Source organism: Ptychodera flava, chromosome 19 (genome assembly GCF_041260155.1).
Source record: "Ptychodera flava strain L36383 chromosome 19, AS_Pfla_20210202, whole genome shotgun sequence".
In the NCBI taxonomy this organism is placed as follows: Eukaryota; Metazoa; Hemichordata; class Enteropneusta; family Ptychoderidae; genus Ptychodera; species Ptychodera flava.
Genome location: NC_091946.1, coordinates 35,089,198 through 35,233,376, shown reverse-complemented (window position 1 = coordinate 35,233,376; position 144,179 = coordinate 35,089,198). Strand labels below are relative to the sequence as shown.

The 144,179-nt window shown below is 37.1% G+C and overlaps 7 protein-coding genes across 10 annotated transcripts in view; 4 read left to right on the top strand and 3 right to left on the bottom strand.

The window, feature by feature from the left end:
• The window catches only part of LOC139118177 (uncharacterized), a 65,877-nt gene extending 54,163 nt beyond the window's left edge, over positions 1 to 11,714 (top strand). The window contains exons 21-23 of the mRNA XM_070681470.1: positions 5,216 to 5,286; positions 5,888 to 5,963; positions 7,506 to 11,714. Of these exons, the coding sequence (XP_070537571.1) occupies positions 5,216 to 5,286; positions 5,888 to 5,963; positions 7,506 to 7,676 (318 nt within the window). The 3' untranslated portion in view covers positions 7,677 to 11,714. The remainder of the gene's footprint in view (positions 1 to 5,215; positions 5,287 to 5,887; positions 5,964 to 7,505) is intronic.
• Positions 11,715 to 18,835: 7,121 nt separating this feature from the next.
• On the bottom strand, positions 18,836 to 41,165 carry LOC139119391 (uncharacterized). 2 transcript variants are annotated; one of them, XM_070683184.1, is made up of 12 exons: positions 40,895 to 41,165; positions 36,010 to 36,194; positions 35,080 to 35,178; positions 34,440 to 34,601; positions 33,369 to 33,662; positions 32,268 to 32,335; positions 31,395 to 31,505; positions 30,336 to 30,513; positions 29,529 to 29,628; positions 28,730 to 28,836; positions 21,932 to 22,063; positions 18,836 to 19,134 (listed from the first exon to the last, which is right to left on the bottom strand). In XM_070683184.1, the coding sequence occupies exons 2-12, from the start codon at positions 36,181 to 36,183 to the stop codon at positions 19,012 to 19,014; spliced, it is 1,548 nt and encodes a 515-aa protein (XP_070539285.1). In that variant the 5' UTR covers positions 36,184 to 36,194; positions 40,895 to 41,165; the 3' UTR covers positions 18,836 to 19,011. The 2 variants fall into 2 exon arrangements, with proteins under 2 accessions (XP_070539285.1, XP_070539286.1); XM_070683185.1 differs by lacking the exons at positions 18,836 to 19,134; positions 21,932 to 22,063 and adding an exon at positions 28,118 to 28,245 and having other exon boundaries at positions 40,895 to 41,067.
• Positions 41,166 to 41,248: 83 nt separating this feature from the next.
• Positions 41,249 to 50,312, top strand: LOC139119392 (G2/mitotic-specific cyclin-B3-like). Its single transcript, XM_070683187.1, has 10 exons — positions 41,249 to 41,827; positions 42,327 to 42,440; positions 42,973 to 43,157; positions 43,537 to 43,612; positions 44,158 to 44,274; positions 44,381 to 44,611; positions 45,267 to 45,422; positions 47,208 to 47,357; positions 47,653 to 47,783; positions 48,359 to 50,312. Exons 1-10 carry the CDS (start codon positions 41,729 to 41,731, stop codon positions 48,408 to 48,410), a joined length of 1,311 nt encoding a protein of 436 aa, XP_070539288.1. The 5' UTR covers positions 41,249 to 41,728; the 3' UTR covers positions 48,411 to 50,312.
• A 2,084-nt stretch (positions 50,313 to 52,396) lies between these two features.
• LOC139119378 (protein IWS1 homolog) lies at positions 52,397 to 66,957 on the bottom strand. Its single transcript, XM_070683171.1, has 16 exons — positions 66,789 to 66,957; positions 65,511 to 65,623; positions 65,206 to 65,385; positions 64,324 to 65,170; positions 63,690 to 63,897; positions 62,231 to 62,294; positions 61,646 to 61,694; positions 61,036 to 61,225; positions 60,180 to 60,327; positions 59,684 to 59,766; positions 58,714 to 58,843; positions 57,610 to 57,727; positions 57,265 to 57,373; positions 56,607 to 56,666; positions 56,110 to 56,227; positions 52,397 to 53,795 (listed from the first exon to the last, which is right to left on the bottom strand). The coding sequence occupies exons 1-16, from the start codon at positions 66,814 to 66,816 to the stop codon at positions 53,667 to 53,669; spliced, it is 2,574 nt and encodes an 857-aa protein (XP_070539272.1). The 5' UTR covers positions 66,817 to 66,957; the 3' UTR covers positions 52,397 to 53,666.
• Positions 66,958 to 76,764: 9,807 nt separating this feature from the next.
• On the top strand, positions 76,765 to 96,694 carry LOC139119377 (galactosylceramide sulfotransferase-like). Of its 2 annotated transcripts, none has more exons than XM_070683170.1 (3): positions 76,765 to 77,090; positions 92,699 to 92,939; positions 94,530 to 96,694. In XM_070683170.1, the coding sequence occupies exons 2-3, from the start codon at positions 92,758 to 92,760 to the stop codon at positions 95,578 to 95,580; spliced, it is 1,233 nt and encodes a 410-aa protein (XP_070539271.1). In that variant the 5' UTR covers positions 76,765 to 77,090; positions 92,699 to 92,757; the 3' UTR covers positions 95,581 to 96,694. The 2 variants fall into 2 exon arrangements, with proteins under 2 accessions (XP_070539271.1, XP_070539270.1); XM_070683169.1 differs by lacking the exon at positions 76,765 to 77,090 and adding an exon at positions 88,477 to 88,618 and having other exon boundaries at positions 94,530 to 95,656.
• A 9,244-nt stretch (positions 96,695 to 105,938) lies between these two features.
• LOC139119376 (protein unc-93 homolog A-like) lies at positions 105,939 to 133,335 on the top strand. Of its 2 annotated transcripts, none has more exons than XM_070683168.1 (4): positions 105,939 to 106,132; positions 120,839 to 121,895; positions 126,632 to 126,899; positions 131,397 to 133,335. In XM_070683168.1, the coding sequence occupies exons 2-4, from the start codon at positions 120,840 to 120,842 to the stop codon at positions 131,669 to 131,671; spliced, it is 1,599 nt and encodes a 532-aa protein (XP_070539269.1). In that variant the 5' UTR covers positions 105,939 to 106,132; position 120,839; the 3' UTR covers positions 131,672 to 133,335. The 2 variants fall into 2 exon arrangements, with proteins under 2 accessions (XP_070539269.1, XP_070539268.1); XM_070683167.1 differs by having other exon boundaries at positions 120,836 to 121,895.
• A 6,108-nt stretch (positions 133,336 to 139,443) lies between these two features.
• On the bottom strand, positions 139,444 to 142,520 carry LOC139118302 (protein unc-93 homolog A-like). Its single transcript, XM_070681563.1, has 3 exons — positions 141,881 to 142,520; positions 141,262 to 141,529; positions 139,444 to 139,747 (listed from the first exon to the last, which is right to left on the bottom strand). Exons 1-3 carry the CDS (start codon positions 141,950 to 141,952, stop codon positions 139,473 to 139,475), a joined length of 615 nt encoding a protein of 204 aa, XP_070537664.1. The 5' UTR covers positions 141,953 to 142,520; the 3' UTR covers positions 139,444 to 139,472.
• Between the last annotated feature and the right edge of the window lie 1,659 nt (positions 142,521 to 144,179).

Here is a 144,179-nt window from a genome sequence, read left to right as displayed (position 1 = left end):
CAAAATTACTTGTCTGATAGCTTTGTAATTTGTTACAAAAGTCCCGAGGGATGTTATTTGATAAATTTTCTGCTCAAAGTGTTGGGAGACCCCAAATTTTTATATTTTAGGTAATTTTCTCAGTTTGTGACTTTAAATGACCTACTCAACCAGGATATGTTGTGAGAGAGTTTCGAAGGCTGTGAACATAATTTTGTCATATTTAATATCAATTTGTAGTAAAATTTGATCCAGAAAACAAAGTTGAAGTAAATATTTTCATTGCGAACCAATTTTTTCAACTTTTGCATGTTAAGACACATAAGAACTGATGAGAAATTAGGATCCAGGATAATTCCAGATGTTGTAATCCCCCCACAGTGGAAGGCATTTCGCTATCTGTAACTGATTTAAGTGTTGTTTACATTGAATGATAGCACTCATAGCATTAATTAAAACATCCCCAAGGTTGTAAATACATTTCATGTCAGCTGGTTTTATGTAAGGGGTGGAACATTTGATATTCAGGAGGGGGTAGGGGCTAGAAGATTGATGAGGTAGCATTACTTTTTACCAGATCCCTTGTACATTTTTCCCACTCTTTATTTTTTCCCCACTCTCCCACCTTTTCTTTTGTCAAGCTTCTCTTGCTAATTTTTTTGTTGACATTGCTTTCTGTATGTAGGATCTGCTTGTCCCGTCGCTATAGAAGATGATATGCATGTTCCCAAAGACGACCTCCAGTACCTAAGTTGCAGACCTTATTTGCTTTGTCATTCTTGTTTTTCTGGTTTAAATATTTCTTGAATTTACCAATTCAAACCGAATGTGAGCACACTGTCCTTGACGGTATTTTTTGATATTTTTGAAAATATGCAAATTAGCGCCAAAAAGGCGTTTTTTTTGTAAAAAATCTTCTTCATAATCGCTGGTCAGACAGCTTTGTTATTTTGTATATAGATCCCTTGGGATAACCCAACTTAGATTTGTTCAAATTGTAATGAAATATGCAAATCTGTACTTTTAAGGAATTTTTTTTGTCATTTTTGGTCAAAACTTTATTTCATCAAAACCGCCCATCTGACAGCTTTGATATTTGGTATTGGTATACAGGTTCCTACAGATGAACTAAATATGATATCTTGAATATATGATGAAATCTGCAATTTTGTATTTTTGGGGCAATTTTTCCAGTTTTTGGTCAAAAAATGTTTTTCTCTCAAATTTCTTGTTGGATTGCTTTGAAACTTAATACTCTAGAGTTGTTTTCTATATGATTTCTTAAATTGTGGTGAAATTTTCATCTTTGTGTTTTTGGTTTTTTTTGCATTTTGGGGCAATATTTTGGTCAAAAACTAATTTTCTTTGAAGTAAATGTTTTGATTGGTTTGAAATTTGTTTTTAATGTATCTAGAGGCAACCTCGGTTGAGTGTCTTCAAATTTTTTGTGAATATTTTCATATAGGCATTTTTGCGCAACTTTTCCCATATTTGGTCAAAAATCATTTTCTCTGAAATCCCTCTTCCAATGGCTATGAAACTTTGTATGCATGTTGCCAAGGGTAAACATAGTTAAGTATACACACTGTGGCCTGCCTCATCAAATCAAATGAGAGCCAAGTGTCATTGATGCTATGTTTTCAATTATTGATCAAAAAATCTCTTTCTCTAAACACTACTCATCTCATACCACTGGCTGATTTGTTCTCAGGGATAATCTTACTGTGATGTTCAAATTATAATAATATTTTCAATTTTGTATTAGTGGTAATGCAGCTTTTTTGACATTTTTGAAATGTGCTATCAAAGGTATCTATCTTCATAAACATATGTGTCACAAAAAGCTATTCTCTACATAGCACAACAGGACTGTATTGGCCTTTAGGTATTATGTGCTTTTATTTTTGTGAAATTGATGCCCTTTATCTCATTTTTCCAGTTATTGAAAGTAGTTATTTTACTTTATAGAGAAAAACTGCTCTCGTGCTTTACTCTACTGTTAAAATTTATGTAGAGTTAAATAAAGATTTTTTTGGCTAAATAATGCTCAACGTCCATTTGTATGTGTGTATGAGATTGAGTTTATAAGACAGAGTTACTTGTAGGATTATTCTACATTTCTACTGATTTATCACACATTTGGTATTGTATTGAAAAAATACATATGACACCAAAATGTCCGTAAAGGTGCCCAAGGAAATTCCACTTGATTACATGCTCCATCTGCTATGTTCAGCTTCTTTTAAGGAAATTAAAAAGAATTGTTGACTTGAAAAATGAAACATGCCAGCTGTGAAGTATCAGGTATAATAGGCCTATAGTACACTTCCTTGGATTTTTGTCAACTTTTAGTATTGAATAAAGAAAATCAGTTTGACTCCAAAGTGTCCTTTTGACTTCAAAGTGGTCCCCGAAAACTTATGATGATTTTACGGTCTCTCTGCTGTATTCCACATCGTTTACGTTAAAGAAAGAATGTGTTGACTTGAAAAATGTAACATGCGACCTGTGAGATATCAGGTATTAATAAAACTATAGTACACTTCCTTTTTTGTCCAACTTTTAATATTGCATAAGGAAAATCAGTTTGGCTCCAAAAGTGTCCTTTTGACTTCAAAGTGGTCCCCGGGAAAATCGAATGATTGTACACTCTGTCTGCTTTATTCAACTTCTTTTGCGTAATTGAAGCAATGTTCTAACTTGAAAAATGGAACATGCGACCTGTGAGGTATCAGGTATTAGTAGGACTATAGCACACTTCCTTGGATATTTGTCAACTTTTAGTATTGAATAAGGAAAATCAGTTTGACTCCAAAAGTGTCCTTTTGACTTCAAAGTGGTCCCCGGGAAAATCGAGTTTTATTCAACTTCTTTTGCGTAATTGAAGCAATGTTCTAACTTGAAAAATGGAACATGCGACCTATGAAGTATCAGTTATTAATAGGACTATAGTACACTTCCTTGGATTTTTGTCAACTTTTAGTATTGAATAAAGAAAATCAGTTTGACTCCAAAAGTGTCCTTTTGACTTCAAAGTGGTCCCCGGGAAAATCGAATGATTGTACACTCTGTCTGCTTTATTCAACTTCTTTTGCGTAATTGAAGCAATGTCCTAACTTGAAAAATGGAACATGCGACCTGTGAGGTATCAGGTATTAATAGGACTATAGCACACTTCCTTGGATATTGTCAACTTTTAGTATTGAATAAGGAAAATCAGTTTGACTCCAAAAGTGTCCTTTGACTTCAAAGTGGTCCCCGGGAAAATCGAATGATTGTACACTCTGTCTGCTTTATTCAACTTCTTTTGCGTAATTGAAGCAATGTTCTAACTTGAAAAATGGAACATGCGACCTATGAAGTATCAGGTATTAGTAGGACTATAGCACACTTCCTTGGATATTTGTCAACTTTTAGTATTGAATAAGAAAATCAGTTTGACTCCAAAAGTGTCCTTTTGACTTCAAAGTGGTCCCGGGAAAATCGAATGATTGTACACTCTGTCTGCTTTATTCAACTTCTTTAGCGTAATTGAAGCAATGTTCTAACTTGAAAATTGTAACATGTGACCTATGAAGTATCAGTTATTAATAGGACTATAGTACACTTCCTTGGATTTTTGTCAACTTTTAGTATTGAATAAAGAAAATCAATTTGACTCCAAAAGTGTCCTTTTGACTTCAAAGTGGTCCCCGAAAACTTGGGATGATTTTACGGTCTCTCTGCTGTATTCAACATCGTTTATGTTAAAAAAGAATGTGTTGACTTGAAAAATGTAACATGCGACCTGTGAAGTATCAGGTATTAATAAAACTATAGTACACTTCTTTGATTTTGTCCAACTTTTGGTATTGAATAAAGAAAATCAGTTTGACTCCAAAGTGTCCTTTTGACCTCAAGGTGGTCCCCAAAGACTTGTGATGATTTTACGCTCTCTGTGCTGTATTCAATCGTTTATGTAAAAGAAAGAATGTTTTAATTTTAGAATTGAATATGCGACCTGTTAAGTATCAGGTATAAAAGACAAGAGTACACTTCCTGTTTTTTCAAACTTTTAGTAAAGAATAAAGAAATCAGTTTGACTTCAAAAGCGTCCTCTTGACTTCAAAGGTGTCCCATGAAAATTCGGATAATTTTACGCTCTGCCTGCTGTATTCAACTTCTTTTAGGTAATGTATTACTTCAATCGCGTCACTTTCTATGGTAGGTATTGGATATCTTTGTAAAAAAAATTAAGAAAAATATCCCCCTAAAATATTGGCCTCGAGCCCTATTCTGGTGTATTTTACATCTGTGCATTCGTAGCATAATGCTGAGGCCTATAGATTGCATTCGTGTCAAGGGATATCGCCTCAGAACCGCTGTTAATCTGTCCATAGACCTTTTCTGTAGTTTACTACGACACCAATCGGTTTTTTATTTACCTCGCAAAATAATGAAATAGCTTAGTCTTTGAATAAATGAACATGTACCTACTTTATCTCTGACTATCTATGACTCATCTCCTACTTCCGTTAATTATGATGAATGTGGCATCATCTATAATTTCAGCTTTTTTTAAGAGCCGTCGACTGTTTCTGCTCGGTTCTGAACTTTTGACAGACCCAAAGTATTCAATTACGCGAGAGGGCAAACGTTGCAGAATTCGTGGACGTCGGCTCACGGGAAAACGGTTGAAAATACATGTTTATATTATTGAGGTAGCTAGCAGAAGTAGACAATGGGTCGTGAACTGACCAGTGTTATAGTACCGGTCGAAGTAAACTACCAAAAATGTCTATGGGCTGGCTTGTGGCGATGAATTTTTGACCCGCAAGTGCGATTGATACGTCACAGCAATGCTGCAAATTGTATTTCATATCCATTTATGTATTTACGAGCAGCGATTAGAATGACTTCCAAATATCGATATGACTTCAAATGAGTCATTTTATAGATAAGTCATGATTGATATAGACACTAGCCCTCCCCATTGTTAATTCTGTGCTCAGCCCTTATTTTGTACATTTTTCCCAACTCTAGGTATTAAATACTAAAATAGCAGCTGATATTACATCGGAAACGTCCGTGTGACAACAAAAGCGTCCATTATGCGGTAGGTGTCGTCAGACTTGAGTTTAACCCCCTATCTTACCGGACATTTAGGATGGGGACCACTTTGAAGTCAGGGACCACTTTGAGGTCTTCACACACGTTCAAGCACGTTAACTGTATTTCATTTGTTTTCTTATTCCAGACGAACCTTCTCAAGATGCTGAAGCATACAAACCCTAAGACATGGAATATAAATGATCTTGAAACCGCAAGGTATTGTTTGCAGTCTCATGCTATTGAACATGAAGACTTTCCTAAAAATCATCACTGTCGAAGATTTGGCCCAAGTCTGTGAATAAAAAATAATTTGATGAATGCGATTTAGTAGAGAAATCGCGAATGTTTTCCTGACTGCGACATGGAATTATCGCTGGATTCCGGGAGAAACTCTCTGACGATCGCACACACTCCACGCATGCGCAAATGCACCGCAGGATCAGCTGCTGAGACAGCGAAGTCTTTATCTCACTGCAATAATCTCACTCAAAGCGTTTCAAACAAAAAAGTATCATCAATGCGTTATAACCTGATTAAATGACTTTACTTCACATAATCAATGACTTGAACAAAGTCTATCACTGTCCTAAAGGGATCTTGAAATCTGAACACGCTCAAATGTATTGATACCTCAAAGAGGTAGCCAGAAGTACAAAGAAATTAAAAAACCGGCTGTATAGTTAATGAGTGTTTCCCTTGATCATTACCTCTGTCAGTATTACAGGGAGTGCTGACATCTTTACCAAGTAGATCATTACCATCGCACAAGCCAAGAGTTCTGTTCACAAGTTACTGACGATGTACATTCCTCCTGCAGGTCAAATCTAGTGAGACTTGAAGTCTATTTTGAGACAATGAACTTCGAGCTTACCTCCGAGCATCCAGCCTACACGGTACGTCACTATCAAATCGTAACGTGTTCCAGTTAAGATATCAAGCAGTTGTCCTCTGCATAATTTTTCTATGCAAAACTCTTCTTTAACTTTTATTGCAAATAAGATTTGAAGCAATTCGGTTTTAACGTTCTCTATTTTTGTTGGAAAACACGGCTGTTAAATTACAGAACAGTGGCGCGGAGCATAAGTGATATTATTATGATTTCTTAAAAAGGTGCGCGTCAAATCTCGAAGGGACGTTTTCGATCGTGTTCTCAAATGTAAAGGTATCCGAGTCGATTGTCGCACCTCGACCGAGCGACGATTCCACAGACACAATGGTTCCACCATTAAGTAGTAAAATACTTTGTCGAAATTGTTGACAAGACTTTTCAGAAACTACACACACAAGATTGACCTATTTGCTCCAATCAATTTTATGATGTAACCATGGTAATTATATACTGGGAATCCAATGCGATCGGAAGCTTCAAAATTTGTCAAAATTAAAATAATTTTTTTACCCTATGGAGTGCAAAAATCTGCTGATATTTTGACGTAGAATGCGCTTCGATGTTAAATATTTTGACTCTCAAATTTTCATAAATACTTCTCTCAGCTATATTTAATGTCTAGACTCATTTCAGGTAATATGCGCCTTGAAAGTGAGAGACATAAACTTTTGCTGAATCTTTCCTTAAGGAATGTTTCAACCATTCACTTTCAAAATCAAGAATAAAAATCGGCGGTCACCGTGTAAATTTGGCTACCAGAGAAACAAATAACTCAAGATTTACCGATATTGAAAATTCAAAATGGCCGCCATCCCTTTGTTACCGGTAACTCTATCGAGAAAAATTAAATTTTCGAATCTCGAAAAACTAAGCCGGTGAAAAGTTTTTTACACAAAGAGCTTTAAAATGAACACCCACAAGTGGTATATCGATCAGAAAACTTGTAAATCTTTGAGAGTCCGAATATGTCCTGAGGCGCGTTCTACCTTAAAGGTATACAGTCACCTGTAAATCTAAATATGCCCATATATGGTCAAAGGGGCGTTCCTTGGTATTCAAAATGCCCATGTGAGGGCGATGTTTTTTAAAAGCGGCCACCCGCTTAACATCTGTGATTGGTTAGATTTTCTCTTTCCATGGTAACTGTGGCAAAATTGGAACAGGTGACAGTATACCTTTAATATGTGGCTTGTGAAGTAAATAAGCTTAACGTTTTCATAATCTTATTCATAAAACGATCCAAAAGTTCAGTTTTTCTACCATTGGCTTGACAGAGAGTTTGGGGCCATTTTCGCTAGTTTGTTACTCAAGTACAAAATTCTCGCAAGGCTGCCGGCCCCTAGGGAGTCTTAATTCTCGAATTTGAAAAGAAACAAATCAAAGTTTCAGAGAGCGGAGGTGGCAAATGATTAAATTTCAACTATGTGTAGACTTGACATTTTCCAGATATTTCATTGTACGCAAAGGTCTGAGTTTCAAGCATCGACCGTTGACCTAATACAATGCAACAACTCTCTATAATGTTTCATTTTTTTCTCTTTCGCAGTGGGAGGACCTTCTGAGTGACATTGGAGGCACAGTCGGATTGTACATTGGCATTTCTCTGATATCGGTCTGTGAGATCATCTCATTCCTCTATGTGATGCTTTCTCGGCTGTGCTCAAACGAAAAGCCCCTGAAAAGCCGATCTCAAGTCGATGTATTTCGTGAGATGTAGTGATGCGTTTTCTGCGGGCCACCATGAGCCGTTAATCACAGGACCGCTATCGCATTTTCTTTGGTTGAAGTCAAGATCAGTGGAATTAAGGACTTGCTGCAGATCATTATTTAATCAATAATGTACCCCCGCCCGGACAATAATTGACGGAAGCAAATTTTGCACACCATAATGTACTCGTCTTCGCCTCGTACATTATGTCGTGTAAAGTTTGCTTTCACCAATTATGGGTTGGGACGGGGTAGGTTATTGTTATTATTTCATAGTTTTGTCAATGCCAGTGAATTTGTAGTTGTAGAAAACATCTGGAGCCACAAAAGTACAATACACAAAATTCACTGGTGTTGACAAAGCTGTATTATATTACCATGCCCTGCCCGTCGCATTTTGATTGGTCGAGCTGAACCACGTGACTGACCACAAATACACAGTAATGGTTTGTTTACAGGCCCGTGAATATGAATAATAAGATTAGCAACTCAAAGTATCGTAACTTTACAGCTCAAACGTAAATCATAATCAATCACAAAATAAAATGGAGCACTTGTAGGTCAAGTTGAGATTCTTTTTTCTGAAAACATCTCCGGATTTGCCAATTTTTTACAGCGCGCGTGACAGTGCGTCGCGTATTGCTCAGTTTCTGGGGCCCAGTTGTCGTTCGCTCCTGAAATTTTCGGAAATTTTGACGGTTTTCTTTGGTTCGCTGATAATATAATGGAAATAACAGACTCCGCTCTGACCATTAACGTTTATTTGTGGGCGCGGGCTCGAGGAAAGCCAAATTAACGGGCGAGGCTCGCCCGTTAATTTTTGGCTTTCCTCTCGCCCTTGCCCACAAATAAACGTTAATGGTCAGCGCGTCGCCCATTATTTCTATAATATAAATCACAGCGTCAATGACACTTGGCTCACATTCGGTTCGATGTGGCAGGCCAAAGTGAGTGTAAATACAACATTTAATAGCCTCTTTGGGCCTTAGCTTGTACTACCGGTAGTATATAATGTCAAGTGCATATGAAGACACTTTGATGCATAGTCCATCAAATACCAAGGTGAATCTATGTAAAGGTTGGCAACTGTCGCCAAGGACACATATACAACAACATGAAGCCTAGTAAATTAAAATTAGCGATACAATCTACCATACCAAGGTAAAGATACCCTCTTGTGATATTGTACAACATAGAATTAATGTAAACAATATTTGGTAATTTATCAAGCAGTAATATTTAAGAAAACAACGTATTATTGGCTTGGAGGTGTTTCGTTTTATCTCGGAGTCCGTAAAAATATCACAAACATGTAAGTTCTGACTCAAAGTTACTGACATTTTCACAAAAGTTTACACTTTTGTTGCTCATTATTTTTATTCAGCACACTTTTTGCCAATGATAAGTTTATTAAAACTAATTCCCATTTACAGTTTAGCAAGCACCTACACGTATATCTTAGTGAAACTCTAAGACTCCAAGACAGAGACAGCGAGATTCTATGATCAATTATACATCGTTTCAGTAACTGTAGTTACTTAAGTCAATGACTTTTTATACGAACGATGTCTGAACCTTAGATTTTATCACTATAGCTAGATGTAGAGTGCCCACGCTCTAGCGTTTTGGTGAGAAAGGAACCAATTAGACATCATATAAGTCGAATTACATATCATTACGCATGCTATTGTGAAGGGATTTTGCAGAAATGCAAAAGTTTATCATACACTTCAAGATTGTGATAGGAGTGAATTTTCAGGTATATCAAACTAATTCTTATTGTCCTCGTGTCACTTTTAAGAAAGTGTTTAAAGTAGTGGCCCAAGACTTTTAAATCTGATAAAATTTGATGCTGGTAGCCATACTGGATCACAGCACGAGACATATCTATGTATACAGTTATCTTTGTGTGAACTTAGAATGAAATCTGATAATGATCCTCTAGTTCGCTCAAATTCTTACTATTGATTATGAAAGATATACCCCATTGCACCCACTACAGAAAAATGATGACATCCCTCGCTCTTTGGCAGGAAGAATATATGAATTGGCAGGAAGAATATATGAAACAGAGAAAAAATAATGAAAACTAGGCAGAGTAAGCAAAAAATGGGGGAATTATGGACTACCTTTTCTGTGCCATTGCTACATTTATCATGTTAAAGTACGTAGCTATCATTTCAAAATATCATATAATCAGCATTGTCGATGCTCTGGAGATTAATAAAATAAGTCTATACTGTATAAAGAAAACACATCAAAGGAAGCCACTTCCATTGTAACGTTAGTTCCCTTTATTTGTAGGCATGCAATCACAGATATTGTTTCAAAGATTCTGCTTGCCATCCACATCCTGTGTGCACAATTATAATTTCTACATCTTCCTCACTGCTACTTATTTCTGTATTAAATGATATCATCATAATCAACATCATCATCATCTCCATTTTAATCAGAGCATAAGTCCACCTCCCGCTGATTATATATTGTCATTGTTTAAATCTATTTTCTCTATGTGTTTTGTCTATTTTCTTTGTACTTTGCCGTTCCTATTGCAGTGCATCACATGTGATTATTACTTCATCTTCCTTGTTGCAATTTGTTGACAGATTATTGTGGTTCAAGCATTTATCCAGCTTTGGTACTGTTAGTTTCTTCAATTTTCAATTCAAACAATACAAATTAATCATATTCTTGCTACTGGTTTTCTGCTGTTTCGTTCTCAATCAGTCTTTTTCTGTTTCAAGTTTGTCAGGTATTCTACGGTTGATTTTTCTTTTCGGTCTAAAGTCTTGAAGCTCTTTTGAATTGGCAAACTCAATAAAACCTTTACACTATATCTCCCTGTATACTATAATTATTTCTCCCACATATCTACAACACCCGAAAAACCACCCAAAACCATGTCTAATTTCAAGTAATATTTAGCTGTCTTGGTCTTGATGTAATAAACTCAACGCTTTTCACATATTTTCATTTACATAGAGTTTTATACTTATCATATCCATATTTATAAAAAGATAGGGCGAAAGTCCCTGAAGCTACTATAGACACGGATACAAAATTAAGTATTTCCTGACTGTATGAAATTATCTCACTAAGGTCATCCTAGGGACTTGTAAACCAAATATTAAAGCTGTCTGACCAGCGGTTTTGAAAAAACAAGCGACTCAACAGTCGACAGAGCTCTGCTGTGTTATGTGACACATGTATTGATAAAGAGGGTGGATATCTTCGACAGCTCATTTCAGGATGGCCTTACCAAAAATGGAAAAAAAAAAATTCCGTAAAAATACAGATTTGCATATTTCATCACAATTTTAACAAATCTAAGTTGGGTTATCCCTAGGGACCTGTATACCAAATAACAAAGCTGTCTGACCAGTGGTTATGAAGAAGATTTTTTATCAAAAACGCCTATTTTTGGCACTTATTTGCATATTTTCAACAATATCAAAAAATTAATGAAAATAGTTTCTCAAAATCATACATTATATCCATACAACAAATATCAAATCAGTAAGTACTGCAGCTTTCAAGATATTTGAGTGGACGGACGCCTCACAAATGGACATACATACATGCATACATACATACATACAGACTGATGGTGGACGCTGGACAGATACCCATCCCAATAGCTTCTATAGACTATATTAGTCTATAGTAGCTAATAACAAGAGTTAATTACATTCTAACTAAAGTAAACAAGACTTGCTTAAATAAAGATTTACGTCATGAAAAAACAGCATATCTGTCAGGTTATAAAGAATCTTAAGCTGCTTATCTTTATAAGTATTTTCATCCTATTAACCAAGCACATATTAACTTTCAAATTAACATTGTAAGTTCTGTTGAATAGTTCAGACTGTACGTACTCAGAGGAAGCACACAGAAGAGACAAATGTTTGAAACTTAAGAAGTTCAAGGTCATCAAAAGCATTATAAGGAATCATGTAACACTTTCATTGCACTGTTTACACAGATTGCATAATTGCTATAAATAGCACATGAGGAATCTTACAGCCCAGCTTTACCATAAAAACCCTATCACTTTGACCACTCTTTTAATTGACCACTCTATTTTTTTCCTCAAAAAGTATTTAATTTATCCTTACCAAGTCAACCATAAATGGAAATTAGAACTTTCTCTATCTCTATTTATTTGACCACCCTATCATGACAAACTATTTTGAGCAATTTCTTTTAGATAACATACAGGGCACAATAGATGATGGTTCAGAATATGTCAAAGTTGGGATTCAGGAAAGTTGCCTTTACATGTTTTAATCCTCCAAGATGGTAAGCATTTCACTATGAACTGTCAAAAAAAGTTGACCTTTCTGATAATTCTACACTAAAATTATTTTGGCTTTGATGATTTCTTATTAATTCAATTATTTAAAATCATATTAATTATTTTTTCTGGGTGAATTGATAGGGTTTATACAGTACAAGAATAACATACAATGTAAGTCAAATTTTGACCAAAAATGACAAAAAAATTCCTTAAAAATACACATTTGCATATTTCATCACAATTTGAACAAATCTAAGTTGGGTTATCCCTAGGGACCTGTATACCAAATAACAAAGCTGTCTGACCAGCGGTTATGAAGAAGAAGATTTTTTACCAAAAACGCCTTTTTTGGCATTAATTTGCCTATTTTCAACAATATCAAAAAATTAAAAAAAAACAGTTTCTCAAAATCATATTTTTCATCTACACAACAAATATCAAATCAGTAAGTACTGTGGTTCTCAAGATATTTGAGAGGACGGATGCCTCACAAACGGACATACATACATACATACATACAGACTGATGCCGGACGCCGGACGGATACCCATCCCAATAGCTTCTATGGACTATAGTCTATAGTAAAAAAAAATCGCAGAGGAACCTCTGTTTTTCTTTTATTGTTATTGTTCAAACATACTGTGGAATACTTTATTTTCACTTGGAATTTATTTCACAATTTTTGGCAGACATTTTCCAATAAAATAAAATCCAAGTGAAATTTTAATTTTCTATACTTGCATGAAATCAGACTACACGAAGTGAAAATAGGATCACAGTGAAACATTGAAAATCTGTTTTCAGCTAAAATAAATTCCAGTGTAAATAAAAGTCCACAGTATTTCATGGGCAAGGCCTGATACATTTTTTATATGTCCAGTGCTGTGTTGCATATCAAGGCAGACTTCATCCTTGTGTGCACGCTTTTTTCATGTTGGGCAATAAAATAAAAACTGTTATTGAAAAACTACCATTTCCGTAGTTGTGGTGGGCATAAAAAAAACAATTTGGATAAATGAAATGTTTGATAGGGCAGGCTTGGCTAAGGACACACTGACAGTCTGATCTGTTATTTGTTGACTAGTTGTAACAAGAACCCGAGATTTATTAGACTTGCTCCAAGTCTGTGGGCATATAAGTAGTATAAAAACACATAATAAATTGAAGGACTAAACATCAGCAGATCGACGCACTGATGGTAGTCTGTTGTGCAGATCATGAGGTGAACGGATCGGCCAGCTAGTAATATCTCATGAGCTGCTGAGAAAAGCCAGGCAACAAGGTCGAGTCTAGAGATTTCTATAAAGGAAGCCTGTCTGTGACTTCATTTTCAAGAGTCAGATTGACTGATGCATTGAATACAAATGGATGTTTTGATAAGTGGCATGGCAACATCAGCAATACTGATATGTAGTCTTGCCAAGAATCACGACAGAGAAATATTCAACCATTACATTTGAAAATGCTGTCCTTGTTGAAAATAAGACGATTCCTTCTTGGATTCCAAAATTAAGGTGACCCCTATCAGGTCATAAGACAGCGATTTCTTAGTTCATTGCTCTTTTACCAAGTTTGAAATAAATCCATTTAATCATGTCTTAGTAATGTTAAACAAAAAACGTTAAAATATTGTTAAAAATGGCCGCTGGTGGCAACAACAACAACACAACAAACTGACAAGCAAATATTTGTCATGGTGTACTGTCCATGTACAAACTTTTAAAAATGTCTTTTACATGAATCAGGCTGTCCCATGAGTAAGTATGTGAGAAACGAATGTGATAGCACAGAATGACAATAAATTGCAATAGTTAGTGCTAGTACAGTAACCTTTTTATGATATAAAGGAGGAAATGAGAATAAGAATGACATTTTTGATAACAGCTAGTACTTTCAGATAGAGAATTCATCATAAACTGACATGGTTTTCTCCGATGGTACTTGAGGCAGTTTGCACCTCAAAAATGAAAGACTTAAACTTTTGCTCAAACTTTCCTATCAACCATTCTCTTTCAAAATGCAGAATAAATATCAAGGGTCACCATGAAAATTTTGGAACAAGTATAACTTGGCCATATTTACCAAAGGCCAAAATGATATTGTAAAAGTTTGAGAGTTAGAATATCTGTCCCTGGGGTGCATTCTACCTTTAAAAGTTTCATCTTCATTATAAATCCACAATTACAAGTTGATTAATTTATAGTAACAGTCATGATATCCATAATCACCATCACCGTCACAATCCCATGATGCACTACTGTAAAACATGTCTTTAAGGTAGAATGCGCCTCGGGGTCAGATATTCGGACTCTAAAATGTTTCAATGCTTTTCTGATATATGACTTGTGGGGGTTCATTTTAGAGCTCTTGGTGGAAGAAAACTTTTTGCTAAGTTTTTAGAAAATTGAAAATTTTATTTTTTCTCCATAGAGTTAACACAGGGATGGTGGCCATTTCGAATTTCAAATATTGTTAAATCTTGGGTAATTTGTTTCTCTCGCACCAAAATTTGCACTGTGACCCCTGATTTTTATTCTTGATTTTGAAAGAAAATCATTGAAATATTCCTTGAGGAAAGTTTGAGCAAGAGTTTAAGTCTTTCACTTTCAAGGTGCATACTACCTTAATGATACACCACACTGGGCAAACACGGAGATATGCCTTCTATGAAACACATACTGTACCTAACAAAAGCATACACACATGCATTTGTTTATGTGACACATTTATTGTTTTTTTTCATATGCAAAACAAGGAGTGTTCAGTTCAAATAACAGTCCAGGTTTGACAATTCAAAAAAATGGGAAATCATCATGTATTTCCTCTCTCTATAACATTGTCTGTATGCACAGGTCTTAAAATGAAGTGCATCACAACGTTGGTGTGCGTATTACTTGACAATAATTTAAATAAATTTTGATTGTTTCACACCTGTCTGGTGACCAAAACGGAATTTTGCGTATGTTGAGTTGCTCTTATAGCTGACATGCTTAAAAGTTTTGCTTTTGCTGAATGTAAAAAATATTTTCATCAAAAAAAGGTAAAAAAAATAAACAACAGCTTTAAAATGTCATACATTGTGGAGCTTGAGTTGCCTGCTGAAGATGAAGACACATGAATCAATTTGCATAACATAATTTGCATAATTTGAAACTGTTGCGTTTCAATGTATATATCAGTGTTGCAGCCAGGAATTTTAAACCTGGGGATGCTGTGTCCTACTGTTTATTTTTGGGAACATTTTGCACATTTTGGGGACAACATGCATCACAAATTAGTTTCAAAAAAACAATATTCAAGCTACAGGGACCACGTTTCTATGCTTGAATTTCAGTAACTGTAGCAGTATATCTGCTGCCAATCAGAGCTCAGTTGGACTACAAGCAAGTTATAATATCAAGTGCAGCATTTAAATTACTTCTTATCACAGCTCTGAAAGTACAAAATGTATGCCTAAATGTCATGTAAAACAAATATGTCATGTAAAACAAAGGCAGTCATTATCAGATATTACTTGCAGACTACAACTAACACAGTTGATTCATGAGTGCACCCTAGGTGACCCACAGAATGTGAGAATGCGGGACAACAGGTTCCACTTTGGGGGACATTGTCACAAGGGTGTATCCTGGCTGCAACACATATATAAAGTGAATATCTGGTATTTCATGTCAATGACATAATTATTGATGATACGATAAAAATAAAGCCACATGGGAGATGAACCATTCAAAAATTTATGTCGACTCATAATGCTATACAAAAAGCCTAGAAATACAAAGATAGGGCCAAAGTCCCTGAAGCTACTATAGACATGGATACAAAATTAAGTATTTCCTGACTATATGAAATTATCTCACTAAGGTCATCCTAGGGACATGTAAACCAAATATTAAAGCTGTCTGACCAGCGGTTTTGAAAAAACAAGCGACTCAACAGTTGACAGAGCTCTGCTGTGTTATGTTGAGAATAACCTTTTGTGACACATGTATTGATGAAGAAGGTGGATATCTTTGATAGCTCATTTCAGGATGGCCTGACCAAAAAATGGAAAAAAATTCCGTAAAAATACAGATTTGCATATTTCATCAGACTATATTAGTCTATAATAGCAAATAAACGAGAGTTAATTACATTCTAATTAAAGTAAACAAGACTTGCTTAAATCAAGATTAACGTCATAAAAAACAGCATATCTGTCAGGTTATACAGAATCTTGACTGGTTATCTTTTAATATCAGTATTTTCATCCTATTAACCAAGCACATTTTAACTTTCAAATTAACATTGTAAGTAAGTTCTGTTGAATAAGTTGAGACTGTACGTACTCAGAGAAAGCACACTGAAGAGACAAATGTTTGAAACTTAAGAAGTTCAAGGTCATCAAAAGCATTATAAGGAATCATGTTACACTTTCATTGCACTGTTTACACAGATTGCATAATTGCTATAAATAGCACATGAGGATTCTTACAGCCCAGCTTTACTATAAAAACTCCATCACTTTGACCACTCTTTTATTGACCACTCTATTTTTTTCCTCAAAAAGTAATCTTATTTTATCCTTACCAAGTCAACCATAAATGGAAATTAGAACTTTATCTCTATTTATTTGACCACCCTATCATGACAAACTATTATGAGCAATTTCTTTTAGATAACATAAATGGTGGTTCAGAATATATCAAAGTTGGGATTCAGGAAAGTTGCCTTTACATGTTTTAATCCTACAAGATGGTAAGCATTTCACTATGAACTGTCAAAAAAAGTTGAACTTTCTGATAATTCCACACTAAAATTATTTTGGCTTTGATGATTTCCTAATTAATTCAATTATTTAAAATCATATTAATTATTTTTTTCTGGGTGAATTGATAGGGTTTCTACCGTACAAGAATTCCATACAATGTAAGTCAAATTTTGACCAAAAATGACAAAAAAATTCCTTAAAACTACACATTTGCATATTTCATCACAATTTGAACAAATCTAAATTGGGTTATCCCTAGGGACCTGTACACCAAATAACAAAGGTGTCTGACTAGCGGTTATGAAGAGGAAGATTTTTTACAAAAAACACCTTTTTTGGCATTAATTTGCCTATTTTCAACAATATCAAAAAATTAAAAAAATTGTTTCTCAAAATCATATTTTTAATCTACACAACAAATTTCAAATCACTAAGTACTGCGGTTCTCAAGATATTTGAGTGGACGGCCGCCTCCATATAAACGGACATACATACATACATAAATACATACAGACTGACGCCGGACGCCGGATGGATACCCATCCCAATAGCTTCTATAGACTATAGTCTATAGTAGCTAAAAAGACCAAATTAATATGCAGCATGAAAAATTGACTATTCAAAACTTTGTGTTGCTTTGTAGATCTATACACATAGAAAAATAAAAACAATTGGCAAGTCATGGAAGTCAAGAGAGTGCAGTGTTCTCTACAACCTGGAAAATCCATGTGATTAATTTACATAACAATGTATAATTTGCATATTTTTTTTGTTGTGAAGCATATTTTTCTGACCAGCAGTTTTATATCATATCAAGGATTGAGCCAGGCTTTCTTTAGGTGTGCTGTAAATATTTAAACCTTTAATTCTTGTGTTGCAGTATTATCTGAAAGTTTTAGTACTTGTAAAATATTCAGATGTCAGCTTGTCCAAGCTCCAGTATACATGGACATGATACAAACAATTGTACAGTTTGTTTACATCATAAGTTGCTGCTGTATGTGATGGACAGAGTAATTTTCAGAGCCATGTGTTAGACAAACCGATTTTTGGTTTAAAGATTTTGTAAGCTGATGAACAGCTGTGCACTGCCGTGGCATATCATATATGAATTATAGGAACACAAACTCACATCTATGTGAAGAATGTTTTTCTGCACAGACAGTATGGATACAAAACTGGCTAATTGAAAGAAAGAAAAGATAGACGCTTCCAGCCTTGTACTAGACTAGAAGATCCATTGTAATTCCTTTCTGTCAATCTCCAAACAGACATTGTAGCCCAGTGTGGATAATTTTAACCTAGCTGGAGTCTCAGAGTCATTGACCACGTGCCCCCACCACTCTCTGCTACAGGCAACATTTACACCTACTTTTTCGGTGTTATATGTTTTCTATAACATACATTTTCTGTCTTTTTTATACATAATATTTCAAACAAAAAAATGAGATAAATAAAAAATATACCAGTTTCAACATTGATCCTTGCTCTGGGTTACATAGATGTGAATCCACAATTCAAGATGGCTGCCCTATGGCTGTCAGCTTTGCATACATGATTGTCAAAGTTATGGCAGATTATGAATTTTTTACTGGTGTACTGAAAGTGCTATCCTTGACTGGACAGCTCCTCTCAAAATCTGAGACGTCCACTATGTTTATGGAGCCACTGGGCACGTGCAGGACTGAAAGAAGGCCTGCAGCAGAGATTAGTGTGGCTATTGGTTAGACTCGCTACCTAGGTTATAATCATCCACGCTGTACTACAGTCTCTGTGTGGAGATTGCCTTTCTCTGTGTAGGTGTGCCATCATGCAAACAACCTTCCAGGCTAGCCTGTTTATAGAACTTTCAGGGTTCCATTATTTCTATCCAGATGTGAGTCTCTGGACAAATCTTGTCCTGTAAATAACTTGCACACAACTATAGCTGCCGTGATATCACTTTTAAATAAAATTCAAATAAAACATCAATGTGCACATCTCCTGAATATTAACGTCACTCTGAAAAGTTAAGCTGCCTAATAAAATGCATTTCTGCATTTTGTGAAAATTTCCTGATTAAATGCTTTTGTCTTTTTCACTTTGGAATAATTCACCAACTTTTTTTCAAACCTCAAGTATTTATAGTTCCCAGAAAATTCCAGGAAATTAACCTGGTATCCTGAAACAGGTACAAAGGTGTTTTCCTTTGTTCAGGAACTTCAAATGGTTGTAGCTGCCATTAAATATGATAAATAGCTGTCATGTGACTTTCCAACCATAGAAGGGAGTTAATCTTCCGATGGGTGTTTGTTTTCAGAACAGTATATTCGGTTTCACAATCACGCTGGTTTGGATCAGAATCAGCAGTACAAATGATGTCAGAACCAGAATTCCCAACAGATAGGATGCCTTGACTGGAACATGGAATAATTTGGCCTGCAAGAAATTTACAATTTAAATTAAATGGGTTTCTGTCAAGTCAAGCAACATTTTGGCAGATGTCACGGGGGATAAGTAATAGTTTGAGAGGATCTGAATATACTACAGTATGTGTTTGTGAACACTTCATTGCTGAAAATTTCTCCTTATTCATAGTGGCAGTCTTGTATTTGGTAGTGGAGATCAAAAGTATGAAAGTACCGTAAGGCCAAAGTAAGTAAATTCTTTGTTTTGCGTCCACTCAAAATCCGAAAAGGTACGCGGGTAAGCGGTTAAGAAAAACACACAGAAAATTTAACACAAACTCTGTTTGCCTTTATTGGACAATTTTTCTCAAACAACATGAATACCCCTGTCACAGTGTGACACACTGTATGATCGCTGTATGCATTTTCATGACAAATTAATCAAAATAAAGAGTCATTCTTTGATGTTACTTTTCTCATATAGTTTTAGATTTCTTTCTTGTGCATTCAAAGTGTCATTCTTGACGTTTGCTTTTCTCTTATTAGTTTTAGATTTCTTTCTTGTGCATTCAAAGTGTCCACTTGTCAATACCATTGCACAGCACCTTGACAGCCTCATCAAATTACTTAAATCTGGACAGTTTGAGGAATAGGTACACTATAACAGTATACAGTAGTTCTTGTACGTTTCTTTTATGTTTCTTGTAATGTCTATGCTCTGATGGAATATCATAGTTTTGCTGAAAGCTGTCTGTTTTGAAAGAAAACACCACACAGATATGGTAACCTGTAGCCTCTGCATTCAATTTTAGAAAGGTGGGGCGTCAGACACAAGACATTGATGATATAATTGACAAAAGTATTCCCTGTAGCTTCCTCGGGACCATCTGTAAACCAGCATCTTGCCTTTCCATCAAATAAAAGAAATCATTTCGCAATTGTCAGTCTCCACACACACTCATCAGATCCAAATTTAGAAGGATGCTTCACATCTATATTCCTTGCACTTTCAAAGTACCACACCCCAGATTGATTGAAAAGATAAAGTATCATGGCATAAATGGAAATATTCTACAGTGGATCAAAACATGATTGACAAATACAAAACAGCAGGTAGTCATAAATTAAGCATCATCTGAATGGAGAATACGTCACAAGTGGGTCCCACAGGGTTCAGTTCTTGGACCAGTACTCTTTCTAACCTACATCAATCACACTGGTGGTGAAATTAGCTCTGAACTCAAAACATTTACTGACAATACCAAGACATATCACCCATTGCGAAATTGTAGTGATCCTGAAATTCTACAAGCTGGTTTGGACAAGATACAGAAATGAGTGAACACTGGCCGACGCATATTGGCTACAACAACCCCTTCACAACTGAAGAAAATGACTTAGCCGTTCTACTTCATTCTACCTTAAAACCTCAAGCAAATGTGATAAGTTTGCAAAAAAGCAAACAGAATGCTTGATCTCATCAAACGATCATTGTCAATCAAATAAAAAAAGTCTTTGTCTTTATAAGCAACGTGTGAGACCACAGCTCGAATATGCAGTACAAGCTTGGTCACCATGGCTACAAAAGGACATAAAAATCTTAGCACGGCAAATAATACCTACCGTAAACTCCAACACTACAATTATTCAAAATAGACTTAAACAGCTTGGTTTAATAACACTTGAACAAAAAAGAATTCACGGCGACACGATTCAACTCTAGAAAGTTATCAAAGGCCATGACCACTGTGACCTTTCACTTGAGTTAGCAGCCTACTTGAGAACTTGCGGACATAGTGCCAATTGAACTTCATAAACTAACCATTTGACCTAACACAAGGAAGTACTTTTTTCAGCAAGAGTCGTGGATACCTGAAATAAATTACCAGCCGATGTCATTAATGCAGAAAGTGTGACCTCCTTCAAGAGCAGCTACGAGCGCCCACTACAAGTTTGAACTTTCACAGAGGGATTCTAATATACTTTCCTTACCCAAACTGAACAAAAAAGTTCGTATTGGCCTTTCGTTTATAGGACTGATCACTGGCTTGTTTTTTGTTTCAAGTTAAAATGGACGAATGAACCAAATTTTTGGCAAACCTGAAAGACCCATAAACTAGGATAGGCTTCAACACTTTCCGTTTTTTCCGTCTGCCATACTCTCTGAGTCGTGGTACCCAAGTCCAATCGGCTGACTGAATCTCTCTCTGTTCAAGTCCCGATTGCATGCTCGCAATGACCATACCTTCAAGTTGCCGTGCAAAGGTTTCCTGTTTTGTAACTTTGATCATTTCCCTTTTTTTCATCCATTTTTTATCGTGACGGCAAAGCCACAACAGGCAAAGCCACAACAGACTGTGAGAACGTGAGGCCCCGGCGTGAGGCAGAGAGTATTGACAGGGGTAATGTGTGGAAAGTACTGTTTTACGTCACCGCATGGTCCATCAGTGAAATCTGATTGCCGTAAAGTAGTTTTTCATCGCAAAGTTAAAAGCCACGACTTGCTTTTACGACAGAATAGCGCCACCATCAGCAAAATTTTGAAAGGAAAGTTTGTGTTTTTATTCCGAAAAATCTCAAAAAACCTAGGCGCGCGCGGACGCAAAACAAAGAATTTACTTACTTTGGCCTAATTTAAGACGATGAGAAATCTGATAAATTCCACAGCAGACATTTCATTTTAGAGTTCCTTTCATTTAAACCCACTGATAAGTATTAACAATCATGGGAGATGACTCTATACCACGGTACTGATATGTACTTCTGGAATATCAACAAGCATTTCGCGCACCACAGAGTTCAAAGTTCAAAGATCATCTCCCACTGACCTTAAATCTGGTTGATCCCATGAAGAGAAGAAATGAATCTAGTTCTTCCACAGTGCAAGTTTGATATCCAAAGACTCTAACTTCAAGTCCTGAATGTTTGAATTTTTCACAAGTTGTATTCAGCCTTGCTGCCTGCAATAGAAACTCCTACAGTGTTTACACCCCTGAGGAATCTCACCTCTCATATATGTGTATGACGTTGTGGTCAAATGTGATCTTGTCATATTTAGACTATAATATTAAAAAGTTGACATCAAGTGAAGAATTATGCTACATAGAAAAATTTAGTAAGCCATCATGGTGTTTTAACATTTCATTGTACACTGTGTCATTTATGATATTGGTGATGACAAGGCGCAACAAAGGTTTCATCTACTCCAGTAACCCTGTTTCGCTGTTGCTTCTTGTTACGTGCAGAGAAGACGAACAAAAGGGTGAACTCAGCAGTTAACGTTTAAACAAATTTATTACGAAAATAAAACTAATTGCTAAGTCAGGGATAGAGTACAAGCTTTAAAAGTGTACAGACTACTTATCTCAGCTGGGACGGCAAAGCTCCAGTCCTCAGAGTTGTAACAGTCAGTCGGATGAATGAACAGTCCTTTGGCTTGCAGGCTTGAAGCTGCACAAAGTCCACAGTATAAATCCAGCGTTGACAGTGAAGGTCTTGAAAAGTCTTGAGAATGACTACTGCTGGAGTTTAGTAACACACAAGAGACACGATCCCAAAAGTCTGACTGGAAGCAGTGCACGTCCCTTTTATAAAGGCATATAAGAACAATCTAGAACTTTTATTGACATGCTAATTACTGTTCTAAAATTATCTCTCTTACACAACTAATCAACTTTCCAGAACATTCCAAACATGACTAATTGAATTCAAGGTTGTGAGGTCATTAAGGGCAGTGACCTTGAGAATGTTCTAGACTAATTGAACTCAGGTCATGATGAGTGTGGGGTAAATGACCTACATAACACACCCCCTCTTCAAAAAAGAAAATTTTTCAAAGAAAAATCTTTCTTTTACAAATGTAATCTTGAAAAGGATTTAAGTACTCAAATTTTTTTTTTTTTTTTTTTTTTTTTTTACTCTAAAGTAAAATTTCTTGAAAGTGAACAACAATAAACTCTAAATACGAGAGAGACAGTCTGCATTAAATTGTCTCTGCCTTTGATATGTCTAATATCAAGATTAAACTCCTGTAACATTAAACTCCATCTTAGCAATCTCTGATTTTTGCCTTTAAATTTCTGCAGAAAAACAAGAGGGTTGTGATCAATATAAACCACTATTGGCTGATTTGAAGAAGTAACATAAACTTCAAAATGCTGTAAAGCTAATATCAAAGATAAACACTCTTTTTCAATTGTAGAGTAGTTTCTCTGGGATTTGTTAAATTTGCGTGAAAAATAGCAAACAGGATGATCTATACCATGACTATCCTCTTGCAATAAAACAGCACCAGCAGCCGTATCACTAGCATCTACAGCTAATTTGAATGGCAAAGTGAAATCTGGTGCAGACAACACTGGGGCACTTTGCAGTATGGCTTTAAGTGTATCAAATCCTGTTGGCATTGCTCTGACCAGACAAACTTTACTTTCTTTTTAAGTAAGTTAGTCAAAGGCTCAGTAATTGTGGAGAAATTTGGACAGAATTTTCTGTAGTAACCAGCCATACCGAGAAAGCGCATCAGTTGTCGTTTGCAGTTTGGTATGGGAAAACTTGAAATGGCACTGATTTTGGCATCAACAGGTTTTACCTCACCCTGTCCTACAGTATGTCCGAGGTAAGTTACCCTAGCCCAACCAAACTCAGATTTGGCAAGGTTGACAGTCAACATTGCTTTGCTCAGTCTCTCAAAGAACTTCCGCATGAGCTTGATGTGTTCCTCCCAGGTGTCACTATACAGGACGACGTCGTCAACGTAAGCTGCACATCCGTCTAGCCCGGATATGACGTCGTTGATCATCCGTTGGAACGTTGCCGGAGAGTTCTTCATTCCGAATGGCATCACCTTGTACTGGAACAATCCGTCTGGTGTAACAAAGGCGGATATTTCACGAGCACGATCCGTCAGAGGGACTTGCCAAAATCCCTTCAGTAGGTCAAATTTCGTCACGTACTTAGCTTTTCCCACTCGGTCGATGCAGTCATCAATCCTCGGGATTGGGAAAGTGTCTGTCTTTGTTAAAGTGTTGACCTTCCTAAAGTCCGTGCACATACGATAACTGTGATCTGATTTGGGAACAAGTATGCACGGCGAACTCCAGTTACTTTTACTGGGTTCAATAAAGTCATTGTCCAGCAGGTATTTGACTTCTTCCTGGAGATATTTCGCTTTTGTTGGATTCAGTCTGTATGGATGTTGTTTTTACAGGCTTACTGTCCCCAACATCAACGTCGTGATAGATGACGTTTGTCCTCGTTGGAACATCTTGAAACAGGTGTTTATATTCATGGAGCAGTTCTTTCACCTGTTGTTGTTGTTCTGGCTGGAGGTGTGCCAACTTTGTAGACTCCAGCTTCTCCAGGATTTCTGAGTTCTGAAGCTTGACCGAGCCCAGCTTTGAGTTTAGAGTATTTTCACTCAAGTCAGTTTCAGTATCACTATCTTCATAATGGCCAGAACTGACTGTACTGACAGGCTTGTTTTAGTAGGATTATCCCTATCCAAATATGGCTTAAGCATATTTATGTGACATAGCTGTTTTTGTTTTCGCCTGTCAGGTGTTATTATGATGTAATTTAAATCACTTAATTTCTTATCGATTAGATATGGCCCAAAGTAACGAGCATGGAGTGGTTTGCCAGGATTGGAAGTAGAACAAGAACTTTTTGACCTGGTTCAAACTTCCGTTTTGAGGTGCTTTTATCATATTTGATTTTCATTGACTGCTGAGATGACTCAAGATTTTCTCTGGCTAATTCACATGCTTTAGAGAGTTTCGTACGAAAATCTGACACATATTGCAAAATATTCAGACAATCATCATCGTCTGATAGGAATTTCTCTTTAACGAGCTTAAGTGGGCCACGGACTGTATGTCCAAATACAAGCTCAAATGGGCTAAAACCAAGAGACTCTTGAATTGACTCTCTAACAGCAAAGAGCAGAAAATGAATTCCTTCATCCCACTGCTTCTCTGTGTCAAACAGTAGGTCCTAATCATGTTTTTCAAAGTTTGATGAAATCGCTCAAGAGCACCCTGACTTTCTGGATGATAGGCGGATGACCTATACTGTTTAATGCCTAGCTGATCCATTACTTGTTGAAAAATACCAGACATAAAGTTGGAGCCTTGATCGGACTGGACACATTTAGGGAGGCCAAATAAAGTGAAAAATTTGACTAAAGCTCTCACTATAGTCTTTGTCTTTATGTTTCTCAGTGGTATGGCTTCTGGGAACCGAGTTGATGTACACATAATTGTCAACATGTACTCATTTCCTGATCTTGTTTTTGGTAGGGGCCCAACACAGTCTATTAGTATCCTACTAAATGGTTCTTGAAATGCAGGAATTGGCTGTAAAGGGGCCTTTGGAATGGTCTGATTTGGCTTTCCTACCATTTGACATGTGTGACAAGTTTTACAGAAATGTGCTACATCCTGCCTGAGATTAGGCCAATAAAAGTGACTGAGAATTTTATGATAAGTTTTCCTGACTCCTAAGTGACCAGCCCAGGGCGTTTCATGGGCCAGGCGCAATATTTCAGCACGATAGGGCTTTGGAACCACAATTTGATGTTTTATAGCCCAATCGTCATCAACCAAAACATCTGGAGGTCTCCATATTTACGCATGAGAATACCAGATTTTGTATAATAGGAAACAGAGCTATCTGAAGTTTTACCTTCATCATCTACCCTGTCAAACAAAGACAAAATATCTGGGTCTTTGTGTTGTTCTGCAATGAGATTTGATCTAGGAAATGTCTGACTTTGGTCAGCAGAAGTTTTACTGGAAGTTTCAAATCCACGAGGGATAACGGAATGATCCGTGTCAAACACCTGACTGAGAAGGTGTCATTTAAGTCAACATCTGTGACATTATTTTTGAGAGTATTTTGATTCTCGGAAGTTTTCTTTGACATGGCTCGAGTAATGGCACATGAAGGAAATAAATCGGGTATCTCTTGTTCAATGGCTCTGGATCCTGATCTAAACTAGGATTATCAGTCACAAGTGGATTAGTAATGACCTTGTCCCCAGCAAGGTCGTTTCCAAGAAGAAGGTGAATCCCTTCAAAAGGCAAAAAAGGCCTAATACCTAAAGTCACAGGTCCAGAAACAAAGTCCGAAGACAAATAGACATTATGGAGAGGAACAGGAATAAAGTCGTTGCAATCTACCCCCTTAATAAGAACTTTAGAACCTGAAAATGACTTTTCAGAAAACGGCAGGGTATCTGCCAACAAAAGAGACTGGGAAGCCCCGGTATCTCTTAAATTTTGACAGGGGTAGCAGAAGAAAAATCACTAGAAAGTGATATAAAACCATCATGAATAAATGGTTCGAAAATACCCATAATGCTATCTTGAGAAGAATTGACCTTGACCTCATTAATTGGGGATAAGAGGGGTTTAACCTCAGAAAATGTGTTGCACACATTATTAGACTCTAGTTGAGTTGATGAAGAAATAAAGCCGGTGGGCTTAGATCCACTTTGACCACTTTGACCTTCACGTTTTCTTTTCAATTTGAAACAATCTGACATTAAATGGCCGTCTTTCTTACAATAATTACAAGAAAGTGTACCGAACTGTTTGTCAGAAGGAGATTGAGACTTGGGATCTGATGATGTGGGAGTGTTACTTGAATTTTGTGAACTGTTGTCATTTGATTTTCTACTGTCCTTTGAGAAATTCTTGGATGAAAAGGACGAGTTAAATTTACCTGCATTGTTTCTGTATGAAAAGGACTGGGATGGTTTGCTGAGAAATGAAGATTTGTGGGTCAATGAATAATCATCGGCTAAACGTGCAGCAACCTCCAATGTATCTGCCTTTTGTTCATTGATAAACATCTTGATGTCACTCCGGATGCACCTTTAAATTCCTCAATCAAAACAAGTTGTCGTAATTTGTCATAATTCTGACTGACCTTTTCCGAAGAACACCAACGATCAAATAGTTGTTCTTTTGTTCGAGCAAATTCAACATAAGTTTGATCCTTCACCTTCTCACAATCCCTAAATTTCTGACGGTAAGCTTCAGGCACCAACTCATAGCCCTTGAGAATTAATTCCTTCACAGAATCATAATCTGAAGCCTGCTCTACTGACAATTGAATGTAAATTTCTCTGGCTTTACCCACCAAAGCACTCTGCAAAAGCATAGACCAGGACTCCTTAGGCCATTCAGGCTCTGAGCAATTTCTCAAAATGGAGGAAATATTTATCAACATCCTTTTCTTGGAAAGGGGGGACTAACCTGAAATGCTTAGTGATGTCAAAACCGTGTGAAGGAAGGATTTTCCTGACTGTCCAAGCTCTAAACGTTTCATTTCTAATCTTTCCTGCCTATCTTTCTCTGTCTTTCTTCCATTTCTAACTGCATTTGTATTTTTTCTTTTTCTATTTGTAATTCTAGTTTCTTGATCTCCAAATTTGTCTGCATTTCTAATTCTAATTTTCTGAGTTCAGAGGTAGACTCGGGCTCATAATCTTTCAGGGTGGATTCCTCAAATTGGCCTAAATCAACTAGATGTTTGGCAATACGGTACTGTATTTCCCTCTTGCGCATAGATCTTTTGACTTCTACTTTAAGGAAATTGGCCAGTGTTATGAGGTCGTCTTTTCTGAGGGAATCAAATGTGTCCTGATCAAGGTCATCCATTTCCTCTGGTTTAAATTCCGCCATGATTAAATTTCGCTGAGTTCACAGTATACAGTAGTTTTAAAAAGGCTGGCAAAATGTTGTCAAACGGCTCAAAATGTTCGTATCCCGGACAAGCCCCCAATTTGTTACGTGCAGAGAAGACGAACAAAAGGGTGAACTCAGCAGTTAACGTTTAAACAAAATTTATTACGAAAATAAAACTAATTGCTAAGTCAGGGATAGAGTACAAGCTTTAAAAGTGTACAGACTACTTATCTCAGCTGGGACGGCAAAGCTCCAGTCTCAGAGTTGTAACAGTCAGTCGGATGAATGAACAGTCCTTTGGCTTGCAGGCTTGAAGCTGCACAAAGTCCACAGTATAAATCCAGCGTTGACAGTGAAGGTCTTGAAAGTCTTGAGAATGACTACTGCTGGAGTTTAGTAACACACAAGAGACACGATCCCAAAAGTCTGACTGGAAGCAGTGCACGTCCCTTTTATAAAGGCATATAAGAACAATCTAGAACTTTTATTGACATGCTAATTACTGTTCTAAAATTATCTCTCTTACACAACTAATCAACTTTCCAGAACATTCCAAACATGACTAATTGAATTCAAGGTTGTGAGGTCATTAAGGGCAGTGACCTTGAGAATGTTCTAGACTAATTGAACTCAGGTCATGATGAGTGTGGGGTAAATGACCTACATAACATTCTCTACAAAAGCAGGCTAAACTGCCAGCCCTGTGCACACCATTTCTGCAGAAGAGTTCTGCTTTGTTTCAAACAGCTGCATCCTGCGTGCTCTTCACGGAAAATTACAAAGGTTTCCTCTTCGCACACCTTCCATCTCAAAAGAGGTTTATTAGGCATACCAATACACTCTGAGCAAAGTGTCATATTTATACAATGACGAAAAGGTCTACAGAGTACCGGTAAAGTGATCATTAAACTAAGATAAAACCAAACAACGTACCTGCACTAAAGGAAACAATAAATACATCACCCAAACCAAGACAAAACAGCTCCTGTAAGCCCAGACCATTGGCTCAGTAAATTTATTCAAGATAAGTAAGCACAGACCTGCAATATAATAGAAATTAAAGTTAAGAGTTTCTTACAAGCAGGGCAAGTCCTTCAATGCTTTGTAAATAATACCCCTAGAAATTACATATTGTAATAGAGTATAGAAATTTGATGTAGATTTTGTCATCTCTTGAGAAGTGACCTGCTTCATGGAAATCATCATTCATATACTGATTGACCAACAGTTCAGGAGCTACTGTATGTCATCTCACTGACTCGGGTATATACATTGATTAACCAAACTGAAACTCTTGAGAAGAAAGAGATTTGTCTTCATTCATTTCGTGATTTGTAGATCCACTATTCGGTGTGCAAGACTTTCACATTTTTTTGTAAATGGTCAAACATGACTTCCCATAGAGAGGTAATTTGCAGGAAAAAAAATTCCCTTCATGAAAATGTGTAGAAGCTATCACAGAAAGATTAATAATGGAGTGTTTGCTGGTAAACTTTGCTGATCCAAGCAATGACCACGGACTTTGAAAATTTACTGTTCTATACTGCTGTACTTCTGGAAAGAAGACACAGAGTTGAAAATGACTGGAATCTGAGATGACTTTCAACATTATCAGCTCTGTATACTTTGCAATTTTTTCCAGATGGATACCATACTGTATATGTTTCTATGGACCAAAAAACTTTATTTTAGCTTTTACACATGAAATGAAAGAGTAGTTTGATTGACATACCTATTATGGCAAGTTCAGCAAAGTTGACCACGCATAATGATGTCATCCTAGCTATGGGTCCGTTCAGTCTGGAGATGGACTGTTTGACTCGAAGGACATCCTGAAAAGCAATTCAATGATTTTACATTAAAATGCACTTATCAGATTGAAAGAAGTGGAAACTGTACCATCAACTGAAAATAGGATAGATAGCCTTTGCTGATCATTTTTACAGGTACTGTGTACAAAAAGGGGAAAAAGACATTTTTTAAAACTTTTGATATCATTTGTTTGACATGTATACCAGTTAACCGTTATTCACATCATTTATAGTGGGATAGGATACTATGTAAGATCATCACATAATGTTATACTGTAAACAGAAATGACTGACTGTAACCATGACGATTCCCTGTTCAATCCAAGGTGACCGTGTATTAATACACTTTACGTACGGATGAACATGCCTCGGGGACAGATATTTGGACTCTAAAACTTTCACAATTCTTTTCTGATCTACTGTTTCTGGGGGCTTTTAAAGCTCTCTAATTAATAAAGTTTTTATGTCTTAGTTTTGTTAAAATCAAAAGTTTTTCCCCAAACAGTTGAAGACAGGCGTGGTGGCCATTTCGAATATCAAATATCGGTAAATGTTAGGTACTTTGTTTCTCTAGTATCAAATTTTCCACATTGACCCTTGATTTTCATTCTTGATTGAAGAAATTTTGGGCAAAAGGTTTTGTCTTTCACTTTTGAGGCACACGATACTACCCCTAGAAATCATGTTTTAAACATGAACCATGATGTTGAAGACACCCATTGAGTTACCTGCATAACAACTCTCAGATCAGCTGTTTTTTCCTTCAGTCTTGTATCTATTGCACTGATGTAATAGATCAGCATTTCACACTGTGTTGCATAGTTGATGACAACCGCCGTGTTAACTGAGTTCAACACTAGTATACCAATCATCTGTACAGCAAGGATAACGTAGTGCCAAGCACTCCTGAAACAAAAATGCAGAGCACTTAAATAATTATGAACTTGACAAATAGCTTAATCTGTAAATACAAACAGTACACAATCAAATCAAATAGTTGGTAAAGTGCAATGAAATATTTTTTCACCTGACAGACAAACTGACCAGTTCAATAATTTTGCCAGAATTTTTTCATCAAAATCTGCCTTATCCATACAGTAGGAATACACCCTCTTTGAAATACTCCCCTTCCCTGAGCCACTACTTTTTTGTGTTTAATTATGACTGCAAGTTCTTGTTCTACTCCCCAAAGCATGTTGATTATACACGGTATTCAGCTTTTCCGCTCAGTCTGTACATGTGTAGACTGCATTGTTATTGTTGACAAGTGAATTCTGGTCTGGACTACGATTCAAATACGGTATGAACCATAAAGGCAAATTCATACATATACAAGCACTGAGTTGGTAGGCTATTTGTAGGTATTTCAGCATGTTTGTGGGAGTAGAATAAGAACTTGCAATTGACTACAATTCAAAAAAGGTGAAAAAAAATTCATCGAAAGTTACAGCTATTGTCCTTTTAAGTACTCTATTTCAAGATACGTGGGCATCAGTTTGTAAAAGTTCACTTTGTTAGTTCAGAGGATAAATTTTTCAAGTACTGAAATATCAAAACCATCAAAAAGTAGGTTTGTTGAGAGAGAGCATTAAGATAATACATGCCTCAACACAAAGTCAAAAACTTTGGATAAAGCATATAAATCAGCGGTTACTCTACAAAAGTTTTGGATTTGAGAAACAAATTACTTAAAATTGACTGTCAGTTGGAATTCGAAAAGGCTGCTATACAGTGCATTGCAGATAAGAAAAGTACATGTACTATGAAAGTTATGAAAACCAGCTTACCCAAGCAATGGTTTCAACAACGCAGATTTGTACACATTGAAGGCACCCAGGAACAAACCATGTAAACCAAGGGTGCTCAGAGTCCATATGCCTCCAAATATTAAAATACACCTGCAATAAATTCAAATTGATAAAGACCACAGAAGAGACTCAGTCAGTTGCAGACTGTGATTTAAAAAAATGTTCTTTTTTTTTGGGGGGGGGGACAACTTACAGGAGCCATACCTACTAAAAGTAACTAAAAATTCAAGGACTTTTTCAACAATATTCAAGGACATTTTTCCAAATTATGTCATTTTTATATTTACATATCAATAAAATATCATGCTGACCATCTTGTCATGTTTGAAAATTGTGGGTGGATTATCAATTTTACAGGACATTCCAGGACGCTTTAAAATTCAAGGATTTTCCAGGAATGTTCATGCCCTGAACTTACCATGGTAGTATAAACCTACTAGGAGTGAACAAAGATTTTTCCAGCTAAAGGATATAAACTGTGCATCACTGATTCACAAAAAGTCAAATTAGCACAATGCCAGACTTTTTTTATACTTTCCATCTGCAATTTATTCTTTCTTGAGGGCAGTATGTACATATCAGTGAGAAAATGTATATCTGACAGTTATTGGAAATGTAGGCTGGACACAATATACAGTGGTTTCAATCGGGTTCAAACTCACAACGTACGGTACTCATTCACCTACACAGACAAAACTGCTTGGCCAAATTCCCAATCTCAAAAACATTGGTTCAATAACCAAGCTAAGTGTAACAATTTTTCTGACTGCGACCCCCTCCACACGCTCGTACGCTCACTATCACACATCACAAACAAACTTTATCGAAGGAAAGCAACGAATACAACTTTACCTCATAGACTTGATCATGTTAGCCTGTGTGATGCTGCCAGTCTGAAGTGGTGATGCTTGAAGAAATGTCTAGAAATGTACAAACAGCAGAGATATATCTCATCATTTTGAAAAAAATTCTAACATTCTATGAGCTTCATTATGACTGGATTTCAACCCTTTTCATACTGTAGATTAGCAGTGAAATACTGTCATTGATTAAAGAGAGAAAAGTAATATTTCAAACTTATTATTCAATTAAGTTATTCTACCCTTGAAATACATGCATACTTTCTTTGCCTATTCCCTGAAGTCTATGTTTAAGAATTTCATCATCTACTATTCATCATCTTTTCAATATACCCTATATGATATGTGATATCTATTGGTATTGTCTACCGTAAGTTTTTTTGCTAAAATATGTTACAGAAAAATTGTTAACCAGTTGGGCAAACCATTTAAAAGGCAGTTTCTGTAAATTTTGATCATTTTTTTCACAATTTCATCCAGTGTATTCTTTGTTCTACATTCAAAAGCATGTTGCAACATCATTTATTTAGCTTGTCAACACAGTTTCTATACATGTTAAATGCACTTTTATTGTTTACATTTGCATTCTGGTCTGGACAAGAATTCACTTGTCAACAATAAAAATACACTTTACACATGTACAGTACGAGTTGACAAGCTAAAATAATCTTAACATGTTTTTGAGAACAGAACAAAAAACTGCAGTTGATATTAAAAATAAAAATAGTGAAAACATTATCACAAGGTGCGGCTACTGGCCTTTTAACCCTTTCACCACCAGTTCCCTGTGTACAGGTCCAACTTTACCGTAGAAAACAATGGATTTGGGTCAAACTATGGGGTGAAAGGGTTAAAATTTTCCGCTGTCAAAAGCGTTGTTGCAGGAAACATGAAAGGGATCTCTGCTACAAGTATAGGCAGGGTTTACTTTGCCAAAAGATAACTAACTCTCAAAAGATATGCATGTACAGATATACTGTTTTTGAGTAGGGTTAGTGGTCCAGTTTTAGCACACAGTAAGTGAGCAGACTGATATACATGTACATATACCCTGGACAATTCTCTCTGCATACAACATTCAAAACTGACTCACATGTTCAATAAGAGCATTAAGTTCTTCATTTTCCTGGACCCGGAATATCAGAAAACCGAGGCAAAATGCCATGAAATGAAGGATATCCGGGACCACGTGGGATGTGAAGATGTGGTAGCAATGCGGAGTGAGATTGGCAGGGCTGGTTTGAATCCATGTTGTGGATTGCACTGTGAGTAGATCCCCTTGCAGTGGTGTAGTCATAGCAACAGAACTCGTGTCACTGTTGTTGTCAGGAGCCTGTACTACAGTCTTGCCAGACTGACGTGTAATCAAAGGTGCCTCTGTGACTATCTGATAAACAGAGTGAAGTAGATTAGATTAAAATTTTAGTTTTTGGAGAATCCAGCACAAAAAAGCAGTAGTGTTTTCTCCTGAGTGCACATTTGTACAAATCCTTCTTTTCTATGATGTAAGTTTCTAATATACTTAAAATTTCCTTCATGGATAAGATCGAGAAACAGGTGACCGTTTCTAATTTGTATGGTTAGATTTAGCAGAAATCATGAATTTTAAATATTGGTGTGTTTTAGGTAACTTCTTTCTCTGATCCTAAACTTTGGTTGGTGACTGTAGATTTTTATTCTTGAATTTAAATTCCTGAGGAAAGTTGGTGCAAAAGTTCAAAATGTCATGTTTTGAGTTCACTTTATTGTTATTTGTGAATTTTATTCAGCTTTCTATACCTACAAATTTACATATGTATCTGTAGACATGATATGTACAGTGTAGTACATAACGGAACCAAGAAAACAATGCAAAATAAAAACATTCAAAACAGTTGACAGCCATAATCAAAATTTGTGAAACTTCATGTTGAAATGATGTCCATTCCACCAAAATCAAAAAGTTTTATGAGATTTATCACGCTTGAGAAGTGAAGCACCTTTGCATTCTTCATAGTTGTCTTAGTTTGATCTAGTTCAGATAGATGTCTATTTACTCTGTGAAAAGTTGACAAGCTTAAAATGCCAGGCCTTAATTATTGCCTCCTGGATATTTTGAGATCTTACCAAAACACTTGGCATTGTCCTGAAAACTGTAATTTTAAGATTCTTTTAGTCGACATACCTCTGATGGGTCATTGATATCAATACCACCCTGGCAAGCTAAGACTTGATAAGTGTATGTAAATAGCAGCAATAGAGTGATAAATATGGGATAAATGATGTTTATACACTTCCACCACCGTGAATAGAAGATTATCTCTCTGCCAAAAGCTCTCCATCCGATCTGAAGGAAACAAGATGACAAAGTATTTGTACATATATTTAGCCATACAAATGCTAAGAGTCCAAAACACACACACAAAATATAAAAGGGATAAATGAATGAATGAATGGGTTAATGAACAAATAAAAGACACACAAACAAACAAAAAACACAAACAAATAACAACATATGATTATACAGTGAAGAATTCAGCACTATATAGTTGCTGCTTTAAAGATGTACTGTGGGCAGTTGACATTTCACAAGTACCACATGCACAGCCGCAGTTTTGTTGAAAGACTGTGGCATGGACATGATAAATTATGCCAACAACTGTGTGATTCTAATTTGATATACAGCATAAACGTTAAAAAAGCTTCACTTTGTATGTGATGACACTGGAATCTAATAACATTAGTGAATTTTTTCTGGATATGTCAATCCTATACATACCAGTATTGCCCACATTATTGCAAGTTTTGTATGTTATCAAACTCACCAATGACAAGAGCCTCCAATAAGGTTGGAGTACCTGCTTTTTACATCTCCTAAGAGCCGCTGCAGTGGAAGGGAGAAGGCTTTCTTCTGCATCTGTGATCTAAATAATAATGAAAACCTTGTTATAGCGATTAAGACAATATGTTTATGCAATAAAATGCACAACTTCTTTGTACTTCTATATAATGCAGAAGTTGAGTACAGGAAGATTACAATATTCTGTTAGAGAAATACATCACGTTTTTGCTAATGTTTGGGTACACAGGTACATCTTTGTGGAACCCTGGTAACATGTCTAGTGTCACCTAATATGATTGCATTTATTTAATTATGGGGGAACCTTGGTAAAATGACTGGAGAACCCTGGAAAAGTTTACCTGAATACTGCCCTCTGCAAAGACACTGGAGTAGTATATTTCAGAAATTGCAATCAACAGAAGAAGTTGATGACGTTATACAAGTCAAATCTTAGCACCTATACAATGCCAGGATTAAAACTAAATATCATTCAGAAAGGGGCAGAAGGGTTCAAAATTCTCTCTCCACTCTGGGGGGATAATTAGCCAATCCCATTACTCCTTATGCAGATACACATGTATGGACATCTTCAAAGATGTGAATACCTTTGTGATGAAGGACAGAAGGTACATGTATCCTGGAGGCAATTTGGTACACACACTCTGATTGGGCTACACTAAACTTAGACTTAGATGTATGATATATTCTTGGAGTGTGATGAATATTGACATTCACATCTTTAGCGCTCATAAGGATAAACTGCCACTCATGAAATATATTTCTACTACTTCCTCTGGGTCCCCAGACAGCTGCTTGTGTGTTCAGTTGAGAAACTGCGCAAAAAGTCCAAGGAGACAGACGTCAGTATGTTTCAGACTTTGATTTAGGCAATATCAAAGGTGAATGTACATACCTCAACCCTGACAGCACTGCCTGTTGAACTCATAAATGAGGCATGTAACATTTCTTCCCCTGAACTGATACAGCTTAGTGAAGGTGTCACTGATGAGTGTACCTCATATGCAGAAGACTTTCCACGTTGGACATGATTAGAGCTTGTCGGGTCATAAAATTCTTGGTCAGCCATCTTTTACAGTCCTGTGAATTGCAATATAAATTAGGGAACAGTCATTATTTACGGCCGGGGGGGGGGGGGGTTCAGAGGAATTTCATCGGACGCTCTGAAATTTTGAGTAACCCACCTGCCAATCATGATGAATTTGAGTAACCCCCTCTGCAACTCATTTGACTGACGCCCCTTGTAGAAATTAAATACATCTGTTAGAAAAGTTAAATACATGTATTTGTAAAATTTACAAAAATACAGCAATAGTAAAGACCTTTCAGATCCTGATGTACCCTGCTAGATTATCATTGGTTATCTCATGACAGTTGAAAAAAGTGAAACCAACAAAATGAAATTCAAAGTGACAACAAAACAGATATAAAAGCTCACGCTATAACCAGTATCCAACCATATAGTATTGTTTAATTTGGATGGGTATAATGACAGGGTTTTCACTAGGATATCTGACAGGGCAGAATTTGAAAGTACATGGGGAGAACATGCAACAGGCTATGGGGAGAAGTGTCAGAGGTGAGTGTAAATGGTCTAATGGTGTAAATTGTTTGAAAATGAGAATTTTCGGTTTATCAACTTTGTGTAGTATTAAAAATAGCGCCAATGGCACTTGATCACAACTGGCACATTGTGAAACTACTCTATCTCTGGGTACACCTGTACATGAAATACTGAATGGGTAGGTGCTGCGGGTTTGGAGTTTGTCTGTAAATGCACACAGAAAACAAAGTCCCGAAGTAGCGAATTCCAGCCATTTTCAAACCACACTGTTTGTCAGTGGGGTAAGCAATATTCGCAAACATCACATTTCCAGGCTAATAGACTATGTTTTACGAAATCACACGTCCTTATTACAAAATAAAATGATCTTTGTCTTTAAATCAATGCGCCAGTAAACAGGTCCAGCAGCTAGTTATGTCATCAAGTCTGTAATGTTAAGGGTCATAACAAATGTGAGAAATCTAAAACATTAAATATGTTGTTTTTTATCAATTTTATTACCAAAAGTGCATGAAAATCTCTGATACTTTGAATCAGCCATCCTGCATATTTGTAACATTCATCAAAACCTCATTTCTGTTCAACAGCTCATTAAATAGTCCACAATGCAGGATTGGTGTACATTCCAAAACTACATATATGAAAGACCCTTAAAATCAATTAGTTAAAGGGGGGTTAGAAATTTCCCAAAACTATCTAACCCCTGCTCCGTTTGGCTCCATTTTTCGGAATCGGAACCTTGGAATTAGTCTGAATATCTCTACCAAACATCAATGCAGTCTGTTTAGCGGTTTTTGACTTTTTGTCGTTTATGGAAAATGGACACTGTCCACCACCGGTTGAAGCTAACCCTATATCACAACTTCCAGATGTGATAATGACCTATGGTCATTATGTTAAAAAATACCGCCAATGGCGCTTGGACATAATGACCGCCTAGTATTATCGGCATTTATCAACAACCACACTCACTGTGAATTAGACAGACCACGAAGTCAATGAGCAACATATAGCTGAAAGACTATTTTTCACGTTGCGATTTTAAGCTCATTTTTATGAGAAAAGAGACATGTATATGTATATGGAGAAAAAGCAGAAGACATATTTGTAAATTGTTTGTTAAGTGACAATCATATATGCATCTCTTGAAATTTTGTGGTTATAAGGTATAACAGTAGTGTAAGAATAATGAGGTATGAATAAGTAAGTAAAGCTAAGTTGACTGTAATTATGATTACAAAATTATACACTAAGCTGGGGAAATCTGATTGAAATAAATGTTGAAAAGTAGCAAAGTCATGGTCATCTTTTGTCTAATACCTTGTGTAAGTTCATGAACTTTACATAAATCTTGCTATAGATTTGTTGCTAATGGGCAATAACTGTGTTTCAGATCATTTGAGAGCAATCTATCCATGACAGGTTTAAATTGTAATATACTTCTATTTAAAGGAGAGAAACTTCTCAAATAATTTTTTCCCTGTAATTTGCTGTGAGAACACATGGACAGATGCTCAGGACTCTATGCTGGTGCTACCTTGATAACTAACCTACAACTTGTAACGTCATTGTCTAACCTGTTCACCCCAATTTCCTGTAGACAGGTCCACACTCTCCATTGATAACAATGGGTTTGGGCCATACCATTGTAGTGAAAGACTGTAACATGTGAGGTTGTGGATACTTAATCTCTGGAATGTCAAAGTCTGTATATTGACTCAAGGATGTTTACTTAACAAATGCCTAGGGTCATCTCAAAAGTGAGAATCTAAACTATGAAATATGGTTTTTTTTAATGCTTTTGATGCCCAAAAGACCATAGAAATCTCTTATACTTCGAATCAGCCATCCTGCATATTTGTAACATTCATCAAACCTCATTTCTGTTCAACAACTCATAAAACAGTCCACAATGCAGGATTGGTGTACATTCCAAAACTACATATATGAAAGACCCCAAAAATCAATTAGATAAAAAGGGGGGTTAGAAATTTCCCAAAACTATCTAACCGGCGCTCCGTTTGGCTCCATTTTTCGGAATTGGAACCTTGGAACCAGTCTATGTATCGGTATCAAATATCAATGCAGTCTGTTCAGCAGTTTTTGACTTTTTGTCGTTTACGGAAATGGACGACATCAAACACCGGTTGAAACCACCTCTATATCACAACTTCCAGTTGTGATAAACATAGGGCCAAAGTCCCTGAAGCTACTATAGACATGGATACAAAATTAAGCATTTCCTGACTGTATGAAATTATCTCACGAAGGTCATCCTAGGGACTTGTAAACCAAATATTAAAGCTGTCTGACCAGCGGTTTTGAAAACACAAGCAACTCAACAGTCGACAGAGCTCTGCTGTGTTATGTGACACATGTATTGATAAAGAAGGTGGATATCTTTGATAGCTCATTTCAGGATGGCCTGACCAAAAATGGGAAAAAAAATTCCGTAAAAATACAGATTTGCATATTTCATCACAATTTTAACAAATGTAAGTTGGGTTATCCCTAGGGACCTGTATACCAAATAACAAAGCTGTCTGACCGGTGGTTATGAAGAAGAAGATTTTTTATCAAAAACGCCTTTTTGGCGCTAATTTGCATATTTTCAACAATATCAAAAAATTAATAAAAATATTAGTTTCTCAAAATCATATATTTTATCCACACAACAAATATCAAATCAGTAAGTACTGCAGTTTTCAAGATATTTGAGTGGACGGACGCTTCACAAACTGACATACATACATACATACATACAGACATACATACAGACTGATGGTGGACGCTGGACGGATACCCATCCAAATAGCTTCTATAGACTATATTAGTCTATAGTAGCTAATAAACGAGAGTTAATTACATTCTAATTAAAGTAAACAAGACTTGCTTAAATCAAGATTTAGGTCATGAAACAACAGCATATCTGTCAGGTTATAAATATTTTCATCCTATTAACCAAGCACATTTTAACTTTCAAATTAACATTGTAAGTAAGTTCTGTTGAATAAGTTGAGACTGTACGTACTCAGAGAAAGCACACTGAAGAGACAAATGTTTGAAACTTAAGAAGTTCAAGGTCATCAAAAGCATTATAAGGAATCATGCAACACTTTCATTGCACTGTTTACACAGATTGCATAACTGCTATAAATAGCACATGAGGAATCTTATAGCCCAGCTTTACCATAAAAACCCTATCACTTTGACCACTCTATTTTTTTCCTCAAAAAGTAATTTTATTTTATCCTTACCAAGTCAACCATAAATGGAAATTAGAACTTTCTCTATCTCTATTTATTTGACCACCCTATCATGACAAACTATTAGATAACATACAGGGCACAATGAATGACTGTTCAGAATATGTCAAAGTTGGGATTCAGGAAAGTTGCCTTTACGTGTTTTAATCCTCCAAGATGATAAGCATTTCACTATGAACTGTCAAAAAAAGTTGAACTTTCTGATAATTCTACACTAAAATTATTTTGGCTTTGATGATTTCCTAATTAATTCAATTATTTAAAATCATATTAATCATTTTTTTTCTGGGTGAATTGATAGGGTTTATACAGTACAAGAATTACATACAATGTAAGTCAAATTTTGACCAAAAATGACAAAAAAATTCCTTAAAAATACACATTTGCATATTTCATCACAATTTTAACAAATCTAAGTTGGGTTATCCCTAGGGACCTGTCTCTTAAATAACAAAGCTGTCTGACCAGCGGTTATGAAGTAGAAGATTTTTTACCAAAAACGCCTTTTTTGGCATTAATTTGCCTATTTTCAACAATATCAAAAAATTCATAAAAAGAGTTTCTCAAAATCATATTTTTCATCTACACAACAAATATCAAATCAGTAAGTAATGTGGTTCTCAAGATATTTGAGTGGACGGACGCCTCACAAACGGACATACATACATACATACATACAGACTGACGACGGACGCCGGACGGATACCCATCCCAATAGCTTCTATAGACTATAGTCTATAGTAGCTAAAAATGGTCATAATATCCTCTATTATAATTATCCCAAACGCAAGTGTAAGCTACTGTGTGTTCATTGGCCTTTGCCTTTGCTCTGCCCATGGCAATAAGTTTATTTCCACAATTTTCAGCGGTATGTATATACATGTTTGTAATACTTGTAAATGTGTAGGTTTATGGAGCCCCATGGTTATACCACATGCGGGTGTACTTACCTTTTACATGTAAATAACTGGGGGCGTTTCGTTGTCCTCGCAGAACTCTCGCTATGGGTCGCCCATGTTCAGGGTCTTGAAATGTTCAATTTCACGGTGATTTCAGCGAAGAAAACACTTGTCAGGAGTAAAAAATAATTTATGTCATTATTTCCGAACTGATCACTTGCGACTTTCTACCTATATAGGCAGCAGAAGCGCGTATGTACATGAACAAAATGTTTAGAAGTTTTACATGCAAGTTCCAAACCTGCTTCCGGGTACGGCAATGCACAGAGACTACTTCCGGGTTAGGTCGCATTTTTCTTGCTTTACGTTGATTGGCCACATGTGTCTTCAATAGCCAATCACGGTGGCAAGTTGGGTGTTCCATATTTAAAGCGTGTTTTTCAAATCCCTCAATGGTAAGTGGAAAACAACGGAGCTGTTGACGCCGAAAGGTGACGCCAGTCGACTTGCAAAAATTTGGGCCATTTTTAACACTTTGCAGGATTATTGATGTTGTAAAAACGCGCCAGCGACGACTGAAGACACCAGAACGAAGTTTCTTGAAGACCAAGTGCCTGAATTAGATTAGACCAAAGGTCTCGGCGATTTCATTCCATAACCGTTTCAAGCGAAAATAGCTGTGCAGCATTTAAATTCCTGAAACAAAGTATTTGCTGCCAAATCAAATACTTTTGTTGCTTTGCATTCAACATCTACATCTGTTCATTGAAAAATTCTCTCAACTGTTAGATTCGATCTCTCCTGTTATCGTTATTACGAGGGCAGCGCTTTCAAACTCGCCTTTTATAGTTTTGGGCTCACTATTCCAAAACAGCAACATATATCATGCCACTCACTCGACGCGGGGCTTCAACCAATCTCCCTACGATGAACGAACCATTCGGGAATAATCGACGACAGAAGAACAGCTCTGTTGCAAAACAGGTACGTGATACGGGATTGAATCACTCATTGGGTAGATTACTGTAATCTTGGCTGAGTGAGCGGTAGATCTTTCTGATTGTGGTACTCATATGTTTTCGAATGGCAATTGCATTTTGACAAAGCATTGAAACAATTCACATTACTAGTAATTTACAGACATTTGCAAAATTGGTACGTATACGATAATGCCAGCCAGTCAGGAGGTTGCTGTATCGCCATTTTGAGCTATGGTACGTTTAATGTGTAAATTCATGACATGCAGAATTCTTCTGTGTAGATGTTTGTAGACATCTTGAATAATAACCTACAGAACAGCTACACTACAACATACTCAAGGCTAGTGTCATATGAATATGATTCCATAGAACTGTGTAGCTTCACGATGGTTCCAGGCTATCGGCGGAAAACCTAGTACCATTATTACCATGTTCAAAAATTTCACCGCTGAAAAGTTTGTGTAACTTGAACAAACTTTCAATGCATTTCCCCCCCTCGATAGAGTCAACCCGCAGAAAGTTCCGGTATGAACACAAGACATAAAAGAAGATCAAGTGGTTCGCCGACTGACAACGGACCAAAGAAGAGAACAGCATTCGGTGATATTACCAACAATGTGAGTTGTTCCGTGACTTCATGATTAACTCGATTGTTCCTGCAGGCTTCTATGATAACAAGCCAAACAATAAATATCACTTCCTGTCGGTGTGTATAGAAAACGTGATAAAAGTGTGAAAGGTGTCCAGGAAGTGATGACATATGCATATGCATATTAGCCTAAAAAGCAATGCAATGTACTAATGTAAGGGTAGTCCTCCAGTCCTTTTGAGAAGCGGAGGAAATGATATATTTTTGAATAAATTACCCTCAATTTGTTTTGATATTCCCCTCTGGAAAAGAATATAAAGCAATTCAAGGTGTGCACTAGCTTAGGATGTTGGCTTGACTTGAAATTGTTGCTGCTGTCTGTTTATGACCAAACTTGACTTGTAAATTCATGGAGGTGGAGCACTAGCAATCACTTATAGTTAGTCACTGTCCTGTGGAATATACATATCTGTATGTCTCTTAGTAAGACAAGACATCTTCCAAGATAGTGAAGTAGGGAGGCAAACTATGGGAGTTAACCCTGTAAGTTTACATTGCAGGCACTACAAAATAAGAAGAAAGAAGGAATCAAAAAAGTGTACAGAGTTTCAAGCAACAGAGCAAGGGATGTGAAGGCATCTAGCAGCGATAGGTTGGCACCACTTGCCACTCAGGAAGAAGATGAAGACGAGAGTATGGAAATCGTCATGGAGATCTCACAGAGTAGCTCCCAGGAATCAACGAGGTGAGATGTGACATACAATAATTGCTTCTGTTGATCGTTCATAAACATCATTATCCTTTTGACATAAACTTGGTAAGCAGCAAGGTACAGTTTTCCAAAGTGCAAATAGCATTCAGGAACAATGCAAGGAAAAATGTGTCATATTTAGGATGAAGAATGACAAGAATTCATGCACATTTATATTCAATTTAATCACAACTCCCTCTCTTGAGTAAACATGTTTACATGCAAACCAACAAATGCTCACAGGTTATGTGGTTCATTTCAACCAAATCGGCCAGTCTCAGTGAATGTGTATGAATGATTTGCATCTCAACTGTGTGACTTGATTGTACTTCCTCCAGATTTTTGAAATATTTTCTCCTTGTGTGTTTAACAGTTCCACAGATTCAGAGGTACAGTTTATGAATAAAAAGAACCAAGAAAAGTCAAAAGCTGATAAAGAAGAAGAGATGGTTAGTATCAGGAATTGAGTCCCACCTTGATTCTTCCTGTCTACATATGTACAACATGTGCATGTAATAGTATCTCTGTCTCTCCTGGTTTTGTTAACACATCCCTACATGCATCTGACTTCATTGCACGCAGAGTCAAAACTTTATGTACAGAAATCAGGCCTCAATGCCTGACTCGGTTGTACTGATTATATTTACATGTACATCTGATAGCTAGATGCGTAGCTTTAATTGTCATTATTTTACTTCATGTGGACAGTTTCAGTTTTCTCTCCAGAATGTAGACTTAGAGTTCCAAATCTTTACATTTCTTAGAACATTTCTGTATAAAGGTGACTCAAATTTTTAATCAGAACTGACGGAAGGGCATCTCTCAACTGTGTAACCTCATCAAACAAATTTATCTTCAGCAAATTTAGTTTCAATCACATCAGAAGACTGTTACTGGCGTTATTTCACATTGCTGCAAATCCCAAGACAAATTTTTCAAGAACTTTGAGTGCAATTGTTGTAATTATACTGACTTTTTTCTAATTTTTCTCCAGATTGATGAGGTCTGTATGAAGCTGGCAATCACGGACATTGATGAAGAGAACAAACACGATCCGAATCTTGCTCCCGTTTATGCAAATGACATCTTTAAGTACTACAAACAAAGAGAAGTAAGTGATCAAAATTTTCATGTCTCAAATTATGGCTTTATCAAAGTCAGAAATTCATATATCTAGTCTAATTGATAAAATTGATACGGTATTATTTTTCCCGCAGTTATTGTTCCAAATCACTCCGTATGTGGAGAAACAGAAAGACATCACCCGCAACATGCGCGCAATACTTGTCGACTGGCTGGTTGAAGTGCAGGAGAACTTTGAACTGAATCATGAGACGCTTTACCTGGCTGTGAAGATTGTCGACCGGTATCTCATGGAAGCCAATGTCCCTAGAGAAACACTGCAATTGGTTGGAGCCACAGCCTTATTTATTGCATGCAAATTTGACGTGAGTGCATAATTTTAATGACAGGTGTTCCAGCATGCAATTATACAGTAGATTTCCATCTTGTCACGTTTATGCTTTGTGACAAAAAATGTTATTCATTTTACCCCGTAGCTGGTAGCCATTGGATGTCTACCATACTGTTATGTCCTACCCCCAAATAATGGGACACAGTGTGTTTTACAGACAAGGTAGGCCCAAGAGATCATGGTGGCGGTACAAACAAACCCAGGTGTACAAACATGTATGGAAATACACATATTGCTGTGCGCTTCTGTGCACCTGGTTTTGCTTGTATCATGGCCCACTTGAATTCCGGTTTAACTGATATGGTCAGCAACTGCAGTACTGTTCCACAAAAGTGATTTGATAGTTGCATACACCTCAAGTTGCACACATGTGATTCCCTGTGAACAGGTCAACATTGATAACTGGGTTGGGTCAAACCTGATGGCTAAAGGCTTAATTTTATAACAGGGCAGCAATTAATTTTCCTTTTTGAAATACATGTAATTCATTTCAATTTCCAATTCATTCCTCATCTGTGTTGATGTTTACTGTTTACCTGTAAAGTGAAAACATGTTTTGTGAAATTAATTCAGATTTATTAAGCTACCATAAACTAATACTATATCATTATTTTATGTCAATTTTGCAGGAGCGGTGTCCACCGGTCTTGGATGATTTCATCTTCATCTGTGACGATGCTTACAAAAGAAATGAATTTCTCTGCATGGAACGGACAGTTTTGAAAACTCTTGGCTTCGACATCGGAATGCCACTGTCATACAGATTCCTCAGAAGATATGCAAAGGTGAGGTTCTTTGCAAAGAGGTTGATCAGAATGCGACCTTCATGGGCACGTGGTTATGTGTTTGTTTTGCTTTCAGTGACATGCCAGGGCCATAGAAAGTGCCTCAAAATACCCCACTGAGGTACTCTGTGCTCAGAATTAACAGCTTGTTGTAACTTGGTATCCTGTGATGTCATCCATGTAATGTACCCCATTTTGACATTGTAACTAACATGGCTGAAAGCTGAGCTTGAATTGAAATGCTGCATCTACCATGTAATCAGCCTAACCGTGTACAACTTTGTCAAAAAACATCATACTTTAACCCTGTACCTGCCAGACAGTATCACTTCCCCATCTAAATGTGATATAAATGTTATGGTTAGCCAAAACCACATGTATTATTTTCACCCACTTGGCTTGGATGGTCTTTCTAGCAGCTTTAGTTCATAAAAATCGTTTTTATAGTATCTGCATTTTCAGGGGCCTTCAAACGTTCAAGTTTTTGTTATAAGACAATGTAGCCATGTTGATCAACAGTGACATAAAATCTAAGGTTTGTAGCACGCAGTGATCAACTGAATAATTACTGGAGCATGAGCTTTCAAAGACGTGTAGTCTCCTTCCTCAGTTGCATGGGAATTAAACTACGCGTCTTTGAAAACTCATGCTCTAGTAATCACTCAGTTGACCACAGCGCGCTACCAAACCTTAAAGGGGAAGTTCACCAAGGATGATTTTTACATATGTGCTAGCTTTGTGGTCACTTACCCTGGAAAAGCTATTTTCGCCATTTATAACTTGCACGATTTTTACAAAAACCGATAGAAATAGTACAGGAAGTTGCCCATGTAATTTGAATCATGGGAAAAAGCGCCAAGCTTGGAGCTTGCATAATGTGATATGGAAGGCACCATTTTCCCATGGGTACGGCATTGTCCACTCACCCAGGCTCAAACCAGTCTGTGTGTATTAACATAACTTTTGTTTATACTGAGTATCCTTGCATAAACGGTGAATCACTTATAATAAACTGTCCACTGTCAGATTTTGTGTTGCTGTTTACTACTGTACTACTGTGAGTGGACAATGTGGGGGCCATACCCATCCGAAGATGGTCCCTTCCGTATCACATGATGCAAGCTCCAAGCTTGGGGCTTTTTCCCATGATTCAAATTACATGGGCAACTTCCTGTACTATTTTATCATTTTCGTAGAAAATCGGGCGAGTTATAAATGGTGAAAATAGCTTTTCTGGGGTAAATGAACACAGAGCTACCACATATGTAAAAATCATCCTTGGTGAACTTCCCCTTTAAATGATAAGTTTTTGTTATAATACACCATATTTAACATGTTTTGCTCATTAGATTTTAACCAACTTGACCTGATAGTGAAAAATGAACTTGGCAGGTTGAGGGTTAATTATACATGTACACATCTGTACATTTGTGTGCACATCATGACTAAAATGTCCCTTGGAGCTATTGAACTCATATTATGAAGTGATATAGTTATACTATTTCTATATCACAGTGGTGATAGCATCCATTTACAGTCTGCACCACAATGATGATTTTTGAAAAGTTACAAACATAAAAATATAATGGTTCTACTGCGGAATAAAAAGGACCCGATGCGTCTACAGACTCAGTACGCCCAAGAGATCACGTGATCGCGGTACAAACAAACCCACTATACGCTTGTGGAAATACACGTTCGTCTATGCGCGTTTACACACGTGGGTTTGTTTGTACCGTGGTCCATTCGAATTCCGGGTTTGACCTATTCCCATCTTTTTTCCAGTGTGCCAAAGCCAACATGGAGACACTGACACTTGCCAGATATGTGCTTGAACTCACACTTCAGGAATACGACTTCATCGAGTGCCTTGACTCGCATATTGCGGCATCTGCACTTTTGCTGGCATTCAAAATGAAGAAAACTCAAGAATGGGTAAGTAGACTTTTTTCTCCATCGATGCCAAGAAATCAAACAAAAGAAGCGTAGAGGGTACACATAATTATGTCAAAAAGCAATTTATGCTCTTGGCAAAAAACAAATCAAAGAGTGACATTATGGTATTAATGAATATTTGCAGGACATAATACAACAAAAGCGTTGTTACATGTAAGCCACACTGAAATACTCCTCAAAATGTCACAGTGTCGGTCTTTTTTATTTTTCCAGATTTTCCAATAATTTTTTAATCATCCTATCTCTTTCTTACAACACAAAAAAATTAATGCAGGACACAACGCTGGAGTACTACTCAGGCTACAAGAGTGAGGAACTAATGCAGTGTGTCAGACAACTGAATGCCTTGGTTGCATCACAGCCAAACAAGCAACTCATGACTGTCAGAAATAAATACTCACACAAGTAAGTACATGCAATGTACTCAATGCTGAACACAAGTAACTATATAGAATGTTAAATACTCAATACTGAACGCAAGCAAGTACAAGCAATAAGCGAATACCCTAATTCCATGTACCTACTACGTAACTTACATGTGCCATTTCATCACCATCGCTATTTTCTGAAGTGAAAATTACAAATGAGAAACCACTGCTAAAGAGTAAATCCCATTCTGTGCAATTTATTCCACCAATTCGACAACTCAGGAATAGAAAATTTGTCCAAAATGCACTAATTAATGTTAGGTTGTAGGTGTTCTTTCCCGTGTTTTATTCCACCGCATGTCAAATGATATCTGCCCTATCATGCCTGTCATAACTATTGCGCATCAGTTGGGGTTTTACTACCTGCAAGTATTGAAATTTATGTTCAACGTGCTGTATGTAAATAAAGTGAACCTGACTTTACACACTAGTGTTTGTCAATATATTGTTTAGAAAGATCACAATTCATGAAATAAATGGAGAACGCAAACAAGAATTTTATTGTTAATAAAAAATGGATGGTAATTTGATTTGTGTTTAATTTTTTGACAGAATTTTCTTTGAAGTTGCCAAAGTACCACCTGTTGATGTCCTGGAACTATGAAAACACTGACTGGAAAAGACTGGGAAAAACCACCTGTATATGAAGTAGTTTGTTATCGGTTGTTGGGGATTGGGTGTTTTTAGACTATCCTCTCATCATCATCTTTAGCAATAGGCATTTCTTAACGATCACAAAGGCAAGAATCATAAAACTGAGGCATTCTCTTAGCCAATCAGGCCACGAATGTTACATTCTTGATTTGTACCAAATGATCATAATCAATTCATCTGATAATTTGATTAGATTTGCGAGACAACGTGCTGATATCAGTAAATTGTGGTTTTTTCAATATGGGAGATTTGCATATACTGCAGATATCCTAGTATTTACAATTCTTGCCTTACCACTTAGTGATTTTATATTCACCAATGCCTATTTTCTTTTCACTCCGACTATCCACTCCAACAATTCTAATTTTCCAGAATTACTTTGCTTTTCCCCTTGCCTATGGAATAGTATTTCACTATTTTATCAATTGCATTGTGAAGGTTTTTGGCAATAGTTATTGTCATTTGTATAAACTGAACTACCGTATTTTCCCACTTTTCTTAGCTTCAACCTATTTCTAGAAACACCATTTCTTTATAAACTTCCACATCAGGCCAGATCAATGCTGTCAAATTTTAAACCAATCTGAAAAAAGTACATATCTTTTTTATTTGTGTCTCTTTAAATCTTATATCTTCATCATTCTTTTTAATTTATCGGTTGTTTCTTTGAAGTTACTTTTTTAAATCTCTGTAAATATTCTGATTTCTTGTCAATGTCGTACATTGTGTTTTAATTTCCACCACAGGGCAATATTTATACTGCAAGCAAAATCAATAGGATGTAGTTTATTTACATTTGTAGCAGGCTAACAAGTCAAACTCACTGTGTATTTGTTCGGCATAAACTGGCATTTCAGATCATCAGGCATAAACTGGCATTTCAGATCATCAGGCATGTCACAGATTTTGTCATTATCAATAGTTTACCATTTGAATTTTGAATTTCATATTCATATTTACCATTGCAACCCAGTTTCTTGTATGTAGGACCCAACCGTGACAATTTGATGAGTCCAAAGCTTGAAGGTGAACAGTTACAATAAAGCTTAGAATCATGTTGTTACAATGGTATTAGGTTAAATCATGTTTTCCATCTTTTGTGGAATCTTTAAAAAATATACTGATTATGAATTATTCAAGGTATAAATGCAACTGAAAATTCTGTTTCATTTTAGCAATGTTCATCTGTAATTATGGTTTATCTGCTTTATGCATGCCTAAAATCAGTGAAGAATCACTTTACATAGTTATATTTTTATACCATCATTTTTTGCACGAGGGAGCTGTTCAGCTTGTGTGGAACAAATACCTGTGATGTTTTTATAATAGCTTTGAGAAAGCAATAGGTTTAGATAGTGTAACATCAGAATGATTTTTTGTTGTTGAAATTTCTCACTTTTACATTATTGATGATTCCAGCCATATTGGAATGTACATGGTATTTTTTCCATCGCGTTACCATTTTTAATGCTGCAAATGTTTAATCATGTGTTTTTAAAATTGTTTGTGAATTACTTTGACTCAAAATATTGTGTACCTGGGATTATTTGACTGAGACTTTCCAAAGCTTGGGAAATGTCATTCCAAAATGGCTGGCGTGTTGATTTTGAATGTAATAGGTACCATCATGTTGTTTCACTACTCCAGTGTTGATTTTCTGTCGCTACCATCGGAACACTGAATATCATGGATTTTACTGGAGTTTTATTTTCTGCATGTCATCCAAAGTTGTCATCAGATTCACGGATGCAAAGTTCACCATCTTTCATTCTTGTAGACTGACATCAGATAATATGAAACTTGTTGATCTGTAATTTCCAGCTAAACATCTGAATAAAATGTGAGAAATATCTTTTCTGTGTGTTTGTGAATTTTTCAATTTCATTAGTTTTTGGTTTGTCTGTCGTCAAGGCCCTAACAATATTGATCAAACTGCAAGTCTGGCCTTTGTTGCAATAGTGTTGATCGCGATTTCGGATTTGTTACTAAATATAGCTGCACGTGCGCGACTTTCGGACAAATATGCTGAAATTCAGACAAATTTTGTTGTATGCGCGGCTGCTGTTGCAGCTCATTCATCAATTCATACGAATAAGTGTGACGCTATATAGCCATTCTAACACTCGCAGGTTTTATTTTCGTCGTTTATGCGGAAAATGCGGAGAAATGTTTATTTATGCATATTAATGAGAGAACAGTGACGTCATTTGCGATCAGCGCTTTTGTACTTTGCAATATTAGTGTGTTTTAAGGTAGAATGCACCTGAGAACCAATATTTTGACACAATTTTTTACAACAACTCTGGTCTACCACTTTTTGGGGCTCATTTTGAAGTAAATACAAATTTCGCCATCTCGTTTTTGCGAAAATTGAAAATTTAATTTTTTCGCATCAAGTCAAAGCCACAATAGCAGCGAATGTGTAATAAACAGATCTCAAAGTATTCCATGAGCTTTCCTTCAATAAGACCTAATAAACACTGAAAAAGTATAACACTGTCATAAGTGTCTAAAATGGCATGTAACTCAAACGTTTTAACATGATTTTAGATTTCCCGCCATTTTCAAAAACATCGTATGACAGAGAATACAACATCAAAAAAACAAAATGTTGGCCATCGTGTGTTGTGCATTCAACAGATGGCATCATGCTTGTTTCCGGTATGATCATGATATGTATATGCAGGAAATACTCTTTTTATACTTTTCCATGTGGGCGCCATTTTATGAGTATGGCATCCGTTTATTCTTCAGCCCGTTTAAATGTGCAGACATGGTTCAAATCAGCAAGCAGTGATACTTTTATAAATGTCCTTCAGTTAGCACATTTACACTAACCAAATTTGGTTTGAAAATAAAATAATGAAAATAATGCATAAATTTGCAGCTATTGAGGCTTTAACACAGGGACACACATGTCGATCTGTGGGATACCTTGTTTTTTTTCACTGATTCTCAATGTCTGACCCAACAATGATTTAGGAAACCCGCTACGTTGTTTGGGAACCATGGTAACATATCTGCTTTCTTCTAACAAAACTGCAACGATGTACATGTGATTTTGAATCTACAATATTAGAATAGGGAGACAGCATAGCCTCCTCTTTAAAAGGGCCAGTTAAAGATTTTTACCGGGTCACTCTGAAATGCACCAGGAAAAACTGAGCTACCCAATCATTGATTTGTCAGTCTAACTCTTGTTTTACTCTATGATTTTTCATAGTTTTCAGCTAGTCTGGTTCCCTGACCCGTTTTCTACGGAAGAGGGCGTTGAGATGGGCCCATTTTTCCCCACGCCCTCTACTGTAGAAAACGGGTCAGGAAACCAGACTAAGTTTTCAGCCTCAATTCAAAGTTCTTGTCTTTCTTAGAAGACCAAAAAACACTTTATCTCAGTATCACTCTATTTCATGTGCTTCTATATTTCTGAACATTAATGTGTTCATTGTGTCTGCGACCAGTCTATTTCTCAGTGATATCTTTTTGGTGCACTAAAGCCTCGCTCTCACACTCTGTCTGAACAGGAGGTATACGTGCAATTTCAAACAAAAATTTGGAAATAGATCACTGTGATATTTGTAAATCGAATCCCCAGTCTGGATAATTTATCTCTTTGTTATTGCTGCCGTAGTACTGATCCCCTGACCATAGCCCTCTTTATATACATCAATATTCACTTCCTACTTTTTAGCTTTGATTGTAACCCCAGTCAGTGCAAGAAGAGAACAAGTCGCACTATGAACTTGCTTGATTTGAGCTGTGAGCTAAAAGCAAAGAGCTACCGCAGGTTGCTTGAAGCTTACTGCTTGTGGCGCAAATCAAACGCAGACACTGATTCGCCGTCTGTAATGAGAAACTAGCAAATTTGGCGTCCTTGCACATTATTACACAAACACATCACATTAATAAATCTTCTACCTCCAGTTTCATTTTCTTAAAACAACTTTATTTACCTAAGACAAACATTTTTTGATAAACTGAAATTCATATTAGTCAGCCTTTTATTGATCAAAAAGGCACATTACCCCCTGTCCCGATAATGGAATGGCCTAGCCGAAGAAACTAAAAAAAGGCACAAACATAAAATAAAATAATACATTTCCTCACTTCATAAAACATACTACAAAAGGTTGGCATGACAACATCAGAAGAAGCAAAGTTGAAAAGGGTCGAAGCAAACTTTGAAAGACGTATAACATGATAATTTGTTGGATTCCAGGGTAATTATTGGGTGAGTGTGGTAAGCACTGCTCATATAAAATACGGCCATTTCATTTTTTCAAGCAGAGCTGTTTATGGTACTACAAACCCCCACCCCTCCCGAAAGGGTGATTGTGGTCTGGGGTTGTCTGTACATATACACAGCAGATTGCCTTTACACTGTACATCTGTGTGCATGCTCACAAAAGTTCTGTCGTAACATGTTGCTTGTATGATAAGCAATACACGAAAATGAAATGGTGAAATGAATTTTTAAATTCTGTCATGCTTTGTATTTGTACTGCTCATATTTCCTCAGCAATTGCATCTCTTTTAAAGAATGGCTGTTTTTACGTACATTAAAATTGATGGCAGTCACATCCATGTATCTGTGAAGGCTGGTATGTTAAATTTACCCTAATCAAATGCATAAAATCATATAAAACACTGGAAATGTATAAATTCTGTTCCTTATGAGTAAAACAGTTACTTAAGTGTTTGCAAGCTGCTTTTTGTAAAATATATTGACACTTCCTTACGTAAAGTGGCACTTTTTTGACACAGAAAACCATTTAGGAATAAACTTTCGTTTGATTGGTCCAAACACAATGCCAACATGCCATTGTCATCACAGGCGGACGAGGTGATTGGTTCAAAAAGGCAACAACTGATGACTGAACCAGGTGCACGCTGGCTACATGGAAAACGTCGCTGATGAGTCAAAATGCTGTGGTGGCATGGGAGCTGTAAGTCTCATTTTCCGAGTAAGTGTAGCTATGGATTATCCACAAATTGGTCTCCCGTACTTGATACTTTTTCAACGGCCATCTGCTTCCATCATAGCCATGTCCGAATGGAAAAAAGACTTCTTTAATACAAAAAGGTTCAGGGATTGGAATTGTAGATTCCATGTCGCACTGATGGAACATGATGATCAAAATGAGAATCAATGCAAAATGTACATCCAAGGTCATCCACACCTTTCACCAGTGATATCATGGCACAGTTACAGAGACATTTTTCTTCCTTCAATGCTAATGTTCACTGCCCGCTGATTTTTGTTTTTGCTCCTGCTTTGCTTTTCTTTGAACTTTCTCATGTGTTTGTCATACCGACTCAGTTGTTTCTTTGATGACTGAAAAAGAAAACAAACACAAAAAATACCGTCAAGGACACTATGTGCTCACATTCGGTTTGAATTGGTCCATTCGAGAAATATTTAAACCAGGAAAACAGGAATGACAAAAGCAATTAAGGTCTCCAACTTAGGTACTGGATGTCATCTTTAGGAACATGCATATCAACTTCTATAGCAATGGGAGAAGCAGATCCTAAATACATAAGCAAATGTCAACAACGAAAAACAGAGAAGGCTTGATAAAAAGAAAAGGTGGGATTGGGCAAAAAATGCACAAGGGATCTGGTAAAAAAGTAATGCTACATCATTGATCTTCTAAAAAACCCTACCCCCTTCTGCATATCAAATGTTCCATCCCTTGGTATTACATAAGACCAAATGACAGGAAGTACATTTACAACCTTGGAGATTTTTAAGTCATGCCATGAGTGTTATCATTCTAATGTAAACAGCACTTAAGTTAGTTACAGATAGTGAAATGCCTTCCACTGTGGGTGGTGATTACAACATCTGGAATTATCCTGGATCCAAATTTCTCATCAGTTTTTGTATGTCTTACATAATAAAGTTGCAAAAATTGGTCCAAAATGAAAAAAATCACCTCAGCTTTGTTTTCTGGATCAAATTTTCCTACAAATTGGTATCAAATATGACAAAATTATGTTCACAGCCTTCAAAATTGTCTCACAACATATCCTGGGTAAGTATAGGTCATTTAAGGTCACAAACTGAGAAAAGTACCTAAAATATACAAATTTTGGGGTTTTCCAACACTTTGAGCAGAAAATTTATCTAATAACATCTTTCGGGACTTTATACCAAATTACAAAGCTATCAAACAAGGGACTTTATACCAAATTACAAAGCTATCAAACAAGTAATGTTGAGATAAAGTTTTCTTGACCAAAATGACAATATTGTCTTAAAAATACAATTTTTTATATTCAGGACAATTTCCACATATCTAACTATTGTCATCTCTGTACGTCTGTGTACGAAATATGAAAGCTGTCTGTCCAGGGTTTTAAAAAGGAAACACTGTCTAAGATTTTTTGACCAAAAATGACAAAATTGCACAAAAATAGTAATTTTCCCAATTTTGTCATAATTTCAACAAATTAGAAGAGTAACACCCTTGCAAAGAGACAACCCAAATTTGAGAGTGATTGGGCCGGCGGTTTCAGAGAAGAAGAATTTTTACTGAAAATGAGAAAAATCACAAAAAAATTCAGCAAAAATACAAAATTAAGGATATCTTCACAATATTCATAAAACTGTACAAGGTTAACCTAAGGTACTTGCACACAAATTTTCAAAGCAATCAAAAAAGCGGTTCTTGAGTTATTAATTCTTAACCATTTTCACATTTTGTAAGCTCATTTGCATAATTTTGGCAATGCAGACTTCATTTGAACAAAATCCCATCTATAGCCCAGGATGCATCCACACACCAAATACCAAGCTGAAACGTGCAGCGGTTTGCGTGTTTTTGATGTTGACGGACATACTGTACATACATACATACATACATACATACATACACACATACATACAGACGCCATCGACTTCAGCCTATACGATAAACTCACATTGGTAAAACCAAATGTGAGCTAACAAAAACGAAGTTTGATAAAAGAGTAGAGTAAGTCTTTTTAGCTTTGACTGATAACTTGATATTCAAAATGCAACGTTAGCTTCTGTTTCTGATTCATTTTCAAATTCTGACAATGAGAATATCATTGTGAATTTAACTATGTCAAAAAGTGCAGTTAATATTGACAAGAAATCTTTTAAAAGTTATTCAAGATACCATCACGTTCATTCAACATCTGCCTGTTTTACTTGATTTGTCCAGAGCTTGTATGAATTGTTATAGTGGAAATAAAGGTGGTATAAGCTACCCTACAATGTGGTTTTAGAGTTCCACATAAGCACAACTAGCTGTGTTGCATTCATAACACTATAATAGACTGTGAAATCCAAGTACAAAAAGTGTTTTATCATTTTCCCCTAATAAAAAAACGGTAGACTAAAACAGCCATTTTGAATTTCAAATATCGGTAAATTTTAGGTAATTTGTTTGTCTTATTTAGGACTTTACAAGGTGGGCCCTGATTTTAATGTTGATTGTAAATGAGAATGGTTTAAGTATGGTCAAAGTTTGAGCTAAGTTTGTGTTCAAGGTAAGTACTATGTGTGTCAAATATCATTGCCACTTATTGACAAGTGTCAATTGGTACAGCAAATCACATTTCCTGTACTATTCAATATCAGCCAACCAGATTTCCCCTACTATTCTACATCCACTTACCCTCTCATACTCAGTATCTGCAGAAACATTCCATTTTGGTCTGACGACATAATCTTTTGTTGATGGCATTGGTACCCTAGCACGGCCTATCCAGCCTTTGTCTCCCGGTCTGAGAGCTCTGAAAAAGGAAAAAAAATACAAACCGCACATTGAAATTCAAACTCTCCTCCAACGATTATTAACCGAGGTGGTGGCTTTTATGTATGGGTGATCAAAACATGTGTGTATTTATGAAGAAAATTAGGATTATACAACTGAAACTGTAGGTGATGTGAAATCTGCTGGAAAATTGCCGGGCCAAATATGGACCTTTGTCACTGAAATACAAAGTTTTAAAAAAATGAAAAAAAAACAGAGCACACTACTTTAGGTGAAAAATGCACTGGTGGTTAGGCCAGAATATTTTGTGTTCAGCGATGTCTGAAAATTTTTGTTTGATATTATCCGGAAACATTATCATGTCCACAATGTGCACAACAATATAAATAGAAACTTACTTCTGTTCACCTTGGAATGCGCCCTCTATTGTTTTTGGTTTTGTGTTGTCCGTGTCAGAGCTAGTAGCAGAAAGATGGAACATTATCAGTTAGTACAGTGTTCAAAACCAATGAAACAATTTCATTGGTAAGTAGCTTTAACATTTGATTTTTTTCACAATTTTTGTTGTGTATGTCAATAGCAAGTTCTTGTTCTACTCCCAAAACCTTGTTGAAACACCTAGTATTTAGTGTGTACATGTAGAATACATTATAGTTTACATTTGCATTCTGGTCCATACAGACAAGAATTCACTTGTCAATATTAACAAACCAGCCTACAGACGTACAGACTGAGTTGACAAGCTGAATACTGTGTATCTAAACATACTTTGGCAACATAACAAGAAACGGCTACTAGTTTTAACCCTTTCACCACCATGGTTTGTCCCAAATCCATTGTTTTCTATGGTAAAGTTGGACCTGTATACAGGGAACTTGGGGTGAAAGGGTTAAATATCTATAAATCCCAATCCCTTTTTTCTGCAAGAGAGGAAATCATCACTGATAAATTTTCTATTTATTGTCATGATGATCAAAACAGTCTTGTCCTATTTCCTTGATACACAAAAACTTCATGAAATCTAGCTCAGTTCTTTTAAAACTTGTCCAGCCTTACCTGAGTCTCCTCCTCTTTGGCATCTGTGCATAGTCCCTGGCCTCTCTTTCTTCTTTCGTCATGGATTTGAAATTTGCTTCAACACCGAAAATTGGCCTGGACCATTCATCTGGATGATAAAACAAAATATCAGCACCACAGTATTTGAAACCTTTCCTGTCTTCCTCAAGAGGACTAAAAATATTGCACCAAATGAGGGATGACAAATTTTAACATTCAGTCAAACTAAATGTTTTACTCATATCTACCTGTTCACCGCCTTGCCTTGGTCTATTCCTTTATTTCAATACTGACAAGGGTGAATCCATTCATGCAAAAAGGGGTGAACGGTGAGGTAATACTTACTGATAAGTTTTCCTGCTAATTCTCGATGTACTCGTAATTCTTTTGGATGTTTATAGAGAAACATGACAGCTCTTCCTATACCACTGGTTTTCAGTGTGTGTGAATCAACTGCAGGCAGCTGTATATCAAATACCCAGAAACATATATGCCAACTTATTCTGAGCAAACAAAATGAATACTGGCAGAAAGGATATTGACAGAGATGGTATCTCTCTCTCTCTCTCTCTCTCTCTCTCTCATGAAATGATGGAATTACTGAGTATAGAGGATATTGCTGATGTAGCATTATTTAACAACACATGTATAGCTTACGTGTAATCATAATTGTCTGACAACAAAATTTCTTACTGAAGTCAGAAAAATGTCTCAAGAGGAAGGACACTATTGTCATGAATGACCCCTTCATGAACAAACATCCTGGTATTTTGCATCAGTGTTTGGGGTACATAGGTTAATGGTATACAGTCACCTGTGATTTAAATATGCCCAAATGGGCGTTCCTTGTATTCAAAATGCCCATGTGAGGGCGCTGTTTTTAAAAAGCTGCCACCCGCTTAAAATCTGTGATTGGTTAGATTTTCTCTTTCCATGGTAACTAAGGCAATAGGTGACAGTATACCTTTTATGTTGTGAGAACCCCGTAACATTTCTGTTGATCCCGAATACGATTGCATTGACATAACATGACCACTGTGGGTGGTATGTCATATGCAAAATTAAACAGTTTACGATTAGAAACAAGGAATCAGCTTTCACAATGACACAGTGACAGCGGGTGGTATGTATTATCAACATTCAACATTTTACCATGAGAACATATAAATACTTTGGCTTGCAGGGGTCTGAGGCAATTCAGGACTTAATTCAGTGGATACTGTTGGCAGATTTAGAATGTACAGTCAAACTGGTGGATTCACGGCACCGAAAAAATAATGCAGAGGTTATGAAACTGGCTAATTGTCTATGAACTTGAGCTCTTTAAATATCATCCATGGTCTAAGCTGTAAACAGTCAGACTACTGGATAATAATTAATATAGAATTTGACATGAAGATACACTGTAGTCTACATTTTGCCTTATAAGGCATGAATGAGTATACTGACCTCTCTGAGTGTTCTCAGAAGACCTTCTCTGATTCTAAGATGTGGTAGACTTCTGTCTGGCAGTGGTGATAGCCACTCACGTATGGCGGCTAAAATACCACAATCTATGAATGCTACATGTAAATCTTGTCTGAAAGATAATACACAAACAACGTGTGAGAGACACATATCACTGATATGTAATCCTGAAAAGCTGTTTCAGAAATGATAATTTACTAAGTTTTTCTTCCTGATAATGCAGAAGGAACTGGTAACATGTACAAATGGTTAATGAAAGTACTTTTGAGTTGGATCAAAATTCACATACACACAATGGCTATGCTTTGCTAATATTGTTACTATTTCTGTGATAAGTGACGTTGCTGGTCCATGTTGTTGGATGTTATGATTATAGTAGATGTCTGCAACATAATGCAAATCAGAGATGCAAGCATTGATAGAGTTTTCTTTCACAACAAAGTAAACACTTTTGAATCGGTCACTGTTGACATATTTGGTAAGTAATTTTTGGCCTCGTGTCCCCATAGACAGCATTAAAAGTTAACTGTTACAAAAGTTTTGCCAGACATTACCAAACATGGCGAGTTATGTCCATTGTATTGTCATTTTGATACTGTTGATAAATCATATAGCTTACATCTAACATATGGCTTTTGAGAATTAAATCTCACAAAAATAAAAGAAAAGTTACAAGGTATCTGGTCTTTACTAGCCTGTCCTATCTGTTAAGCTTCTGACAATGTCAAATGATATCAGATTTAAAATTACAGTCTAAAGTGAACCCTTCAGGGACTGAGAAAATTGTTCGGTCTGGAGAGATGTTTTGTTTGTAGAGGTCCTTTTAACATAGGGTTGAGTTTAGACAGGTTTCCAGTTTAGACAGGGTTTGGTTTAGACAGGTTACATTTTATATATAAACTTCTCAATTATTTATGAGAAACTTGAATGCCTTAAATATGTTTTTACTTACTTTTTTAATTGTGACAAAACTAAAGGCAACATTTTAAGTTTATTTACAGCTGCTTTCCCTGATTTATTCAATTCTTTGTCTTTCTGTAATAGAAAGAAAACAAAAATTCCATGCATTATTTACAAACCATAACCAATAAACATCAGTGTTCCCTATCCCATAAATATAAATATACATATAAACGTGTAGTAGCATAATGTTTCGCGGGAATCTAATGAAAGGTTTCCTTGCAATTAAATTCAGCACTATTCTGAAGAGAATAAACAACTATAGTACATCAGTTTTTTTGGCACATTTGCATGATTTGTATTTATTTTCAACTTATATTTTCCTCTCATCCTGTTCTGATATTTAATCTTAGTTCTTTTCACCAGATCTATAAAACTTTTCAATGTGCACAAATTCACTCTGCTGCAAAATATTTCTTCAATAAACAACAACAAAGCTGACCAGGTGGAAAGTGATCTTTGTGGAAACACATATGCAAGTAACTTACTTTGGCAGCTTCTTTCATCTGGTTCACCATGGCAACAATGATGTCATCATTATCGTTGATGATGTCATCACCTCGCCGCCGCCTTCTCCTGGCTTTATTCTCCTGTTTCTTCCTGGCCATCATGAGATCAAAGTCGGACACAAAATCCCTATGGAAGTGGAAGTACAAAGACATCGGCCTTATGACATTCATACAGAATTTTTCCAAGTTCTGAAGCTCTACATTACTGAGCACGAGTACGTACTGAGTATAACATTGCTACCATATTTTTAAAAATCTCCACTCTGCTAAACTCTGCCAAAGCTTACAGCAACAAAGTAAACACATTTTTCACTTACACAAAATACCATCCACTCCTAAGAGAAATGTTTTTAATTCCTGTTATTATGCCACATTGTCTTTGAAGGTCACTATTTCAATACAAGATGATGGATTTGATTGATTAATTTATTCACAGTTTTTGTGTACTTGCTTGCAGCAGCCAGATATGACTTGACAGTCATAAATTATTTTCTTTTTAAATTTTTGCTGTATGTTTGTTATCAATGCTTGGAAACATTCTGTGGTCACACTTTGGTAAGCATTTTACACAACCTGCTTTCAATTTCAAACCATCTTATTGAAAAAAATACAAAAACATAAGCCTAATTGGGCTTTCAAGTGTTTTACAACATATTGCAAGAGCAACTTAGAGCTAACACTGGTTGCTACATGTATGTACATGATTTGACAATTATCACTAATGCTTGGACATATGACCTGCTGACTAGGGCTGAAGTCAATGTGAGTTTGCTTTCCATAAAACCAATGAAGGCATTCACAGAAATCCTGCAATCACAGAATAATAAATACATACTCATTGTTTCTTGACTGTTTTCTAAGCTCCTCGTCGCCTTCATCAGAGTCATACTCCCCTTCTGCAGCAGTTGCTGGTGCCTCTGTTTGCTCTGTTTCCATGGCAGCACTTTCATCCTCCCCCTCTCCTTCTGCCTCCTCTTTCTCTTCTTGGAGACCAAGGTCGTCATCTTCATCCGATGAAATCATTGCTGAAAGAAAATAGGATCAAATGGATTATATTTCACTTTTTACAATTCTGTCATTTCATTTTAATTACAGTTTTTCACTTCTGTTATAACTCTCCTTTTGGAGTTACAAGGACATTCTCACATTTGCCTACAATCTTTATCACTATCAAAATATATTTGGCAGAAAAATTGGACTTTCACAAAGACAAATGGGAACAAAGACTCACACTTTTAGTGTACACAATTATTTCAACATTCAAATGAGTTACTTAATAATCAATTTCCTTTTTCTTTACTTACTTCCTTAATTAAGCAACCAGGTAAAAATTACAATGATTTCAGTAGATTGGTTTTCAACCTGTTTGTAGACACAACTATATCATGAGACTGCTGCTAAATTACGCAGAAGGTAAGAGACAATTTCTAAATTCTATGACTAACCTGATTTCTTCCTTTTTGCTGTGCTTTCAAGATCTGCTGCATCAAAACCCTGGTGATAGAGAAAAGGAGAGTGTATGGGTGAAGACAATGTGAACACACTGAATGTTTCACATTTGCGTATCTCTATGAAAACTACAGTTAGCTCAAGACCATGTGCACTTGGAAGCTACTAACAAAGATTTAGCTTTTTTGTTTCCAAACTTCAATCACTGAAAGTCAACAATATTTTGTGCAAATACCAATACCAATGGGATTATTTAATTGTTTCATTCATTAGATACATACCTGACATAATATTTCTTTCAAAAATCACAATATTATTGAATGAAGTAAAGGAACTGTGTTAATGATCACAACAGAGATGTTCCTTTGACAAGGGCTTGTAAGAAAACATTCCACCCTTTATGATGAGAAATAGCTAGGAGACCTTTATATGAAGACATGTGTCTCGCTCAAAAATAAGAAGTTTGGGAAGCAAATATTGATTACCATAGGGTGACAGTTGACAACAGCTTACAAAATAGAAAAGTATAAATTTGGCATAAAATGTTTCCCAGATGTAAATTTTACTCAAAGTTAGCTTACTTCAAACTCTTCTTCTTCATCACTTGATCCAAAAATATCAGCAATCAATTCACCGACCTCTGACCTGAGAAAAGAAGCAATTTTGTGTTTGATGTCCAATTAAATCAAAATACAGATTTTACTGACTGTGATTGTTCTTATTTCATTCAATCTTTCACAGAATTCGAAGTTCAAAGAACAATTTTAAGATCCAGTAGTTTTGTACCTTTTGAAGAATTTTTCACCTTTTTAATGTCAACTACAGTTTCTTGTTCTATTTCCTAAAGCATGTTGAGATACAGTGTTCAGCTTGTCAACTCAGCCTGTACAAGTGTAGAGAGCATTGTTATTGTTAATAAGAGAATTCTATGCTGGTGAAGAGTTCAAATGTAAACAAGTTCACTTTACACATAAAAATGCTGTGTTGACGGACTAAATAGCTGGTGGTTGAACATGGTTTTAGGGAGTAGAACAAGAACTTGCAATTGACATACAAAATGAAATTATTATACATCTACCATCGAGAACAAAAGATTTTGCGTGCGCTAAAAAAGCCGTACGAAACGCCCGTTCCGTAACACGTACGGTTTCAAGGCACCCCACCCCCTGCGGCTGTATCTGCACGTTCACTGTAGAATGGTTTCAAGGGACCCCTTGGATGAGTGCCAGAACAAGTCTCGCGCGCGCTCTGTACGTACGTGTGTGTGTACTGCACACACTCCAAAGTTTGTAGAAGCGCTCCAAGATAGCGTTCCACACTGGCGCGATAAAATCGGAAGAAAAATGTTGACATTGCACGAAAACGGTCACTACTCTGACATTTGATGCCCAAGTCAGGAATTTAAGATGTATAATAATAAGGTTATTACGAAAATACCCTAAAGGATGCACTCGGACGTTGGCGCGGTGCATCGCCCTCCGCTTTGCGTTGGCAATACGCTGCGCCAATGTAATTGTGCATCCTTTGCGGTATTTTTGTAATAACCTCATAATAGTGAACATAATCATCAAAAGTTACAGCTACTGACACTTTAATGATCCTGTAAAGGATTCTAACTGTATGTGGTGGTTTTGACACTGACAAATAGTGCAGAATACATAATCAATACCTATGCAGTCAAACTATTTTTTTGTATTTGCAAAGATTTACAAGAAAAGTTTTTTTTCACCCAGTCTCTTGCATATTGTATTGTACATCACTGTATTCTGTAGCAGGTAACATGATGATGAGTTACTAGCCATGCATGCAGTCGTATCAATAACAATGTCATAACTGATTATACAGAGATATACAAAATCTATCTGTATAAATACAGAACGCCACAACAATCAGTCTTTCTCCACTACATATCAAACAAATGTCACTGTTATCAATGACCATAAACTAAGGATGTGTTACAGCACAGGACCAATGTGGCTGTACACTTGTATCTTACCACAAGAAATATCCTCTACATTGATCATAATCCTCACTACTTACTTTTCCTCATCACTTTCATCTCCGCTATCATCACTGCTATCAAGGGTTCGTTTCCTAGAAACTTTGACCTCTTCATCTTCCTCATCATTGCTGCCTGCTTGTCCAACCTCGTCTTCTCCATCTTCTGCTTCCCCATCCTCCCTGTCTTTGGCATCTTCATCCTCAGCATCAGATCTTTCTACTTCAGCTGAGTTTGCGTCTTCATCATCTGAATTCAAAGTCATTAGACCTGATTAACCTGTCATTCAATCTGTACAAACGTTTTGAAATTCAGACTTTGCCTACGCAAGGCTAGTAATGCAACCTTTAGTTTCAACAAACAGTGCTTGAAAAATCCAGTACTACAAAACTGAATTTGTTTGAGCAACTTTTAAAAAAAATTATGTATGTCGAGGGAAAATTAAAATTTAACTGAATTTACAATTCATCATGCTATCATCTGTTGAGATGTACAGTCGTTAAACTGAAAATCACTTTGATGCAAAAAGCAAATCCATCATACATCATGTCTTTATTCCAAAAACTCGTGCACTATTGATGGCATACCATTCTTGTTGTATTTTATAGTGTAAGGAAACAATTTACAGTTGCTGAGAACATGTTACAGAGTTTATCATGAAAGTGAATGACCAACCTTCCATCTTTTCATTTCCATCTTCCTCTTCTTCCAATATTGGGCTTTCTCTTTCTGCTTCCTCCTTGTCTCCGGATGACACTGCATCCTGCTCTTCTCTTTCCTCATTATCTCCTTCTACTTCATCTTCAGCGTCTTGATCAACATGTTCCATCTCATTGTCACTGTGCTCACCCTCTTCATCTTGTTCTCTGTGTTCTGGCTCATCAGCATCTTCATCTACTCCCTGATCAACATCACTTCCATCCTCTACCCTCTCCTCTTCCTCAGCACTTCCTTGGTCTTCTTCATCTTCCCTCACAGCTGCAGTTTCTCCGTCTTCCTCCTCCATATCACCCTCTGCTTCATCTTCAGCAGCAGGAGAGACAGCTTCCTCACCCTGGTCATCTTCCTCTCCAGATCCATGCTCTGCCGTCTCCTCCACCTCTCCATCTTCTTCCTCATTCTCACTGTGTTGTTCCTCTTCTACATCCTCTCTATCACTACCAGCGGTAACCTCATCCCCACTGGCAGCTTCATGTTCCTCGTCAACACGCTCTTCTCCATACTCATTTCCACTTTCCTCCCCTTCCACTTGCTGATTTTCTTCATCATTCTCATCCCCCCTCTCTTCTGCATCTACCTCCTCCTCCTCTTCTTCTTGATCCTCGACAGCCTCCCCCTCTCCTTCCTCCCCACTGTCAGCCTGTCCTCCTTCATCGTCACTGCCACCTTGCTCTGCTGTCTCCTCCATCTCCTCCTCTGCCTCCTCACCACCACTCTCAGGTTCCCTCTCACCTTCAGCATCACTCCCGTCATCCTCCTCATCGCCACTGGCAACTTCTTGCTCCTCATCACTAGGGGCAACCTCGCCATCTTCATTATCACTGGCCATCTCTTCACCGCCTCATCACCGGCTGTGCTGCCTGCATCCTCAGCTTCCTCCTCTTCCTCTCCGCTACCACTCTGTCTCTCCCCATCACTCTCTGCGGCTTCACTCCCCTCGTTCTCCTCACCACTCCCCTCCTCTTGGTCAGACTGCACCTCCCCTTCAGATTCATTGTCAGATCTGTATTCTCCCTCCTGTTGGCAAAAGGTGAAAAAATTCTTATGAAAAAAGTGCAATACCATTTTGGATGAGATACTTCAAGTAAAATGAACACCATAGTCTATGAACTTTTCTCGTGAGTAATGGGACTTGGCCTTACCTCTAAGTCCCCTGCCGTTTCTTCAACTTCCTCTTCTTCCTCCTCCTCTTCCCCCTCCTCTGGCTGCTCAACCCCATCATCTTCATATTCATCCTGGACCGGTGTACTGCCTCCTGAAAAAGAACAAAAGATTTCAAACAGATGTCAACCATCTTCCGCTCTGCTCATTCAAATATGGTGTAAAGAGTACAGCATCCAGTGATATCATACTCACACATGCTAAAATGTGATGTCAACAAAGATCACTATATTTCTACACATCTTGGTAAGAGAAGACAACGGAAATCATCATATTTATGTTTGATCTTTATGATGGGGTAGACCTATATACAACTTAATGTACAGGACAATGGGGTGAATTAGATCAGGGCGTTTACATGGTCAAGTCAGTAGAAATATGTTACAGTGTCCATGAGATGTTAATCCTTCGCAAGTTTTCACTAATTTGACCCAATAGCAACACTTAACTGGAAATCATAAGTTAGGGAAAGGCACAGTTATGCAATGAACAGTTACTATGATGGACGTTTATGCAACGGACTGTAGACTGCATTAACGGATCACTTCTACCTCATGCGACCAGCCAACAACAATATACCAACCAGTAATCACTAAAGTTAGCCTTTATCCTGCCAAGTTCATGTGTCACCCCATCAGGTCAAGTTGGTGGAAAAAAGTGAGCCACGATATGCAAAATATGTTGCACTTTAACAAAGACTTGGATACTAGTATTTTATAATCTACAGTTGCTTAACCCTAGCATATCGTGCTGATCATGAAGAAGGGGAAATGTGCACAGGTTTTGGCTCAATAGTCAATGCCCGTTTTGCTGACTTGGCATATGTGAGAGTTAGAGGTCTGGCAAATCAAAGTCAGCATTCATTCACATACCAGACACTTATCAAAATCACTGGATTTATCATAACTTATCATTTTCTACGATGTGCTGTGACCTATGCTGAGGTTGATCGCATCCTCTTGTAAGTAGTTGTAGGGCTTCTGACCAATGGCTTGGCACCAGTGGTAAACCAGTGCCGCTGCACTGCCTGCTGTACCGGGCGTGCTCGAGGACAGCCAAGCATGAATGACACAAAACTAACAAATATTTCTGGTGAATATGTTAAAGCCAAAATCTGACATCTCCGAGTCTGACAAGCGGCGCACTGAAACTAGTATTGATACACACTGCAGTATAGGTCTGCACAGTGTTTCACAGTACACGCGAGGAAATCATTGTTGATGTCGAGAACGGCTTCTCTGCTTTCTTCGGGTTCTTACCTTCACTTCCTTCGTATTCGGCTTCCATTTTATCGAAAACGGAATGTCTTCTTAAGTTTGGGTTGATATCTTGAGTGCAGCCAACCCAGTTGCCCGTCGTCTTTGAGTCACGTTAGCTGATCAACGCAACAAAGATACTGGCTAAAATGGCGTCGCTTCCTGGTTTCAGAGGAAGTGGTTCAGCTCAATCTGCGTTGGTGGCGCTGTACACGGTAACGAAAGTACGGCGCACAAGAGCGTGAGGGCAGCGCCATGTGCGCATGCTGCATAAGGGCAGATATGTCCGTCCCCAGGGGTGGGGCGGGGAAGGGGCTGTCTTGGTCTGAGCACAGATTTCTTGTTGCTATTGTTCATTTTATTTTAATACGTTGGAGTATGATACTGCTGATAAAATTTTATATACCAACCTAAAGTGTCGTGGTCTTTATAGAAGTGGATTTCTTCTCCTTCACTGCGTGCACATTATCATGTATTTTACTAATATGTAGACTCTGTCACCAGATTGTCACCAGATTAATGGAAAATTAGGATGGTAACAATGACGACATGCGACCTTTTCTCCGCTGTTGTCATATATTTCTTTCGAATTAGAACAATATGCATATTTGTCTTCGCAAAATTCAACCTATTCTTAGATGTCAGCCATGTGAAGTAGGCCCATTTTTTTCAAAAGTAGCGAGTTTAGCCGAAAAGTAGTTTTAAAATGGTCTTTTATTCGCACCTTTTTTCCACATTTGAGCACCCCATCCATATTTTCGTTGTTGACCCCTTATTATCATAAAACCTCAACCTAAGTATTTTCGGGGGGGGGGATGTTGTCTTGAGGGAGCGGACTTACCACCCATCCCTTGTATGATTTCACGTTCCCAGTGAACAAAGTGATTTGGCTATTCGATATCGCTATTGTGGAATAGTCATTATACCAGCAGCAGTTTCCGGCTTCGTTAATTGACAAGGACTGGAAAGTTATGGTCAAGGGAGCTTTCACTTATCATGGACAGGGTGAGTGGAACTCCGGGTGAATATATAACACGACCCTCCTAAAAGCACTTTCTAAATTGTGACTCAAATAGTAATTGCTGAATTCGCCATTGCCAACTTGAAAAGTACGCATATGACTTTGATAAATCTGCTGACTTTGATACATGTAATTTATATATAGACTATCTTATTGTTGTTTTTTGTGTTTGTGTTTAAGCTTATGTTACTATTTGCTGATAAAGTAGAAGCTACTAAGTTGTTGTTGCTTCGATCGTGTTGCTTTCGTTGCGTAAAATCACAAATGAATACACAACAGTCCCTCCATCACCGTTCATAGAGAACAAAGTGATAAAATAATAAAGAACTACATCTTTCCCCTGACACAACATGTCATCTTCCCCGCCAACTAATAAAATAAAATAAATGCCTCCTGCCAACAAACCATTTGCGAACAATTTTTTGACAAACAGCTTCACTGACTGCCATTTGTCTTATCAAGGCATACCCGAACATGGACACACCGTAGGCGACGTAGCGTCAGTGGACCTCACGTATACCGATGGAGTGACAAAACACAGGGCTCAAATTCACTTTTTACATAGAAATCCAACTGGACAAGCATTTCAGAAAATTAGTTATCTTAGAAAAAATATAGTTTTCCTTCCTTAATCACAGCCATATAGCATATGTTTATAGCTTGCCATGAACACAATATGAATATCACCGCCTGACAGCATCTCTCATTTCCATCCAGTCAGCTGAGTAACACAGTAAGATTGCAGGAAAGTACTTTTAAGTCGAAGTGTCATGGTTCGATTACAATTAATGTGTCTAAACACATTAATTGATAACTTAAATTACTAAAAAGTATCAATACCCGTATACTCAACTTCAAGTTGAATACCATAATTTCTTTTATTCTAAGTGTCGCTGAAAATGAGAAAAACTTTGGCATTTTACCGTTTTCCATATTGTCAACATGGTGCAATAAGCATTCATTATTTATTTCGTGCATGCTGTGGTTAGTGTATACTGAATATTACTTTATGAAGTAGAATTTTAATTGACTGGTTGCGACTGCTCTGAACCATGGTAATATAAATCACATAAGGTTGAGGTGGCGGAAGTGTTTTATGAGCTTAGAATTGTTACAAGAAAACATTAAAGGGATACACAGGATACAGTCGTCGGAACTGCGCTCAAAGGTCGTATGGGACCCATACGACCGATGTAAACACTGTATACAAGGTACGATGGTAATTGATGCAAATTACATGTCTGTCATAATCTACATCGTATAATTTAAATGTTGCAGCTATGATGATGAGGTGCATCTAGATATCGTGCACCAAATGCACTGTTTGTAAACTAGAAACTCGCACAGGCGCAGTCCCGACGACTGTTTCCCTTTAAGTTGTCCATAAGCTTACCTGACCTATAAATTTACATCAATAATAGTCGACATCGATTGACTGCAACTCTAGATTCTCTTTTGAATTTGTATTTTCCAAGGAAACCACGATGGCAAAACACTGCAGCTACAATTACGGGTCGATATACATGATATTTAACTTCGTCGTTCGAAATCACACGTTAGCGAAAATTGGATTTTCACAAGGGCTCGTCGTGAGTGGGAGGACTGTGGTATATTTCAGTCAATGTGTACCACGGTTACGAGTGTTTCGATACATATCGGCCGCCGCGTGGTATTGTTCTATGCATACCACGCGGCGGCCGCTATGTATCGAAACACTTGTAACTGTGATATGCATGGCTACCTTTGTCGATTTTTTCTGAGCTTATGTACCATTGATGCTGTATATGTGTGCGTCAGGGTGAGGTTTCTTTAATGTTACTGGTTGCGCCTCCACAAACAGCCCTAACACACGATAATAGGTAAACATTTTGATCCGGTTCGTACCGCAACGTTCAAACCTGTGTTGTTCCTTTTCCTAGTCTTTGAACCACAGTCACTCGTGAGCTATTCAGCTCTGGGACTATTCGCCCCATAGACGTGAGAAAAGCATATGAAGCATATGTACACATGTCTATGGGGCGCATAGTCCATGAGCGGAATAGATCACAGGGGACTGTGCTTTGAACTAAAACAGTGCATCCATCGACTATTTCAACTTGCTTGAGCGCCCTCAGTTGGCGATAAGCTCAAAGGTTCGGCACGTAGCGTGTAACAACACAGTGTACAGTCCTTCAGGCAGAGATAGATGTGCCAGGTACACTCATCTGTTCTTCTCCACAACTGTTGCATTTTAGCATAGAGTATTGCAAACAATATTCGAGCCGCTAATCAGTTGTTCAGATAGGAAGGTAATCTCCGCGTTGGTGATCGGTGGAAAAACTAATGAAATGCATCAAAGGGCAAGTAACAGATATGGATTGTTTTCTTTGAAATACTATACAGAAATAGCGAGGGTAAAGTATAGGCAAATACACGGCACAGGTTAGGCTTGTATAATAAAAATCTTTAATAAATGAGATTTCTTTATCATACCTTCTAGACGAATATCGTTAATAATACCTTGTGATTGTAGTCTAGGGTCCGTTCATGTATGTAGCTTTACTGTTCTTACATGTAGATGCTGTGTGGTAAAACTGTCGGCTCCGAAACAGAGAAATGACATAGCGAGACACAAAATTCGAAAGACTTATTTGTCTCGCTCCATGTCGGCAACGCAAATATAGTTTTCATATATCTGTTTTGAATGAACATAATATCGAATTATTCAATGAAATCACACATTTAAATAGCTAGATTTCACATTGTAATACAATGATTGCCCATACTATAGGATTTCCCAAGTTGTACATGATTTTCTGTTTGTCATTTCTCTCTCTATGGTTTGTTGACATATTTAAACCACTATTCCCATCGTCATTCCTCCATCGCGTTAACAAAAAATCGAACTGTGCAATTTCTTAAATTTTAGAAAGAATTGAACTAAGGGCACACTCGTTTGCTCTACATTTGTATATTTACGATTTGTTGCACACACTTGCGATGCTTTGCAAATTCGAGATAATGACATCCAGAATAACGGTATTACACTTTTTAAATTCATAAAATGACAGCCCCAGGATCGAAGTGTAGCTATTTTGTATAGATCTTGTTGTCAGAGGCATGTTTATATATGAGTGATTTTAATAGTATTTCTGTAAATTCATTACGGTTGTTCGATCAGTGTATGATACGATATACGCACAGCATATTCTAACAAAGAGTTTGTTTTTCACTTTTAACCTCTCAATTTCGCCTTTTCAATATCCTTTAATTTACAACGGCCCTCGCTTAAATTCAATGGAAGTCAAATTCACGCGCATCATTGTCCCTGAGTCTGACGCTAAGTCTTCTTGTCTCACATGATGCTCCAGTTCTATCAATCTCTGTGACCTCGATAACAAATAACAGTTTCATATTTTAGGTAAAATACATGACACTAATTTTTTTCCAAAACAACCTTTCACTCAAATATCTAAATTAATAACACGTATTACTTATCCTCTACAACAGCTGTCACTTAAATATCTAGGGAGCCGTCATTATTTGCGGCCGGGGATGGGGTGTGTGTGTGTGTGGGGGGGGGGGGGGGGTCGTAGCATTTACATTAGAAAGTCCGAAATTTGGAGTACTCCTCTGCCACGATGAATTGGAGTAACCCCCTCTCTAAGGAACACAGAAATTTTGACTGACCCCACCCCTAACTTGGAAAGGTGAAATATCGATTCATGTATTTATATAATTTACGGATACGGCAATAGTAAAATATCTTTCAAATCATAGTGTACCCAGCTAGATTATCATCGGTTGCCTCATAACGGTTGAAATAAGTGAAACCAACAAACTAAAATTCAAAGTCACAACAAAAACTATATATAAAAGCTCACCCTATAATAAGTATCCGGCCGTATATTATTGTTTAATTTCGATGGGTATGGCCTAAATTTCAAAATTCATATTAATTACACTGCTTTTTCACGTTTTGAGTGTATCAACAGCAAAAATCAAGATAACATATAATTGAATTTACACATCCTATACTTCGGTCATTTTTGCCTAGCTTCTTGTAGTTAATAGTTATTGTCCTGTTAAATTTGTATTCGTTTTATATGAAATATTTATAAGAGTAAAATATACTCTACTTATAAATTATTTACATGCAGATAATGGATTTTCTGCATTTTATTATTTTACGGTACCAAAACTTGTTCCTGCAATATTGTGTTTATCAAGAGATCTACAAAACTTGTTACATTAATGTAGAGATTAAATGTACATTTGGTTGAAAGATACAAGGAACCTCTATCGCTTAGGTATACTTTCGAATATGATCGATTATATTCTTTGTATAAAAGACGGGTTTATTATCGAGGCAGTCCACTGTTTTGAATACTTTGTAGAATTAGCTCTGTTTACACATTTTCTCCAATAATCAGTGCCCTATAGAATAGAGTGTAGATGTTTCTCATGCTTGATCAGGCAAGTATATCAATTTTTTTTATCAGGAAATACAGATACTCATTTAGTAATGATAGTCAATATACTTGGTATACGCATATATGAAGTACCACGTTTTTATAAACTGTATAACATTCTTCATTCTTTTCTATCGTTTTTGTATCTTTTCATAACAGTACTAAATGCTTCAATACATTTCCGAAAAAAAAAGTGAGTGACCCTCCCTCCTGTCCACACTTTGAGCAACCTCCCCCCTTGTAGCTTTCGATTTTCTGAGTGAACCTCCTCTGATTCCTTCGACCCCAGGCCGTAAATGGTGACAGTTCCCTTGATTTTGTTTTAATGCATAGCAAAGTACTTATCAGCCTGCTTACAGAAGATATGTGATTTATATTCACACCAATATAAAACACATACCTTCAGTGCGATAAGTACTTTGCTATGAATAATATTATCAGTAGTTATCCTTTGGTATGCAGACTTTAAATGGAAAATAAATCGGAAAAAATGACACAGACAATGCTCCGCCAGCCTAACATGGATGAACAGGTAAAATTTCGACTGCTGTTGATAAAAATGTTCTCAATTTTAAACAATGTTTTTGGGTGATTTTTTTCATATTTGTCTGCATTTTCCGCAAGAACGACGAAAATAAAACCTGTTACTAGTATTAATGACTTTCCCTTTTTAAACATTTTATTAAAAGCTAGGGGACCTCTACCATAGTTAATACACTAAGGACTCCCCAACTTCTTCTTATTTGGTCAGTTTTTCAGAAGTTTCAACAGGCTATAACTCTGCAATGCCTTTGTGCCCAAATGTCTAGTTTTTTTATTCCACAGAGAATGTTGACTACTTTTATATTTTAATAGTTTTGTTGAAGTTTATAACTGACGCTCTAGCCTTTCCAACCACCTTAAAAGGATACTATTTCGTCACCTAATTCATATAGCGCTCAGACTACCAGCAATCTGATTAAAATCAGATGTAGAGTACGGCGACGTCTGTACTGTCGCGGTATATAAATAATTATGAAATATGAATATTATTGATAAAATTATGCTAGTATTTGAATGGGGATGTGCTTCCGTTCCGCTCTACACTACTTGATTTCCTTTCTGCTTTGCAGTATGCAGATGTAGGGTACGGCGAAGTTTGTACTTTCGCGGTACTCTCTTGCTGTCGCCTCTCATGTTAGAGGCGACAGCAAGAGAGTACCGCGAAAGTACAAACGTCGCCGTACTCTACATCTGATTTTAATCAGATTGAGACAACCAGCAACAACAAAATTTGTCCGAATTTCAGTAGTGTCCGAAGTAGCGCGCGTGCAGCTTATGAATAAATCTGAAATCGCGATCAGCGCTATTATGTTTCTAGGAATGGTTACATTATGCGAAGGCCAGGTTTACGTCAAGGACAGCTTCTGCAGAGGCTGAGCTCATCTGTTTACGTTGGTGAAAGCGATCTAAAATATCTAGACACGTCACAATCACTTTCCGCCATTTTAATGTATGTATTAAGTGGAATGTATAAGTTGAGTTTGTGTGTTCCGATGGCGAGAATTTCCTTTGTCGTATAGGTCCCCTTTATAATAGACAATTAGGCCTGAATATATTTCTTGATGAGAGTTTCACACCAAAATTTAACAGTTGGATGGATTTTGTTGATGTTCGGTTTGAGCTCGTGTTGCACTTCAATAAAGAAATACTCCATCTCATAGTCTCAGCCAAAATATATTTGTTACGCATGTTGCTGTATTATTGTTATTTCTGTATCGTTAAATGTAATGTCAGCTATTTCCGGTGACGCTGGAGATCCCATACTGCACCGTCCGAAATATTCACTGTCAGAATTCATTGTTGAATTCAAATTTAATTTGTTGTTTCCCTTTTTTATTTGTATCATGGCTGGCATATGTTTTGTTTGTGGTTTCCGATCATGTAATCGTTTGGTAACGTTTCCTTATTTAATGCCCTTGGCTGAGTGAATCAAATGCTTCATTATGTCATGTACTAGTGTATGTAGTCTACGTCTAATGTTACAAGAGTTCTATTGTTTTGAAGTTTGATTTTTCTCAATTTTTCCGTATAAATATGTTGTGTATGTTCTGTATTTTTGGGTTTTTTTCAACGATTTGTTTCTAGCGTCCTATGAACTCTGTGCCTGGTGATCGAGTTTTGTGTATTTTTGACAGGAGGTATGAAAGTGGTGGTTGTATTTACTGTTTAATGGACTAAGATATATATTTGGTAATCGATGTGTTTTTGTCATACATTTTTGTTTTGTTTCATCTGCTGTTATCATTTGTGTAGTAAGCTTATCACTGCTCTCCCAGTTGTTGCTAACATTTCCCTATGTCATCCTGAGCGTCCAGAGCTGCTGTTTCCCTATATTTATCAAATGTTCTATTGCTATCTTCTTATTTTTAGAAGGAATTTTCAATGCCTTGCTTTCTGCAAGCATCATGTGATTTTTTGGTTTTAAAGGGGATGTTCAGAAGGGTCAGCTACTTAGCTTTCAAATAGTTTTCTAACTTTGTGTTTTCTGTTGTTTTGTGGGGTCCATTTGGACTTCAGTTTGAACGGGACTTTCATGGTTTGTCGAAGTCTCGTAATATATAGAAGTTTCATTTTCCAGATGTACTTGTTTGTATCATGTAAAAGTTGAATTCTGTTGGGCTGATTAGACGTTTGAATTAATTTTAAGCTGTTGCTAAGCATGCAGTTTTAAATTTTTGTTTGTGTGTTGATAAGGTTTTAATGAGTCTGACATTGTTTGCAACAGCGCTAAGTTTTAATTTGTTTGTATTGTGGCATCTGTTATTTTTGGTCATATCGTTTTTTCTTTCAGCGTTTTTACCGGTTATTTATTGTATTTTTGCTGTTATATGTGATGACTTCTTGCCTATCATGTAGAGGGATCTACTAAAGATGCACTCGTCCATAAGAAGGGGTTCAGTCTAAATTAAAACTAAAGATTTTGTACACGTCTTTTTTAAACATGAAAGATTACATGTTTTGATACTGTACAGAATTAAACACCCACACAAATTACAAATATATGAGTTTTTAAAATTCGACAGTCAGTTTGATTGTCTGTAATATTTATGAGAATGGGAACAACGATGTTGCAATTGACTCACATGAACAATTGTATGTCAATGGTGTTATTGCAAATACCTTTAATTATCAGCTCATTACCGCCCCAATGCCTAATTAACGCAAGAGTAATGCCTATAGCATTTTGAATATTCGAATCATTCTTTGAAAATTGAACTGATTTATTTTTATTTACACTTTCATACGGCGGCCAAATTACTGGTAAAATAATTTTCATCGGGGCTAATAAATACATCAAGAAAAGGAAACGATTAAATACAACAAAAGTAAATCACAAAGGCACGTTGCTTTTGACATATCCTTTCAATTTACTTTTGAATGTACTCAGGCTGGATAGTTCTCTGATTTCAGTCGGTAATGAATTCCACACTTTAGTGACACGGAAATGAAAACTGCGTTATCCAACATTTAAAGCACATCTAGGTACATAACAATCCTGACGAGAAGTAGAGCGTGTATAGTAATCATAAACATTCCCTTAAATACTGTGGTCCAGAGCCATTCATACATTTGAAACTTAATATTGCTATGAAATAAAAAATTCTCTGTCTAATTGACATTGCATTAAAGGTAGAAAATAAACCGTCTGAAGGAAATTCAATTCCTAGTTCAAACAGCGTACGTAACGCTCTCTTTTGAAGAGTGCATGTAAACCTTATCAAGTTTACTAGTCGTTGTATTTACCCCAAACAATACAAAAATAATGTAAAGCACTCTGAATAAGACCATAATACAATACAATACGACCATCAAAAGGGATGTAGGAACGCAATCTCCGAAGTAAACCAATGATAACATTTATCTTGTATGCCATTATGATATCAACAGCATATTCCATAGCGTTCCAGTTGCCCGAATGATGGCTGGCATGTGTGCCTATATTTCATGATAATTGGATGGACCTATTATTATTATTCGTGCTTTTGTTTTTGCACTATAGTTTTATTATTATGCTTGCTTGTCCTGTGTGATATCTTTGTTGTGCTAAGTGCCTTTTTATGCCTAGTTACCTGTGGCAGTGATAAAAGTATGAATGATAGCTAATTTAGTCACATTTTTGGTCACTAGATCTTATTGACAAAATGACAAGATATGGCGTACGATTTCCTAAACAAATGCTTTCTATATGCAAAAAGTGTTGTTGACAAAAGGACAAGATTTTGCATACGATTTCCTAAACAAATGCTTTCTATATGCGAAAATTATTAGTGACAAAAGGACAAGATTTTACTGACAAACGGACAAATTTTAGCATGGAATTTCCTGAAGTAGCGCGCGTGCACCTATATTTATGATTAAATCTGAAATCGCGATCAGCGCTATTATGTTTTTAGAAATGGGTTACATTATGCGAAGGCCGGGTTTACGTCAAGGATAGCGTCTGCCAAGGCTGAGCTCATCTGTTGACGTTGGTGAAAGCGATCTCAAATATCTGGCCACGTCACAAATACTTCCCGCCATTATGACGGCAAGAGGACATCCAGCCGAACAGACAGGATAATACTTTTAGGTTTATTGCGTATCGGATCCTGTCGGTTCGAAAGTTGGAATCAAAAACATTAAGTTCGCACTTCTGGATTTATGTTTGCATCACATGATTCGGCAAAGAAAGTGACGACCATGTTGTGAAAATTTGCGTGGTTGTTTCTTCAACAGTGAAGTTGTCTGACGAAGAGTATTGCAGAAGGGGAACAGCTGACCGCAAACACGCCTAAGTTCGAGAGTGAACAGGTATCTAGATGTCTGTATTTTGTCTTCATCTCTCCTGACGGGAAATTGCGGCAACTATGGGACAATTTATGGGACGAATTAACAACCCGGTTTGGTGGAGTAGACCAAAATCTTGCAATTGACATACCAAAAAAATAGCAAAAAGCCTGACATAGATACACGAAACAGGAATACCGTTCGCCGTTTTCAAATTTTCTACTGATTTTGTCAGTGAGTTCGGTATGCCCCCCATTAGCTGAGTGACTACTGAACTACTGAAAAAACTCTGATGGTTTACGGAGATCAGCAAGCCTTGGATTCTCTGGCTATTGCGAAAGGCGTATGTCAAATCCTTTTCAGGTTGTTCATGCCCCGAAAATGAAAGACTTAAACTTTTGTTCAACATTTTCCCAAGCAAACCTTCAACCATTCTCTTTCAAAATCAAGAATATTAATCGAGGGGGTGGCACCGTGCAAATGTTGGTACCAGAGTAAAAATAATACCCGATATGAACCCTGCCGACATTGGAAATTCAAAATGGCTGTCATCCCTGTGTTACCAACATTTGGAAAAAATAGAATTCCCGATTTTCACAAAACTAAGTCAGTGAAAACAATTTACTCCATAAACTTCAAAACAAACCACCACAAGTGGTAGGGCAAAATAATGCTGTAAAAGTTTTAAAGTCAGACTATCTGTTCCCGAGACGTATTCTACTGGACTGACCCCCAGTCGCACCAGTTACTGGCTAGCCAAGCTACGCAACAGACTACTACTTAGCGCGACAGTCTGCTGAAGTTTAGTGTACGTCCTTCAGTTTATTCTGTTTTGATATTTTATATGACCACAGACTTGGAGCAAGAGTAGCATTCTGCCTTAAACCTTAAATAGAATATTGTACGTAATCACTGCTAGGTCAAACGCCTAAACAAAATTCCATGATGCATCCTTGAATTGACTAAGTGCCTCATTTATTCGCTAAAAGCTGTAAACCTTGCAAACACCAATTGCACTTGCGCGTTTGGGATCGCTTAGAACCACATCAAAATTGAAATACTCTCCTAGAATTTACTCAGTAAGTCTCGATTAAATTCCTCTCTTTCCCCTGGAATCACACACTTCATTGATCAGAACACAGCTTTATAATCGTCATATCCGAATGAATTCACGTGTACAAATATTGTTTCACTGGACCACATGAACATTGTAATATGCTAACGCGCTGACGAGTCAAACAGAGGGCATTTATATCATTCAGAGACAATTTGAAATCAAGATTCTTGTGGGACAAAAACAAAAAAGACATGTGAAAAATGAGAATTGCTTCTAGGCGACGTGTTTTACGTTACTGCTGTTCTGAATCACTGATCACTGAATGAACTGTCACTGTCATATGATAATTTCACAAAGGTGTCCAAAGCAGTACAATGCATCTGGCAGTTCAGTAGTTTGTGTTAAAACTCATCAAATGAGTGGCTTTCCACTCCTATCTCATCGCAGTTACTAGAGTGGTTCCCATGTACAAGTAGCTCTCATTTTAGTTGTTGTCATGGCTAGCGACCTTCAAGTTCTCGTTACTTTCTCCACGAAAAATCGTTGTCATGACACCGCTCCTTAAAGCTCCAACGTGGCAATTATATACATATATCAAGTGTCAGGAAAGGTCAAGAATGTGTTGTAAACATATGCTTCATAGATCATACTTGAATTCTGTCTCCGAAGTTTTTTTGATGTTGGTTTGTCTACGAATACACAGAGAGAGTAACAACGTAGCTGAAACTAAAACAGATGTGTGCTTGTTTTAAAGAACGCAGTCAATAAAAGCAAAATGTAAAATGAAAGCCAGAACAGAACGCACAGAACAACTGAACACTGCCCGGACAAATGTATTCTAGTAAAAGTTACACTTACACGGATTTGTTCAAGCAGATTGTGCGTGCTGCTCTGGCCTTCATATTTTTAGTCGACTTGTTGATTTCAGGTCTAAAGCCACCGCCGCGGAATAGGAATTTGAAAAAAGAACACAATGTTTAACATGCTGACCATGTCATGAAAATACATACTCAGAGCAAGCTTCTTAAGTGTCAGGTCAAAACTCGTAAAATTGGCCAACAATCCTGCCATAAAAACAATCTTGGTCCGATAGTGTTTGCTCATAAGCACAGTCTCTGTCCTAAGCCATGAGATATTCCAGCGATTTGGGTCAAATCTATAGGCTGAAGAAGAAAGCCAATGACCCGGCCAATAAGCCCGCAATTTACCGCATTGTGTGATGTATTTCAGATGTGTCAATGCTACTGAAAGTGGGCCATTATCTTTGATTTACAATAATCTAAAATAAATTAAGGAAAGTTGCTGCCTCAGATCAGAAATTCTTGACTCAAGACATTTTTGCTCTCCTTGCATAAGAAACATGATTTGAACTAAATTGGCATAATCGGATTGGCACAATTTCTCAAGAATTGTAGAGCTATTACTTCTCCCATTTCTTGAGGGAGAGGCAACACCGCAACATTAGGCTACATTCACAAATATTGTTGGGGGGGGGGGGCTTGGGGAATCGCGATTGAAATATTAAGTCGTTTTTAGACCCCCTTCAAAAACGTTTCAAACCCCACCCCTCTATATGATCAAAATGGTCAAATCCCCAAAACTTTTAAACTGCCAAACATCATAACTGATCTTTTAAAATCTTCCTTTCAGTATTTTTGCTCTTCGAATCACCTCCAATCTCTTGTTTTACAACGTATCACGTCAAGACAGCCACAGCTTCATATGTGTTATGTACACTACTATCGCTGGCAGTTATATCCCTGTCCAGCCATGAATTGAAATGTCGAAATACGACAACACTGCTGCATATATATACTCACAAGCTTCCAGCTTTCCAACATGATTTTTACAAAATCAAGTAGAAGAAAATGTTAATACACAGAACAAAAGTGATGAGAAAAATATCAAGTGTAATCAGCTACTGATCGTTCACATCTTGGTAACTCTCTATTGACAACAATGGCAAACCCATGATGTAACCGTATAGCAATAGAAGTGAATTGTACCAACATACAGGTAGATGCACTCGTTTTTATTTACAATAGTTAACACTTTTGCGAATACTGATATCCTTATTGTCCTTTTAGGCCATTGTTTACTAAAAGTTCTCCTGGTCTTCCATGTTGTAGCTATCCGGCCCGATCTTGTGTACTTGTTCTACTCCCTACAGCATGTTGAACTGTCCAGCATTCAGCTTGCTGCTAATTTTATTACCTTGAATTATTTGCATTATTGGGTTGGTTTGACGTAAAAAAAGAGAACCAAAATATTTTCAGATCCCCAACACCCAAAAAGAATGTAAAACCGTTCAAATCGACCTCTACTCACCCAAGAACTTGCCGATCTCCTCTTGAATTCCTTCAACCCTCAGTATTTTTGAACGCAGCCTTACAGGACATTGCACATCCCCGCTAGCTTTTTGCTATTTGTATCAGGTGCCATCGTCCACTCGCACGGGTCTGTTACTTCTCAAGCAATTGGCAAGCGAAGATGATCCCGTGCTTGCTTTCAATGCCGTTTTGATAGTGAGCTGCCATTGCCTGTATAGCAATACTAAGCTGTCCAAAAATCAGGTGCCGCTAACTGGTAAATTTAATCGATTTCGCAAAATCATCACAAAACATGTTTTGAAGGCTGATATACCAATTTTGCTTATTCCCCTCATCCAAATAGAGTTAACAGGGGATGGCGACCATTTCGAATTTCAAATATCAATAAAATGTTGGGTAATTTGCTTCGCTAGTTTCAAACTTTGCACGGTGACCCCCAATTTTTATTGTTGATTTGGTAAGAGAATGGATGAAAGTTTCGTTGAGGAAAGTTTGAGTAAAAGTTTAAGTCTTTCGCCTTCGAGGCGTATTCTACCTTAAGTTTAAACTAAATACTACCGCTTTTTTCTGACAGACAGATATGCAGATATGGGAAAGCGATACTGACACAACTCGCATTTACTCATTTTAAGTTTATAAGCACGGGATCTACATCAGTTTCTAAATTTGCCCACTATACTCTGCAGTGAGATGCAAAAAATAAGGAAAGCATATTTCTGTTAGAAAATACAGGGACAGTTTGAAGCCAGATGCAGTGTTTGTGGTCACGGCTTTATTCGATTCCTGTCAGTGCAGTTGATGACCAGGCAGCTGAAATGTTGTGAATACATGGATGAGCTTAGGAGAGGAGGGTCTCCCCTTCCTGATGCAAAAACGTTTCTAAAATTTGACATTCAAATAAATTCATTTGGTGTGTTACTTAGAACAACTATCACTCATGAAGTTTTTTTGCGTAACCCCCGGCCCTCCCGTTTGTTATCATCGTTTGAGTTATCCAGTCGTATTGATCATAATCTTTTGTTACCCGTTCCATTCTTCCGACCCACCGTCCGCAAATAATGACGGCCCCCTTACACAATGAACATGAGCCAGGCCTGGGTCAAGGTCTTGTACAGTGAACATAAACTTTAGATAAAGACTGAAACGAGTTTTCTGATGACCCCAGGCTGATGCATTATCCCTTCTCGCTAATTGTAATAAAGGGAAAGCGACTCAACACATTGAACACATTTTGGTTTGTTTTCGTTCTGTGTATGCATATTCTGTTTTGCTGTTCTGTCTTAAAACCGAATAACCAAGATGAAAGTAAGTTCGTGTGGTTTTATAAACACGATGTCGAAGTGTTACAGACATGCAGACTATGGGTTACATCTCGCCACGGCTAATCATATCAGTTCTTTAATACAAAAGCAGCCACACACAATACACACTTACAAATAAAACTCTTTCGTATAAAACAACGCAAACAACCAAAATGTGACTTGTGTATGGAGTTGCTTTCCCTTTCTTACATTACCGATGAACTTTTTATTTAGTCCCAGTCTAGTATTTGAGGCCTAGTAAATCATTTATTTTCAATTGTGACATGTAAACATGGCCGGTAAATCACTTCTGTATTGACTCAGGTTTTACGTAACAAAAACCTCCTTTTTGTAACTGATAGACTGCTGGACTTCGTATCAACAGAAATACTCATTGAACTTTAAAACTGAAGTTCTGACGAACACAGCTTATGACTTGATGATTGGCAATATCTATCAGAAATTAAACTGCGTAACTGCACTTTTGCACATTTTGGTACTATAAACACCATAGATTGAATCACGGGCTCTCCATAACAGTGGTTGTACTGTAGACATTAGAGGGGCCTCTTTACTGTCTATTGTTGTACCATGGAGCACAGTCCCTCTGTGCACGGAGGTAAAAAAGTCCGCTACTATCTACATGGTTGTACCTTGAACTGGTAAATTTACCAAGACATGTTGTGCAACGTCCACGCATGTTTTCTCCGCTGTAATCCCACCTGCTTGTGTTTATTATGCGTTATCACAACTGTAAACATTGCATTGGTGTCCTACCTCACATCAGATCGAGGTAAACATTATTGATACAGCGCTCAAGGGTCTATAGCACAAGCCACGTGTGTCCATTTGTAATTGTATACGACCTTCGTTAACTTCACAAAATCTTTCAGTACTTTATAAAACACGATTGGAACTAATTTGGGATAATTGGATTTTCATAATCTTTAAATTTCTCAAAAGTTTTAGGTGCCAGATGGTTTAATGTTGCAATAATACAAATTACTTATAAAACAAGTGTGTAATGTAAAAAGAAAAGCAGATGAGATCACATTTGTAGATTAAATCAACATTACTTTACCATCCAATTATCCCAAATAGTTCCAATCGTGTTATAAGTGACAAATCGACTTTACAAAGGCAACAGAGCTTAGCCTTACGGCGTACCTTGAGGTGTCAATCTGGGTCTAATGCTCTCAGTATAGTAGTAGAAGCCTGCTGTCACCTCATAGAAATTTCCGTCTGTGTTCGATTGTTTCATTAGATCACACAGTGGAATATCCCGTTCTCGATGGTTCCATAGACCCAGATGTTTAGGAGTATCAAAAACGGACAAGTGAGGGATCGAGTTAGACTTGCTCCAAATCTGTGGACATATTAATTTATCAAAGAAGAATAAACTGAAGGACTAAGGGACTGGACACAAATTACAGGGGGGGGGGGTGGGCCGGTGTTTTTTGGGGGGGGTCGCCATTTTTCGCGCAAGCATTTTTGAAGGGTCATAAAATTTTGTGCAAGCCTATGGGGGAGGGTCACCTTTTTTCATGCATCAAAGCTGAAATTGCATGTGCACGTTATGGAATACTGAAAAAAGAAAAAATACCTCCTCTGGCACTTTCATTTTCTGCCATTACCATTTTCGGCGCGCCCTTCGGGCGCAAATTTCAGGTATAATAAACAATGTATTGATGATCCAAGCAGCCACATTGATTTAAGTTGTCATGATTTCTACTTATTCAACACTATTGTGCATAACTGTCCCCTATAATGACTCTTTCAATAACAATTTGGGAGATTACTTATTTGAAATCATTCTCCCATTGACAATACATTGGTATAGGTCGGTGTCAAACGTTCATGTCGCTGTATGTACATTATTTTTAATTTTTTGAGGACATTGACAGAATACAAACTGTTCAGAATAGTGCATAGTGTCATCAATAACAACTGGAAGCTTCAGGTCGAACAACTTTTGAATAACAATTTAGGATCAGATAACCTATGAGTTATTTGTAGTTTCCTCATAGCCTACAATGTATAGTGAATCAACATTTTGGTGAAATTCCAAAATCAAATTTCTTGCACAACCATTGACTTGAAACCACTCTAGTCTAATCATGAATATTAATACTAATGATTAGGTGTACATAAATGCACAGGTTTACCAAGTTTTGTATTGGAAAAAAATTATTCATAGTTTCATCATAGACTGCCATGTATAGTGAATGGACATTTCAGTGAAATTCCAAAATCAAATTTCTTGCACACCCATTGACTTGAAACTACTCTAGTCTAATCATGAACATTAATACCAATAATCAAGTGTACATAAATGCACAGATTTTCCTATTTTTGTATTGGAAAAAAATTATTCATAGTTTCATCATAGACTGCCATGTATAGTGAATCGACATTTAAGTGATATGCCAAAATCAAATTCTTGCACAACCATTGACTTGAAACCACTCTAGTCTAATCATGAACATTAGTACCAATAATTGAGTGTACATAAATGCACAGATTTACCTATTTTTGTATTGGAAAAAAATTATTCATAGGGTTTCACCATAGACTGCCATGTATAGTGAATCAACATTTCGGTGAAATTCCAAAATCAAATTTCTTGCACACACATGGACTTGTAACCACTCTAGTCTAATCAAGAACATAAATATCAATAATCAAGCATACATAAATACACAGATTTGCCAAGTTTTGTATTTAAAAAAAATTATTCATAGTTCTTCATAGACTACAATGTATAATGGATCCACATTTCATGCGAAATTCCAAAAACAAAGTTATTGTACACAGATGCACGTGTTACCACCCTCTTCTAATCAAGCACAATTATGTCAATTATTCAGGGTCATATATACACAAATAGTGCATATTTTTAATTCTGAAATTTTTTTTTTACAGTTTTGTCATAGACTCCCATGTATAGTGGATCAACATTTTATGCGAAATTCCAAAAACAAAGTTATTGTACACAGATGCACATTTTACCACCCTCTTCTAATCAAGCACAATTATGTCAATAAATTGGGTCCATATATGCACAAATAGTGCAAATTTTTAATTCTGAAAATTTTTTGACAGTTTTGTCATAGACTCCCATGTATAGTTTTGTCATAGACTCCCATGTATAGTGGATCAACATTTTGAGAGAAATTCCAAAATCAAATATCTTGTTCACATGTGCACTTGTAAACAACCCATGCTAATCAAGTATATCTATATCAGTTATTAAACATCTGTATATGAACAGATATAGCTAGTTTTATACTGGAAAATACACGTTCGTAGTTTTCTTATAGTCGACTACATGTATAGTGAATCAACATTATCGATAAAATCTAAAAATTACATTTTTTGTACAGGCATGCACTTTTTACCTGCCACTTCAAGCAAAGTACATTTACATGAATTATCACACACATATGATTTGATATTTTTTGGACAACGCGTTATATCGGCCACATTTTGCCTTCCTTTCGGGAGGGCGACTTAAAAAGTATAGCAAGTCAGAAGGGGGTCTTTAACACATTGCGGGTTTTTTGGGGGGTATTGAGTAACAGGGGAGGGTCACTTATTTTCATGCACGGATAAGGGGGAGGGTCACTAATTTTGTGCATGAACTTTTGAAGGGTCACTATTTTTACGCAGCGGTTTTTCGAAAAACACCGGCCCCACCCCCCCTGTAATTTATGTCCAGTCCCTAAACTTCAGCAGACTGTCGCTATAAGTGGTAGGCTGTTTTGTAGATCGTGGGGTGAACGCCTTGGCCCAGCCAGTAACTCAGCTGCCGAGAAAAGCCGGGCGACTTGGGGGTGGGGGGGCAGTCTGGGACCGATCATGGAGGTAGGAAGGACCCGAGAGTCTGTGAATGTTCTTATTCAAGTTTTACTAATAATCGACTGATTATGTCGCGCTATCTCCTTCTCGTAAGATTAGCATAAATTTGTCTAATCCGGATTGCAACCCCTGGGCCCTGGTTGGTGAGCTGCTGGAAGTATCCATACATTTGGATTTCCCGTTCGACGACGACAATATCTTGCGTTACGCAGCAGATCGTTGTTTGATGTATCCAGCGGCTGTTAACGGACTAAAACGCACGGCTGGATGTAAGTATTCCTTTTTTTAGGCATCGTCCCACCTCTTGAATCTGATGCGGAGATTGCAATGGCAAATGCCAACATCGGCGCGGCAGGCCCTCGATCTTGAAACCCAGCTGGCAGTTCTGGGATGTGTGTGCTAGCCCGTTTAAGGTAACGTGCTCCTCGAAAGTGGAAGGCGTTTTGCAGAAACTTTTCTCCATGAAACTTTCAACCATTCTCACAAGATAGACCGTCGACTCGAGGGTGTACGCTCTAGAACGAAACTCAGAGATCATTGTGCAAAGGCGAGCCTCAAAGTGCAATACCGAGTCATGTGTAAAAGCACACAGCGCTACGGGCAATCGTTCAGATCTGATATCATTCGTAAAGAAAACAACTGCAACTCTCGGAATATGGTCGAAATAGAGCAGGACAGAAAATTTCAAATTTAAAGTCGACGATAAAGAAAGTGCCGACGAGTAAATTGTGCAGCGTTAGTGTTGACAAAGGGGAAAATCAAATGCCAACAACGATATGTACACAGTGCATAGCAGCACTGATAATTTGAACCCTCGGCATTTCGACATAATGGTAGGGAACAGAGCAAGAAATTGTAATTTTAAAGACTGAATAGATGAAAACAAAATTGAAAGGAAAAATGTCAAAGATACGGATGACGGAGCTTTCACTATATCTAGTCTCTAATGTCTATTTTAGCTGTTGAGGGATTGTTCAATGGCACGATCCTGGCAAAGAACTTGAAATTATCACACAGAAGACCGAGAATATGTTTCCGGTAATCTTCTTATTTCGTACTTGCTAGTCTTTAGTGCTTCCCCCTAAATGACATGTAGGTAAATTTGAATTCCTGGAGAGAGAATTTAGGGAAATGTTGACAGATTCGACGTTTCCCGTGCGTCTTCAACCATCCTCTGTAATATCAGTAATGAGAACGTCGGCGATTGACTTTTCCGGGAGCGATGATAAAGGAAAGCCTTTTATCAATTTTGCCCTGAATAACATTTTATTCAGCAAACGTAAGTTAGAACAAACGATGTTTACGAACGAATATCATCCCCTTAGTCTTCATCAACATCTCCAGTGAACCATAACGTTATAGATCAAGACTTTGACCCTTCGGATTATTTAAATGTGATAAGACTTACAGACAACAAAATGTACACAAAGTTTGCCGAACTGTGATGATTTTATAATGTTTGGTAATTCGGCTACTAAGTATATTTGCTTATTATGTGAAAGACTGCGATAGCTGGAGTGTTATTAATTGACCAGCAATATTGTAATCTTAACATTTTCTCGGTGCCGTGTAGCTATCCGTTGCTTCGCTTGCACCTTTATGGCACTACACCCGTTTTCAATAAATTCTGTTTTACATTTCTAAGAAAAAATTGTTGTAAATACGATGACTCTCCACAGACTCAGGGTATTTTGAATGATGATTTACGTGATGAAATTTCATTTTTCGGAAATCTTTTTGATTGGTTTATCCTCTGTTGTCAATGAAACTTATCATAGTCTTCCCCCTCCACTGTCTGTTTAAACCTACCTAATGGATAAAATACACACGTCATAGTATTTCGGTCTAGACTACCCCAACGGCGGACTATTTCAGCATTGCGCTTGTCCAATATTTTCGTTGAAATCGTTAACGGCATGCTAAATAAAATTTGAAAGTGTAAAATTGAAAGTGACAATGGAGATATGCTTCAAATTAATTGTCTCTGCTCTATATGTGAAGATTTGCCATAAATACGTTGCATGTTTTTCCACATTACGTCATGTCTGTGCTTTCAAGTCTGCGAGTTTCTTGTCCAAAATTTGACCAATATCACATTGGATCCTCTGTTGATCCTTCTAACCTTCTGATTGCCCGAGCATAGATGAACCGCCAAAAAACCCGGATGTGTGTCACCCATACGTACGGCAAACTAGGAGATGACACACGGCAGACAATTACACCTCTCTTGACAAAGAATGGCCTTTTTTGAGTTACAACAGATAAAATCTATTTTTAGATCTGTGCAAACTCGGTGCTATTTTTGAAAAATACGATGTAGGTCTAGAGGGTCACACATATTGCTACATAGGAAGTTTTTTTGTTGTGGTATCGAATTGAAAGTACCTTTAAACGCCGCATGCGTGGTCAATTTTTTCGGCCAATGAGACGGCCTCGCTTCGGAGGGTTTTATTTGAGAAATATGGTAAGGTAGTATTTTATTTTAAAGGGGTAGTCCCCAATCCTTCCTTCTCGCATTAGTACTTGTTGAAATTGAGTGTCTAAATGGTGTCAGTCCTTTGTCTTTCATTAAATTTTTATCAAGTCGGTTGATTTGCTTTTACATAAAGCTTATAAATAACCCGCCCCTTTAAAGAAATGTGACTTTGTTTCGTGCTCATTGGCAGTATCATTCACAGGTCATCATTGTGCCAATTTTTGTGAGGAAAATTATGGCGCTGAATTTATTTAACTGGGAGAAAAATACTACGGACGATATGCAAATTTTTAAATACTCAAACAGTATGGAGTCAATATTCTTATACTTACTAACAAAACGTGGCTACCAGCGAAAACATGTATTGTTTATTTTTAGTGATTTAGATACACATTCTTGTATTGCAAATTGCATTTAGCATTTCTACCTGCCACGTCACTGACACTTATCCTAACGACCAATGTTGTGATGTCGCTTTGGCCCAGGTAGCGTCCACAAAGCGGGAACTGGGGAATGCTTAACTGCTTGATGTAAGTCCAAAATTTGTTGATTTTTTTCTGGGATGTCGATAGAAACTTGAACAGGGAAAGGGAAGGCCTTGAATGGCTAGTCCGTATGTTTCTTTATTTGTCACTAACGGGACTGGCCGTGCTGTAAAATATTGCTGTGTCGCACGATGAATTGGCTTGCAGTGTCGTACTACGACTGTCGAAGCTTGAAAGTTCTGATAGACACCCACGAGTATTTTTTTTGATATTTTGTTGAAGATAAGGGTAGCTCCACAGAGAACATAGAAATCTGATTTGCTGTTCGTTTAATGTTGTTATTTGCTACGAAAATTGAAGAACATTTATTTGTTGCTTCTGTTGTGTCAATCATATTGACATCACTGCAAATACTTGTAAAGGAACACAATAATAATCGAGTGCCGATGATTTTACATACCGGGCTGGTATTGAGTAGGGCCGAACGATACATGCTTTCCCAACCAAGTCTCTTATAGTAAAGAGCGTACCGTTCAGCATTGTACTGGATAGATTCAATACCTGATGGGTACTATTTTTGTGTTCCTTTGCAATTGCATGCACGGTATCAATATGATTGAAACGGCAGTGGCAACAAGTAAGTGTTCTGCGATTTCATCGGCAAATAACAACATAAACAAGAGCAACACACAACCAGATCACGGTCACCTGTGGTCTATTCCGCTCTGCGTCCAATGCGCCCCATAGACAAGTGTGCATATATGCCTGAGAAGATTCTTCCCAGGCATATGTACACACGTCTATGGAGCGCATTGCATTAGACGCAGAGCGGAAAAGACCACAGGTGACTGTGACCAGATTTCTCAAGTTCCCTCTGATATGATAGCGATCTTTGGAATCTGCAATGTTGAGCTTTTTTTCGGGGAGTTGCCATGGTTTCGAATGTGACTGTAGGGCGTTCAGTCACAGTTATCAGTAACTAATAGGAGAAGCAGAGGATAGATTCCAGTGACATTCTTACAAGGTCAAAGTTAAAATACCGTGAGGATTGTTTATGAGTTTGGGCAGAAAAGGTTAACATTGATGGACATAGTAAAGCTGAAAGCGTAACTTGACCAGCGTGTCAACTTCACCAAGACACACATATGGACTACTCAACAAGGTCAGTGTCGCTCGCTATTCCCCGTTATAACGCCAACTGAAATAACCTTGAAAATTATTGAAATCGAACACGCATGTCAACAAATAAACGGACAAGGAATTAGGATAACCAAGACAGCAATTTGCCTTAGACAGCTATCAAAATTATGGTCTGAGAATGAACGTGAAGGATAAAAGACTGGAGGCCGAGATCTCTAGGGGACGCCATCAACGTTGCCATAAATCAGAGACCAAAAAGTCTGATTTTTTTGGGTTTAATCCGGGACATTCATGATCTTTCATGCACTGTACCGTTTGGCACATTCTTTCTGTTCTGTTTGTAAAATAAAGACCCTCTTGTTCTATTCCAAAATAATCATATCAAATTGTCTACCGTTCAACTTGTCGACGCATGCGCAGTCTTTGAATGCGTGCAATGAAAAAATATCATTGTGGTGGACATAGTAAAGTTGAAAGCGTAACTTGACCCGCGTGCAATGATAAAAATAATTGTGGACGGGGGAATGGTAGTCCGGTCTAGTCAACGACAACATCGCATAGAGTATATTAATCGTTGTATTTATGAAGGTAATGGTTTACATTTCAACACATTTTATAGAAAGTACCGGTAAAAGGACTCGGTTTGTAACTGATGAACCTGCAACTTTTGTTAAAGATCCATTAGGGACTGGTCAGTTTCTTCGGCCTGGGGGGGGGGGGGCGGTGGATTATTTTTTGCCGACGTCAAAAAGTGGCTGACCCCCCCCTATTCCAAATTTTGAAAACAGGGTGACCCCCCCCTATTCCAAATTTCTAAAACAGGGTGACCCCCCCCCCCGGGCGCGACAAAGGTAAAACAAAAGATGGACATAAATTATATATATATATATATATATTATATTTTACATTTTACATATATTTATATTTTAAATAGTCATTCTATGTTTTAGTGAAATTGTTGACATGTCAGTTGTAAGATAGGAATTTCAAAGTGTCAATCTTAAAGTTTAAATACAGTACATTTTGAATGAGCTGTATTTTGAATGAGCTGTGAATGTATTTCACACTTTCTCTGCTTAACCAGATGTCCTGAACTGTTGTACAGAAATGGATGTCAATCATTAATATCAAAGAGGAAAAAGCAGTGAATCAAAAACTTTGATGGGTGTTAAGACTTGCCAACCATCCAATTAAATCTACTGAGGAGCCATAGAGAACTTTTTAGCCAAATCTGATGTGTACAGTGTCTGAGAGGACCTTTTCTTGTGTAACATTGAAACCATAAAAGCACAGCTAATAATGACAAAAACTGCCTTTTTAACTGTTATTTTGTTCATAAAAAAGCATCTTTCTACAGAAAACCTATGAAACAAAGGAAAATAATTGCATCAATGAGAAGGAAAGATATCTTGTCATTTTTCTATCTCTAAAATAAGTCACTGTATCAAATATATATTGTGAAATATTTGTGCATGTTGCTTTCTCATACTGAATTCTCACAGAGAGAACAGAAAAGTATCAGGAATTTGTCATCCTTTTCATATGAAATGCAGATTTCATAATGGTACACTTTCACTTAGCAAACATCAAGATATCTCTGAAAGTATGGCGCCCGAAGGGCGCGCCAAAAAATATGAAACATCCTGATATCTCTGATATATATGCCTTGTATATTAAAGTCATGCACCTGAAGGGCATGCTGAAAGATGTATGATATATTAAAGTAATGAGCTTGAAGAGCACGCTGAAAAATATTGAACATACAGATATCTCTGATGTATGTATGCTTGATACGTTAAAGTTGGGCGTGCTGAAAAATATGACTGATTATTAAAGTTACGCGCCCGAAGGGCGCGCCGAAAAATACAACTGAATGATGAATTTTGTGGCTGACACTAGCATTTTAGGCAATGATGAGCCTGTGTCAAAATTCAAAAACACACTGACCCCCCCTATTGGGCATTTCAAAAACATGGTGACCCCCCCCTATCACAAAGTCAAAACAGGGTGACCCCCCCCCATGAATCCACCGGCCCCCTAGGCTGAAGAAACTGACCAGTCCCTTAGCTGTAACTTTGGTCATTTTTAAATTTTGTTTGTTCTGTGTATCATCGGCAGTTTCTGGTTTGTATCCCTGAACACGGAGAAATTCCTAATATTGAGCTCATAAATATACCCTATATGAGTATAATCTTCATTGTTATAGTTCAAATTTTGTATTCAGGTCCGGACTATAGAATACATTTATCAACAATAACAATGGTCATTTCACGTATACAGGCCACGTTGGCAAGCAGGACACCGGGCATTGGTCATGATGATCGGATTATAGTAAAATTCTGTAGTTGATACATTGAAACAGAGTAGTGAAAAATTAGTCAAAAGTTACAGCTAATGTCCCTTTAAGGATGTTAAAAGAATCATGTGAAATGGATCACAAAATGTTTCACTTTGGTTTTCAGCGACGTAGAAACCTTGAGAAAATAGTGATGAGGAGGAGATAGCAATGCCAGTGCGACGTCATCACGAGAACCAACAAAAATGATTTTGGAATGTACAGATAGTGAAGTGAAACTGACAAAAATGTCGAAAGAAAACATCACTGCGATCGATGAGCTTGCCCGTCCCACAAATCGTTCCAGTGTCATTATACATGTTTTTAATTTATATTTTTAAATTTGAACAGCGTTCCGGTATTTTGACTGGCCCCTGCGGATGTTAGTAAACGCAACTCGATCCACACTGACCCGAGTCTTTCAAACAAGATCAAATCGACCTCTGAACTAAATTGTGAACATTTCCAGAAACAGTGAAGGCAACCATTTCTTGTTAAAATGGAAGCAGTGTGAACGACACTCAGATACTCAATGTAAGGATTCGTCCGTGAAAGCCCAACACCTAAACCTCGTCGCTCTCGCGTAAGTGATAATTGTATGTTCATTAGAAATCTAAATTTGACCTTTAACCCATTTACTCGTTTTGCAGGTTGCTCATGACATAGGAACACTATCTGAAAATACCTTTTCTTGAGTGAAGTCGACAGTATGAAGATCTCCAGGCAATTTGTCGTTCTTGGATTTGTGTGTGCGACCTCTCTTATCGGCATCCTTCGCTTCAGCGCATTACAATGGTCGAGGCCAGGAATACTGATGAAAATAACGTCGCGGCCAAAAGTTATGAAAATATCTGCTGAACCGGAAGTGACGACAATGAGCTCCACCATCAGGTAGTACCTTCAATTTTTTATTCTCCCCTCGAAGCTGGCGGGTTTAAAATGCAAACCTTTTCAAAAATGAATTATTGAAAGTTCACAATTTAGACGGAAAAGATGACATTGTATAAGGATAAGAGTTGTTTGTTAAGGTAAAACGCACCTCGGGGACAGATAATCGGACTCTCAAATTTCTACAATTCTTTTCTGATCTACCACTTTTGGGGACTCATTAAAAGCTCTTGGACAAAGAAAAACTTTCACCTTCTTAGTGTTTAGAAAATCCAAAATGTAATTTTTTCCCATAGAGTTAACACAGGAATGGCGGCCATTTTGAATTTCAAATATCACAAAATGTTGGGTAATTCGTTTTGCTAGTTCCAAACTTTGCACAGTGACGCCCGATTTTTATTGTTGATTTGGTACGAGAATGGTTGAAAGTTTTATTCAAGAAAGTTTGAGAAAAATCAAAGTCTTTCACTTTCGAGACGCATACTACCTTAGGCTAAGGGAAGTTGTGGACTAAGTACTGATGTCGTTTCAAAAGTACATCTTCTTCATACAACGTGATGCAGCTATTCCAGTCCTGTGTACTAGGACGGAGTGTGCAAATTCAAGCAAATTACACGGCCTGCAGACTGAAAGATCCGTCCCTCGAGGACGCTCCCTACGCTTCCTAAAAGGGGAGCTTAGAGAGCGCCCTCGAGCGACGGATCTTCCAGTCGACAGGGCCCGCTACCTCGCAAAAGTTATTTTAAATTTCTACAACGTTTTAGCCATCAGCTGTACTTTCAACAAAGAACACGCTTATGAAATTCGTAGTCGCATCAGTTTTGAAAATGTTTTCGTTATTTTTCTTCGAGAAAATCGTACTACATCTTTCATACCCAATTTGAATCTGTGATATTTAATGCAAAAATTAACCTCGCAAGATTTGACGCACTGAGAACAGCAGGCAACGTTATTGTCGATAAATTAAGTCCAGTCTGTGTCCATACTAAAATTAATTTGTCAATAACATTTGGCATTTTTATAAATACTCAAGCTGTGTTGTCAACACAAGGCTTTTCGGCCTTTTTTTTGGGGGGGGGGGGTAAAACAAGAAACCTATTTCTATATTCTTTCACTAGTTATTTCAGAAAGTCTTGTATAACATTCAGACAAATATGTAGACAGTAGATTTTAATAACAGACCTGTGACGTCATGTGAAACCAGTTCAAGTCTGTTCGATATAAATCCAATAGTTTTGAAAAGTGACTATTTTGACTCTAGGTAAATTCCGTTTTTATTAGAGCACAGTCCCGTGGCAAAGGTTGCCTAGTAACCAGAATGACTTGCACACTGGGACTGATTTGAAACTCATTACTACAATTTTACTGGAACTGTTTTAATGACGAACCTTCTTTATTCGACCTGACAAGAAGTAACAAAGTTTTTCGAAATCCAGCATTTCCTTTTGATTTTTACAATATTTAATCCGATGACAATATACTGTCGGTAATTACTTGTACATCGTAAATATTGTTGATACTTTTTGTCTAGGCCATATGTATGCGATCAGCAGGGGCTAATATCACAACGTCTTGAATTCGTGTGTGTTTCAGATTCGGTACAGACAGCGGGAAAGACTCCATGCATACGACGAAATGGACTACTGAGAGCTTTCAGAATGCTACCTGTGAACCATATCACCAAATAGTCTTCGTTAAAACACACAAAACAGCTAGCACTACGGCCAATACTATCATCCAACGATATGGATATGAACACAACTTAACATTTGCGCTGCCGAAGAAAGGCGGGAAATTTTCCTTCACGTCCCTTTTTAATCGACGCATGGTAGCTTCTCAATCTGGACAGAACGAGACCATCGCGAAGCCAGCCCAATACAACGTGATAGCCAATCACGGAAGGTTTAACAAACTCGAAATGTTGGCCGTGGTTCCCGACGCTCGTTTTCTTACAATATTAAGAGAACCAGTCGCAAAGTGCGAATCAACCTTCGGATACTACAACATGGCGAAGAGTCTCGAGTTGAACAAGTATGAACTGCCGTTCGAAAAGTTTTCCGAAGATCCAGAGGGCTATTTTCAGAGGAAACCGTTTATGTATTTCCAGCTCAAAAATGGTATGATGTACTCACTCGGTCTAGATCATGCCGACCAAGACAACACATCCAAGGTTGAAAGCAAAATACGCGAGGTTGAAAAAGAGTTTGACCTCGTCCTTTTGACCGAGTATTTCGATGAATCACTATTGTTGATGAGAAAACTTCTGTGCTGGAACGAGGACGACATTTTATACTTGCCCAAGGGTATACGGTCGACTAAATTACGATATGAAATCAATCCAAAAGTGAGGGAAAAAATTTTAAAATGGAATGCTGCGGATGTAAAACTTTACAACCATTTCAACGAAACGTTTTGGCGAAAGGTCAGAGAGTATGGGCCGTCATTTGAATCAGACTTGAAACATTTTCGTGAACGACAGAGGGCGGTCTACAACGAATGCATAGACGAAGATGCCGTTGTACGCAGTCGTGATACACGGGAAAACTTTCTCGCACTTCGAGAAGATGCAAGCAAGTTTTGTGTTGTTTTGTATGGACGTGTCGATTTCTTTGTAAATGAAATAAGGAAAAGGCAAACAGCGTAACGCAAAATAATGCATGAAGACGTCGATTTAGTGTTGTCATGTGGTTTTAACACGGTAAAAGTCATTTGCAAATCGAGACTTTACCCTCAAACGTTTGTGTTTTTTCTTATCGAAATGTGGTTGTTTGTAAAGGCCCAGGGTGGAGGAGGGTGGGATGTTTGTTAAGACCCTAAACATGAAACATGTCCCGATGCTGAAAGGACAGTAAGATAGGGGGTCAAACCCAAGATTGACAATACCTACCCTATTATGGGATGGTTTTGAAGTCATATTGACATTTTTGGAGTCACTAATTGCTTCTATATAATACTTCTTCGGGTTGAATATAAAAATACAAGATCAGGACATGAGACAGAATTTAATAACGGGGAGGGATAGTGTTTATATGAAACGTACCTACGCCATAAAGGGACGCATTCAAAGTCATATGCACATTTGAAGTCATATTAATCGCTGCTTTTAAATACATGAATGGATATGAAAATACAAGAATAGGGCTCGAGAAAAAATGACAAGGGGAAGGGCTATTGTGTTTCAAAAATAAACCTACCCCGAAATTAAGGGACAACTTTGAAGTCATACGGATCGTTTTGAAGTCAGACTGATTGATGTTATTTAAAGCTCCACTAGCTGTAACTTTTGGCTATTTTTCTCAGTGTTTTGGTTCTGTGTATCAACTACAGTTTCTCATCAAAATCCCTATGTCATGCTGCTGTGCCCAGTATTCTGCTTGTCAACACACCCTGTACATGTGTAATGACCATTGTTATTGTTGACAAATTAATCCTAGTCAGGACTTGAATACAATTTTCAACAATAACAAGGCATTCTTATACACACAAAGGATGCACCGACAAGCTAAATACTTGATATTTCATCATGGTTAAGGGATTCACATTAGAAATGGTAGTTGAAACACAGAACAAATATACTGAAAAAATAGCTAAAAGTTACAGCTAATGGAGCTTTAATATTTCAAGATCATTCCAAGATATGAATAAAATTTCATTTGACTTCGTGTAAATGAAGTTCAAATGAAAGCGCCGGGACATGTTTGATGTCTTAACATGTGTTCGACGGGTATATTGACTCAATAAATACACCGTTCTAGTAACTCACACCCTTTACTGAATTTGTTCAGACAGTTTTACATTGAACGTTCACTGTTGACAGGCCAGGTATCGGCAAGGACCCTTGCCGATTGACACTTGTGGTGTCAATCGGATTATTTGTGACATCAGATGCTAACTATTCTTTATTAGCGTTCATCTTCACTGTTGAGCCTACGACACATCGGTGAAGGTTAATGAACTTTGATAGAAGTCGACTTTCGTAACAATTGTCAAATGTGCGATGGTGAAACAAGAACAGTTTGGTGCAGATAAAACATGAACTACGTAAAGAAGATGTGTTCAATCCGCTGCTCCCGACTGTCGATGAAAATGGGAGTTTTTACTCATGAAACTCGGTCTCATTCCATAGCACGTAGAATATATGGTAATTTTATCATTATCAAAGAAGAATTTTATTCTACACTTCAAAGCTGTGGTCTGAATACTTCGATGATAGGCAGAGCGAAAAATTGCAGCATTTTCATCCACCAATATACCGATAGAGGGCAGCACAACACAAAATTTCGGTATACCGATAGAGGGCAGCACAACACAAAATTTCGGTGTGTGCTGCTCCCGTTGTATTGCTCGGTCCAGCTGCTCAGTGGCTCTAAAAGACATTTGGTGGCTACTTTGTGTACAGATGACAACTTTACCATCACTTGTTCGAATTTACAACGGGGAAATGTGCATGTGATGCACAAGACGTGGGTATACAGCACGTTGATGTTAGTTCTTTCTGCAACAATTAACGAGAAAACAATTTCTACGGTATGTCTGCATGTTACAGCAATATGCGAAAAGAGCCTTTGAATTGAGTAAGAACTCGAAGTAACAAGTCACTGTGTAAGCGCCTCAGACATACATGTGTTGACATTGAGAATTTGGGTGAACTTGATTTGTACTACAGCGTCAAATGAGGAAAGGTAGTTTCACTGAAATTCAATAGAAGATACAATACAGGGAAGATGATGATAAATTGACCTGTGAATTGATTGACTGGAGCGAGTTCCGAAACATTAAGGCTAAGCATATAGCCAGACTGTTTCACAACTGGCGTTCTATACTTAAAGTACAATGTGCTCCGGGGACAGCCAGTCGGACTTACAATGCTTTACAAATTTCTTTCTGATCTACCACTTGTGAGGGCTCAAAAGCTCTTGGGGTGAGAACCACTTCAAGGTCTTAGTTTTTGGACAATTTAATTTTCCTCGTAGAGTTGATAAAGAGGTGGCGGCCATTTTGAACTTTAAAAAAACGGTAAATGTTAGTAAATTTGTTTCTCTGGTTCCAAACTGCGCTCGGTAACCCCTGACTTTTATTCTTGATTTCACCTTCATTTGTTCAGTAAGCCACACTGTAAACATTTACTGTTACAGGCCAAATATAAGCCAAGGCCCTAACAGTGCTAAACCATTGCAAAATTTTAAAAAAAATGACAGAAAACGATTGCGCTCGCCTTCCAAGTTACCAATTTGGCATTGACCTCTGTACAGTACAGAATGAGCCGCACGTATTTGCATTCTTTCTCTCTCAAAATATCTCTGTTGACCTAACATATCAACCATTTTTCTTAGATATTCTTTTCATTCTAATTAATGATAAGCAATGCGGTATATTGCGGCGTTACAAATCATATTGGTCTCAGTTACTTGTCCAATGAAATTCATGTATGAATTAATTTAAATACACTGAATTATAAACATATCAACTATAGCTCTTTTTGTTTCATCAAGCCCACAGGTATACAACTGAGTTGATACTATAGAAATAAAGAGCAACGCGCGCCCTGACCATTAACGTTTATTTAAGGGTAACGTTAATAGTCAGTGCGGAATCTGGTATTTCCATTGTATTATCACCGAACCAAGAAAACCGTCAAAATCTACGAAAATTTCCCACGCGAAAGACAACGGGCAATAGAACTTGTGCATTACACAACGCACTGTCAGGCACGCTGTAAAATAATTTGCAAATCCGAATATTTTTTTGGGAAAAAGTGTCTAAACTTGGCCCACAAGTGCTTCATTTTTTTTGATTGATTATGATCTTTGTACAAATCACAATTTACGTTTTAGCTATAAAGTTACGGTGTTTATATTATTATCATATTAAAGGTCATGTAAAGAATTTCTATGTATTAGTGGTCAGTCGCGTGGTTCAGCTCGACCAATTAAAATGCGACGGCCAGGACATGGTAATATAATGTTGAGCAACTGTTTTAAAGATTTTAAGGACACCTCTAAAGTCAATCTTTGTTCAGCGCCAACTTGACGATGACGCAACCAATAGAATGAAATAAATAGAAACAGTGCATCAAAAATTATTATTACGTTATTTTACACGTGCACTGGACCACATGTAGCGCCGGTGCCGCACTGGCCTGGTAGACGCCAAACAATTTCTTTGCATAATAAAGATTTACAGAACCATACTATTCCAAAATACGCAGGTTTGTCGCGCGATTGGTCAGTGACGTCACACATATACAAATTTTCACAGCTCTATTTTAAAACGTTTCAGCTCCTACAAATTTGCACAAAATTTTCCAAAATTTCAGAATGTAACACATGAGATATCTGTTTAGAGCCCCTAGCATGAATTAGGTTATCTGTTCAAGTACAAACGATTTTTGAACAGGAAAATATCTACTGTGTCATTTTGTGAAATTTTGAAGGGTTTTACGGCGATATCTCATAAACGGCCCAGTGTCCACTGTAACTCTGGCAGGTTTTATTTCCGTCGTTCTTGCGGAAAATGTAGATAAATATAGATTTTTGCATATTAGTGAAAGAAAAATGACGTCATATGCGATCAAGGCTATTATTATCCACGGCCCCTAAGGGAGCGTTCATTTATTATGGCCGGGGGTTGGCAGGCAAATTCTTCCTAAAAGTATGCATCAGTCAAAATAAGTGAACCCCCTACCCATTACATCAAAAAAGTGATGACCCGCCACCAAAAAATTGCTCATGTAAAGCTGCCCCTTCTGTCTCTGTCTCGCTCTGTATGTCTTCCCTTGTGCCTCTCTTTGTCTCTCTGTCTTTCTGTCTGTCTGTCTGTCTGTCCGCCTGTATCTCTGTCTCTCTTGGAAACAATTTAGAAATGGTATAGGCAATTAGTGGTGGCGTCAAAATCGCCGTACGCATAACACAGACGCCCAGTGTTTGCGGCACTGACCAATTAGTAAAGTTAAAATGAATTTTCACTTTCTTCGAATCACGTTCACAACGTTTGTTTGTTTGTTTGTTTGTTTGTTTGTTTGTTTGTATTTATTTCCGATGGTTAGGGTAAGGGTTAGGCTTAAGTTAGGGTTAGGGTTAGGTTTAGGGTTAGGGTTAAGTTAGGGTAAATAAATAAATAAATAAATAAATAAATAAATAAATAAATAAACTGCTCTTTATTGACAAATATAATCAAAACAGCTTTTCGCTGTTATTTTATTAAAAATAACAAATAAACAAACACAAACACTTACACACAAACAAACACAGACAGTCACAAACAAGAGAGAAGAGCCCCCTGTGGTAACAAAGGCTTTAAATCATGATATGGTGTCTAGCTAGTATATGTAAATTTGTCATTCAGTTAGTTCTTTGTTTATTTGTAATCGTGGACTATGACCCCCCCCCCCCCCCCCCCCCAAGGTCAACATCAGACGAGCCGTAATATACATGCAGGACACCATCTTTGCTTGCCAAGCTCTCTTGTCCGGGCAGCTGGATGCTCCCAGAATAAGATAGTGGGAAGTAACGGATCCGTGCGAGTGGACGATGACAGAACACACGCAGTGTTTACCCTTGCCGAAAATTCAAAAATGTAAATTCACTCAATTACTTAAATGATTCTATATCTGCAACGCAATCGCATGTAGGCGAGCGGCAGACTCACCTATTTTTCACACTTAATGTACCCACCTTACATACGGCCACATCATACGTCATTTGAAAGCTTATCATCTCTACTTTAAGAAAATTGACGATGTGGAGCTGCCAAGTAGGGCCATACCCTCCTAATTTGCATAATTCACACGGGTACCCAATTTGCATAAATGCGATATAAAATTAGAAATTTCATTGTTAACTACTCTAAACATACTTTTAAACTATCGAGTGATATATCAAATGAAAGGTATTCGCATGTAGACTACAACATGAATATCCACAGAGAAATTTAAATTTATTTCACTGAAATATTTCCATATTTATTGTGAAAAAATTATTTTCCCCTTTTGAATAACAATATTTTAAAAATTTTAACACATGCAGCCACATCATACAGCCACATCATACGTCATTTGAAAGCTTATTATCTCTACTTTATGAAAATGGACAATGTTGAGCTGTCAAGTATGGCCATAGCCCCTAATTTGCATAATTTACACGGGTACCCAATTTGCATAAATGCGATGTAAAATCAGAAATTTACTGTTAACTACTCTAAACATACTTTTAAACTATCGAGTGATATATCAAATGAAAGGTATTTGCATGTAGAATACAACTTTGATATCCAAAGAGATATTTAAATTGATTTCACTGAAATATTTCATATTTATATTCAAAAAGTATTTTCCCCTTTTGAATAACAATATTTTAAATTTTAACACATAAAGCCACATCATACAGCCACATCATACGTCATTCGAAAACTTATTATCTGTACTTCAAGAAAATTGACAATGTTGAGCTGTCAAGTACGGCCGTAGCTCCCAATTTGCATAATTCACAGAAATGTGATATAAAATTAGGAATTTATTAACTACTCTAAGCATACTTTAATCTATCGAGTGATATATCAAATGAAAGGTATTTGCATGTAGAATACAAAATAGATACCCAAAGGGATATTAAAATGATTTCATTGAAATTTTTTATAAGTATATAGAAAAATATATTCTCCCCTTTTGAATAACGATATTTTAATAATTTTAACACATACAACTACATCATACAGCCACATAATACATCGCTTGAAAGTCTATTACCTCTACTTCACGAAAATTGACGATATGCAGCTGCAAAGTAGAGCCGTAATTCTTTAATTTGCATAATGCACACGGGTACCTAATTTGCATGAGTCTGATATAAAATTATAAAAAAGCCATTGTTATGTACTCTAAACTTGCTTTTAAACTATCGAGTGATATATCAAATGAAAGGTATTGGCATGTAGAATAGAACTATGAATGCCAAACACGTACCAAAATATTCTTATTGAATATTTTGGTCATCATATTTTTATTTAAATCGCGAATATCTTGACTTATGTTTAATATTCATAAAATTGTGCAGTAAATACGAATAATGCCCACTCTATGCAAAATAAGAATAAAATATGTACAAAATAAGAAAAATTCAGCAATGCACAGAACAAATATCGCTCTGACTGAGATTCAGAGTCAATGTATGGTGTTCATTGGAACCCAACACGAGCTTAATACATTAATATCAAACATAAAAAATGCATCCTACTCTGAAATTTTCGAAAGCTCTTCTAAAAAAAACCCACATCTTTAGACCTCATTATCTTTGAATGTCATCGATGCAACAAATTAACATTCTCGACTTAAGAACACACACACAAAACAAACAGATACTAGATTTCAGTTCATGCAATCAAACGGCAACATTCCGGGATTTGTTAAAGGCGAAATATTACGATACATAAGAACAATTATGCCACAACAATACGATACAAAATACAAGTTTTTTTTCGAGATAAAAGTAATGAAGTAAAAATAAAGAGTAAAAGCAATTCTACATCTTGTGTGATTATTACTAACTTTAGAACAATCGGATGACATTTAATTGTTATTCGATTTTCATTGAATTGCCTTCGAAACCTTGGAATCGCAAAAAGTAAAAGGGAGCCAAAACATTTTCAGGTCCCCTATGGGCAGATCAAAACTTTCAAGTGCTCCTCTACTATCCCTCAGAATTTCGATTCCACCCCGAATTCCTCCGCCCCTCACCACCATAAGCGTTACACCTATGCCAAACAAAACCTACAACAGCTCGATCTCCGATTCACATGAGCATCCACAAACACAACCAGACCGAATCGGTAGACATTCTAGCTTTCTTACTTGATCAAAATTAACTTCAGTGAAACAACGTGGTCAGTTAGTGCACACGTTTCACCAACCGAAAAGAATTTTAAGCGACTGATGAAGACAACTCTATTCTCGAAAGGTAGCATCAAAGGATCGCAGTGTTACAGTAATCTTTCCACTCCAGTGCCGTTTTAGGGCAGGATACGTAGATTAGGGGTACGCCTCGCCATGGCAAATCGACACTTTACACAAAACAGCCAAACATAACATACACAAAATTCAAACAACTATAAGATATGAACGATGTGTGGAGTTTGCTTTTTCTTATTACCTGTCACCAGTTGTGTCTGCTGTCAAATTAATCTTCCATGCACAAGGCAGCTATAACTGTGGCAACCCTTTTACTCATGACAAAACTGTTTAAGAAGAGGATGATGAATTTGTAGAATTACTAGATGTACTGGAAATGCATGACACTGTATCGCCATGAATGACTTGGATCATGAATCATGCCATAACTTTGACTACAGCTTACTCTCACACATTGTTTCGGCTACAGAGTTACTTTTCAACAACTACAATAGTGTCGTTCATGGGGATCTTTCTTTATGTTTGGACTTAATAGTAATTGGTGATATTTTCCCAACACATCTTTACGAAAAAATGTCGGCGTTCAAATCATTTACCATATATATATATATATATATATATATATATATATATATATATTATATATATATATATTATATATATATATATATATATTATATATATATATATATATATATATATATATATATATATATAGTATAACATTAAAAGGTTTTCATATGCTGTGAATGGGTATATTATACTCCATACAAAGGGCATGTTTGGAGAAACACTCTCTGACCTATAAAAACTAGACATCGGTATCGGATAATAATGCAGACAAGAAGAGCTATTCATATGTTTTGAAACATACATTAAACAAACAAAATATTCATTTCCAGACCTCATTTCAGCTGTTTGTTCTCCGTGTTCTATGCACTTTTTGCACATCATAATGCATGTGGTTGCATTGATACTGCTGTTAAAATTTTTAAAATACCGTTATTCAAAAGGGGATAATAACTTTTTTCACAACAAATATGATAATATTTCGGTAAAAACACTCTGTATATTTCTTTTGATGTCAATTTCTTTTTTTACATGCAAATACTTTATATTTGATATATCACGCGATAGTTTAAAAGCATGTTTAGAATAGTTAATGATTTTTCTAATTTTATATTGAATTTATGCAAATTGCTTACCTGTTAAAATTATGCAAATTTAGGGAAATGGCTTTACTTGATAGTTCAACAATGTCAATTTTCTCGAATTAGAGATAATAAGCTTTAAAATGACGTATGATGTGGCTGTATGATGTGATGAAATATTTATAATATTGTTATTCAAAAGTGGAAAATATTTTTTCAATATAAATATGAAAATATTGCAGTGAAACTAATTAAAATATCTCTTTCGATATCCATTTCGTATTCTACATGTAAATACCTTTCATTTGATATGTTACTCGATGGTTTAAAAGTGTGAACAATGATTTTGTAATTTTATATTACATTTATGCCAATTGGATACCCTAGTAAATTATGCAAATTAGGGGCTATGGCCCTACTTGACAGTTCACCATTGCAAATTTTCTTGTAGTAGAGATAATAAGCTTTCAAATGACGTATGATGTAGCTGTATATTGTAGCTGTATGTGTTAAAATTTTTAAAATATTGTTATTCAAGAGAGGAAAATATTATTTTTAATATTTATATGAAAATATTTCAGTGAAATCAATTTAAATATCTCTTTGAATATCAAAGTTGTATTATACATGCAAATACCTTTCATTTGATATATCACTCGATAGTTTAAAAGTATGTTTACAGTAGTTAACAGTCAATTTTCTAATTTTATATCGCATTTATGCAAATTGGGTACCCGTGTGAATTATGCAAATTAGGGGGGTATGGCCCTGATTGGCAGCTCCACATCGTCAATATTCTTAAAGTAGAGATGATAAGCTTTCAAATGACGTATGATGTGGCCGTATGTAAGGTGGGTACATTAAACTCCTAAAATAAGGCCCTTTTTGTGGATTCGCCGCAATCGCAAGTCAGAAGTCAAATGGGAGGTTGGTTGTGTTCAACTCCCATGCTGCTTTGCGCCTGACCCAATCCACGTTTGAACCGGTTTGATCATGACTCACCATTTACTATTCACAATTTCGGCAGACCGTCCATGTACTAGCCGACACGAACACGAAGTGTCTGTTACCAGCAACCAAAAACTATGAAAAATAGTAAAGAATGAGCTACAAAATCACTATCAGTTTTAAGATGCAGTTAGAATAAGTCTGTGCCTTAAAATACTATAAAAATAGTAGAAAGTGAGCAATAAGCTGAAAGTTAGTCGAGGAGACCTTATTAAACCGCATATTATTTGCATCCCATTGTCGGCTACATGGACTGTGTGCGACAATTTCTGCCAGCGGTACTTACTGTACCTGTACTATTGTGGCGTATATATATTTATTTATTTATTAGCCGTGTTCACAATAATGACATTGGCTCAGAAAGAAAGAGAAGGGGAAGAAAATGTATAACACTGAAAAGTTTTCAGATTCACTTCATTCACATTAGCTCAAAAGTAATTAAACTTTCTGACTGAAAATCTGTAACAATTCATTCATGTATTTTGCAACAACATGAACAATGCAACTGTCAGTACATGACAAAAAGTACTTAAGAAGAGAATCATTGTCAAAGCATTTTAGCTGGTTCTGAATGTTAAAAATCATTTCTAAGTAAATTGTTCGTACAGTGTGTGCTGGTTTACTTGGACATAATAAAATACAATGGATTTCATCACCAACACCAGAATGACAAAGGGTACAAAGTCTAAGATGTCTTGGAATGTTTTTAAAACGACCAATTTCTATTGCAAAAGTATGATCAGAAATTCTTGCCTTTGTCAAAGCAATTCTGTGAAATGGAGACTTAACAAGTGATAGATAATTTCACATTTAACATGTTTTTAATACTACAGTATACATTTAATTTGTTATTTTTTGACAAGGCATTTTTCCAGGCTTCCTTAAATTTAGACTTTAAAGACTTTTTCACAAGTTCGATAACTGTTGAAGGTTTACATTTCGAACGCGCTCGGGTCAAGGTCTGTGGCGGTGACCCCACAAGTACCGCTGCGACGTCACAGCTAAATATGTGCTTATTCAGCGGGTCTGCTCCTTATGCTGATAGTTCTAATTTTATGTTACAGATAGAGCTTGTTTATATGCTGTCCCAGGAGAGGTCAATAATCACGCTGTCACGTATGTGCATGGAAAGAAAGGTATTTCAATATATATTCACTGCATGTTTTCCGAATGTCATTTTTCATGACAATACGCAGAACAAATTCATGGTACCAAATAATACACACATTTACGTGATAAATATAATGATGACGTAGAATGTGCTGACCACCAACCTAGAAAACTGCGTTCAAGTTGAAGTGGGAACATGGTAGAGTGTACGTATGAAACCACAGTCCCTTGGTGGGCTATTCAGCTCTGGGACTGTTCGCCCCATAAACGAGTGTACATAAGCGAGAAACAACCCTCGCTTATGTACACTCGTCTATGGGGCGAATAGTCCCAGAGCTGAATAGCCCACCAAGGGACTGTGGTGCAACATGTCAGCATTGACGCATAGGCGCACGGCGAATTTTAAAATCACTTGTCTGTATTTTTAATGTTGAAACATAATATCTGTGCAAACGGAAATAGTGTGGACAGCTTTTGAGACATCCAGTGAACAGCGCCAATCAGTGCAGTGTACGGTTGTGTCCTGTCAGCTCTGCTGTTAGGGGAGAACCATTTGATTTCGGGGGGGGGGGGTATGGAGGAAGAGGTATGGGAGCAAATTTTTTTTTCCTGTCAGAGTGACAGCAATTTTTTTTTCTACTGTCAGACCTGCATCAACTTTTTTTTCCAAATGGAGTAGCAGTGCAATTTTTTTTATTGGTCATCAAGTTTGTAATGTGTTGTATATAAGGGAGCCGTCATTATTGACGGCCTGAAACTCCGAAATTTCGAGTGACCCTCCCCCCTTCACCAACCATGATGAATTTAAGTAACCTTCCTCTCTAACTCTGAAATTTTGACCATTCCCCACTTAGAAAAGTTAAATACCAATACATGTAATTACAGCAACAGTAAAGACCTTTCAAATCTTGATGTACCCTGCTAGACTATCATCAGTATCTCATGATGGTTCAAAAAAGGTGAACACATCAAAATGAAATTCAAAGTCACAATAAAATAAAAATATAAAAGATCACGCAGTATCTAACCATATAGTATATTGTTTAATTTGGATGGATATTATGACAGGGTTTTCACTAGGATATCTGACGGGGCAGAATTTGAAAGTACAGGGGGAGAACATGAGAGAGGCTTAGGGGGAAGTGTCACAGGGGCTTTCCCCTATCTTACATGGAATTTTTTAAGATATTGATGTGTGCAATGGTGCAGTCTGGTGCAATCTGAGAGTTTTTTTAATTTGTTTACTAAGTGAAACTATTAGAATACCCCAAGGGGGAGAGCACGAGAGGGGGGTTCCCCCTGTCGTATTGGAAATTTTGAGAAATTGATGTGTTTAATGGTGCAATCTGAGAGGAGTTTCAGTTTATTTTGCACTCGGTAAAACTGTTTGAAAATGACATTGAACACTGATATTTTTTACATTTTTTGCATGATCAGTTTTTGAGTCACAATATTCAACAACCAAACAATGACAATACAATTTGTGAAAAACAGTTCTGTTTGCCAGAGACTGAAGACAAATGAATATACAGGAACGGAAAATCTGTGACCTTCTTGTGTCATTTCTCCAGCTGCCAGCTTCTAATGAAAACTAGCCTGAATATGGTATGTTTGCGATCCGGTGTTTGTGGTCAGAAAAACAAGGCTCACACATTGTATTTCATCATATTTGTTGTTCCTCAATTTTTCATTGTCAAGGTACATCTTTCTAACAAATTCATATTGAGAAAATAATATTGGTTTTAAACACTAGTTTATTGACTCCTGTCTTGTGTTTTAAATTTTCACAATTTACAGAAGTCAAATAGTCCCCTTTAGATAGTGCCTATGCTATTGAGATATGGCAACAGAAATCCTGAAATATGATTTCTTGGGTCAGAAAATGGAAGGAAAACATTGATGTACTGAGGTGTAAAGTAGACCCATATAGTGCATGCTTATATCATAAGTGCTGGGAAAAGAAACATAAGAATTGCTTGTGGTAAAACATTTGCGCCGCCTATGGCGGCGCGCCGGCAAAGAATACATGAGAATAAGGTTTCCAAATTTTGCTTATTTCTGGTGCATTGTGACAATTTTTTTTTCTCTTCTGTCTGTTATGACAATTTTTTTTTCTCAGGCCATGACAGGATCAATTTTTTTTTTCTCAAAATCCTCCATACCCCCCCAGAAATCAAATGGTTCTCCCCTTACTTACTCTGCAACCATTTGTATTGAATCACAATTGCGAGTGTATTGAACACAGGCGTGGTGTTTTCTGGGTAGTTTATATAAGTGTAGTTTATTCTACGTTTCGACGCGACGTTCTCTTCCGTAGCCTAATCACCAAGGTAAGAAACAGAATTATCCGGCCTGCCAAGAAAACTGCCAATTCTAGTCGAAAAATAAACACAAATCCTTCATTGAGTACCTAGTTAGATGCTGAAGGATCTCGGCTGTCCAAAAAACACTCATGTCACGATAAAATGAAAACTTTCGAAGTAATCTACCGCGTTTTGACAACATCGGCGTATCTGATGGCCACCGTTGTAATAACGCAACTCATTATCATAATGGACGGTGTCTTCACATAGAAAGTGGTGAATCTCAGTCTGATGCCGTTGATGGCGTTGCTCACGGACCAATCAGCGATGCGGACGGCGTTTAATTATGATAATGAGTTGCGTTATTACAACGGTGGACGCCAGAATGCCTAGTTTGTCAAAACACGGCAGATTTCTCCTAAAGTTGTCACTTTATCGTGACATGAGAGTGTTTTTTGGACAGTAGAGAGCCTTCCGCGTCGAACAAGGTAACTGACTGTAGGATTCGTGTTTATTTTTGACTAGAATGGGCAGTTTTCTTGGCAGGCCGGATAATTCTGTTTCTTACCTTGGTGATTAGGCTACGGAAGAGAACGTCGACACGTAGAACTACACTTATAGAAACTACCCAGAAAACATTACGCCTGTGGTATTGAATGGTGGAATATGCATTTTATTAATAACTGTGCAAACAGAAATCATGCGGGCAGCTTTTGAGATAAACAGTGAGCAGCGTCCAGAGCACGGCTGTGGCTGCTCGGCTGTCTGGTACACATAACACTCGGTGTACAAGACTACAAGACGAGAAGGGTCCGCTTACCTCCCTCCGAGCTCAGACATTATCTCCGTCCCGTGGCGGAGCAGGTCAAAAATTTGCATAGTTCATTGCGCACGCATGGTAGACATTGGCAATATGACGATCTATGTAAGACGCAGTCTTGGCAATATGACAAGCCAATTAAAACTGTGTGGGGACTCTTGTACTAACACAAATAAATGTTATTCACTGTCCAATCTGCCCGGCCTACGATTTCCGGCCAAACAGGCTACAAAAAGTCAGAAGCCATCTCGTCGCCAGTCATTGGCAACAGCCGATAGAGGACGCTACGGACTGAGATAGATTTGAAATTTCTTATCGTGGACATAGTTTTAACGATAGTGCTGTTTGCTTCGAGCTGGGACATTTTAAAAGTTTCGTCATATGCACAGCGTGTTGGATATTGCATTTTGTTGGAAACTCAGCGTGTTTTTTTTCTTAAATGTTGACTATAGATGGAGACTCGAGCATATTGGACGATACTACGGACTAAGCTAAGACGTGGACGGAATTTTAATCTTACTGCAGTTTGCTCCGAGCTGAGACATTTTGATAATTAAGACACATAGCGTGTCGGATATTCCGGCAAAGTAATGACATTTTTCGTAAGTATGGACTTTAGATATTATTAATATTATTAATCTTTATTTAAACTCGATAACTCCATAGATGAAACACCTCTTTTCATTGAGGTCGAATAGACAAAAGAAAATCATATTACAGCTCCAACTTGAAAACACGAAAAACACAGAAGTACAAATATCAAAAAAACTACGAAGAAGCATCAGACAAGTAAATAGAATACAGAAAGTTGTTACAAGATTTCTTAAAGCTAAGATTGATTTGGGGAGATTATTATATTCATCCACACCCGCAACAGACAAAGTGTTTTGATAAAAAAGTGTACGTGCTTTGGGAACTTTAAGGAGGTTCTGATTGGAAGAACGAAGTGATCTGGAAGGGATATAATTATTGAACATACTGGCTACACAATTAGGGATTAGATTGTGAGTTGCTCTGTAAATTTGGGCCAAGATATAGTCCTGAGATTATTGTGGATGCACCAAACGTGAGTGATTGGTCATTTTTGGCGTGTACGGAGTTTTAACGTTAGTGCAGTATGCTCTGAGCTGAGACATTATAACCGTTTCGTCATATACACAGCGTATAGGATCATGCACATTGCTCACTGTCAATGATTGACTTTTCGTATCCATGGCCTTAAAATAGAGTTATGAGTTTATAGGAGGATACAACGAACTGAGATAGATTTTAAATTTCGAAGCCTGGATGTAGTTTTAATCTGCATTTTGCTCCGAGTTGAGACATTTTAAAAGTCTCGTCATATAGGCCTACACAGCGTATTAGATATTTGCAGTTTGTTAGAAACTTAGCGTTTTTTCTTTAAAATATTGACTATAGATAGAGTGTCGAGCAAAATGGAGGATGCTACGAACTGAGATAGATTTGAATTTTCTTATCATGGAAATATTTTTAACGTTAGTGCAGTTTGCTCCGAGCTGAGACATTTTAAAAGTTTCGTCATATTCACAGCGTATTGGATATTGGGGTTTGTTGGGAACTCGGCGTTTTTTCTTAAATGTTGATTATAGACGGCGACTCGAGCATATTGGAGGATGCGACGGACTGAGATTGATAAGTAATTTCTCGTCATGGACGGAGTTTTACATTAGTGCTGTTTGCTCCGAGCTGAGACATTTTGATAATTTATGTATTACACATAGCATGTCGGATATTGTGGCAAAGTGATTAAATTTTTCGTAAGCATGGACTTTAGATATAGTCCTGAGATTATTGTGGATGCAACCGAACATGCATTGAGTGATTTGTCAATTTTTTTTGGCCTGGACGGAGTTTTAAAAGTTTTAACGTTAGTGCAGTATGCTCCGAGCTGAGACATTATAACCGTTTCGTCATATATACAGCGTACTGGATCTTGCACATTGCTGCAATAATGGTTGACTTTTCGTATCACTGGCCTTTAGAGAGAGATGTGAGCTTATTGGAAGATATAACGGACTGAGATAGATTTTAAATTTCGAAGCCTGGACGTAGTTTTATCTGTAGTTTGCTCCGACTCGGAGCTGAGACATTTTAACTCGTCCTAGGCCTATACAGTGTATTGGATTTTGCAGTTTGTTGGAAACTTAGCATTTTTCTTAAATGTTGACTATGATAGGATGCCGAGTATATTGGATGGTGCTACTTACTGACTCGGAGATAGATTAGTAATTTCTTAACATGGATGGAGTTTTAACGTTAGTGCAGTTTGTTCCGAGATGAGACATTTTGACGGTTTCGTAATATGCATAGCGTATTGCATGTTGCAGATTACTGAAAATAATTGACTTTTCGTATCCGTGGACTTTAGATAGTCCTGAATTTATTGTTTTTGTACTATTCACAGCGTGTGGGATATTGCAGATTGCAATTGCTGCAAAGTGAATGACTTTTCGTATCCGTTGAATTTCATAGAGTCCGGAGTTTATTAAATGATGTTGCAGACCGAGATAGAATGGTAATTTCGTAGCCTGTACAGAGTTTTAACGTTACTGCAATTTTGCTCCGAGCTGAGACATTTTGACCGTTCCTCATACACACTGCGTATTGCATGTTGCAGATTGCTGCAAACAATTGACTTTTCGTATCTGTGGACTTTCGATAGAGTCCTGAATTTATTGTAGATGCAACGGACTGAGATAGACTGGTCATTTCTTAGCCTGGACAGAGTTTTAACGTAAGTGCATTTTGCTCCGAGCTGAGACTTTAATAATTTTTGTACCTATACATAGTGTGTCGGATATTGTAGATTGCTGCAAAGTGAAAGATTTTTCGTAACGGTGGACATATATATATAGAGTCCTGAGTTTATTAGAGAATGCTACGGACTGGGATAGATTAGTAATTTCCTAACCCGGACAGAGTTTTAATGTTAGCGCAGTTTGTTCCGAGCTGAGACTTTGATAATTTTGTACCTACACATAATGTGTCGGATATTGCAGATGGCTGCAAAGTGAATGACTTTTCGTATCCGTGGATTTTTATAGAGTCCTGAGTGTATTGGAGGATGCTGCAGACTGAGATAGAATGGTAATTTCATAGTCTGCAATTTGCTCAGTGCTGAGACATTCTGACCGTTTCCTCGTACACATTGCGTATTGCATATTACAGATTGCTGCAAACTATTGACTTTACGTTTCCATGGACTGTAGATAGAGTTTTTAGTTTATTGTGTATGCAAAGGACTGAAATAGATTTGAAATTTGTTAACATTGTCAGAGTTTTTACCTTAGTGCAGTTTGCTCCGAGCTGAGACATTTGATAATTTTTGTACTACACATATATTTCAGATTGCTGCAAAGTGATTGACTTTTCATATAATACCTGTGGACTTTGATAGAGTCCTGAGTGTATCTGGAGAATGCTACGAACTGAGATAGATCAGGAATTTCTCAGCCTTGACGGAGTTTAACGTCAGTGCAGTTTGCTCCGAGCTGAGACTTTACTAATTTTTGTACCTATACATAGTGTGTCGGATATTGCAGATTGCTGCAAAGTGAAAGATTTTTCTTAACGGTGCACATTAAATAGATTCCTGAGTTTATTAGAGAATGCTACGGCACGAGATATTTTAGGAATTTCCTAATCTGGACAGTTTTAACGTTAGTGAAGTTTGCTCCGAGCTGAAACTTTAATAATTTTGTACCTACACATAGTGTGTCGGATATTGCAGATTGGTGCAAAGTAAATGACTTTTCGTATCTGTGGACTTTGATAGAGTCCTGAGTGTATTGGAGAATGCTACAGACTGAGATAGAATTGTAATATCGTAGCCTGGACGGAGTTTTAACGTTACTGCAATTTGCTCTGAGCTGAGACATTTTGACCGTTTCTCCATACACACTGCGTATTGCATATTGCAGATTGCTGCAAACTATTGACTTTTCGTATCCATGGACTGTAGATAGAGTTCTGAGTTTATTGTGGATGCAACGGACTGACATAGATTTGAAATTTCTTTACATAGTCGGAATTGTTACCTTGGTGCAGTTTGCTCCGAGCTGAGACATTTTATAATTTCTGTACTATACATAGCTTGTCAGATATTGCAGATGGCTGCAAAGTGATTGACTTTTCATATCTGTGGACTTTGATAAAGTCCTAAGTGTATTGGAGAATGCTACGAACTGAGATAGATCAGGAATTTCTCAGCCTTGACGGAGTTTAACGTCAGTGCAGTTTGCTCCGAGCTGAGACTTTAATAATTTTTGTACCTACACTTAACATGTTGGATATTGCAGATAGCTGCAAAGTGATTGACTTTTCTTATGTGTGGACTTTCATAGAGTCATGAGTGTATTGGAGGATGCTGCAGACTGAGACGGATTGGAAATTTTTTTTAGCCTAGACGGAGTTTTAACGTTAGTGAAGGTTACTCGGAGCCGAGTCATAGATTGTCGGATATTGCAGATTGCAGCAAAGTGAAACTGAAGACAATAGATAGCCGTGAGCATATTGAAGAATGCTTGGAATTGAGATGATTTCGTCGTTTCTTAACAAAATAGGAGTTTAACGCTATAGTGCAGGTTACTCAGTTCTGAGATAATTAAATAATTTTGTTACACGCAGAGCTGGTGTGGTCAGATAGTACAGATTGCTGCAAACTATTTTCGTGTCACAACTACACGCTACTGTAATCTTTTCAAGGTATTCTTGTGTCAACTTTTTTATCTCATAATTCGACGAGCAGCATCGGAAAGTTGGTATCTATTTGCGTCACAATGTATGCTGTACAATGGAGAGAATGGAATGAAAGCGGTGGAGGAGTTTTCTTTAATCTTCGAACACTTCCTTGACAAGTGTTCAAAAAATAACTTCGGAAATTGCGAAAGTGACCTCTATTTGCCCTAAAACTCGAAACCACCCCTTTATGGGGTGTACCTAGCCATTTTGAACGAGCTTCTCGAATCTGCAGCTCTATTTAACGAAATGATGGTCTGGTTTTCTCAGCTCAAGGATAAGTGTTCTCCATCGCTGTGGGCATTACTATTCTCAACTGGGGGTACAGTTTCCAGTCGTAATGTTTTTCATTGTGTCCGGGATATAAAACCTTTCCTTTTCACACTTTTACTTTGATTAACACTAGTCCACATCTTGTCAGCGATTAAACATGTTTCAAGTTTAAATGTTAAATTCTGGTCTCGAGCCCTCTTGTTCGACCAAACTGAAATTACCCCTCCCACTTTGGCTCGTCCAGTGGGTGTAGCAAGGGTCGTGCCATCGCCTAGGAAACGGAGGGTGCATTAATTGTTGCATTTCGATGCACATTTTGATTATATTCAGAAGATTTTGTGGCAAAAACTCCGATAGAGAAGCATTAATATTCACATCTCACTTATTCAAGACTAGCTGAGAGCAGCACTTCCATTCAGTTAACATCATTAAGCCATTTATTATGCCAAGAAAGATGAAGCCAAGACATTTTGCCCTCCCTGGTCTCAACCAGAAATGGTTATACCTTACAGAGTTTTTTCCTACGGAATGAAAACAAATGTACTTGGGCTGAGGCCCAAGTACAATAATACAGGAAATCAGTACGGAAGAATTTCCTCTCTGCTTTTTGACCGTAACGTACAACTTTTAAAATATCACTGATTAGGTTGTAGGAAAATAAATCCTTTCAGGGGAAAGTTTTCTATTTGGCGGCATGGTTTTCCTCAGCTTCCTAAAGGGTTGGTAAAGTAAAACAGAATTACAGTCAACTCGCACTCTTTCCAACCCGCCCAGAACCAACTCGCCCGATTCAAACTCGCCCGATACCAACTCGCCCGTTGTTTTGAGATAGGGTGTTGTAGATTCCATGTACGCTAACCCGATGGCCCGAGGCCAGCTATTTTCATGTCATGCCAGGCCAGTAACTCGTGAAAGACGGTCCTGCTGTTCCTAAAGAAGTGAGCCAGTACGCAGTAACTATCCCTATATACGTAAAGAAGCCGAACGAAATTTATTCTTTCAAGAGATTTGCAAAACGTGAAATACGCAAATAAAAAGTTTTCCGTGTTGGCACATATTTCAAGCCGCACCTGTGGTTCTCTATGTTAGAAATATTTGTTGTTAGAAATAAAAAGTTTTATGCGTACCAGTTGCTGCGAAAACGAGCCCTGCCACTCCTTGACATGCATGTTCTTCCACTCCAATGACCAAGCTTCCCGAGTGGCAAAGGCTACGGATTCGCAGCAAGCGTACCAGTAGCTCTGCATGGCAGGGCTGTGTGTTTACCGGCGTTACACGGCCTCCGTATAACGCCGGTAAACACACAGCCCTGCCATGCAGAGCTAGCGTACCAGGTACTCATAAAATTGCAAAATAATATCGGGCGAGTTGGTATCAGGCGAGTTGGCATCGGGCGAGTTGGTATCGGGCGCGTTTGAATCGGCGGTTAATTCTGGGCGGGTTGGAAAAAGTGCGAGTTGACTGGTACCCCGTAAAACAAGGTTCTTTTACAAGGTAAAGCGAAAAAATCTTGTAGATTATATTGGCAATGTCTACTTAGCATGCGCAATGAACTATGCAAATTATACGACCTGCTCCGTCACAGAACGGAGATAATGTCTGAACTCGGAGGGAGGTCAGCGGATACTTATGTGGTACAAGACAGCCGAGCGGCCACAGCCGTGTCAGGCAAGTGATTTCAAAATTCGCCGATTGTGTAAGTTAGTAACGTCAACAGCAGAGCTGAGCAGCCACTCTGCCGAGCACGGGGCGTTCTTCTCTGCTCAATAGCTGCCCGCAAGATTTCCGTTTGCACAGTTAATATCAATAAAATGTATGTTTCAACATTAACATTAAAGACAAGTGATTTTATATAAAAGTCGTTGTGCGCCTGTGCATTCACGAAGTATAATCAAAACATTGTATTCGGAGTCGAATATCTATATCAAATTTACAGATTTACATTATGATGGAATCAAATCTGGGGTCTACATAATTTAATTGTTTTGGTTTCAAATCCACTTATGGACTTCATTGGGTCATCTTTCATGTGAAAATGGGTCAGATAAGAAATTGTATCCTTGATATCATCGTGACCCCATGTTACCTCAGTTCCATACAAACGACATATGACACTCTCGTGACAAGGTTACCCCGAGTCAGCAAAGCACGCGTCAAATTATCTGCAAGCGTGTAGCTCTATGGTGAGGTGGTCGGTGATTTATGGATTTTCGCGAGTCGCTCACCAGCGCTACAATGCCGTTCGTACGTTTGTATTCTGCAGTCGCCTGCAAGAGTTATCACAGTGTAATATAAGGTTATTCATAAAATACCAGGATTTATGTCTGAGTACATAGTGCAGTGGAGTCTTGTCCTCGTCCAGGGCAATACCGAAGCGTACAATAAAAATAACCAGATATGAACTGAAAATGCTCACGTATTTCATTATATATTGCAGGTACGTGTAAATTTAAACTTTTGCCACATGTCTGTCATGATCAACATCATGGACAATATTCACCACAGATTAATTCTAAAAGTCATTAAGTATACACATATGTAATTAACTGAAATAAAAAAAGTAAATTTCTCTGACTGCTGTGATTGTATCACCACTTTATATAGCAAGTGTAATTACCTTTTGTTAAGTCCTTCAAGCTGTATATGCCAGACTTTGAAAGCTCATTAGATATAAAAATTATAAATTAGCTGACATGAAAATGTTTAATGACTTGCAATATTGTTTTAACCTGGTATCATCAATGTACATAGCATGTTTTGCAAACTTTGATCAAGTAAATCCCGGTATATATCCATTATTAGGAAATTAAATATGCAAATTAGGAATTGACTGTAGTAAAAATACTTAATAACTTTCAAGAATGTTGTATCATAGTACCTTCAATATACGTAGCAAGTTTCGTCAACTTTATTGTAATCAATTCAGATCTATATCCCTAATTAGGAAAGTTCATTATATATGCAAATAAGGAATTGGCAGAAGTAAAAATGCTTAATGACCTTCAATAACATTCAATCATAGTATCTTCCATATACATGCCAAGTTTCGTCAATTTTGATCCAGTCAATTAAGATATATATCCCTGATAAGGATATTTAATTAAATATGCAAATTAGCAATTGTCTTTCATGTCATCCCTTAATACTTTTCATGTCTGATATATCTTTTTGTGATCATCATTTGCAACAAATCTCATCAAATTGTGTGCAGTCGGTGTCAATTTACATGTTTTTTCTAAAACCATTAATTATGCAAATGAGCAAAAAGTAAGCTAGCCAAACCCACCAAAAACTAATCATTTCTTGCCATTTGCAAACTTAATCTATGTACCAGATTTGATTTTGATGTGATGAGCCGGTTTTGAGATATCTGGCCCACAGACAGACAGACAGACAGACGGACAGACAGATCGACATCGCTGACGACATAAGCTCTCCGTGTATGAGCACGTGAGCTAGTTTTGGTGACCGACCGGCGGGAGATAAATCACTTCTGAATGTAGAGGATAAAACTGCAGCAAGTGAAAATGGATACAATAAAATACTGACCGACAAGCGCAGCGGGAGATAAAAGACTTGTGAAAATGGAGAGGATAAAAACAGTCGTGACGGGTTCAACCCTTCGTCTGCGCTAAAACACGTATTGAGAAAAACCTGGAAATACAACTTGTATCAATGAGGGACAAGTCAATCGCATTGGAAATACATAGAGCTAAAAACAACCAATCGAATGAGGGACACGGTCAATATTTTATTGTATCAATTTTCACTTGCTACAGTTTTATCCCGTCACGGTGGCGGGGTTGACCTTTTGATGCCCGCATAGACGCACGCTACCCTGCCACAGATAGCTGCGTTTCCACAGCCAACTCTCACCGGTCGGTCTCATTATACACCTTTATAGCCCAATTTTATAAGAGAAAAATCCAACTTAAGGCCGAGGATGCCCGTCGCACTGCACTGAGCGATTGCGAGCAGACTGGGAACGCGTTCGGCGGTAAGGCGCACAATATGCGCAGCGCGGTGCATGTGGTAGAAATTGTAGGTCATCATCATAATTTCACTAAAATTAACAGGTTTTGTATAGACTATTATTCTTTGTGTGAAGTACTGAATGTTTTGAAGTGTATTTTTTGTCTGCCGTGTTGACGTAAAGGTTTTATGATTTCAAAGGTCAAACAGCGTCCATAACACCGTAAGGGATGTACCATTAGATCTTGGGAGGGGGGTGGTCAAAAACAGAAGAAAAAAAATTTCAGAGCAGAAAGTTAGGAAAAAAAAATCTTCAAACTATTTTGCAAAATAAAAAAAATAAATTAGAAGAAATATGCGTGAAAAAAAAATCTGCAAAAGTCTTTAAAATCTTGAATTTTTTTTAGATTTTACCGACAGGAAGCAACTTTCTGTATTTTTAGTAGATCCTCCAGGCACATTTTTAATTTTAATTTATACATTTAGAGTGACTGTATCCCTTATACTGGAAGTTGTGATTATCTTATCTTTTCAGGACTTTTGTATTCTGATCACTTGAAAATTATAAAATTATAGAGCCTGTTTTCTACTTGTTTCCTGCGTACAAACCAAGTAGGTAAAACATTGAAACTATGGTATGGTTGTCAAAAAAGAAAGTTACATTTGCCTTTTAAGAGCAAGATAAACAGATGCAGGCCACATCAGGTTCATTTTTTTTCACAGCATTTTATTGCAATGATGAATGCAAGAATGGGTGAACAAAAAGAAACATGTCAATAATGATAAAACAACATACCAAGTCATTATGTATTATTTTGCTTTTAAAAAGGCATTTTCAATTCTTTTTTCTCAAAAAACAGTCTCATAAAACAACAGCAACACATTGTTTAACATTAAACAACACACTACGTAGAATGCCATCTATCCAACAAATCCCAACAAAAAAACACACAAAAGGGTTGAACTTTGAAAGTTTCTCGATAGCAAATACTGAATAAATCTGCATGAATAAACGTTTGTGTGAAGCAAATGCTGAATTACAATTTGCTACATAAGTCCCTTAAGATTTGTTTAAATCATGCGCTTTTTTGTGGTGGAAAATTTTTTCAGATACTTTCAAAGAAATTCGACAAGCCCTTTCAGAGAATACAGCTTTTTTTGACCATGAATAGCATAAATTGCCCTAAAAAGACAAATATTGAAATTTCACCACATCTATACACATCCAATCAATTTGGACATGCTGCTACAGAGAAATAGATGTTTTGATCAAAAAAGGGCAACAATTGCTCTAAAAACACAAAAATGCAAATTTCACTATTTTTTGCAAACAGCTTCTCAGCTTGTCAAAATCAATTGTAAATCATGAGATATGCATGATGTTTGGTGGGGTGAATGTAGGCATTTCACCACGCAGTAGAATGGGAAGCCAGGAAACCAAAATAGTCAATTTTCAAAACTATAGGAAGCTACTGAGGAGCAAGAAGACCATGTTTCAGAGAAAGATGTGTAATCTGAAAAAAATGCTCCCCAAGTGCCACCAAATATCACCATTTTAATCTGTATTTTTCAAAAGCGCCAACAGCATGAGGGGAGACACCCCCCTCCTGACCTCCCCCCATGACCACTTGCATGGTCGCTTGTGGTGCTTTGCACCACATCTTTGCCCTCTTTATCCTCAGACAGCGACGAACTAAAATAATTATAAATCTGAAAATTTACTCTGTAAAAAAAATTTGCACAGCTAATCTCAATTGGAAAAACACATTTTTAGAAATTTACAATAGTGAACAAAAATTTTCACAATTTCATTGTGACCACCCCCTCCCAAGATCTAATGGTCCATCCCTAAAAGATTGAAACATTATTCTCAGATAATTGCTCGGGAACATATCAATATATACCATGAAATGAAATGACCTTTTTTCAATATAAAGTATGCCGGCGGGGCATTTAGAAAATCTGAAGGAAACTGCTCACTGTGCACTGAATTTCCATAATTACATATTACATTTGGGGCATCAGATGTCGAAATATGGTTAGCCATTTTCATCAAAAAGGAAATTCTCAGAATTTCCGTCGACTAAAGTGTACATTAAAGTTTCATCAATTTCAATGAAAGAAGCACATGTCAGTTGAAAATATTTCGGATGATTGACATCAACTCACCGCCTTTTATCTTGTACATATTTAATGAACAAAACTTGTACTTTACCGTTGACATTTTTCGCTTCAATCTTCAGAATTCTTAACTTTTCAAGGATTTACCAACTGACAGGGTGAACATTATTCTACAAGGAAAAAAGGTGCAAATTATGCTAATTAGTAAAACTAACATACTACTAAGGCATTGCTTTTGCAAAACCGTAAAATGAGGTCTTGCGTCCATTATTGACCACGTGGTTACCGATAGGAGTAACTACTCACCGTCACTTTTCTACACTATCATGGGTTTGATTGAAACGTTTGATCAAAAGCTGATCAGTTTTTAGTTTTACACGATCAGCATTTAACTTCCAATATTATAATTATCTGTTACGTTCCACAAGGTTAATTCGCGTTGCTTTGACAAGGTAAAGGCCCTGTGCTTTTTCTTTATTCAGCAGGATGTCGGAGAGATCGGATAACCTTAAATACGGAGATGGCATCACAGTCTCAATGAAGCCACTTTTCGGGAATGCGGTTGAAAGAGGAAACGTAGCACCACTTGCAGAGATAGAAGATACAGATAGCTTAATGTCACTGGATTATCATGAAATAAAAAAATCAGAAAGGAAAGGTGGAGAAGCTGTGAGAAGACTAGCGAAATGGCGACAAGTCTGGAAAAACACGGTTTTGTTGGCACTGGAGTATTTCCTTCTGTTCACAGCCTTCGTTGGACTTGAGAACTTACAGAGTACTATAAACTGTGTGGCTGGGCTAGGATTCGTTTCCCTGACTGTCATATACACTTGCATGCTAGTGTCTGGTCTTTTCACTCCGCCACTTGTGATTGGCTGGCTGGGCGTTAAAGTGACGATTGTTGTTGCTATGATTCCCTATATCTGTTTCACGGTGGCAAACTTTCATCCACAGTGGTATACAATGATTCCAGCATCCGCTCTGCTCGGTTTTGCTGCACCTAATCTATGGACAGCGCAATCGACATATGTGTCTGCGGCTGGTCGAAGATTGTCCGCTCTCTCAGGAAAACCAGTCGATGCGTCAATAAACCAAAATTTGGCTGTCTTTTTTTTCATATTTCAAGCTAATGTTCCAATTGGTTCACTTATCCCATCCCTGTTATATTCCAGCACGTCTCAGACAAACCGAAGTGAGGTATATGAAACTTTCAGAATTGAAACTCACACTTGTGGTGCAAAAGACTGTCAAGAGACGCAGGGAAACATTACAACATTCTGCAACCCACCTGATAAAAAGCTGACCAATATTATGCTTGGAGTTTACATCTGTCTCGGAATTGCTGCAGTTGCCATAGTTTTACTTTTAGTTGACAACTTTAATAAGCAGTCATGTCCAAGCGAGGTAAACACTCAAACCGGATCCTTAAGTAGACTCTCAGCAACGATTCGATTGTGGAAAAATTATAGAATGCTTTTACTTATACTTCTTTCGACGTATAACGGATATGTAATGGCGATATTTGGTGGTGATTTCACGAAGGTGGGTAACAATACGTTAACATTCCTTTAAGTTATTAAATTAGTCTTGCATTACAAAGAGTCAATTCCTCTCTCGTCATGGGAGAGGCAAAGGGCGAACTTTTTCTTCGCGTATGTTTTGTCAACATTTAGATCTACCAACTTTATATACCTACTATTAAGCACCCTTGTTCCTGCAATGTTTTCATTACGTAGATATTGTTACTGTGCGGACGCAGGTATGCGATTTTTCCGTTGTTGCTAAGCATGCTTATGCCAAATTCCATCGTTGCCAAGGGGTCCTGGCGTGCGCTTCAGAGCAACATCAGACTGACTGGGTGACGGTTCAGGTAGGTAGAGCTCTCCAAATTTTCGTTTAATTTCGCCAAGTAAGTTTGAGATCGAATATTTTAAGTAATCTTATTTTAAGAATACTGGTCTCCGATCAAAATTGACCTTTCATGCAGTAATCCTCCTCTAAATACAAGAAAATTGACATTGCTGACGATAGTGGATTGCATCGTTAGGAGAAAGTTGTCGGTATTATGTCTTGCTTTCTGATGTTAACATTTTCGTCTCACGGCCTTATCTTGAACAATTTTGGTAATTTCCGTAACAGTTTATGTATAGGAAGAGATTTTGTGAATATCGCTTCTGGAGGAGGTCATTTGACAGTACGATAGCGTATGAAATGCAGACACCTGAAAACCGGAAGTACATTAACTTTCCAGGCGATATAATTGATGATAACTTCGTTCACAATATTCATATTTAGTATCACGGTCGTTTAATCCAGTTATTTGTTAGGGAAGCATTAAGTTGACAATCTTCTGTCGCTTACTTAATGTATTATCATGCAGAATAGCTATAACCGTCGCGGTATTTCAAAAACAATACCATGCAAGTTACCCTCGAGCCACAGTCACTTGCTGTTCGATACAAGGCGATGACCGCTTTGGTATACATTAGAAACATAGGAGGTCGGGAAATGGAATAACCGCTATACGCACGTACAGCCGAGTTCGGAGACGGATTTTCCTGACAAAAAGCTATAGTTTACTTAAAAAACCAGCATTAATGACTTCCAATACGTCTCTGAATCCATACCTGTTATAGTATATCGTCAATAACGATCTTCTTGCATTTTTGGGTACGATTTCCCATTCTTCTCTTGATTTTTCTCTGAGTGTCTACAATGTGACGTAGTATTAAACATGAAAAAAACAAAGTCCCCTTCCAATGACCCGCGGAAGAGATTGACCTCCTCCAGAAGCGATATTCACAAAATCTATTCCTATACAGAAACTGTTACGAAAATTACCAAAATTGTTCAAGATAAGGCCGTATGACGGAAATGTTAACATCAGAAAGCAGGACATAATACGACAACTTTCTCCTAACGATGCAATGCAAGAGAAAATGATAGTCTAGAGGGCGATGCTGTATACTAATTAGGCTGAAGTTCATATCAAGTATAGGGAGTCTATTGGGAGTTCACATCGGATGTGCTTTAAGTTTGTGAGATGAGATCCTATCAGAAACAATGAGAGCATTTAAGTCGGACGATTCCACAGAACAGCTGATATGGAAGGATGTTTTGTGAAAATCCTGTTTTATATAACAATATCTGCTACTGATATCTGTTAATATATCATGCATGTTTATCCATTGAAGTGATAATTTTCAAAGAGTGTCATTCTTTATACAATTTACGCACTAAATTGTCCCAACAATTGACTGAGGACTTGGTAAATAATCATTGACAAATACTTTTAAAACATATGTATAATAAATGATAAATTTGCTGGTTTTTAATATGCATGTATATTAATAAGTGGTGAGAACTTATTCTTTCAGATCAACACTACATGGACTGACAGCCAGTGAACGTTATGCGTGACAAGACTGAAACATTTAAATTTCTTTTTGACATGTCATTACAACAATGATTTATTGCCATTAAAGACATTAATCATTATTACAATATAGTTTTGCTGCAATTTTATGAATTTTGTTGAAAATGAACTCAAAGTTCCATCATAAGATGGTGGCAATGATATTGAAAATGTAGAAAGTGAAAAGCTGGTTGGTGTGGAAGATTCAGAGTCATTTATCATAAACATTACATGTTGATAGTATTGTGAAAAAATAAAGAGTAATCTGTATCTTCTTGCCAGAATTTAAGCATTTTTACCAGTTTCAGTTAGACGTCAATTTTATAACAGTTTCATTTTACCATATTTTGATTATGGTCTCGATATTTGGGGGGGTTGTAGTCAAAAGGATATGGATCACTTGAACTGTCTTTTAAAGCGGGCAATATGACTGATTTTGAATTGTAACTTTGGTACCTCATCCATTGAAATGTTTACACTTCTACAATGGTATCTGCTATCCCATCGCTATAAGTACAACCCAGTAGTGTCTGTTTACAAGGGTATGTTGTGGCCAGTCTCCTCCATACATCCGGATATAACAACGAAGTACTGTTCGTGCAGAGAAACGAACGAAAGGGTGAATCAGCAGTTAACGTTTAAACAAAATTTATTACGAAAATAAAACTAATTGCTAAGTCAGGGATAGAGTACAAGCTTTAAAAGTGTACAGACTACTTATCTCAGCTGGGACGGCAAAGCTCCAGTCTCAGAGTTGTAGCAGTCAGTCGGATGAATGAACAGTCCTTTGGCTTGCAGGCTTGAAGTTGCACAAAGTCCACAGTATAAATCCAGCGTTGGCAGTGAAGGTCTTGAGAAGTCTTGAGAATGACTACGGCTGGAGTTTAGTAACACACAAGAGACACGATCCCAAAAGTCTGACTGCAAGCCTGCTGTCCCAGTATTTATACTCATGAGTTTACATAAGCATATAAGAACAAATCTAGAACTTTTATTGACATGCTAATTACTGTTCTAAAATTATCTCTCTTACACAACTAATCAACTTTCCAGAACACTCCAAACATGACTAATTGAATTCAAGGTTGTGAGGTCATTAAGGGCAGTGACCTTGAGAATGTTCTAGACTAATTGAACTCAGGTCATGATGAGTGTGGGGGGAAATGACCTACATAACAGTACAAAGATCCACAAAGATTTTAAGATTTATTAGTAATAAAGCTCTACAAGTTACATTTGCCAGAACCGAATTATTTAAGCAGTCTTTTTGAGTAATTACCTGTACAACAATTTGCCTTCAGCAATAAGAAGTTGTACAAGTGTTAGAGGTTTTAAGCAGACTGGTTACAAATTTTATCGACAAAGCTTTTTCGACACTTTTACATGAAACCTGTCTGTATTGTAATGTTGTTGTTATCCTGTACTTTGTCTTCTGTATATAAGTTTTCTTTGTGTTTGACCCTTGTGAAAAGAGGCGTATACCTATCATGGCTATAGAGTTATAAGATACTTATTGCATCAAATTGTAAAAGATTTATAAAAAATACGTATTTTAGTTTAGGTAAATCGCATAACCTCATCATTAATTTAAACCTGTACTTTTTAGAACAATAATTGTTAATCGGGTATAGCCTAGAAGCTGTGATACTTGTAATTTTTTCCCTTCCTGGCTCAATATGCAAGTGTGCATTTCAGAAAAATCAGTGACAATTAGTAATAGTTCATTTATGTTTTTTTAGTAAATTTATATTGGCCACTTTAGAGATACAAGGCTTCAGTAAATCGCCTCATTTTTTAAGCTTAATTTTCTGCACTTTTATAGGGGAGATACTTTCTCCGGCGCAAAAGTTCAGGATGAGAAACGGTAAACGGTAGCCGACTGGTTTTATGTGAGGCCTAGCAGCTAGGCGATGTTGCTGTGAGTGTGTGGGGGTTCGAATCCCGTTTGGGTTATAGTAAAAATTATATTTGAGAAACGCTACAATGAGTATCGTCGCTAGAGGGCAACCTTCACGCATGCGCTTTAGCTGTTATTTTAGGGATTTGCAAGGACTACCTGTACCTGTCAGTGCTATTTTAAGTTAACATTTCCGTCTCACGGCCTTATCGCCAAAACTGAGGGCATAGCGTTTAAGTTGGATGTCTGTGTAAAAGGACAGTGACAAAATCAAACTTGGAGAAGAAATATGTAATGAGCATGACCGGAAAATTCAGGAGTGAATGAGTTGTATTTTCTGTCAAAACGCACGAGACAACATTTTGACTTCGCGCTTTTTCAGCGATATGAACTAATAAGACACTAAATATTGTACGATTTGGTAAATCTAACTATTTATCTTTCAATTCGCCTAGTTATAATTAACGTAAGTTGAATTCTCGATGAACTACAGGCGATATTTCTTTACAATGTGTAGCGCTAGATTTAGTGATTTGTTTTTGAAATTTTCGCGTTCCATACCACCCACGAAGGAAAATCGATTTTGCGCGTCTCGGGTATCTGCGTCCGCACTGTTACTGCTTATACTTACGCCACTGTGACGCACTGATTGACTGGGTACTTGTTCATGGTTGTGAAACTTTGTTGACAAATAAATAAGTTGAACACAAACATGACAGCGTAAGTGATTGTATGAACAAAAGTGGTAGCATGATAATGTGTACATCACACAATTGCATTCTGTACATACCAATTTAAGTGTTACATTTAATAAACCCTTCTAAGTACGCCGTTGTGGTGTGTGGGTGGATCAGTTGCAGCATCCTCTGCATAACAGTGCGCATATCTCACTTTATTCTAATCTCACACGCTCAACGGTAAGGTCCGATAATTCACGAAACTTTGTCAGTGTTCTTTTATTTCCAGTCTTACGCTTCCTGTCTTCTTGGCGTCGATATGGTTGGCTATGTCGTCGTATGTAATGGTATTTCAAGTATGGTGGGCTTCTGCTTTCTAAGCCTTGCCGGGAAGAGTCTTGGGAGAGTTATTCCGATGATTGCAGCCCTCCTAATCTCGTTGGCTTCCTACTCGATACTCTTGGTTTGGTCTTCCAACGAATGGGATACTATCATGGTGTTTTCAATCTCTGCACTATGGGGTATTGCAAACAGTGCTTTAATGATCGAGAACACATGTAAGTGTGTAAATTCTAGTAAGAGTCAATTATTTGGCACGTTTTCTTTCTGTATGCGTGATACATTTTTCATGCAAACACAAAATTCCGTCGTCAATCATGAACAGACTCATATGAAAATTCTGGACACAGTCACTTAATTTGCCACAATGTCTTACACACTGCATGATACTCAGAAGTCTTCATAAAATAGTCATTCAGTCAGTTAAAAAAAATAAAGCGATTGAGTCAAATCGAAATGAATATATCATTGGCGGTTTTAAGGCAACACAATTTTTACAGTCATCATATCAAGGAAATACGACTGTATGACTTTGGGGTGTGGAAGCGAGACATACTACCACTAAATTCACTCACAGCTCCTGGGCGGCTCTGCCTCAGACCATACAAGCGCCCTGAACAGTTGGGCAGAGCGGAGCTCAGCCGGCGAAGTCGGCTGGCCCGGCGAGCCTTGCAGGCTAGAAAAATAACTGAGGGGCGCATCACCATGCGATTGAGGATTGCTGCGCCCATTGAAGTATTGGGAAATGCCATATTTGTGACCAAGAAGAAACCCTGGAACACATCTTCTTTGAGTGTAAAGGGAATCTGGCAGAAATGCATTTCTTTCTTTGTCAGTAAACACTATATTGATAACAATACCAATATCAAAAGATTAGCAATTGCAGGAATTCAAAATGATAATAATGCAACACTAGACGTATACAGTGATAGTCTCACATCCTTTTAGTCCCCACAGACACCGTCCGGGGGGACTTTTAGGTTTGGTCATGTCCGTCTGTCCGTCCGTCGGTGCATGCGTCCGTGCGTCCGTGCGTTCATGCAGATATCTCAGAGATGCCTGGAGTGATTTCATTCAAACTTGATACAAGGATTACTTCATATGTCATACATATACACGTCGATTTGTTTTGTGATACGATCCAATATGGTCGCCTTGCGGCCATTTTGTTACGATTTTTCATGTACTGAGCCATAACTCAGGCACATCTCAACCGATTTTATTCTAAGTTGGTACAAGGACATTGACCTATATCATACATATGCACATCAATTTGTTTCACAATATGATCCAATATGGCCGCACGGCGGCCATTTTGTTACGATTTTTTCATGTACGGAGCCACAAATCAGGCACATCTCAACCAACTTTATTCAAAGTTGGTACAAGGACATTGACCTATGTCATACATATGCACGTCAATTTGTTTCACGATATGATCCAATATGGCGGCCGTCCAATTTGTCCTTAGCCATAACTCAGACATGTATCATCGGATTTTATTCAAAGTTGGAACAAGGACATTGACCTATGTCATAAATATGCATTGCAATTGGTTTCACAATCCGATGCAATATGGCTGCCTTGTGGCCATTTCGTTATGATTTTGTCATGTCCTGACCCATAATTTGGATTTGCATCAACTGATTTTTTTTCAAAGTTGGTACAAGGACATTGATCTATCTTGTCATAAATATGTATGTCTATTGGTTTCACAGTCAAATGCAATATAATGGCTGCCTGGTTGCCATTTTAATACGATTTTTTCATTTACACAGCTATAACTCAGACATATTTCGACCAGTATCATTCAAAGTTGGCACAAGGACATTGACCTATGTCATACATATGCACATTAATTTGTTTAACTTCATGTAGCAGTATCATGTCATGAATTATTGAATTTTCGTAATTAGTCTGATATGTCAGGAAATACTGCATCAAATTTCATGAAGCTCACATTGCTTTAACAGTGAAAAAGACATTTATCAGTGTCAAGTTAATTATTTGTAATTGCATAATTATGAAATGAACTTTCCTAATTAGAGTGATATATCCACAAATACTGCGTTAAATTTGATGAAACTTGGTACAGATTTTGATTTCATAATGTTGTAAATACAAATCAATGACACTTAGTAGTATAATTAATTGCTAGTTTGCATTTACATAATGGATTTTTGTTTTTAGGGTGAATGTCCAAAGTACTGCATCAAACTTTATGAAATATGGTACCGGTGATAATCTGTCAGTGTTAGGATAGGATGCAAAAATGTTTTGCAGCATCCTGTCGATTAAGTACTAATCGATTCATTGAAACGACCTTTTGTAATTAGTATGGCGGCTTACATTGGTTTTATGTTTTCACCACCATGGAACTCATTTTTGGCCATTAAGCCCCATCTGTATCGCAGTATTTTTAATCACAGACCTGATTAATGAAGAGGACTCTACGGTCTCAGAGGACTTGTAATTAACCTGTTCTCCCCCAATTCCCTGTAAACAGGTCGACTTCCACCATTGATGACAATGGGATCAGGCCAAACCACGGTGGTGAAAGGGTTAAAGTACCCATTAACAAGTGGGGACTGTGTCATTGTCAATGACTTGTTTAAAATACCATGAATATGGTCTTTGGAATATAATTTAAATTCAATAGCTGGGATCAAAGCTACTAACCAATATTATGTTTTGCAACTGTAATGTTATCTTACGCCATAAATGAATAGATTGTTTCACTTAAGCTTATAAGATGACGATTTTATCACGAAATTTCAAGCCTTGTAAGACTTGAAGGAAAAGGATGCTTCTTGGACGCATTTGAATGATGATATGATTTTTTGCTCACGTGTTTACACACATGAGCATATGTCGCAGTGATGTCTGTCTGTCTGTCTGTCTGTCTGTCTGTCTGTTGGTCCGATATCTCAAAAACGGCTTATCAGATCAGAATCAAATTTGGTACATATATTTAGTTAGCAAATGGCAAGAACTGATTAGTTTTTGGTGGGTGTTGCTTACATACTTTTTACTCATTTGCATAATTAATGATTTTAGAAAAAAACGGATATACATTACTACTTCTACTACACACAATTTGATAAGATTTGCTGCAAATGTTGATTACACCAAGATATATCAGCAGTGGGAACCATTAAGGGGTTGCATGAAAGATAGTTGCTAATTTGCATATGTAATGAACTTTCCTAATTAGGGATATATGTCTGATTTGACTCGATCAAAATTGACCAAACTTGGTATGTATATTAAAGATACTATTATTTAACATTATTGAAAGTCATTAAGCGTTTTAACTTTAGCCAATTCCTAATTTGTACATTTAATGAACTTTGCTAATTAGGGATATATATTTGAATTGACTGGATCAACGTTGATGAAACTTGCTACATGTATTTGGAGCTACTATGATACAACATTTTTGAAAATCTTTAAGCATTTTTACTTCAGCCAATTCCGAATTTGCATATTTAATGAACTATGCTTATTAGGGATATATTGGGATTTACTTGATCAAAGTTGACAAAACATATATGTACGCTGATGATTATACCTGGTTAAAACAATATCGAAAGTCATTTCACATTTTCATGTCAGCTAATTTATAATTTGCATATCTATTGAGCTTTTACAGCTCGGCATATATGGCTTGAAGGACTCGGCCAACGGTAATTACACTTGCTATATAAAATGGTGATACAATGACAGCAGTCAAAGAACTTTATTATTTTTATTTTAGCTAATTACATATTTGTATACTTAATGACTTTTAGAATTAATCGGCGGTGGCTATTGTTCATTATGTTGATCATAATACTTTCAATGAAGTTGCAAACATGTGGCAAAGGTTCAAATTTACACATAACTGCAATCTATAATGAAACACGTGAGCATTTTCAGTTCATATCTGGTGTTTTTATATTTTTTCTCTTTGCCTGGTTAAATGATTATTTTTTTCAGACAACTTGCTTTTGTAATTTTGTTCGCTTGCTTGACACATTCACATTTTGTTGATTTGACTTATTTGCCATTTTCTTGGAATAATTTTATCTTTTAAAATAAGCTGCGTAGCAGACGAGGGGCTGTGCGAGAGTCTACATTGTTACATACCAATAGAGTACATACTGCAAAATATGCAGCGTCGGCCTGAAATACAAATGAAAGTCCTCCCAGTACAGTGTATGATATTACCTAAACAAATCACCACCATTTGTCATAGCATTAATCCCTGAGATTCCCTTCATTAGGTCAACAGCTAATGATACTTCGTTTGTGGAAATGTGTTTCCTGTACAAAACTGGATCTGTACTGATCAGTACAGTACATACCAAGTTTTCGACCCTGCTATTATCATACATAACGTTTCTGTAAGGTGATAGCCGAAATGTACATGAAAAGTCGATGGTTTATTCAAATGCATTCTAGCATGTGAAATAACGACAGCATTATCAAAGACTCGTGCTCAAATATTTTTGAGACAACATAGACAGAAGTACTACATACACAGAACTCTACAAAATAATGTGTTGCTGGATAGAGTTTAGAGAAATGTACTCCTTTAAAGATACAAGACAAGACTATCTACTATTTACATACTAACTAATTGTACACGTTACCTTTTCTGATTCAAAAGCGACTTGATATTTCTTAGAAATACAGCGCAACTGCAAATACAATTTCTCTCTATTTTTTCACAGCAATCTTTGCTATAACGTTCCCGAATGACCAGGAGGCAGCTTTTGCGAACTTCTACCTGTGGCTTGCTGTCGGATCCACCATTGGATTTTCCACAAGTTTGTTTATGTGTGTTTACATTAAGATTGTGATCCTGATCATACTCCTTGTGCTGTCCTTCACTTTGTACTTCGTATCAGAGTTCATCATTTTCAAAATGTCTAAGGATAATAAGAAACACATGAACAAGCATGAGATGAAAGCAACTGGCTCAACCAAAAATGACTCCGATATTTAAAGACTATAGGCACAGGTCTATCATAAAGTACTGTTTGAAATGATAGATGAAAGATATGGGTTTATTGCATCTTTACTTTTTCTGCTATAATGCTGATATCATTGAAAAGGGTCAACACATGTCACATGTTTCCAGATCAACATTATGCATTTTCAAAGAATAATTCAACAATGGAGCATTTGCATATTGTGGTATGTTCAGAAGTCTATTCACCGAAAACCTTGTCATACTTAGAACTCCGTCGTGCAGTGACACCCTACAGGGCTTGGAACATTGAAATACAATGGGTACCAATGACATTAGCACCGTGTTATGCCAAACACATTCCCCTCTTCTCATAGTCAACTGTTAACCGTATAGTGTGGATACATCCCAGAATGAAATTTGTTGATAAATACTCATGGTTTATAAGGAGACTATGCTGGATATTTGACAAGTTTATCCAAGATGTATGATGCAGGTGTTTTTGCTATGTTATCATCACTATACAAATAATAAGTGGATATTGCCTACACACATCATTAGTTATAGTTGTAGTTGGTATTTCTAACTTATCAAATAATACAGTGATATAGCATAATAGTTGCATATACAACGTTCTTGGCAGTGGTTGCCATACTGGAGACATCTTATGATCTCTTGAAGCCAATATTAAACAGACCTAAATGCCAATAACGCTACATAATGAATGGCAATGAAATACCAAATTAAGCTGTTTAAGTGTTCTTTTCCATAAGCCAATTACAAGTTGATTGGTTTAATACGTCTTCAAAAATTGCAATATGTATACGAATTTCGACTATATTTCTGCATTGCAAGTATTTGAGTGAATACCATTTCGAATGGTGATACTTGAATTCCTATCTACACTCAAATTTCCTTTTCAGATACGTCAAATAAGAGGTGCGTGTTATGAAGTGAGTTTCCTGTCCAAGTGGCTCGATAGAGTACCCACAAACGATTGTGATAAGCATTCTTAGTCACTCTGGGTTATTATCAGATATGGTCACTTACAAATGGTTGTCCCACCACCAAATTTTCATTGATGAGAGAGAGAGAGAGAGAGAGAGAGAGAGAGAGAGAGAGAGAGAGAGAGAGAGAGTGTGTTTTGCATGTTCGTCTTATATGACTGGTAATGAACTAGTTCTTGATCATTTCTAGGAACACGCTCTTCAGTGTATTGCACATGCGTTGGTCGGTTGCACATTAGAAGGGGTAGATCATTTTATTCTGGGGAAACTTTGAAGATTGACTCCGGAGTATCTGCTGGCAGTCTTTTTTATTTTGTCAGCCATACTTTGCTGTTGGCTGGAATTATTTTCAAAGGCAAGCTCTTAGAATCTCCTTTCCCAAATCTTTTTTTTACATTGACACACTGTGGCTTTGTTTGGATGACGTGCAGTAAAGGAATGGAAAGAAAGATCCAGGGGTTGCATGATAGAGCAGCCAAATTAGTCCTTGTAGGGGAAGCTTTCATCGTCATCATTGGCCTTATCTCATCCAAAGTGGCATCCGATAAACCATCAGTGAATTGGAAATGTGTAAATAGTTTTGCCCCTCCATATTTATCAACTGATTCGCAAGAGCTTGTTTTATCAAAAGTTTCCAGACGTTTTACAAGATCTGCTGTCAATTTGCCGTCTAGAAAAGGGTAGAAAGAAGATCTCATTTAAGTGGCATTATGGGATTTCAACATTTCCAGGAAACCATGTTTTACAAGATCTTTGTTGGTTATGAGTTTTCCACTGTGATCATAGGGGCCTCAAGCTCCGATGATGATGATCAGACGGTGATGATAATGATTAAATATTTAAAAATGAAGAAAAATAAAAATATATTTGGACTCAGTAAAGTTGTTGTTGTTGTTATTGTTTTAGTTGATAGTATTTGCAGAAAAGAACAAATTATGCGCAGCAAAATTCAATACAGCCTTACTGTACACATGGAGGTAAGCTACCTCCATGCTATACACACGCGCTGCAAAATTCAATACAGCCTAACTTTTAGGCTGTATTGAATTTTGCAGCGCATGTGTATAGTATAAAGGCTGTATAGAATTTTGCAGTGCATGTGTATAGTTTGGCTGTATTGAATTTGCAGCGCATACTTTGTTCTTATACTTTGTTCTTTTCTACAAATACTATCAACAACAACATAAACAGCAACAACAAATTTACTGAGTCCGAATATATTTTTCTTTTTCTTCATTTTTACATATTTAATCATCATCATCATCACCATCTGATCATCATCATCGGAGCCTGAGGCCCTAATGCTGTGAAGTTTGATTCAAATTCACCAACCAAATTCATACTCAGCACACCATCGTACCCTGGATTGTAAGACTTGTTTCAGTTTGTTGAATACGTCAACTATGTGCATACAGTTTCCCGGTGTTTTGATACATGGTAATCAGATGATCCAGACCTTTGACCAAAAAACTGAAACAAAATTAAAAAGTGCATATACACAAATTTTACGCTTTTCAACCAAAATATCCAATACATTGTCCCTCCGAATATATGTACCAAATAACAAAGTAATGACTTTCTTATCAAAAGAAATCATGAAAAATCACTTTTTCTTATTCTTTTTTTATCAACATCTACAAAATTCTATTCTATTATAGATAACCATCTAAGCGTTCCACATTTCTAAGCTGGTCACATTTAAAGTGGAAATTATTTAGTCATGAGCTCAAAAAACTTGGTCTACCTCTTTCTACTTATGTAAGTCTTTCTACCTGTGTGATAATTTTAAGACAATCGACCAGCAGGGCAGTTCATATGTTGACAAATATGTTATAGCCATGGCCACTTTACTATTTATTAGGGAGTATTAATTTTACTGGGAGGAGGGGTCAGTTGAATTCGGAGGGGGGGTGCTTTTACATCTTTGACATTTTCAGGGGGTTCAAATTTTATAATTGGCGAATTGGGGGTGCCAAATTTTAAAAATTTAATTTTCAGGTGTCCCTTTTTGAATTTCATTTGTTTCTTAAATTCCCTTAAATTCCCCCGCTCGTAAAAAATGAATGCTCCCTCAAGTCTACTTGACGCGGCCAGAAATTTTGCTTGTATAAATAGTGACTGATAGCTCTGGTAAAACGGCCTAAACCAGCATGTTCGAAAGTTGCCCAGTCGTCGGTGCATTTGAACGTACCAGTTTAAACCATAGACCCTCGAAAAAAACGGAAACAGTCCGCTTTATTTCAAAGACCAAAGTCCGAATTTTGATACACAGATAAAGTGTGAGTCTGTAACTCACCTCTTCGTGGAAATAAGTTGGGATCGATGATGAAAGACATCTCTAAAGCAGCATGTTCGGGGTGTTATGCACACAACGACAGTGCACCGTGCACTTTCCTCGATATTGCGGGAGTCGAGACGCGATATATCCTACCGCTCTTTGAAATGAAGCTTGTATTCGTTCATACACTAATAATTGACACTTCCTCACAGAACCAGATGTCAAATATCCTTTAGGCCAAAGTAAGTAAATTCTTTGTTTTGCGTCCACTCAAAATCCTAAAAGGTACGCGGGTAAGCGGCTAAAAAACACACACAGAAAATTTCACACAAAATCTGTTTGCCGGGAAAATTTTTCTCAAACCACATGTATACTCGTGTCACAGTGTGACACACTGTATGATCACTGTATGCATTTTCATAACAAATGGATCAAAATAAACAGTCATTCTTTGACGTTTGCTTTTCTCTTATTAGTTTTAGATTTCTTTCTTGTACATTCAAAGTGTCCACATGTCAATACCATTGCACAGCAACTTGACAGCCTTGACAGTTTGAGGAATGGGTACACTATAACAGTATACAGTAGCAGTCTTTTGTCCTCAAGTTCTTGTACGTTTTTTCAAGTTTCTTGTAATGCCTATGCTCTGATGGAATGTCACAGTTTTGCTGAAAGGTGTCTGTTTTGAAAGAAAACACCAAACAGAAATGGTAACTTGTAGCCTCTGCATTCAATTTTAGAAAGATAGGGCATCAGAAGAAGAAGAAGAAATTGATGATATAATTGACAAAAGTATTCCCTGTAGCTTCCTCGGGACCATCCGTAAAACCAGCACCTTTCCTTTCCATCAAATAAAAGAAAGCATTTCGCAATTGTCAGTCTCCACACACAGACTCATCAGACCCAAATTTAGGTGGAAGCTTCACATCTATATTCCTTGCACTTTCTAAGTACCACACCCCAGATTGATTGAAAAGATGAAGTATCGTGGCATAAATGGAAATATTCTAAAGTGGGTCAAAGCATGATTGACAAATACAAAACAGCGAGTAGTCATAAATGGAGCATCATCTGAATGGAGAATACGTCACAAGTGGTGTTCTTGGACCAATGCTCTTTCTAATCTACATTAATCATACTGGCGGTGAAATTAGTTCTGAACTCAAAAGTTTACTGACATATCAAGACATATCATCCCTTGCGAAATTGTAGTGATCCTGAAATTCTACAAGCTGATTTGGACAAGCTACAAAAAATGAGTGAACACCATATAGCGGACGCATATTGGCTACAACAACCCCTTCAATAAAGTGAACAATATTTCACTGGGACGTACAACTGAAGAAAATGATCTACTTCATTCTACCTTAAAACCTTCAAGCAAATGTGATAAGTTTGCAAAAAAGCAAACAGAATGTTAATTGATCTCATCAAACGATCATTGTCGATCAAATAAAAAAAAATGTCATTCTTCGTCTTTACAAGCAACTTGCGAGACCACAGCTCGAGCATGCTGTACAAGCATGGTCATCATGGCTACAAAAGGACATAAAAATCTTAGCACTGCAAATAATACCTAAACTCCATCACTACAATTATCAAAATAGACTTAAACAGCTTGGTTTAATAACACTTGAACAAAGAAGAATTCGCACCGACATGACTCAACGCTAGAGTTAGTTATCAAAGGCCATGACCACTGTAACCTTTCACTTGAGTTAGCAGCCAACTCGAGAACTTGAGGACACTGTCCCAAACTTCATAAACTAACCGTTCGACTCCTAACACAAGAAAGTACTTTTTTCAGCAAGAGTTGTGGACATCTGGAATAAATAACCAGCCGATGTCATTAATGCAGAAAGTGTGACCTCCTTCAAGAGCAGCTACGACCGCCTACTACAAGTTTGAACTTTCACAGAGGGATTCTAATATACTTTCCCATACCATAACTGAACAAAAAAGTATGTAAAGGCCTTTCGTTTACAGGACTGATCACTGGTTTATTTTTTGTTTCAAGTCAAAATAGACGAATTAACCAAATTTTTGGCAAACCTAAAAGACCAATTAACTAGGATAAGCCTTAACACTTTCCGATTTTTCCGTCTACCATACTCTATGAGTCGTGGTACCCAAGTCCAATCGGCCGACTGAATCTCTCTCTGTTCAAGTCCCAATTGCTCGCAATGACCATGCCTTCAAGTTGCCGTGCAAAGGTTTCCTGTTTTTTAACTTCGATTATTTCCCTGCTTTCATCCATTTTTTATCGTGACGACAAAGCCACAACAGGCAAAGCCACAACAGACAGCGAGAACGTGAGGCCCCGGCGTGAGGCTGAGAGTATATTGACAGGTGTAAATGTGTAGAGGGTACTGTTTTACGTCACCGCATGGTCCATTAGTGAAATCTGACTGCCGTAAAGGAGTATTTCGTCGCAAAGTTAAAAGCCACGACTTGTTTTTGCGACAAAATAGCGCCACCAACGGCGAAATTTTGAAAGGAAAGTTTGTGTTTTTTTTCCGAAAAATCTCCAGAAACCTAGGCGCGCGCGGACGCAAAACAAAGAATTTACTTACTTTGGCCTTACCAAAGTTTGGGCTGTACAACAGACCGGTGTGTCCTGACGATGTAGACTAAGAAGTTCAAAATAACAATTGGATGACTCCTGGCGACTGCGACGAAATTTGACAACAAATGCAACCAGCAGTGTCAGCGTCCGGCTCTCGCTGCATCGGGCAACACACTCTGCACAAGTGTTCATCACAGTTGCAGTCATCGCACGTCTTGATTATTTCAAAACTGATTTTTTTCTGGTACAAAATTAACGTCCAAAATATCCATCAAAAATAGATCCTGTAACTTCACTGTACCACCTCGTGCTATATGTCGCGCATTGTACCAAAATCTCGTGTACACCCTCCTGCGGCGGGGGTTATTGCTTAATTTTGTCTGCAGGCGATAAGTACAATGACAACAGTTTTTTTGATTATGGTATAGGTAGGACAAATAAGATGTCTGAACAAGACTTGTGCATGGGTTAGTGCATGGTAATGTTACATTGTATCTCAATCTTCAACACAGGCTGCTATTCGTAAGCTCTCATTTAAAACTCCAGATAGAGCTGGTTTTGCCTTTGTACAAACAGTTTCTGACTATATTAAGTGGGCTTAATCAACAGTAAAGTGCCAAGAGTGTATCCTTTACAGACACACAGCTAACTTTACTAGAGTGTTCATGGACATGAAATTATTTTTCATGAACATAGATGACATTAACTGAAATGCATAACATGGAACAATGTTTACATTTTGCCCATACACTACATACATGGAGAGATACAACCGTTGACCCAGAAACCCTACAGGAAAAAGTAAACACTTTTCTTCAGTACAACTGGTGCAGCAATTTTAGGAACAACTTAAAAAACCAATTCTACAAGGATGTTGACATTGAGATCTACTGAAAAATTTAAACTGTGGTGAACTATTCTTTTCAAATCCTGACCTAACTTGCCATCTTCAACTGAGATACATACTCACACTCGTACTCATACTCATACTCATACTCACATACAAGCTATCATAGTAGTAACTTTTGAGAAATGATTTTTTTACCAAAATGGCAAAAATTGCCCCAAAATGCAAAATTGTAGATTTCATCCTGATTTCAATATATCAGTTTAAGATAAAGTCTAAAAACCTATCAGACGAGTATTTTTTGAAAACAAATTTTTGAACAAAAATGACAAAATTGCCCCCAAATTCCAAAGTTGCAGTTTTAAGTAGAATTTGAAAACAATATAGTTTGATAAACTTTACGAACCTATATATCAAATATCAAAGTTATCAGATCGGTTGATTTTTGAGAAAAAAATTTCGACCAAAAATTGGGAAAATTGCCCAAAAATTACCAACATGAAAATAACATGACAATTTGTACAAACCTGACTTGGTTATCCCGAGGAACATGTATACCAACTTTTAAAGCAAGGCGTCTCAGAGAAGAAGATTTTTTGACTAAAAACTGAAAAAAATTATCCCAAAAGTATAAACATGCATATTTCAACCAAATGTGTACACATTTTATTTAAAATACCTTAAAGAATCTGCATCCAAAGTTTCAACCCTAGCTGACCCACTGTTACAGAGTTTTCGCAATTTGAAGGATTTGTCCTTTCCCCCCCCCATTTGAATATTTTTGACACTGACATGCAAATCTCGAACAGATTCACACCTCCATTCCTCGGTGCACCTGTTCACTAAATACTAAAATTTCAATCTTTCAAAAAATTTCAATCTTTAAATCTTTCAAAAATATCGAGTAAATTTTAAATTATTTTAATATCAAACCAGGGAACTGAAATAATTTTTTCAATATATATAATCTGTGCATACGTTTTCATTCTGTTGATAATTTTTTATTTCATTTGTGAAACGCTCATTTTGGGAATTTTTAAATACGTAAAATTATGGATGTGACAAGATTTTCATCTTGTAGATTACACATTAGCTTATTAACTTCCACATAACATTTACTCTCGGAATGTTTACTTTCTCTAAGATGTCGATTTATCTTCTGGTTCTCTTGAGTTGTTGATTTCTTGCGGTTGTGATGTTTTGATTTGGTCGTACAACTCATGTCGATTGAGGACTTCCATAATAAGGTACAGCATCCAGGATACAACAAGTAATGTAACCAACAGTATTATCTTGGCATAAACGCACATGAATAGACTTGTTGAAAAACCGACGGTGTATCCAACTGCACTCCAACGTGAGAGATTAGCAAAGGCTGCCTCTTGTTGTTTTGGAAAAATTATTGCAAATACAGCTGTAGAGAAAAATTATTATAGAAAAATTTCAAATAAAGTCGACCTAAGAGCAAAATATGAATGTGTCACCACAACAACGTGTATGTCTAAAAAGAGATCAAGTGTAGTTTAGCAGGCAGAATTGATTTCAGATGAGTAACTTGGTTTTCCTGGCATCGACTCTATAAATCACAAGTTATCTTCAATGACAATTTGTCGAAGTTATCCTATTTGAAGTCACTTCAGAACCATTACATGGACGTCTGAAAAAAAATTAGCATATTTGAAATGGTAATGTTCAAATAATGTGATCAGGACACTGATGCCAACATACTTGTCTTTTTGTTAACTTCGTACAGTATTCAGTATGGATAGCGGTTATCATGACTCTAACCCATAATGACTTGAACATTCATCGATCGCTCTCCAATAGCCATATTGGATCATTTTGTATTACAGAATGGTGTGCATACGCTGACTAACAATAGCCTTGTAGTGGATATGTTTGATGAGTAAGCAAAAAAATGGCAAGGAAATGCCCAACATTAAAATAACAAACTATACGAATTGGTGTTATGATTGCCATATTTCTTCGCACTGAAAAACTTCTGTAAGCATCATTGTAATTTTTTCCGTGTACAATTATGAATAAAATGAGTTTAAGTAATACAAAGTATAAATATGTGCGAAATTGCAGATACAAATATATCCAAATTGCCGCCTAGTGGCCATATTTGATCATACCAAAAAGCAAATCATTATAGACATATAAACCATGATGAATTATCAAAAACTGCTAGAACTCCTGAGATGTTAGCATAAACACACATTCATACATAACAATCGCCACCTGATTGCCATTATATTGTTGCATAAAACGAAGTGCAAACGCGTATGGCGGTATGTTATCCTTGTCCCAGGTTTGAAAGAAATCAGCCTTGCCATATTTGAGATCTTGGTGTGGATCGACGCTATTTAATGTATAAGTCCCCTGTACTTTGTCCGTGGGGAAAAAAAACCAAGCAGCAAAGATAGTCATTGACCATGTATTTACTGTTTGGTTACAACTCTGCAGGCAAATCTCTACAAGACTTAATTGTTCAGTAAATGGGTCTATTACCCAGAACACACTACCTGAATAAAAAAACATAAAAAAGTCAATGTCAAAAGTACCATACTTTTACAGGATCAACTACAGTTAAAAACCAACACCAATACTGCTTTACGTAAAAGCTTGCCAATGTAATAGGCATGCTCCAAAAATACCAACAGAGTATCTCGAAAAGTCATATTGATATTGTAAAATGAAAACACTGTGATATATGATATAAAATATTACCATATGTTGACTAAAGTGGCTTCTTGCATGCTGTACAATATACATGCTAAACTTGTCTACAGCTCATAGCTCATATAGTAACATTATGTTTTCTCTCACGTTCAAGTATACCATGGAAAAAACTAAACCTAAGGTCATTATAATTAAGATGCAATGCTGACAAATAATTGGTAATGTTTTAAGGTTTCAACTTACATGAATACTGTGTTACTAAGACACTCTCGGCAAGTCCCCAAAGTATGGCAATCAAGAATACCAACTTAGTACCAGATGAGTCAGGAGGCCAGAACAACAACATAGCATAGCATGCAAGCCAGATCACCAGAGCTGCAATCATAGGGATAACCCGTCCAAGTCTCTTTGCTGTTATATTTAGAAGGCAAAATCCAAACAGGGAGGAAAATCCGGAAGCGGACATGACATATCCAACCATGTCTACGCCAATGATACAGGAGACATAAGACTGTAGAGGAAGAAAAGAAATAGCTGTGATACGTTTTGGTATATAGTGCAGTGATTGATTGTTGCATGGCACGAACATAATGTAAGAATGTTTGGATGGATTACTCGTTGCTTGGTACAATTTTCCATGCATGTACCTGAATTAATTAAGTCCAGATCGTTTGTCATTCGAAAATGCCCACTTTGCATGTTTGGAGGGGCCGACAGATGATTGGCATACTGTTTATCTAATGACATCAGTTAGAAATCAATAATTAAGAATCTTACCAGACAAATAACAGAATCAAGACCAATAACAAGGTATGCTTTAAAAGTTCTGTTCCCAATAAGACTTTGGCAATAAAGTGCTTACCTTAGGAAAATTACCGCTGAAAAATGCACCCTCTAGTCCAGCGCAACATGGCAGAAGAAGAAGCAACAGCATTTTATAATTTCCCCAGAGGTGTAAAGTAGGTCCAAGTTTTTTCAGTGTCTGTGTTTTGTCATCTCATTTTCAGCCATGTGATCCACAAGGAATACAACAGTTGCAATTGCAACAAAGCCCATGGACAGATAAAAGCCAAGGAGGATATTTGTCAGGTTTTTGTCCGGAGGATCACAAAAAGTGGTCTTGTTGCCCTGAGTTTTTTGACAGTGACTTGCACCACAAGTAGCTTGACTTTCAAAAGAGTTATTTAGTGAGGGCCCCGTCTCATTTTTCGATGAGTCACTTGAGAAAATGAATGAGGGAACCAGAAGGAAAACAGGATTGCAAAGAAAGGCTATTCAAAAGAACACAGTCATTTTTCTACGTATCAAGAGATCTGATGGTTTGCCTGTGACAGCGGACAGTTTTCGGCCAGCTGTAGCCACGTATGTCCCTTGAGCAGTCCAAAGGATTTTGGCAGCAAGTCCAACAATAGCAGATGGTACATTTTGATTTTTGAGGACTTTGACGATATACTAACTATTTAGAATAGTGCATAGTGTCATCAATAACGACTGGAATCTTAAGCTCAACCAAACTTCGAATAACAATTTGGGAGAGGATAACCTGTGTCTTATTCGTACTTTCCTCATAGTCTACAATGTATAGTGAATCAACATTTTCAGTGATATTCTAAAATCAAATTTCTTGCACACGCATACACTTGTAACAACCATACTCTAATCAAGGACATTAATATCAATTATCGAACGTCTATAAATATACACTGTTTAACTAGTTTTTTATTGTAAAAAATTATGCATAGTTTCCTCATGGACTACCATGTATAGTGGATCAACATTTCGGTGAAATTCCAAAATCAAATTTCATGCAAACACATGGGCTACATGGTTTTTTAACCACCCTAGTCTAATCAAGTACATTCATATCAATAATCAAGCATGCATAAATACACTGGTTTACCGAGTTTTGTATTGTAGAAATTATTCGTACTTTCCTCATAGACTACAATGTATAGTGGATCACTATTTTCGGCGACATTCCCAAATCAAATTTCTTGTACACAAATGCACAGTCATGTTCATATGGTTTTTTTGTATATAGATATGGCCATATCTCTTACAAACTGTTAAATCGAGGTTACATCAGAGAAAGACTTGTCTCTACATTCAAACGCTTTTTTAGCAGGTATCGCAAGTGGCAGATAAATACAATATATGTCTTCGACATATGATCATTAGTGGCATTTGGCCTTAGCTAATGACCACTACCTATTTTACTTACAGATTGATGTATAGCGGGTGCCACATTTCGGGCAGGATGCGCTTACTATTTTAGAAACACCCGACATCACTTCTTTGTCTTTGGCCAGTGGTCCATTTATCTTTCTTTCATGAATTTTACTTGTTGAGTGTACCGGTGATTTACTGTCTGTTCTTACTGTTTTGTGTCTATGATTACAATAGCAACAATTGTATTACGAATTTTGACCTGATCTTATTGGATTACGGATGTGCATGATTGCGATTATTGTAACCACCTCCTTCTGATCAAGTACAATTATGTCAACTATTCAGGGTCCATATATGCACAAATAATGCAAGTTTCAAATTGGGAAAATATTGTTTACAGTTTTTTCATAGACTCCCAAGTAAAGTGGATCAACATTTTCAGCGAAATTCCAAAATTAAATTTCTTGTACACATGTGCACTTGTAAACACACCATGCAAATCAAGTTCAATTATATCAGTTATCAAACATCTATAGATGAACAGATATTGCTAGTTTTATATTGGAAAATACGTCTTCATAGTTTTCTCATAGACTACCATGTAAAATGAATCAACATTATTGATGAAATCCAAAAATCAAATGTTTTGTGCACACATTCACTTTTACCTGCCAATTCAAGCAAAGTTCATTTACATGAATTTTAACACACATGTGTAGAGATATAGCTTATTTTTAAGGGGAAAATATTAATAGGGTGCCTAATAGACTCCTATATTATGATTTGAGATTTTTGGACGAGGCACTATATCGGCCACGTTTTGCCTTATTTTTTAGGGGGACTTCAAAATTATAGCAAGTCAGAAGGGGGAACTGAACACATTGCAAGTTTGTTAGGGGATGTTTGAAATAAAATGATATTATTTTAATTTTATCTCCCATCCATCTCCCCCTTCCATAGGTGTTTGTGAATGCAGCCTAACAGTGGGGACA

Excerpts from the sequence above, each read along its gene's own strand:
- LOC139119391 (XM_070683184.1), bottom strand. The coding sequence starts at position 36,183 with ATGGCTGACCAAGAATTTTATGACCCGACAAGCTCTAATCATGTCCAA. Across the intron at positions 29,629-30,335 it reads ATCTGAGAGTTGTTATGCAG|GATGTCCTTCGAGTCAAACA; the intron begins GTAACTCAATGG and ends ATTGCTTTTCAG. Across the intron at positions 28,837-29,528 it reads TGCTGAACTTGCCATAATAG|GTCTGTGCTTACTTATCTTG; the intron begins GTATGTCAATCA and ends ATTATATTGCAG.
- LOC139119392 (XM_070683187.1), top strand. The coding sequence starts at position 41,729 with ATGCCACTCACTCGACGCGGGGCTTCAACCAATCTCCCTACGATGAAC. Across the intron at positions 42,441-42,972 it reads TCGGTGATATTACCAACAAT|GCACTACAAAATAAGAAGAA; the intron begins GTGAGTTGTTCC and ends TTTACATTGCAG. Across the intron at positions 44,612-45,266 it reads TTATTGCATGCAAATTTGAC|GAGCGGTGTCCACCGGTCTT; the intron begins GTGAGTGCATAA and ends TCAATTTTGCAG.
- LOC139119378 (XM_070683171.1), bottom strand. The coding sequence starts at position 66,816 with ATGGAAGCCGAATACGAAGGAAGTGAAG. Across the intron at positions 61,226-61,645 it reads AGCAAAAAGGAAGAAATCAG|CAATGATTTCATCGGATGAA; the intron begins GTTAGTCATAGA and ends ATTTTCTTTCAG. Across the intron at positions 57,374-57,609 it reads ATTAGCAGGAAAACTTATCA|ATGAATGGTCCAGGCCAATT; the intron begins GTAAGTATTACC and ends TTTATCATCCAG.
- LOC139119377 (XM_070683170.1), top strand. The coding sequence starts at position 92,758 with ATGAAGATCTCCAGGCAATTTGTCGTTCTTGGATTTGTGTGTGCGACC. Across the intron at positions 92,940-94,529 it reads ACAATGAGCTCCACCATCAG|ATTCGGTACAGACAGCGGGA; the intron begins GTAGTACCTTCA and ends TGTGTGTTTCAG.
- LOC139119376 (XM_070683168.1), top strand. The coding sequence starts at position 120,840 with ATGTCGGAGAGATCGGATAACCTTAAATACGGAGATGGCATCACAGTC. Across the intron at positions 121,896-126,631 it reads TTGGTGGTGATTTCACGAAG|TCTTACGCTTCCTGTCTTCT; the intron begins GTGGGTAACAAT and ends TTTTATTTCCAG. Across the intron at positions 126,900-131,396 it reads TTTAATGATCGAGAACACAT|CAATCTTTGCTATAACGTTC; the intron begins GTAAGTGTGTAA and ends ATTTTTTCACAG.
- LOC139118302 (XM_070681563.1), bottom strand. The coding sequence starts at position 141,952 with ATGCTGTTGCTTCTTCTTCTGCCATGTTGCGCTGGACTAGAGGGTGCA. Across the intron at positions 141,530-141,880 it reads TCAGCGGTAATTTTCCTAAG|TCTTATGTCTCCTGTATCAT; the intron begins GTAAGCACTTTA and ends CTTCCTCTACAG. Across the intron at positions 139,748-141,261 it reads CTTAGTAACACAGTATTCAT|CTGTATTTGCAATAATTTTT; the intron begins GTAAGTTGAAAC and ends TTTTCTCTACAG.